The following is a 144,179-nucleotide window of genomic DNA, read 5'->3' on the forward strand; positions in this document are numbered from 1 at the left end:
AACATGATGGACATCCATAGGCTGTAATAGGTGATGGGACCTAAAACGGGCCGGCACTGGTTCATGCACTAGCCGGGCCTCTATCATGCGCTCAACAACCCCACGGCCTCGCGGCCAGGAGCGTGGATGACACATACATCATCTTCTTAAACATCTTGTGTTTGTATCACGTCTCATAGTCCAACTCTATCCCAATTAACACTCCTCAGAGGGAGTCCCAGCACATTGCCAAATAGCACAAAGTACAAACATAGGAGGTCCTCCCACGGCTGACTGCCGCTACCTCATTGCGACTCTCCTATACCTTGGGAATTGGCCCCTCGATGCGTCGCTAAACATATATAACACATTATCGCACGCAAACTTCTCTCTTTTATGATTCGCGTATTTCCAGGAGATATACCATGCTTCCTCACTTTACTTTCCCCCTTAGACCCAATGCCTAGCCTACAGCTTGGACAACCTTACTCACTCAATGTTGGTCATATTCCTCTAGAAAGTAATTGCCATGCATCCAGGAGGTATTGTCTGATACCTTTTAAATTTCTTTATGATTTATGAAAATTGTGAATATCCACGTGCTCAAACAATTAAGAAAATCAGCGTTGGTGCACATGTGGAAAACATTTCTTTCAATGATTTCGACTATTGCGTAATTGTTGAGTTGCATGAACCAGCACCGAGAAACCCTCGTGCTACTAGGTCCTTAATTTTTAATTATCGACCAACCTAAATGGTATGCATAAAACCAGCAAGCTTTTCATCATTTCATTCAGCATTTAAACACCTTTTATACACTCTACCCCCTGACCCGTTTAGGTTGTGCATGGTGCATAGGTTTAGGGTAATATTTTTTACATTTTTATTGTATGAAAAGCAATAAAAACTCACTAAAACATAAAGGTAGGGCTGAACTGAGCCTAAACCTCATACTTCAGACCCCCCATACATTCACAAACATGAATCTTATTTTTCCTTAATTTTCGGCACTCAAAATCCATTTTTTCCCTATTTTTTCCCTATTTTTTCCCATTTTCCCTATTTTTCTCGTATGTTTTGCAATATTAAATGACTGAAAACTCAAAATGAGTTGTGGGCTGTGGCCCTTAGGTTCATTTGCAGCAAAATCACAAATTTAGTTGGTGTGTCCTATTGTATTTTCCATTTATATCTCAAAAACACCCAATTTTTCCATATTTCACGTGTTTTATGGGTTTTACACTACTAATTTCATCCACAACACTTATGATTTTCTGATTTTCTGAGCATAAACAATTGGAAGACTTTGCAAACAACATTATAATACATAATCATCCCATGGGAACAAGTATTCATGAAGCAAATTGCATAAAACATCAATTTCCTTTGTAAAAATGAGATTACCGTTCTTTGCAGGTTGCGGGTTTTTATTTGCCATATCTCGGGACTGATTTCCAGCCAGCATTAATGCTATGACAGTCCACAATCAGCAATCTTCCTTCCTCTTGCACCACGGAGCAATCCGGTCTTCATTGGACAAGCATCTGTCATCCATTCTTCTTCTTCTTCTTCACCACATGAATCTGCCCTTAGAAGAGAGAGAGGGAGGAGAGAGAAAGACTGAAATCAGAAATCCTCATAGAGACCGCCATTGGAGGAGCGAAGCATGGCGATATGATCAGCAGGGAGAAGGTAGACAAGGGCAATGATCATTTGCACGGGTTGTGTGCAGCCTGCATGTTGCCTCCTCCCATCCCATGGCGCAAATTTTGGGCGTGGTCTGGCGTCATTTTCTTCCTCTCCCTCCCACCACCATTTGTTGCTAAGTCAAAAATTGGGATAAAATGCCCCCTAGGCCCCAAAGGTCACCACTCCTTTGGCCAAACTCATGTCCACCTTTTCAAATCTTGCCCATTTCTTGGCCATTTCCCCGTCCAGACTCCAAATTGAGCTCTGAAAAATCCTGGGCGTTCGGCTTAGCATCCCGCATTGGCGGGTAACTCTTGTCAACTTGCAGACAGTCTAAAAAATTATGAAAAATCAACAAGTGTCGCTTGGGCGCCTTTAAAGCACTTTGGCGCTTAAAATCATCCTAGATCGAGCCGCCGCCTTTGACGTTGAATATTTTTCCCTTAATATTCGTAATTTTTAGCTATTTTTAAGCACTTCTCGGCATCAAAATTTGTTGGCGCTTAAAATCGTCCTAGATCGAGCCGCCGCCTTTGACGTTGAATATTTTTCCCTTGATGTTTGTAATTTTTAGCTATTTTTAAGCACTTCTCAGCATCAAAATTCCGCTCTCATTGGCGACCACGGGATAGGGCGAGTCAGCTTGTCGAATCCCACAATAGATCTGCACAAAACAACCAAAGGAAGCATCAAGCTGATACAAAATAGATACATATTAAACACAACACAATGCTCACCCTACCCCCTGACAGAACCAAGGCATGACATCCACAAGGAGTAGGCCTAGCATAATCTGATAGAAGGTCCGAAGCTAGTCACTAACCGACTGCTCCAACACGGCCAAACTAAAAAGAACTATCAAAGAGGTTGCCCTAAGTGGTGGTCTGAACTACCTACCTAACTAAGGACAACGTAACCAGGAGATCCTACCAGGCGAGGTCTCCTATAGCCTGATCAAGAAGTAGTTTCTTTCAGCACATTCCTTCTTTTAGGGTTTTATTTTATTGACATACTCGGGTATGTAAAAAGGAGGGAGCTGAGCGTAGTGACCCAAGGAGAACAGGGCATCAGCCTCAGGTCCTGTCTCAGTACCCAAGAACCTACCAAGCCCTCGCAAGGCGACACTTAATCCTTTTTTGACGCTCACTTTTATTTTCGCTCCAACCTTCCTTATTTCTTCTTTTCCAGCAAGATGCCACCCCTAGGAAGACAAGGCATCAACCCCAGGTCTGACTCGTCCCCAGCAACCTACCAGGCCTTCGCTAGGCAATGATCAACTGCGTATACATTTTCATTTCATTTCTTTTCCAATTTTATAGGGGTTAGAACCCCTTTTTACACATCTTTGTATTTATATATTATCTTTCCAGATATTCAGGGTTTTTTCCATCATCATTGTTTTCTTCTGGCAGGCTTCTCTAACTGCCTCACAACTAACAAGAACTCCTAGAACGGCTGCCTAGCAAGCTAGCAAAACAGGGTCACTAGGACTCCCTTCTAAAACAGGTCTTCTGATGCTTAACAATGTCTTTACAGGAGGCAACGACTACTCAGACCTCCCTCAAACATACTGACCCTAAACCTGGGACTTCATGCCTTGGATGCCGGTCCCCAAAAAGAAAATCCCCTTAGCAAGTACACAAACACATATAGCATGAAAACCACAGTACTCATAAAGGAGGAATACCACCTGGATATGGCCACAAGAAGCTTCTGTGCAACAAAAGGCTCCTTCCAAGCTCTTCTTCCGAACCTGTCTAGCACAGAACTAAAACAAGAAACCATTAACCGCACCTGCATTAAACAGAAAACTGGCCCTCTTGGCCTAATGAAATAAACCACTTCACTACAAAACTTGATCAGCCCTCTTGGCCTAACGAGATCAAACAAAATAGCACCTGCACAACCTTCCCTGGAAGAATCCAGATATACAATAATATGCTCCCGTCCAAGGAGGAAAAACAGGCTCGTAGCCCTATACTAAATGCATAAGGTTATGACCCATCCCTCCTGCATAGATAGCAAGAGGCGTACGCATAATATGCTGTCTAATCAACCTATGGGTCCCAGATAATAACGGTAGATTGGTCTCGGCTACGCTTTGCATCACCCATATCAACCATCGTCTGCCATATATTGCATATTCTGATAACATTCCCCACAAGCAACCGGGTCCTGTTTCATCATTGATCACAATATCCAAACTAGGACCATAATTAAAGAAGAGGTCTTCTTCATAAGCAAGATTTGCCAATGAATCTACAAACTGATTCTAGTAACGTGGAATCAGCTGAAAAGACACTCTCTCAAACTCCTCTAGTAGGGTCATAGCAGTCCGATGATACATACAAAGAATGGGATTCCGCATTGTGTACGTCCCATCTAGCCGATTCAGGATCAACTGGGAATCCCTTTTTACTAACAATCGACGAATACCACCTTGTTTGGCAATATACAGTCCCATAATCAAGGCTTTATACTCCGCCATATTGTTAGTGAATCCTACCCTGAGATAAGCAGCTAACTTCATCGTAACTCTACATCGGGGATCTTGGATTACTACTCCAACACTTCCTTTTTTATTAGGGCCCCTGGACGCTCCGTCAAAATATAATGTATACGTCCACAACAGGTTTACACATCTGGCCATCACAAACTCCTCTATTCGTAGTTATGATAGTCAAAGTTTAGCATGTTGAGAGGATGAACTGACGGCTCCATCCCACCTTCTTCATTGAACTCAACAAGGATACTCGTCAACAGTCGTAAACAGTGATGGCAAAAGACTTTGATCTCCCACACAAAGGTTCCGTCTTCTTGCTCAATCACTTTATATGCTTTGCTCCACCAGATGAGTTTCCCCTGATGGTATCTTTGCTCCAGATATGGGTGCTCCAAATAAGGAATTAACCAACCCATCAACCAGCTTTTAAGCTCTTTTCTGCAGGTCTCAAACCATTCCTAGCATGGACCTGCAATGCATTTGCTTTCTATTAGCATACTTAGAAGTAATAAGGTTTAATCTTATTAAGATTAACCTTATTCTTAAACTCTACTCCCTGTAAATCAGCTAATAGGGCTGTAGACCTGTTCTTCCATAACCTGACGGAGTTGTTTTATTGTGCTTGATTTGCGCTTTTGATCACCTTATTCAGGAAATGGGTTCCACGGTCCGACACTAATTCCTTTGGGGGACCAAAACGGCATATTATCTACTCTAAAAGAAAACTAGCAGTTTCTTTAGCATCATCTTTCCTTGTTGCACGTGCCTCTGACCACTTTGTGAAGTAGTCAGCTGCTACAATAATATACCTCTGTTGCGCAGTCGATGACGGAGTAATAGGACCCACAAAGTCTATTCCCACCTTCTCAAATGGAAGTATCGCCATAATAGAGGTGAGTGGTTTTTTCATATTCTCTCGACTATCATGTCGTTAACAAATATCGCATCTCTTAACATACGCAAACGCATCCTGGAAGATGGCAGGCCACCAGTAACCTACTCTTAAAGCCTTTTGTGTTGTAAGCCGTCCAGCAAAATGACCTCCGCAAGCGGAATCATGGCACTCTTCCAAAATGAATGGCACCTCGTCAGGCATCACACATCGGCGATAGATGTCATCAACCCCTTGCCGATATAATGTACCTGTGATCAAAGCAAACTTTAATGCTTGCTGCTTAATTTTCCTTCTCTCAGCTTTAGATAGTTCGGATCTAGCCTCTCCTGTCGATAAATAATGCGTTATTGCAGCATACCAGGAGGGAATAGACGCCGTATCTATCTTAAATAACGACTCTATGTCACTACGTTCAGCCACCACAGATTCTTTCGGCTCCCCAAAGTCCACAAGACATTCCACAATACCTTGTAACCTTGGTGGCTTACTCCTGATCTCATAATCAAACTCCTGCAAAGTGATTAACCACTTCGCTAGACGATCAGGCGGCTGCAGCTTATTCATCAATAATCGAAGCCCCTCCGCCTTCGTATAAAGCACAACTTTCTCATAGAGGATATAGTGCCTGAATTTCTTGGTCCCAAAGACCATCGCAAGACACAACTTCTCCATGTAGGTATAATTGATCTCTGAAATGCCCAATTTCTGACTAGCAAAGGCTATCGGATGATACCACTTTTCCTCCCAAATTTGGGCTAAACAGCAGCTAATACTATGCATGGTGGCTGTTGAAAATATATAGAACACCTCACCTCTTTTAAGTGCTTTTAAAACGGGAGCTTTTACTAGCTCCTGCTTCACATCCTCAAAAGCTACCTTACAAGGGTCGCTCCATACAAACAAAATAGCTAAAGGACAGTAGATTTGTAAGCGGCAACGTTCTTTCTGCCAAGGCATTTATGAATCTACGGTAATAACCAACCGAAGACAGAAAGCTATGAACTTCTTTCGGAGTGCGTGGTGGACCCATGGCAACTATGACTTTGACCTTCTCGGGATCTGTCGCAATTCCTACCGAACTGACCACATGGCCCAACAAGAGCCCATAAGGTACACCAAAAACACACTTCCGTGGGTTTAGAGCGATATAAAATTGTCTGCAACGCTCAAAGCATTTTCTTAAAATGATCAACTGCCTTTCTCTCACGGTGGCGACCCCTAAGTCATCAATAAACACCTTCAACTCTTCAGGGGATATGTCACCAAATATCTTATCTGCTGTTCGTTGCCACGAACCAGGCGCATTGCATAAACCAAAGGCCATCATATGGTATGTAAAAGTACCAAAGACAGTAATAAAAGTTGTTTTCAAGTTGTTCTCTTCTGCAATTGCCATCTGGTTATATCCTGCAAAGCAATCCATAAACGAATATATCTCCCTACCCGCTAATTGATCCAAAATCTGGTCAATGAATGGCAACGGATAGTAATCCTTAACCGTCTTCTTATTCAGCTCTCTAAAATCTACACATAATCCGATTTGATTATTTTTCTTCTTTCCGATCACAACTGGCGAACACCATTCCATGTGTTGCATAGGAAAAATCAAACCCGCTTTCCTTAACTTCTGTAACTCTTCAAACAACCCATCCCTCAATTCAAAAGGCATACGCCTTACCTTCTGCCGCACAAGACGACTGCCTTCTTTTATAGGAATAGTATGAACAGCCAGGCTGGGAGGGATGCCTCTCAGCTCATCATAACTCCAAGCAAAGTTATCGTGGAATTCTTGAATCAAGGACACATAGTCCTCCCTCTCTGTTGAACTGAGAATAGAACCTAATTTGATTGGTAGCAACTCATCAGGCGTATCAAGGTCTAGCTCGATAACATCTGCATCTCTTATACAATCTTGGGCCTCTATCGGCTCGTTCAAAGTGATTTGGTAGATGTCTTCTGTGGTGGATCCCTCTTTGGACTCATCACTCGATGATGTCTCACTGGCGGATAAATCCTCTATGTCTCCAATTCTGTGGAAGATAGAGGAGCTCTCTCACTCTACGACGAGGACTAAGGATAGGCATCAATCACCACGCACTGAGCACCTCTGCCGAATATCAACCGACCGACGGGTATATCCACTTGGCAGTCCGCTTGCAAGATCCAAGGTCGTCCAAGTAATACTTGGTAACTTGGACGCCCTGCAAAACGAATCACCCTAAAGTTCAGTAGGCATTCTACATTTGCTACAGTGGCATGGACCTTAGTAATGCAGCCTTCCGGCTGTCTCAAACTATCATCCGCCATTCTGAGAATTATGGAGGTATCTTTCTAGATCGCAAGACCCAACCTTTCCATCAGTTCAGAACTCATAATGTTAACAGATGATCCCATGTCGACAATGGCATAATCTACTAATATCCCATCGACATAGGCTGCAACCCTTGGGCAATCCTTCTCAGCATGCTCGAACCAGTCATCACCAACTCGCGCAATACCCAAAGGTTCTACGATATACCCAGTATGCAGGATCTTTCTAAATTCTTTGCGTACTCCTGGGGAAAGCTTAATAAGCTGTAAAAGGTTCACATCCGGCTTGAATTCACAAAGAGAGCTCGCCAAATCGAATTCATGATAGTTCGGTAGAGTTCGCTTTTCACACCAAACCATCCGCTCTTTAGGTCGCTAAACCGGCTTTATTGCCTCTTTTTTAACTTTCACCTTCTTCCGTGGTTCCTTATCCTTCTTAACATCGGCTTTACTCTCCACGGGCTTCAGAGGTCCCCCTTCCATGGCAGGATCCAGAACTTGCGTTCCTTTGTCGCCCTGTTTAGGGTTTCCGTCGACAGGCTTATCCTTGTCGGCCTCTCTATCCTTTTGACCTCTTGTAAGAACAGCTCGCAGATTAGAGGTTTCAGTGTCATTAACGCGCACAGCCTCAATCAAAGTAACCCCACTACCACTAGGCAGCTCCTCCACTGTAGTCTTTGGTCATTGGAGTATTTATTTAGGCCCGTCTTCTCACTGGGAATCATTTCCTTGCGCATGATGATTAACAGATCTGGTTGCCGACTACCTCGCTAGAGGGAACTAATCTTAATCCAGCAAGTGGCTGCTAAATGGCCGGATTTTCCACAGATGTTGCACTTGACATTTGGGCAATTTCGTGGATAATGTTGCCCACCACACCATTTGCAGCTAAACCTCGAAGGTGCACCCTCATCTGGGTATCTACTTCCTATCAAATTTTATTGTTTTTTAAAAAATTTGACATCAATGGCTATTTGTCGATACTGCTCCGTAATCATGTCGGTATAATGCTTCATCATGTCCTTAACCTCGCCAAGAACATTGGAAGCGCTCGACTCGTAGCCTTGATCATTACCCTGTCGTTCCATCGGCCTAACAATTCGATTAGGCACTGGTTGTTGAACCACAGTCATGGTATTAGGATTAACTGCATGGCCTCCACCATTTGGAGCCATTTGACTGCCCGTAGGTATCGACATACTAGGGGGAGCTGGTAATAAAGGCACATTTTGCATCACGTTCCCTCTCCCATTAGGATTAGCCATCGCTATCCCTTGGCTACCACTGCCATTGGCCGTCGCCATATTATTTCCCAATACTAGACCCATATTCGAATTGCCTCGAGAGGCATAGGCTACTTGTATTCAGGATTCCACTTCTTGTGCTCGTGTAGTGGTAGTATCTATATCCCCCAAAGGGACACTACTCAACTGCAACTGGATATTAAAGTCCAAACCATGTAAAAAATATTGCAATTGGGCCGCTACGGGGATAGGAATAGAGGTGTCCAACTTACGAAAAACCTCTTTTAGTTTCTTCGCATAAGAACGAATATCCTCGTGTGGTTCTTGAGGGGTCACGTTAAGTACACGCAACCAATATTTCCCACCCCTTTCAGGGGCAAACTCCCTTCGAAAAGCTCCATAAAATGAATCAATATTCAATATGGTTCCGGCTTCTAAGCCATGATACCATATGGTAGCTCTTCCTTTGAGAGTCATGTTGAAGAACATCATTAAAGGTCCTTCTTCTTGGATGCGACAGTTAAGCATCAGCTTTTGAAACTCCCTGATGTGGAGTTCCGCATCTTCCTCAACTAGCCCATTAAAAATGGGTAGCAGGTAACCTAGAGCCGGCAAATACGTCGTTCCTGCAGGAATTGCAATAGGCTGTGCCATGACAAGAATTGGATTTGCACTAGGTATAGGGGACGGTGACGTTACACCTCCCACACTTGATGTAGACTGGCTTATGGAAGAAAGGGTAGCACTAGAGCTTCCACCTTCTCCTAACTTACTGCTTGTGGCACCAAGACCACTAGATCCACTCCCTCGTAAGGGTTCAGCACTGCTACGCTTAGGGGAATATCTCCTAAAAATTTCAGCACGTCGCCTAGCTCTTTCGTCTCTCTCTTGCTTTTGGATTTCTGCTAGATGATGCTTATCGATGAATAACGGGTCAATCTCAGTATCCTTTGGCATAAACTGCTAACTGGTCCCTAGACAACCAGGATTCGAGGACCGCCACTTCTAAGCGGCTCCCGGCAGATGCACCACTGGTGGGACCTAAAACGGGCCGGCACTGGCTCATGCCGGACCTCTATCATGCGCTCAACAACCCCACGGCCTTGCGGCCAGGAGCGTGGATGACACATACATCATCTTCCTAAACATCTTGCCTTTGTATCACGTCTCATTAGTCCAACTCTATCCCAATTAACACTCCTCTGAGGGAGTCCCAACACATTGCCAAATAGCACGAAGTACAAACATAGAAGGTCCTCCCACGGCTGACTGCCGCTACCTCACTGCGACTCTCCTACACCTTGGGGATTGGCCCCTCGATGCGTCGCTAAATATATATAACACATTATCGCACGCAAACTTCTCTCTTTTATGATTTGCATATTTCCAGGAGATATACCATGCTTCCTCACTTTACTTTCCCCCTTAGACCCAACGCCTAGCCTACAGCTTGGACAACCTTACTCACTCAACGTTGGTCATATTCCTCTAGAAAGTAATTGCCATGCATCCAAGAGGTATTGTCTGATACCTTTTAAATTTCTTTATGATTTATGAAAATTGTGAATGTCCACGTGCTCAAACAATTAAGAAAATCAACGTTGGTGCACATGTGGAAAATATTTCTTTCAATGATTTCGACTATTGCCTAATTACTGCGTTGCATGAACCTAGCACCGAGAAACCCTCGTGCTACTAGGTCCTTAATTTTTAATTATCGACCAACCTAAATGGTATGCATAAAACCAGCAAGCTTTTCATCATTTCATTCAGCATTTAAACACCTTTTATACACTCTACCCCCTGACCCGTTTAGGTTGTGCATGGTGCATAGGTTTAGGGTAATATTTTTCACATTTTTATTGTATGAAAAGCAATAAAAACTCACTAAAACATAAAGGTAGGGCTGAACTGAGCCTAAACCTCATACTTCAGACCCCCCATACATTCACAAACATGAATCTTATTTTTCCTTAATTTTCGGCACTCGAAATCCATTTTTTTCCTATTTTTTCCCATTTTCCCTATTTTTCTCGTATTTTTTACAATATTAAATGACTGAAAACTCAAAATGAGTTGTGGGCTGTGGCCCTTAGGTTCATTTGCAGCAAAATCTCAAATTTAGTTGGTGTGTCCTATTGTATTTTCCATTTATATCTCAAAAACACCCAATTTCCCCATATTTCACGTGTTTTACGGGTTTTACACTACTAATTTCATCCACAACACTTATGATTTTCTGATTTTCTGAGCATAAACAGTTGGAAGGCATTGCAAACAACATTATAACGCATAATCATCCCATGGGAACAAGTATTCATGAAGTAAATTGCATAAAACATCAATTTTCTTTGTAAAAATGAGATTACCGTTCTTTGCGGGTTGCGGGTTTTTATTTGCCATATCTCGAGACTGATTTCCAGTCACCATTAATGCTCATGACAGTCCACAATCAGCAATCTTCCTTCCTCTTGCACCACGGAGCAATCCGGTCTTCATTGGACAAGCATCCGTCATCCATTCTTCTTCTTCTTCTTCACCACATGAATCTGCCCTTAGAAGAGAGAGAGGGAGGAGAGAGAAAGACTGAAATCAGAAATCCTCATAGAGACCGCCATTGGAGGAGCGAAGCACGGCGATATGATCAGCAGGGAGAAGGTAGACAAGGGCAATGATCATTTGCACGGGTTGTGTGCAGCCTGCATGTTGCCTCCTCCCATCCCATGGCGCAAATTTTGGGCGTGGTTTGGCATCGTTTTCTTCCTCTGTCTCCCACCACCATTTGTTGCTAAGTCAAAAATTGGCATAAAATGCCCCCTAGGCCCCAAAGATCACCACTCATTTGGCCAAACTCATGTCCACCTTTTCAAATCTTGCCCATTTCTTGGCCATTTCCCCGTCCAGACTCCAAATTGAGCTCTGAAAAATCCTGGGCGTCCGGCTTAGCATCCCGCATTGGCGGGTAACTCTTGTCAACCCGCACGACAGTCTAAAAAATTATGAAAAATCAACAAGTGTCGCTTGGGCGTCTTTAAAGCACTTTGGCGCTTAAAATCATCCTAGATCGAGCCGCCGCCTTTGACGTTGAATATTTTTCCCTTGATATTCGTAATTTTTAGCTATTTGTAAGCACTTCTCGGCATCAAAATTCCGCTCTCAACAGGGGGTGCTATGTATGCTAAAGAAACAGGTGTTGTTGTAGATATTGAAATTTGGCACAAACGCATTGGACATGCAAATGTACAAAGGCTAAAATTAATGCAGTCCAAAGGGTTGGTTATAGGTTGGCCTACATTTAGAGTTGCAGAATTTCATAAGGTATGCAAAGCATGTTAGTTTGGTAAGCAGGCAAGACAACCCTTTTCACATGACAGAGATGTAAGCAGAAATATCCTTGATGTTGTGTATACAGACATTTTGGGGCCTACACAAAATGTATCTCTTGGAGGCAGTTCATACTTTGTCACATTCATTGATGATTGTTCTAGAAAGCTGTGGGTATATTTTATGAAGGAAAAGAGTGAAGCGTTTGAGCACTTTAGAACTTTCAAGGCTGCACTTAAAAGAGAAACAGGCTTGAAAGTAAAGTGCTTGAGGTCAAATGGAGGGGGAGAGTACCTCTCGAATGAGTTCAGTGATTTTCTGAGGTCTCATGGGATAAAGAGACAGTTCACATGCAGGTATACCCCACAGCAAAATGGTGTTACAAAAAGGAAAAACAGGCATATTGCAGAAGTTGCATGCGCCTTGATGGCTGAAAAGAATATGCCTAAGCATTTTTGGTCTGAGGCTGTTCATACTGTTGTTTATATTATGAACAGAACTCCCGCAACTGCAGTTCATGGGATGACTCTTGAAGAATGCTTTACTGGCAAGAAGCCTGATGTATCGCACTTGAAGGTATTTGGCTGTGTTGCATATGTTTATGTGCCAGATGAGCTACGGAAGAAGCTTGATCCAAAGGCAGAAAAATGTGTCTTTATTGGATACTCTTTAGAGCAGAAAGGGTATCGCTATTATAACCCTGTCACATGTAAGTTCAGAGTGAGCAGGGATGTCATCTTTGATGAAATGAGCAGTTGGTATGCATCTAGTGGTGATGCATTAGATGATGATGATGATCATGACACTCATGTGTAGGCTGAGAAGCAAGAATCACGGACTCTTAGTGGACCAGAGACATCATCTGGTAGTCCTTGGTTTGGGAGACTAAGGAGTAGCTCTACATCTTCAGGTGCATCTAGTAGCACTAAGGTAAAGACAAAGGAAAGAATAAAGTGTCAGTTGGCATTGATGCAGTTCTTGATGGAGACTCCAGTGGCTCAGAGAGCTTGGATGATGAGCTTGGTATTCCTTCTGTCAGGACACCAGATGTACAAAGAGCTCATAATAATGCAAAGGCTCCATTGAGTGATCCGGTGGTACGCATATCTAGCAGGATCAGATACCCTGTTAAAAGATTTGGTTTTGAAGGTTATGCAACTCACCATTATGCTTATATGGTGAAGCTAGTTGAGGATGTTGAGCCCACATGTTTTGAGAAGGCTGTTGGTCATGCTCATTGGGATGCACCAATGGATGAGGAGATGGCTGCATTAGAGATCAATAAGACTTGGGATCTAGTATCATTGCTGAAGGGCAAGAAAGCGATTGGATGTAAGTGGGTTTATAAGATCAAGCGCAATGCAGATGGTTCTATTAGTAGGTACAAAGCTAGGCTAGTTGTAAAAGGCTATGCCTAGACATATGGCATAGATTATGAAGAAACCTTCAGTCCAGTTGCTAGGATGGAAACTGTCAGATGTGTGATTGCTTTGGCAGCAGCCAAAGGTTGGAGGTTGCAGCAAATGGATGTGAAGAATGCCTTCTTGCATGGTGATTTTGCAGGAAGAAGTGTATATGGACCAACCAGCAAGTTATGAAGATTTAGAGCATCCCACGTATGTGTGCAGGTTGAAGAAGGCGCTCTATGGGCTCAAGCAAGCACCTAGAGCATGGTCTGACAATATCAGAGAGTATCTTGTCAATATTGGCTTTTATGTTTCTGATGCTGATCACTCACTTTATGTGAGAAAGGGAGATGCAGGTTTGGTCATCATAGTCATCTATGTGGATGACTTGATTATTACAGGTGATAGTGATAGTGGGATTGCTGAAGTCAAGGACTTTTTGAAGAAGAAGTTTGAGATGAAGGATTTAGGTGAGCTAAGGTACTTCCTTGGCATTGAGGTGATCAGATGTGATGATGGTATATGGCTGTCCCAAAGATAGTATGGCTTGGATATGTTGTCCAAGCATGGTATGACAGCATGCAAACCACTTTCAGTCCCATTGGAGCAGAATGTAAAGTTGAGTGCTGATGTTGGGGATGAGATAGAAGACCCTACTATGTTCAGGAGGATAGTGGGGAGTTTGATCTACATGACCATTACAAGGCCAGACTTGAGCTACACTGTTGGTCTTGTGAGTCAATTTATGCAAGTACCTAGAAAGCCACATTTGGATGCAGTCAGACACATATTGAGATATGTGAAGTCCACATTACATTATGGACTTTTCTATGAGGCAGGTATAGATATACAGGTGTTTGGATACACAGATGCAGATTGGGCTAGTAGTATGTCTGATAGAAGATCTACCAGTGGATACATGTTCTCTCTTGGTAGTGCAGCAGTTGCTTGGAGCAGCAAAAAGCAATCTACAGTTGCTTTGTCAAGTACAGAGGCTGAGTATAGAGGTGCTGCTATTGTAGCATTTGAGGTAGTATGGCTACAAAAGTTAATAGCTGATTTGGATGTGCAGATGGAAGGTCCAGTTGTCATTTATTGTGACAACATGAGCAGTATACAGTTGGCTAGGAACCCTGTGTTCCATGCCAGGACAAAACATATTGAGGTACACTACCACTTTGTGAGAGAGAAGGTACTAGCAGGTGAGATTGACTTGGTGTATGTCAGCACACAGGATCAGATAGTTGACATCTTCACGAAGGCATTGGGTACAGAGAAGCTTCAAAAGTTTTGAAGCTTACTTGGAGTTGCAGAGATACAGTTGAGCTTGAGGGGGAGTGTTGAGATGACAAGCTCAACACATGCGGACATTGATGATGGACTGCCTGGTTAGATAGGTCCACACGTCTACACTTAGCACGTCGGTGGTCATTATGACTCTCACATGGCCACTAACTCATTACTTATAATATTCAGGTTGTTACACCTATTTACAGCTGGCATGGTTATAGCGCCAATCGACTAGTGTAGTCGGTTATGCATTATTTGACTTAGTAGGCCATTTTCCTTTATGTTGTATCTTATCTATACTTTGTGTACATTGTAAAGTGTGTGGAAGAAGAAGAAGAAATCAGCAAGAAAACGTTTTGGCCTCCATCTCTCTTCTTGTCTCTTGAGTGAGCTTCTCCTTGTGCATTCTATGTGTGTTCGGCGCAGCATCTTGAGCAAGTCCCCCCACCACGCGATTCTTGACAATAATGTGAATGAGGTCAAGGTTGAACTGGTAGATGTGATCATGGATTTATTATAAAGGAGTTTAAGCCTTAATAATTCAGCTCACAATAAGAAAAAATAAACAAATATTCCAGAGTTGATTGTGCTGATGATTGACTGTATCCAATCAGGGAGCTCCTTTGAACTGCAATGTTTTTGCCTTCGTTCAAGTCAGTGGTGGGCAACATCCTGGCCGTGGTCCTATGTTGCAGTGAGGCCTTCTTGATGAGGATAGTGTTCATATTGGTTGTGGCTCAGGTTGAAGGTATGGGTGACGGCCTTCCTTCAGAGCTTGGGGAGCATCCACAGCGGATGCGGGGTTTCTTCCATAGCCCATCTATGCCCTTGTACTCATGAGGAGACATGACATCACTGCTCCATTGGCCATCCAGCTTGTCGTCTTGGGCATCCTAGCGCCATTTCTTGCAAGCTCGTTGGTAGCTTTCCCGGTCCTCAAGCATTTGCACCACAATGTCTTGAGCGAGTTCACAAGCTGCAACATTGCTTTGCTCTCGTTCTTCAGCTCGATGGAGGAAATGACCTTATATCACAGGGACCTCTACTCCCTCTCCATCACCAGCACTACCCTTCACTGCCTTGCCTCCCTCGACAGCCTTTGGGGTCCTCTCTTTAATAGATATTTCTTGCAATTTTCTAGTGAGGGTCACTGATGGTATAGTGCCGAAGGGCGTGTGCAATCCTTATTTGCTTCGGTGGAGAGGATCCTTCCTTTCCACAAAGGCCCTTGTTTACACTTCTGCTCCCCGACAGTAGCAGTCATTCATAGCAATGACTTAATCTTGAGTTTTAAGCTGACCTTCTATACAAAAACAAGGTCCAACTCAAGACATCTGTTAGCATCCTTCAGTCCTTCAGATAGTTCACCAAGCTTAGTATAGCAAGCTGCTATGTTGCTGTAGACCTGCCGTATGACTAGATCTGGAAGTATACTCTGAATTTCTGGATCTTGGATTGCTTTCACCTGCCTCTCCTTTAGTTCCTCTTTGCTTACTACCCCTCTATTGGCAACATCAATTTGAGCAAAGCATCTTCTAACACCCTCTAGCAGTTGAAAGTAGGCTCCCAACTTGGCCTTCAATTCCTCTCAATAGAGAGACTCTCTCTCTTTCTCCTAGACCACTAAGCTGATTCTAATCCTTGTAAGCTAAACCACTATCATTACTGTGAGGACCAAAAAATGAGGTAGTAGAAGTAGAATAGAAAATGGATGTGGTTATACATAGCTCACCATGGCTCTAATGTTGAGAAACACGGATCTAGAACTATTCTAGCTATGGTAGATGAAGGTTATACACATAAACCATGATTGAGATAAAGAATTGTAACTCAAGTGAATTAGGTTCCAAGATAGATTAACTTGGACTCATAAACACAATCTTGAGTGTAAAAAAATAATGATACCTTTATTGAAAATAGAGCCAAGTACATGCTTATATATCTTTTTGGATAGTACCACTTTTCCTCTCCGTGATTATGGGATTTAGGACCTCTCTTTCTAGAGCATACATCTTTGTCTATCTCTCATACAAAGCCTCTTATGGGCAGCCTCTTCTAGGCATACATCCAGCCTCTACAGGCATATATGCAAGCATCATTTGCTATTTTCAACACAAACCATATGTCTTCAGCTCTTTTTCAACCCATCTTACATATTTCTTTTCAGCCCTACACATGGTTGAAATATTCTTAAAACTACTAAGACTACATGTTGTCCACTCCTGCAATCCAGACATACACAATTTCCTCCTTTCTTGGAGGCATAATTATCTTCCTAGAGGCATTGCCATAGCCTCCACTTACAGCAGTGTTGTTTAAAAACCCTTAAAATCTTGTGCATTAGGTGGCATAGGATTATCATGTAGCCTATCCTGATTGCGAGGCTGATTCAAACAAACAGCAAGAAACTGTATTGTCTTTACTCCAAACCTGAGCATACGAAGAACCATCATCTAAGGCTTTTGTTTCCAGCCTTGATTCTAAAATATAGGGCTGCCCCAAAATCACCGGATAACTACATGAATCCTGCACAAAAAAATGATTCCAAGAACTTTGCGATTCCAAGAACTTTGCCAAGTATGAAATCCACTCTACAACCAAGTATACGATCTTCCAAGACCTTTTAAGGTTTGTGGCAGTCTCCAGATCCACTTGTAACTTGTAATCAAGTTGCTTGCCCCTTTTCTTTCCTTTTTGTTTTGTCTCTTGAGATGCATCCTCCATAACATGCTCAGGTATGACTTTTTTAGCCTCTTTCTGCTACTCCATTTTACTTTGTGTTATGCATTTAGATGGACCTAAAGAGAAAGGACCAATAGTGTCCTCATCTCTTCTTCTCTTTTCTTTCACAAGAGCCTCTTGATTATGGACCTCAACCAAATAAGCATAGGCTAAAAATGAATCCATTGGTGCGCTCCATCCCTGTTCTCCCTCATATATCCTGGCTTGCATCAACCAATTCAAACTTTGATGTTTTGCCCTTTTTCATGCAATCTAATGCTTGCATCCAAATGCGAGATTTTTCTTTAGCCATGCCTCCTTTACGAGCTTCATCAGTCCTTTCAATTCTCAACCCATATGTGGCTACATCTATGGCAACAAATGTTGCCCTTACAGCCATCTCCAAAATTTGGCTCTATTGGAGGACCAGTTTCTGTTGCATGTATTTTGCTATCTTTCCAAAACACTAACATTTTTGCTTTTGCTTCACAATACGCTATACAATCTTGCTTTTCATGCTGTAAACTATCACACCAAATGTATCTCCTCTTGTATCCTTCTCTATACGGATTTTGGGACCCTTCTCTTCTACCTTGACATTCAACTTTTTGACCTTTGCATAGATTTCTATCAAATTCAACCTCAAATCACACATGCCTTTGATTAATTCATCCACAGCATCACCTTTAAGAGCTAGACCAACATGTATAGCTGGTTGTTCCACCATAGCTACAGTCTCCTTGGCTGCAATTTCAGCCCCCTTCTGAGCACTGCCTATACCCCATCTTAATTTCATCCGCTCTCTCTTTACCAACATATGCACTGCTTCAGTTACATTAGCCCAATTTGATTTCAACCCTGTTTTAGAAGAGGCAACTTCTAAACGATCTGTTAGCTTCTCTTGCAAGATAGAATCTGCAGCCTTCAGAAACAAATCAATTTTCTAACTTTCCAATAATTGTTGCTCATTGGCATCCAACTATGCATACCTACTTTCAAATTCACGGAGCAAAGCTATAGCAGCCAACCCTTTATTGGCCTTTTCAATCCAATCTATAAATGTTTTTTTAGTTACCAATCCTACATCTTCCAAGAAAAACTCTTCTCTCAAAGCTTTCTTAAAAGTTGTCCAATCAGCATCTCTTCTATGTAACTCATCAATCCAATCATGCAATGCATACATGGCCAATGGGAGAAATGCTGACTCCATGCATACTACGGTACCCCATGAAACAACATCTTTTCTTCATACAATGGGATGAAGGCCAAAATATTTTGACCTTTAAACTACTTCAATTCTTGTCCCACTACCTATAATGCATTCACAGCTAAGGAATCACTTCTTTTTGCTTCCTGCCGAGTTTTTATCTGCTATTGTAACAACAACTGTTGCTATTGTTGTTGCTACAACAAAGCAATCATTTGTTGTAAAGCATCACCATTACTTGAACCTGTAGAATCCCCCATCTTTACACCTGCTACTGACTTTCACGTCGAGTTCACCACTATCAGAGCATTTGGGATCGAAAGTCTGCCACGGGGGTAAGAGACAGTAGGGTGAAGGGAGATTCATGGAGAGGAGTAGACGGAAGTGAAGGGGGTTTAATGAAATAGAAGATGTAGAAGAATACTCACAAAGGTGAAGCCTATCAATTTATTTTTGCATTATGAGAAGATAAATCTCTTGTAAACAAAAACGTGCATAAAACAATACCTTCCTCTATGTTATTCAAAGACCGCCAATCAGATGCCTCCATTGGCTCTGAAAGGGGGGTAAAATAGCAGGACACCTGCCCAGAATTCTAGCAAATCACTCCTTCTTTATCTCCGAGTTCGGAGTGTTTTTCTCACTGCATGAAAACTGCAATCGCACATCACGTGATTTTGCCAACCCTTCTTTTCACATAAAATCCTCCCAAAATGGCTGAAATCTACATGCTTTCTTTTACATGTCATCCTATTCTAGAATTTGTCTCCATTTTTTGGATTTTTACAAGAGATAGTATCTAAAAGATCTAAAATATACTAAACATGTCCAAAAATCTAGTATTTTTGGACCATCCACACTACGGACACTAACATTAATGACTAATATGGCATTGGCTCTCTCGATCAATAAGAAAGCTGAATAACAATGCATTCTAGAGTTTTTCACACTGTGTCCACGTAGCGGCATGACAACATCATACTTCGGCTACTAATGGTTAGTGTGGGTCTACTCTGTCATGGACACATAGGATTGTGTATTGTTATATTCGTCGGACACCCCTTGTTATTTATGCAAGGGGTTAGCTAATAACCTAATGCACTTAGTGTAGGGCCTAAGAGGCCTTATCCTTGGTCGATTGTGTGCTTTAGTAGAGTAACATTAGGACCAAGGGATTGTTTTAACAGTACGCTATGTTGAATGGTATTAAAATGTTTTATTTCATAAGGCCAAGAGGGCCATACATCTATTTGATGCATGTACATTTAATGGTTTTCTGCTTTAGTGATTGCATCATACAGGTTGGACAAAGTGCTTGCAGGGAGCCTTTACTACTGCAAAGGAGCTTCTTGTGGCCATTCCAGGTGGTATCGTCCCCTTTCCGAGTTTTTCCTTTAAGTTGATAATGTTATATATGTACATGGGGATTACTTTCTTTTTGTTTGTGGGGACCGCCAATCAAGGCATGAAGTCCTAGGGTTTGGTTAGGTATATCCGGGGGAGATTTGAGTAGTTGTCTACCTCATGTTAGGACATTGTCAAGCATTGAAGACCTGTGATAGAGGGTAGTCCTTGTGACCCTGTCCTTCCTGCTTGCTTGCTAGTAGAAAGCTGTCCTAGGAGTCCCTGCTTGTGTGAGGCAGTTAGAGAAGCCTGCCAAAATATCAAAAGAAGAGAAAATTGTGAATATATCTAAAGATAAAAATTACGAAGGTGTGTAAAAAGGGGTTCTAACCCCTCAATTAAAAAATGAAAAAAAAAGGAAGAAGAAAGAAAATTCCTACAAGCAGTTGATTATCGCCTTGCGAAGGCCTAGTAGGTTCTTGGGGACGAGTAAGAGACTCGAGGTCGATGCCTTGTCTTCCTTTTTAAATTTTCTATTAATGTTAATCATGGTGAATCTTATGTGCGGGTTTTTGAGAGAAATGAAAGAAATACTTTATGTAGGGACATTCTTACAAAACAAGTTTTTCTCTTGCCACAACCTATACAATAGAAATACAAATGCAATAACTTTGTAAAAATAATAAAAGATAATACAAAAATAATTTGAATTTCATTGCCAATTATTTCAATTTGATTACAAAGCTATGTTTTATACATAAGAGGGTAATTTGTGATTTGAATGATACAAAATTTTAGTATCTTTATAATCTCTCCATACAAAATTTTTGCCTATTTACAATCTCTGCATTCTCTTTGCACCAAGACTGGGTCCATCTAGAGTCTTCAAGAAATCAGTGGTATCCTTTGTAGTGTTAGCCAACTCCATATCATCTAAGTCTATAGCATTCATAGGGGGTTCTGAACAATGGATTTTTGCCCCAAATTTTTGAAAAAAAAAATTGCCAAAAAATCCAAATTTAAGGAGAAAATTGGATCCCATTGGAGGCAGCAAAGACAGTTGGGTTGATTTTAAGCGGCAAGTAAAAGACAGGGTTTCAAAGTGGTTTTGAAGATCACTCGTGGATTTTTCATAATTTTTTCGAACACCAGATCGAGCCAAAGTGAATGACTGGCAGTGCGCGACTTTGAGTCGGGGAGGAAAAATTTTTCAGAAGTTAAAACGGAGGTCGGGAAGTCAAAGTGTGAAAGGCCGAACATCTGATCGGAATCTAGTCTTTCTCTCTCCATCTCTCTCCTCTAAGAGGGGGTTCGTGTATGAAGAATCAAGAAGAGAATGCAGCTGAAGGATGCTTGTCCAACAGTGATCGAATTACTCCAAGGTCAAGAGGAGGCTAAGGGTAGGGTGTTCAGCACTGAAGAATGATTGCTGGTCATGGTTCGTTGGCTGCCCATAGTAATTGACGAAAAAAAACTACAATACGTGAATAAGCGGAATGTTTCATTTTTATAAAGAATTTTTGCTTCTTTTTTATGTTTGATGGTTGAAATGGTGTGCACATGGAAAGATAATTTACATGAATCTTGTTTACATTATGATTGAGGACTGTACATGGAAAAATACAGAACCTATAATGATATATGATCATAATAATTAAATTCAAACCCGAAAAGCTCCTTTTTAGAGGGAAAATGAAGGTTTTGTTAGTTTCGGGTGGGGAAACGAAATTCACATGGGATAAAATTCTAATAGAAACTATCTTTTAGCTATCATAATCAATCAAAAATCATAGATTAAAAAATACCCTATTTTTATGAATAGATAAATAAGAAAAATAAGATAAAATGGATTTTTGTGCTTTAAAATTAAGAAAAAATATTATTAATATTTGTGAATTTTTAGCAAGGTTGAGGCATGAGGATTAAATCTCAGTTTAGCCTTGCTTTTATGTTAGAGTGTAGTTTTATTGCTTTATACATGAAGAATGACATAAAAATGAACTCTATACCTATGCAATGATGCAAAACCTAAACGGTTAAGGGAAAGAGGGATTGTAAGAGTGAGAGGTTGTTGGAAATACATTAAATTCTGATTCATTTGTTTTATGCACAGTATATAGGCCGATAAAATTTTGAGTTTAAGGAACCTAGTAGCACGAGGAAACTCGGTGCTAGCCTCTAGCAACGCCACAATAACACGCAGGTTGAAAATCATTAAAGGATTGTTTTGCACACCATGTGACTAATTTCTAATCATAGAATGCTTTTTCACAATGGTCATACACTTTTGCATCTTTCATGCCACATGGTATAAAACCTGGATGCATAGCACTTGATTGCTAAATAAATGACCAACATGGAGTGGGTGAGGATTCCTAGGCTATAGGATAAACGAGTGGTTCCTTGGGGTAAGTTTAGTGAGGAAATATAAACTCCTTGATCATTCAATATAAAAAAGATTGGAGCTTGGATGTTTGTTCTTTATGTTGGAGCAATGCATCAAGGGGCCAAATCCCCGAGATGTAGGAGAGCTGTAGTGGGGCCACAGTGTTTCACCTGAGAGGTTGCCTCCTATGTATGTGATACGTGGTATATTATATGAATGTGTATGGGATCTCCCTTTGAGGAGTAGGGGAGGGCAAACATTGGACTGTGTCCTATTACAAATGCACGATCGATATTAGAGTTTAATGTAGTGTGTCCCTTAGATGCTCGTGGCCGCGAGGCCGTGTGGGGTATCTTGTGTGTCTTAGAGGTCCATGGCTAGTGCTAGAGAGTTAGTGTCGAGCCCATTTTAGGTCCTGACAGATGGTGCATTTGTTGGGAGCTGCCTACAAGTGGTAGTTTTTGTGCCTTAGTCGATTGGGCCCTAATCTCTAGTGTATGCCAGAAATTAGTGAGCTAGACTCAGAAGACCGTTAAGCAGAGCTCCAAAAGAAAGAAAGATCTGAACGAGCTAGACGGCATGCAGAGATAAATAGAAGATGCTCTCCACAAAGGAGTGGGCCAATAGCTTTGCAAGGGCGGGGTTTTAATAATCCTATCTCGATGCCTAGTCCATTAGGGGGAGGAAGCTCTAGTTCTTCCCCTCCCCCCTCCAATCAGTCCCTCCACTTTGAGTGGAGAGTTCTAGTTCCAGTTTTTCAAATCCATGTAGTAGTAATGAATGATGTTGTTACCATGGCAGCACAACCTATTGCTATACCTACTGGAATGGCGGATTTGCGAGCTTTAGGCTTCCCCCTACCCATCTTTAATGGATTAATGGAGGAGGATGCGGAACTGTACATTAATGAATTCCAAAAGTTGATGTTCAACTATCATATCCAACATGAAGGACATTTAATGATGTTCTTTAACATCACTCTCAAAGGAAGAGCTACTATATAGTATCACGGCCTAGAGGCGGTAACCATAACCACTATTGAATTATTTTTCGAAGCCTTTCAAAGGGAGCTCACCTCTAAAAGGGGTGGTAAATATTGGCTATGTGTACTAAATGTGACATGTTAAAAGCACATGAGGATATCCGAGCATATGCCAAGAAGTTAAAAGAGGTTTTTGGCAAATTTCAAGCCTCTATCCCTATCCCAAAAATTGCCCAACTGTAATATTTTTTGCATTGTCTAGATCTCAATATTCAGGTGCAATTGAGTAGTGTCACTTTGTAGGATGTAGACACTCCCATTAGGCGAGCACAAGAAGTAGAATCTCGACTACAAGCAGCCTATGTCTCTCGAACCAATGTTAATATGGGTCTAGTTTCGAGAAATAATTTGGCATTGACCAATGGCAATGGAAGTCAAGGGATAGCTATGACTAACCCAAATGTGAGAGGAAGCATGGTCCAAAATGTACCTTTATTGCTAGCTCTTCCCACTGTAACTATGCCTATGGCTAGTCAGCTGGCTCCACCGAATGTTGGAGGCCAAGCATTGAACCCTAACATTGTTCGTGTGAGTCAACAACAACCAATGCCCAACCAAATTGTTAGGCCAATGGAATGACAAATGGAGGATCATGGCTATGAGTCAAATGCATCAAATATCCTTAACAAAGTTAAGGATATGATGAAGCATTACACTAACATAATTATATGAGAGGGGGATTTAATAATGGGGAAATACTAGCTACACTGGCTGCTTTATAAGGTGTTAGGGACTTGATTTTTGGACCAGCTAAAGTACCACAGTGTCAACAATTTGGGAGAGTTGGTGAACGATGAAGGTGATGTGAGACAAATAGTCGACCATTGTAATCTCCACAAATACATAGAGAAGGTTGGCCAAAATATTGACCATGGTAGGTGCATGGAATTCCTGAGAACTTTCGATGCAAGGAAGAACAATGGCAATTTAATTTTCAAGAAGTAATGTTCCCCCAAAAGGATAGAGGCTGTGCTTAGCCTTGAGATAGTGGAGAAGGCCTTAGGGTTGGCCAACACACAGGGGAAGAGATAGAAGAGGGATGTTTATAAAATGCTGAAGAAAAAGGTGCACACCAATGATGGGATCAGCCTAGTAGACATCCCTAACCTTGCAGTCTAGTTGTTTTCCTGGGGACATTGGCCATTGATTCTTAGCCCATCTTCACCAATCTAAGAGGTAATTGGCTCTTGAGCTCTCTTCTAATTTCATCCTCTTGCTAAGCCTAAAAAGCCTATTGTTGGAAGAGATTCAAGTAGTCAATCATGCATTTTCTTCCAGATTTCAATGCTTACATCATGCTGCCAATTTAATTTCAGTTTTCTCTTAGGCTTCCTTGCATTCAGAATGATCTATTCTATGCTGAAAATTCTCACTATTATTTACTGATTGCCTCACCCTAACCTCTTGACTTGTGATGATTGCTTAATATTAATCTCTGAAATCCATTGTAAATGAGGTGAGGTAGCAGTGAGTCACTGCTCGGTAAGCCCTCTCCAACTCAATTCCATGCACCTCATGAAAAGAATTACTTCCAAGCCACCCTACATAGCATGTTGATTGCTTAAATAATAAATGTCTGCCATGTACACTCCGGGTGAGGAAAAATATCGATGCCAGGTGAGGTGGCAAGACAAAAGAGGGGTGACCCCCCCTTGCCATCAAAGACCCTAAAGGGGTGCACAACCCAGCCCGGGGGAAACTTTGCCCACCTCCCGGTGATCCGGAGCCCAAAGTTGCTTGCAGGTGCAAGTACCCACTTGAAGAACTGAGATATTGACTTGGTAGTGATATATGGATGTATTACTGGCTGCAAATGTATGGAAATTTTATTGAGGATGTATTTGCAGTGACCGGCAGTGGGGCAAGAATGCATTTCTTCCATGATCTTCTGCATGAAGGGGGAAGTGTGTGGGATGACAATCTTGCCATGGGACCAAATAAGGCCATGCTTGAGCTGATATTGGGAGTTTTGAGCCATAACCCCATGCTGTAATTTTTGAAATATGTGGCTGAAATGATCATCTAACAAGTAAGCCTCTTAGAGCTCTTCAACCCAATCACTGTGCAATTCGGAGATAGAGGACACTCTGCATGCCCACATTAGAGAGAGAAAATCAGCCACAATATTATCCTCGCCTCGAGTGTGTGAGATGTCGAAGTCATAGTTTTGTAAGGTTGCCATGAGAATACATATGCAGTCAATGGCAGTGAATGAAATGCTTGGGATGTATGCGAGATGCCTATGCATGGGAAATTTGTGCTAAGAGATGCTTATGACATGCTCCGTTCTGGAATAAGGCTACAAATAGTGAAATTGGATGATTGGGCAATGCATTACGCCACGTGGGATTACCCTTTAGTCATGCATTGACAAGATAATCCATTGCAACCCCTTTCTTAACCCTCACAGGGTGTTGTAAGCAATTTGCTTGCATTTGCAAAGGTAAACCTACTCCCATGAACTGAGGTGCAGGTCTTCCAGAGTGCCCACAGGTCCTACTAAGGGCTTTGATCAGTTTTGGAACTCTATTTGGACTCCACAAGATACTTAAAGGTCAAAACAGATCTCCTACAGGTGTAGACAGGCTGCTGGACTGCACAGTACAGCAGTACTTTTCCTATTAGAGAATTTTATGTATAAAATCTGGGAGTGCATTCTTATGCTTAGTTCGAAGAGGGCATCCTTGGCTCCGGTTTGAACAAAAACTTAGGTCAATGGGGCTTCCTAGCTCAAGTTACGGGCAAAAAAGGGAGACAGGTGGTCTAACGGGACTGCACCTAACCATGGCAGGGAATAAGGGAAGGTGAAGATTATTCTCATGGCATGGATAGCCTCAATGCACTCACTAATACCCTCAGTTCGCATGAGACAAAGCATGCTAAGAGGCATAGAGAATTGATGGAAGGCATTGGTCAAATGAAGACCACTATGGACCCCCTTGCTGCTCACTTCACTAATTGGATGGAATTCCAAATGAAGGGAAAAGAGCAAGAAGAGGAGTCACATGTACATGATGAAAGAACCACCTTCCCATCAGTTAATGCAAATTATCATGGGTATTATGCACCCGATGCTTATGCTTATGGCCAACATGTATATGCTGATGGTACACACTATGATCTGTATGCATTTTATGAATATGAATAGCAACAACATGAAAATGAACATGAGCAGTATGCAAGTACATCTGGACAACATGTTAATGCCTATAAACATGATGTACCATGTCATAATGCAAAGTATCATTCCAGTGAACCTTGGTAGCAGAATGGCTATTATGGGCAACATGCTTATGCTTATGAGCATGCACCTTTTCAGCAATATAGTCATGATTATACATGTGAACCTTTCTTAATTGAGCAGCCCAATTCTTATGGATGTGACAATAATTGTCATGCTTATCAGTACTCTTCTAGCTTTGATCAGCAGCAAGTTCATAACTACCATGGTACCCCATATACCAATCAGTTCATACCTCATGATTACCCAAATGTAATGATGAGTTCTTTTCCAAGTGCTGATGATGAAGAAGAGAGCAATGAGCAAGCTAAACAACAAGACTGGGATAATGAGCAACATGACCAACAAGAAGATGAGCAAGAAGACCAAGAATATGTACAAGAAAGGAACAATGAAGAGCAAGATGTACAAGCTGATGGCATCTTCGTTGATGAATCACATGAGGCACTCATAGATGTAGATGGTTATGCTGAAGGTTCTAGACTCTTGGAGAAACATCATGATGATATTCTTGAGCATCATTTTATACTTAATCAAGGTTTACAACAGCCATTGAATGCATTTGATAATGAGTACCTTGATCATGTTATGATGACTGGCACATGTCCGATGATGATATAATACATGATTTGGGCATACATGAATATGAAGATGGCATTGTGCTTCCCTATGATCCGGGAGATTATGGATGTGATCATGGACTTGATTATGGGGATAGTTCATTGTATCCATTTGATCCGGGGGGACTGGAGTATGTGGTTGATGGGGGCATTCTCTTCTCTTGGACAATCATTATGACAGAATACCTTTTGATCCAGGAGGTTAATGGATTGCTTGGGATCTCATTTAGACCAACATCCATCTTTTTGGTAGACTCTTTTGGCTGAAATCTAGCTAACTATGGCCGTGTTTTCTCTCAGATTGACTGTAGACAGCTCTCTATTTCAAAGTAGATTTTTCCCTGCACTATGGACACCAATGGACACATACATGGGCCGAAAGTACTCCTTGAGAGCTCCGTTTTGATATATGGCCCACCCCAATCGAAGTCCCCTATAGAAAGTTATGACATATTTACTACAGCAAGGTCCTGTAGTAAACAGCTTGCTGTCCACTGTCTGCAACTCACATTTACTCAAGATACTTGGATCAAATTTCATTTTTATAATTCCCCAATAAGGCCCATGTAACGTACATACCCCAATGACCCATCATATGCAATAATACCTCTTCTTTCATTTGTATACCCCTATGATAATGCAGCAGAGTAGTACTCTGATCTACTCCTGCCCAGTTATCATAAGTGCCCAAATTGTTTTTGAGGGAAAAAACCTTCGGGTGGGGATGGAATGTAAGAGAGGGGGATTTAATAATGGGAAAATACTAGCTACACTGGTATGTAAGGTGTTAGGGACTTGATTTTTGGACCATCAGATTTTAATACAAGTCTCCTTTCATCTTCAGCTCCTTCTCCAAGCTCTCATGGCTTCTTTCTCTCTCTTTCTGTCTTTCTCTCTCTTTTTCTAGTATTTCTCTCTCCTCTTCACTCTCTTTCTCTCTCATCCTGCAATCTTTCTCTCTCTTCTGTACCCTCTCTCTCTCCTCTCCTTTTCTCTCTCCTGCCTCCTTCATTACAATATTTGTGAAAAAATATAGACAAATAGATGTTGATGTTAATTTCCTTAAAAAACAATAGAATCTAATAGATAGGGAGTCGATGCCATGAAGAGCGTGGCCCATCAAGATTTAGTTGTACATGGTGTGGTGGCCAGCACTACGCTAGAAATTGTCCAAACATCAAATGTGATCTTTATGGGAAGTCCAGCCATTTGGCTGCCACCTGTTGGAGTAAGATTGGCTCTCTCCAACAACAAGGTAGTAGATAACTAGGTCCTATTAACCATCGCACACAAGGAAACAATCTTCAATGAGATGCTGGGCCGAAACAAATCCTTCAAAGAGGTAATACTACTATAGAGAAGCTGCCTAGTGGAAATGGAGTTAACCTCATTGAGGCTATACAGGTTAATGGCACTGAGACTTCTAATCTTCGGGGCATTACGAGGTCAAAAGGGTAGAGAGGGTGACAAAGATAATGTAAAACTTGTCGGTGGAAACCCTAAACAAGATGACAAAGGAATGCAAGTCCTTAACCCCGGCATGGAAGGGGGACCTTTCAAACCCATAGAGAGTAAATCTGATGCCAAGAAGGATAAAGAATTAACAAGGAGGAAGGAAAAAGCTAAGAGCTCTAGCGAATTATCACGAATTCAATTTGGCAAACTCTCTTTGTGAAGTTAAACCAGACTAAATCTCTTGTAGCTAATTAAGCTGTCTCTAGGAGTGTGCAAGGAATTTAAAAATTGTGACATCTCCCCAGAGGATTTGAAAGTATTTATCGATCACATGGGGGCAATCACCATAAGAGAAAGGCAGTTGATTATTTTACGAAAGTGTTTTGAGCACTATAGAGAATTTTGCATAGCTCTAAATCCATGGAAGTGCCTTTTTAGGGTGCCTTATGGGCTATTGCTAGGCCATGTGGTCAATTCAATAGGGATCCTGATGATGACTAACCCTGAAAAGATCAACGTCATAGTCGCCATGAGTCTGTCATGCACTCCAAAAGAAGTACACAACTTTCTATCATCTGTGGGGTACTACTTGAGGTTCATAAATGCCCTCGTAGAAAGAACATTGCCAGTAACGAATCTATTATCCTTTAGCTGTCTATTTGAATGGAGTGACCCTTGTAACATAGCTTTTGATGATGTGAAATAGGAGCTAGTAAAAGCCCCAGTTTTAAAAGCACCTAAAAGGGGCAAAGTATTCTACATATTTTCAGTAGCCACCATGCATAGTATCAGCTACTACTTATCCCAAATTTGGGAGGAAAAATGGTACCATCCGATCGCTTTTGCTAGTCGGAAGTTAGGCATATTGGAAATCAACTACACCTACATGGAGAAATTGTGCCTTGCAGTGGTATTTGCAACTAAAAAATTTAGACACTATATCCTCTTTGAGAATATAGTTTTTTATATGAAGGCGAAGGGGCTTAGATTGCTTATGAACAAGCTACAGCCGCCCGATTGTTTAGCAAAGTGGTTAATCACTTTACAAGAATTTGATTATGAGATTAGAACTAAGCCATCAAAACTGCAGGATATTGTGGAATTCCTTGTAGACTTTGGGGAGCCAAAAGAGACTTTAGTAGAAGGAAGTGATATCGAGGAAATGTTTAAAATTGATACGGCTTCGATCCCATCTTGATATGCTAATATTACACATTACCTATCAATAGGAGAGACTGGAACTGGTTTATCAAAATCAAAAAAGAGGAAAATTAGATAGCAGGCTTTGAAATTTTCTTTGATCACATGAACACTATATCGACAAGGGGTTGATAATATCCATCGCCGATGTGTGATGCCTAACAAGGTTCCATTCATTTTGGAAGAGTGCCATGACTTTGCTTGCGGAGGGCATTTCATTGGATGGCTGACTGCCCAAAAAACTTTAAGAGCTGGATATTGGTGGCCATCCAGTTTTCAAGATGCATTCGAGTATGTTAAGAGATGCAATACTTCTCAACGACGTGATAGCAAGGAGAAAAGGAAGCAACCACTTACCCTGAGTATGGCTATACTTCCATTTGAGAAGTGGGGCATCGACTTTGTGGGTACTATTACCCCATTGTCTTCTATGCAGAAGAGATATAGCATAGTGGCGACTGACTATTTTACAAAGTGGTCAGAAGCACGAGCAACGAGGAAGGACAACGCAAAAGAGACAGCTAGTTTCCTACTAGAGCAAACTATATGCCGATTTGGTCTGCCAAAGAATTAGTATCGGAGTGTGGAACCCATTTCCTAAACAAAGTGATTAAAATTTTGATTGAAGCATGGCAAATTAAGCACAACAAGATGACTCCTTATAACCCACAAGAAAATGGGCAGGTTGAAAGTACTAACAAGCAACTTGTGGATATTCTATCAAAAATAGTATCCGAAAAGAAGCGAGACTAGGATAAGAAGTTATATGTGGTAGTGTGGGCATATAACATGATATTTAAATGATCCATTGGCTACACACCATTCAAGCTAGTCTATCGGGAGGAGTGTGTTTTGCCCTTAGAGATTGAGTTTCCAACTATAAGATTTGCAATCAATCATTCTTTGGGTGATGAGGATGCCCTCTTCGAGCACTTTAAGACTCTGGCCCACTTGGATAAGGTCAAATTGCAGAGTCTATTGCACTAGAAAGTGGCTAAGCATCAGATGAAGCAGTTGCATGATCTAAAAGCAAAGAAATATGCCTTTAAGAAGGTACAGTTAGTTCTATATTATGATGCACGTAGAGAACTGTTTACAAGAAAACTTGAGCCTACCAAATGGGACCATCTCTACAAGATCATAAGAATGGGGAAGAATAAATCTACGGTATTACTGGCTAATCTTGAGGGAATGGAGTTTAAAAATAAGGTTAATCTTAATAAGATTAAACCTTATTATCTCTAAATGCACCAACGAAATAAATGCCTTGCAGGTCAATATTGGGCTGATCAGGAACCTGCAAGAGACAAAAGAGGTTGATGGGGTGGTTTATTCCTTATTTGGAACATCCATACTTGGAGCAGAGATATCATCAGGGGAAGCTTATCTAGTGGAGTAAAGAATATAAAGTGATTGAGGAGATATCATCAAGGGAAGCTTATCTAGTGGAGTAAAGAATATAAAGTGATTGAGCAAAGGGACGGATCATTCGTCAAGGAAATCAAAGTCTTCTATCATCACTGCTTACAAATTTTGACAAGCATCCCTGTTACATTAAATGAAGGTGGGATGGAGCCTTCAGTACATCCTCTGAACATGCTAAATTTTGATTATCATATTTATGAGTAGAGGTGACGATGGCGGGCTATGTGAACCCATTGTGGACATACACAATGTACTTTGATGGAGCATCCATGGGTCCCACCAAGAAAGGGAGTTTAGGGGTAGTTATTAAAGACCCCCGATGTAGAGTCATAATGAAATTGGATGTTTATCTCGGGTTTGGATTTACCAATAACATGGCAAAGTACAAAACTTTGATAAAGGGATTAAATATTGCTAAGAAAGGCGGTATCCATCAGTTTTTAGTAAACGGGGATTCCCAGTTGGTATGGAACCAACTAAATGGTACGTACACAGTTCGAAATCCTATTCTCTCTTTGTATTATTGCATAGCTATGACCATGCTTGACGGGTTTGAGCGAGTGTCTCTTCAGGTGGTTCCAAGTTATTAGAATTGGTTTGCAAACTCATTAGCAAACTTTGCTTATGAAGAATACCTTTTCTTCAACTATGGTCCTAGTTTGGATATCTCCATGGATGATGAGATAGGACCCAGTCGATTATGGGGGCTTTTATCAAAACATGCCCTACATGGCAGGTGATAGTTAGTATGGGTGATACAAAGGGTACCCGAGACCCATTTACCTTTGTTATATTGGACCCATAGGTTGGTTAGATGACATGTTATGGGTAAGGGTTATAATTTATGCAGGAGGTGTGGGTCACAATTTGATGCATTTACTTTAGGGTAGGAGCCCTATTTTCTCCTTGGGATGGAGTGTCTTGTTATATATTAATAAGATTTTACAAGGGGGGATATATATGAACTGTTATATTTGATACCATTGGGCCAAGAGGGCTGGTTCTTTTTAGGGTTAATACTTGATTTCCTTAGGCCAATAGGGCCAATTTTTTTTTAGTTTAAATGTTTCATTTCTTTAGGTCATGAGGGCCAGTTTTGTTAGGAGTGAACTGTGTTATTTCCTTAGGCCAAGAGGGCCATATGTCTGTTTGGTGCAGGTGCGTTTAATGGTTTTTTGTTTTAGGGATTGCATCACACAGGTTGTCAAAGTCACTGGAGGGAGATTTTGCTGTGGAGGAGCTTCTTGTGCCCATTCTAGGTGGTTTCTTCCCCTTTTTGAGTTTGTCCCTTAAGTAGATAATGATATATGTGTATGTAGGGGTTACTTTCTTTTCATTTGTTGGAGACCAGAAATCAAGGCATGAAGTCCCAGGTTTAGGTTAGGTATGTCTGTGGGAGGTCTGAGCTATTGTTGCATCCTGCAAAGGGCATTGTCAGGCACTAAAAGACATGTTTTAGAAGGCAATCCTAGTGACTCGGTTCTACTGATCTACTAGGCGGCCATTCTAGGAGTTTCTGTTAGTTGTGAGGCAGTTAGAAAATCCTGCCATAACAAATATATGCAAAGAAGAAAAATCCTAAATAGTTGAATAATAAAAATATACGGAGGTGTGTAAAAAGGGTTCTAACCCCTATTAAAATAGGAAAAAAAAGAGAAAGAAATATCTATGAGCTGTGCTTATTACCTTGTAAAGGCTTGGTAGGTTCCTGGGGACGAGTGGGGCCGATTCCTTATCTTCCTGGGGGTAGCATCTAGCTGAAAAAATAAAAATAAGAGAAGGTTAAAGTGAAAATAAAAGTGAGTGTCAGAAAAGGATTAAGTGTCGCCTGAGGGCTTGGTAAGCTCTTGGATATCGAGAAAGGACCTGAGGCCAATGCCCTATTCTTCTTGGGTCACTACGCTCAACTCTCTCCTTTTCACATGTCGAGTATGGAAGAATTAAAGCTATGAGAAAACATATTAAATAAAAATATTTATTGCTCAGGATATAGGATTCCTCACCTAGGAGGAGCTCCTGGTTGAGTTGTCCTTAGGTAAGTAGTTCAGACCACCATTTAGGATGACCTCTCTGATAGTTCTTTTTAGCTTGGCCATGCTAGAGCAATTGGTTAGTGACTAGCTTTAGGCTTTTTGTCAGATTATGGTAGGCCTACTCCTCGTGGATTTCATGCCTTGGTTTTGTTAGGGATAGGGTGAGAACTATGATGTGTTTTATTGTGTCTCTATTTTGTATCAGCTTGATGCTCTTTGTGCTTATGTTTGTGCATATTTGTTCGTGGGATTCGGCGGGCTGAGTTGCCCTATCCATGGTCACCAATGACCGATGGATTTTTTCCTTAGAAAAGTGAAAAAAAACTGCCAAAAAAACTGAATTTTAGGAGAAAATTGGATCCCGTTGAAGGCGACAAAGGCAGTTGGGTCAATTTTAAGCGGCAAGCGAAAGACAAGGTTTCAAAGCGATTTTAAAGAGCACTCGCAGATTTTTCATAATTTTTTCAAACACCAAATCAAGACAAAGTGAATGACTAGCAATGCGGGACTTTGAGTTGGGTAGGCAAAATTTTTCAAAAGTTAAAACGGAGGTTGAGAAGTCAAAGTGCGAGAGGCCGGACATGCCAAAAGCCAAAGAGGGCCAAACTTAAAATTGCTTGAGCGTGGACTTCGTGGGGATGCCAAAGGCCCCTAATTAAAAACTTAAGAAAAAAAATGTAAGAGGGGGGGAATGCTATTTCAAAACGGCAGCCTACAGTACGTGCCACCCCCCCATTATAGGCGACAATCATGATAAGAGGAAGAAGAGAGGCTACAAGCAACTCCCAATCGGATCTAGGCAATGAACTTATGCACTCCTTTGCCTCCGATCACTGCCTCTAGCTCACGAGATGGCTGCTCAAATGGTCTTATCAGAATCTAGTCTTTCTCTCTCCTCCATCTCTCTCCTCCAAGAGGGGATTCATGTATGAAGAATCAAGAAGAGAATGCGGATGAAGGATGCTTATCTGACGGTGATCGGATTGCTCCAAGATCAAGAGGAGGCTGAGCGAAGGGTGTTCAACACTAAAGAATGATTGTTGGTTGGTCTGTTGGCTGCCCATAATTGACAAAAAAAACCCACAACACATGAATAAGCGGTATGCTTCATTTTTATAAAGACAAATTGCTTCTTTTTTATGTTTGATGGTTGAAATGGTGTGCACATGGAAAGATAGTTTACATGAATTTTTTTGCATTATGATTGAGGGCTATACATGGAAGAATGCAAAACCCATAATGATATATGATCGTAATAATTAAATTCAAACCCGAAAAGCACCTTTTTGGAGGGGAAAATGAAGGTTTTATTGGTTTCCAGTGGGGAAACAAAATTCACATGGGATAAAATTTTGATAAAAACTATCTTTCCCTTGTCATAATCAATAAAAAATCATAGATCAGAAAACACACTATCTTTATGAATAGATAAATAGGAAAAAATAAGAGAAAAATGGGTTCTGTGCTTTAAAAATTAAGAAAAAATATACTTTGGCATTATAGCAAACTCTCCATGTACATAGCCATGGCTATCACACTGCTCTCGTACTTTGCAATTTATTATTCATGTAGTCTCGCATTTCTTGGTCTTGTATGCCAACCTCAAATCCCTTGATAAGTTTTTCAATAAATCTATTTTAATAAATGAAAAAATATTAGTGCCTCTCTCTCATTCTTCCTCTCTTCCTTTACCTCTCATGGGCTTAAGAAACTAACTTCTTCACATTGTCATGGTATCCATATGTTGAGTTGGCTATTAGGCTCCAATGGGATCTACAAGGCAAGGAGGATAATGAAATTACCAAAAATAAAGATTTGAGATATCTTATAAGAAACATACCTATGAGTTTCTTGCCTTTCATTGTATGCCATCGAAAGATATCATACAGCATCCAAATTACAATATCTATACCACGAGCATATAGAAGGGATATTCTCTCCTAAATCAACACCACTTATAGGAGAGACTCTATGATGAAAACCTTATCTTGTTGATCAAAATGTAGGTTTACAAGCTTTTTTAAAATATATATATAATTTTCAAGCCATCTTCTCATAAGAAAATCATACAAAATTTTTAAAGTGTTATTATTTAACAATATATGTGGCCTTCTTAGAGATAGCACAAAATCAAAGCATAAGCCAAGCATCTCTAGAGCCTCATGGTTGTCCTTTTGCAGGCTAATGTGCCTTTCATTGATCTCGCCTCTACCTCACAAATATTTCTTTCTTCTTGGATTACTCTATGAGCATTTAGCCATGTTTTGTGAGAATGTGAGGATCTTTCTATGACATTAGTCACCTTCATCTTCTTGCTCTTTTTTAGGAGAGGGATCCCCAAAATTTCGTTTATTTTTATGTCTATGATGCCATCTAGAATTAGAAATTTGTCATATCTAAACCTAAGAAGCATAAGGGATATGAAGTCCTTTGGCATAACTATGACCGTATGTGCATACTAAAATGTACGTATCATAGGAGAATTTGACCATAAAGTCTTTTGTAGCTTCATTGAAGAAATCCAATTATAAGGAATGTTACTGGAAGCTCAAATTTTAGATTGGTTAATGGGAGCATGGAAATAGCAAGATCATAGTGGTTCCTAATCCTCTTTAGTTCCTTTAGGATGAGAGATTAAAGATTTGAAAATTTTCCATCAAACTTCAACCCATTATTGGTTAAGTCAGTCCATTCATGGAGTACATTGCTTATTTCATTCAAATAGTGAATTAGAAACTCTTGATTAAGTTTTCAACATTGCAGTCAATCCCATTAGTTAAAGCCCAGTTGATTGATTAAATTGCTTACTCTAATCCATTGAATTTCTTGAGATTGTTTGATTCATGGCAAAATATATCATAATCCATTGTAAAGGGTAAGTCAACAATAAGTCACTGTGTTCTCTCCCTATTCAATTTGCCAATTTCAATCCTATTGCATTACATGGAAAGAGCTAAATGGAATTTTAGTAATGCATATCATACTAATTGATTAGAGTAGCATATCACTACCATGCTAATATTCCCACCGAGGAAAAAGGTGGATGTCGAGGGATAGTGGGACAATAGAGAGGTGACCCTCCCCCACTATTAAAGATCTCGAAAGGGATGCAACCAACCGACCTAGGGAGAACTTTTCCCACCTCTCCGAGTGATTCAGAGCATGTGTAGGGAGCGTGTCCTTCCATTTTATCCCTCAAAAAGTACCATGAGTGGAGAATTGAAGATTCAAGTACTCTCAAAGACTCAAGTACCTTACAAATCAAAATAGGGTGAAATAGGGTTTTTATAAGACATTGCAAGGTACATATAGGTCACTACACATACCATTTTCATCATTGGAGTACAAATGCATATACTACAAGTTGCTCACACATCCTATCCAACTCCCCATAGGGTTTGAAAGCCCTTGGGTTCTACCATAATGCTATCATAGGTGGAAATATGTTACTTACAGGTTTAAAAAAAGGGTGCATGCCTGGACAATTTAGCCTCAGAGATTGAGTTGCAAAATTTTCTCTCCTAAACCTGTTATAACATCCTATAGCTCATCTTGAAGAAAGCATTGTTGGCTCCGTTTTGAAACAAAAATTTTGGAAATTGTAGTTTTCTAGCTCAAGTTATAGCCCATTTTTTGACAGGGGATACTATAGGACTGCACTACTATGGTAGGTCATAATCCAGTGCCCAAATAATGGCTCAATTCTCTCAATGGATGCAAATGCAAATGGGAACCAAGGATACTAGGGAGAAAGCACAATCAAATAGTGATCTTTCAGTCCCACTTCAGCCACCTAATCAAAATGGTCTAAGCCAAGGAATCATTGGACAAAGGGGCATTCCCAATAGTCAATATGAAGTAGGAGAGACTTCATAAAGCCATGATGACTATTTGGGCAATATGAATGGTGCTAATCCCCAAGCTTATGGGTTAATCCTCAACTCTTTAGAGGTCCTTTACCATCATTGGGAAGGTTCCACACTAATCCTCAGGCACCTTTTGGAAGAGTACCATATCATTTTGGAGGTTCAGTGCTTACTAATCAAGAGCAATCTATTTTGAGACAACCTTTTTATGAAAGAGAGTTGAAAGATAAAATTATTTTAGCAAAGTACAATGGATAGTCATATTCACCATCTGATCTAGATGAATGGATTTCAAAATTAGAATCCTGTTTTGATATACTCCCTAGAATTGATGCTATGAAGCTCCATTTTGTTGCATTACACTTGGGAGGATTTATGCATACTTCGTGGAGATATATTAAGAAAGAGAACATACTAGCAGAGAGTTGGGATGCATTCAACACACTTATGGCTAAAGTCTTTGTCTCTCCTCTTGAAAAAGAGAATTTGGCATAAAGATGGTATGGATTAGAGAAAAGAGGCCTAAGTGTATGGGATTATACCAACTAATTCCTCAACTTCACCATGTATGTAGAGAGTATAAGTGATAAAGCTAAACTCCAAAAGTATATGTATGGTTTAGAACCTTCTTTATTAGCTGATGTTATGGTGCAAAACCCCACCACTCTTTTCAAAGCTATTGAGCTTGCAGAACATTATGGAAGGAAGTATAGAAAAGAGTCCTCAATTCAGCCTAGTTATGGATAGCCAAACACCGTTTTAAAATAGTAACAAGTTAGCAATGTTTATGGTTGCAATCATGTACCAAGTGGGAGCTTAAGAGTGCCAACTTATCCATCATTCAATGCTTCAAGTCCTCAATGAAATTTTAGGACAGCAAATAGTCCAAGAGTGGATTTTAAACAAGGGGACAACAAGTTTAGATCTACTTCAGTCAATGTTAATCCAAAGTCTATTCCTTCGGACCTCTACAAAGAAAGGAAAGAAAAAGGCTCATATTTCAAATGTGGGGAGAAGTATACAACTGATCATACAACAAAGTATATATACAAGAATGAAAAATCCAAGGTACATAGTATGTTAGTCTTTGAAGACTCACAGGATGATAATGATGATATCAATGCATTTGTGAATACCACTGAAAATGAGGATGTTGAAGAGGAAGTTGGGCAAGAACAATTTTATGATCCTTTTGACACCTTTCCTTTTGATCCGCGTGGTAGTATTCCTTTTGATATAGGAGGAAATATTGATGAGCCACATGCTATCACTATTTCCATGGATTCTTAGGTGCATTCTAAGAGCCCTAATACACTTTGTATAAAGGGCAATATTCATGGAAAGGATGTGTTTATCCTGATGATAGTACATACAGTTTTGTGAATAAGTCAATTGTAGATATTCATGGAAAGTATGTGTTTATCCTGATAGACATTGGTAGTACACATCGTTTTGTGAATAAGTCAGTTATAGATAGATTGAATTGCCTTCCCAGATTTACAATAGCCTATAAGATTTCAATTAGCAAATGGTGAAGAAGAACTCAACACTCAAATATGCCGATAGATTTCTTTACAGTTGGCTAAAAATTATGAAACAAAAGTAAACCTGATTACTTTGGAAATGGGGCCCATAGATGTTGTACTCACATGTGATTGGCTGATGACCTTAGGAACATTACTATGGATTTCTCACAGCTGTATATGGAGTTTATCTTTGATGGATAGGCTATTCATTTACAAGGAATCTCTAGCAAATTTGATTTTGAGCTTATCACCATTCAACAACTCAAGAAGTTGTACAAGAGGCGCTCACAAATTTTTGTCTTACACCTAAATAAAAAGGTTGAAGATCAGTCCAAAAATTTAGCAAAGCATCCAACTTTGCAAGCTCTTCTTGAGGAGTACAGGGATTTGTTTGAAGTACCTACTTCATTACCTTCTAAGAGAGCATTAGATCACCACCCTATCAATTTGGAGCCAAACTCAAAGTCAATCAATAAGCCACCCTACAGATTTTCTAAGTGTGAGCATGAAGAAGTAGCCAAGAAAATCAAGGAGCTTCTAAAGATGGGGTCGATTGAACCTAGTTCTTCACCTTATGCATCTCCAGTCTTGTTAGTATGAATAAGAAAGATGGATTCTTTAGGATGTGTATTGAGTACAAGGATCTAAACAAGATCATAGAGAAGAACATGTATCCAATACCTAGAGTTGATGATTTTCTTGATGGTCTCAAGAGGGCTATATTCTTTACCAAGATTGATTTGAGGTTAGGGTATCATCAGATCCATATAGGAGAGGGTGATGCACTTAAGACTACCTTTAGGACTGATCATGGGGTATATCATTTCCTAGTGATGCCATTTGGACTTACTAATGGTCCAGCTACCTTCCAAAGTCTAATGATTAGGATTTGGTAGCCTTTCTTCTTCCAATTTTTCCTAGTCTTCTTTGATGACATATTAATTTATAGTAGGACTCTACAAGACCATTTATCACATATGAGAAAGGTTTTTTAATGTATTGAGGCATCACAAACTCTTTGCTAAGGAAAAGAAGTGCTCTTTCATGTAGACTAAGGTGGAGTACTTAGGCCATATTATCAATGAATAAGGGATATATGTTGACCCCCTAAGAAGGTGCAGTGTGTTAAAGATTGGCCAACACCTACTATCACTACTTCACTTAGAGGGTTTCTTGGTCTATCATCATTTTATTGCCGATTCATTAAGCATCAAGTAGCTATTGCAGCTCCTTTGACTAATAGGTTGAAGAAGGAAGCTTTATTTTGGGAGACACTCTAGATAGTAGCTCCAACAAGTTAAAGAAACTCCTTATTTTTACTCCTATTCTAGTATACTATGATTTTTTGAAAGAGTCTACCATGTAGTTTGATGCGAGTGGCCATGGCATAGGGGTTGTTTTGTTATATGAGCATGGAGTTATTGCCCTTAAAATTCACATGCTTGTAGATAATAAATGCCTATGAATGTCTAAGGCCAAGAGATGTTGGCTATCTTACATGTGATAAAGAAGTAGCATCATTACTTGTATGGCAACTGGTTTAGATTTCAAAGTGATCACAGGGTCCTAATGTATTTCTTCACTTAGACCAATGTCACTCCTAAACAACGTACATGGGTAGCTACTCTACAAAACTATGATTTTGACATCACTCATATGAGAGGCAAAGACAATATGGTAATTGATTCTCTTTCCCACATGTGGGTATGTAGTTTCAACTATGATATGATTGAGCTCATAGTGACTGGATTGAAGAATTATATGAAGCCTATCTTTTGGATGATGAGCTCAGCCATGTTTATAAAAAATTATAGTAAGGTCTTATGGAGTAAATGGCAAGATTGTTATTCCCTCTACTTCTTCTTTTACATGGAAATTTATGGAGGAGCTGCATTCTTTGCCTTTAGCTAGATATTTTGGAGATTTTAAAACCAATGATAAGATCAACAAAAGCTTTTATTGGAAAGGATTGTGGAAAGATATTAAGGATTTTGTTTTGAAGTGTATGCATTGTTAGTAAAATGAGGATAGCATCCATAAGCTAGGTGGTTTGTTGCAACGTCGATGCATATTACCATAGACTTCATTACTAGTTTACCTACTACCAAAAGGGGATGGAATAGTATCTATGTGGTGGTGGATAGACTCACCAAGGTAGCCCACTTTATTCCTACCAAGACACAGCTCACTGTTTCACAGGTGGCTAATCAATTTATGGAGAAGATATTTAGATTACATGGATTACCGCAAGTGATTGTACATGAAAGAGATTCAAAGTTCATGAGCAACTTTTAAGAGATGGTATTCAACTCCATAGGTGCTAAATTGGCTCCTTCTACAGCCTATCATCCACGGGCTGATGGTCAAACAGTAAGGTTAAATAAGTGGTTAGAGACTTACCTTCACCATTTTTATCATGATGTGTAGCATGCGTGGGATTCTTGGTTGCATTTGGCTGAGTTTACCTATGATAAATCCACTCATGCTAGTATTGGAGTTTCACCCTTTGAGGTTATGTATGGTTATAAGGTGCCCTTACCCACCACAATCATTTTCAATGAGAAGATCAATCCTCATGGGAAAGAAGAATTGGAAAGAATGCAAACCCTTCTTTAGTAGTGTAAGATGAATATTAGGAAGGCCCAAGATTAGATGAAGATGTATGCAAATGAGAAGAGATGGCCTTTAGAATTCCAAGAAGGAGAATTATTTTTGTTGAAAGTCCCCAAGTCTCATTACTCTACCTTGAAGGATGGATCTAGTAACAAACTTGCTCACTGGTTTTATGGACCCACAGTAACTTGAAGCACATTGGAGACTTGGCAATAGATTGGAACTACCCTCTTCTAGTAAGATTCATAATGCATTCCATGTTAGTCAACTCAAGCCCTTATATGGTACTATTATGGATATAGTTGATGAGCTGCACCTATAGATGAAGAAGGTCTTATTCAGCACATCCCTGAGGCAATCATAGGTCAGTGTGAGAAGAAGCATCATTCTCATTCTATCATCGAATATTTGATTAGATGAAGAGGTTTACCACCTAAAGAACCTTCTTGGAGGCCTGAATCTATATTAGATGAGTTTCCTTATCTACGGGATGCATTGGTGGTGGCTGAAGCATAATTACAGTGGAGCCAGTTATGGTGCACATAGGATCCTAAAAACTATCTATTTTAGAATTGTATTAAATTTTCCAATTTTTTAGAAATATGTCATCTACATAAGATCAAAGTACTCTTCAAAAGCTATGATTTGACATGCAGCACGCTTCATTTGGATACTTCTACCGGAGTAATGGCAGATTTTGTTTGGCAGGGTTTTTTTTTACAACAAGCTGTCCTTTGAATTTTGAGTTTATTTCTTGAAGACTTTAAGGCTCAAAACTATTTTGAAGATATCACGATCATGTATACAACTGAGGTTTACCTTCATGTCTTCATTTCAATCCATTATATCTTCAATCTTTCATTCATTTCCATACTTTGTGTAGCTAAAAATAGAGTAGTAATTCATCCATCCTGTCCAACACTTGTAAGTTTGTTTTTGTGGGCAAAAACCTTTGGGGGATGAGATTGATTGTAAGAAGCTGGGAAGAAGATATGCTTAGTGTAGAATTATTAATAATACCTTGTCACACTGACATAGGTATGAAAGGGGTGAGACATGTAAATTTTCACATCTTTGAACAATAATACATTTACTATCTCTTACCTCACCTTCTAGTTCACAGCTTCTATGGCTTCTCTGTCTTATTTCCTAACTTTCTACTCTTTCTCTCTCCTCGTCACTCCTTTCTCTCTCCTCTACTCTTCTTTCTCTCACCTCTTAGTTCTCTCCTTGACATCATCTCAATTTTGTGAGTATTTTATATGACTATTTATTTGATTTTACAAATGATTTTACACTAGCATGTGTGATAGTTATTTGTGCACTTCAATTTTGTATGTTTGGTTCCTCATCTAGTGGTTTTTTGTGTTTTATCATTTGAGTTTCAAGTAATTGCCTCAACACTCTATCTCTTACATGTAGCATAAAAAACAATCAATATAATCACTTTATAAATCAAATGAAAAAATAAATATTTACATCACTTAGGATCTAGTTTAGCACACATTAGGATGGTTCTCCATTGATTTTGATGCTTTGATATATTAGGGTTTTGCATAAGCAAGCACCCTAATATTTTACCCCTCTCTCATGTCTACATTTTGGTCTTTTACGTAGGTTGCACGCTTTCATGACATGTCTTTAGATTCTAATTAATTATGTTTTAGTCATTCAAATTTTCCAATAATCCAAAAAATAACAAGTATGGAAAATGCAACCACCATAGAAATTCTATAAGTATCCCAATTTTCCCCCTCGAAGACATTGACTAGACAAGTTACCTTTTATTCTTTTCACTAATTCATTATCAATAGGTAAAAGTAAATACATTAATTTAACTCATTTTATATATCAATAAATCTCACAAGTCTTCCAGGCACTTAAATAAATGTACTTGTTCATATTAATGTGAGGTGGAGTTCACATATGCATTGAACTTTACCGTGATCTAAAGTTACAAAAATAATGAGGCTAGATATATTCTTGATAGCCCAAAATCTCATTCAAAAGATAATTATATGTCATCTAGGAATGGATGGTCACATTTGATAATTTGCATTGTCCATTTGATGTAGGTAGTATTCCAAAGTTTGTGTGAGTGTGACTAGGCATTTATAGATTTATTTTAACAAAATAGATGCTTGATTTAGGAAGTATTATTATGATGATTACATATTTATGATATTCCCTTACTTTATTTGGTATGCAATATATGAGTATATCTAGTTCTCTAAAATTAGAGCTCTTCCAAGTAAAAGTAAAAAAGCTTTATCTAGTAATTATGAGTATAGAAACAATGGTGCACTATCACGCCCAAGAGCATTTCCCTTTGCACCCACACACATAGACATAGAGAGCACCCTTTTTCTCTAATTTTCTAAAATAAACTCTTGTTTCTCTAAAAGCAAGATGTCCACAAATTTCAATGCTAAGTGGGCCACATAACTGAAGATAATAATGGGTAATTTTTTTTGGACTTGCACTGCCTTGTCACTACACCATTATTTAAGTATATGACCTAAAGGGCAATGCTAACAATAATACAATAGCATCCATAATGTGCAAATGATGTGGTGGGAAAAAAGATGATTTATCTATAAAGTTGGACATCACAAGTTTCATGTGAACCCATTGGAGCAAAATAATTTCACATAGGTTTCCCTCCTAATTATCAAAACATACCAAATATAATCCACCTCAAATGGTGTGCATGCATTAATTGTCAACCCACCTAGATTTACACTCTTACCATCATAACCAAATGTTTTGATGAATTTCTTTTCATAAGGATGGTAAAAAACAATCTACTTTAAAGGATTGACATGCATTGATTGTTTGTATGTGCAAAAATCTAACTACTTAATGGTAGCTCTCATCATGACAAAATGTCTAGGTTTTGTAAGTTGAGATGTTTAAAAGGAAGCATAGATTGTGTCCTTGCCATAGTTATTATCAATCAAATGAGTGTCCTTACTAATCATGCATAGAAAACATGTAACTCACAAAATCAATACTAAAAAAAAAACCTCAGCCAAAACCATTTGCAAGAGGCAAGGAGAAATGCCTAAGCAACATCATATAGAAAATACCAATAACTCATGAAATTTTTTAAAACCGCCATTAATTATCATCTTCATGGCCTTAGGATCTGGGTGGACATTTGGAATCCTCCTTCCTTGGAATGGCACATAGGAGAGCATGTATTCCAGCAATATAAGTTGGGGACAAAAGAGAGGATAATTGGTTGGAAGAAGTTTTGAATAGAGTTAGGAAGGGCTGGCCTACCTCTGACAACTTGAAGGATATGGATCTATTGAGATGCTTCCAAAATAAAAGAGGAGTCACAATTGTTGATGCCAAAAGAAGCAAGGACTTTTAAAAAATGAATGGCCGCTTCATATTCAACTTTATGAGCAGAGGGGAAGAAGATACCCCAAAAACAAGCTCAGAACATGGAAAAGGAGGGTTAAGAGGATTTGGAGTTGCACTCCATCATGCTAACTAAATCTAGTGCTGTGGAGAAGCATCGTGAACAAATGTTCAACCAAGGAGAGGTTGGGTAAGTTAAGAAGATCCTCCCCAATGTGTAGCATATGCAAAAGACATATGGAATACATGCTGCACCTTTTTTGGGAATGCCAAGAAGCAAGACCCCTATGGCACAAAGCAATGAACTAGGTGGGGAATGCGGGCTTCTACTAGAGAATAGACTACAAAGGAGCTCTCTATGGGGACTTTGGTGTTTTGAATAGCTCAATGGAAAAGATATGGGATGTAACTAGGGCTATCCTAATCAAACAAGTATGGAAATTTAGAAACATTAAGATTTTTGAGAAGAGATGATGTAGTCGAGACTTAACACTATGTAAGGAGAGTATCTTGTTGGTATTTTGTGACATGGTAAAAGGAGTTCCAACTATAGGGTCTTTCATGTGTTTTTGAAGATCTCCAACTAAGCCTTAGTTCATGCATTGCCACTAGTCGACTAGTGTATATATTTCTCACATACCCTTAATTAAATGATGCATTGTTTTAAAAAAAATTATAATCCTCATTGTCTTAGAATCTGTTGTTGCATTCATGATTCAACAGTTATCATGAAACTACCTATCCATGACATTTAAAAATAGATTTATACATAGCATGCTTAGACGAAGGTAATATATAGTCTAATTGCCCTGGCAAATGTGAAACATGAAAACTTTGATTTGATACTAAAGTTTGGAGTAAAATTTGATATTTCTAAGTTTTCCCAAACATACAAATTTTAGTAGTGAAAATGGGTTTTTACTTCTTTTCCTTTTGTTGCTCCTTGGGAATGTACATACTTTATCATAGGGTTTCAATTCCCAATAGATTTTCCCCCCAAATGAGATGGTGCATTAGTACCTTTGATATACTCCATTAGTATTACATGTAATTTTGTATTTTTCTTGATAGACAATATCCCTTTCAAATTATTCTAAATATATGTGGAATTTATCCAACTCCTTCTATGGAAACATAAAGGACACAAATTTCGAGAACTCTAGATTACGTGTCTCAAGTTTAGATGAGCCATTAACCAATCAAACCTTGTAGATCAAAAGCATAGACTTTAAGTGACTTTATACAACCTTCCTACATCAACCTATGCTTCTTACTAGGTGTGTGAATGGTGAAAGCTTTGTCCAATATATTCTTTATGACAATCATTACCAAAGTAATTATTGATAAAAGCTTGCTATCATCATCTCCTTCACTTGTGGATCCTTTGACTTTGTTTTAAAAAAGCTTATGAGATCATAAATAGAATACCTTTCACTAAGCTCTTTCAAAGATTTTTCAAGACCTTTTCACTTTACCTTCTACCATTCATACTCTATCAACTTCACAAAGGCCACATTTGCCCATATAAGTATTGATTATCACCCATCATTATGTGGAAACTATCAATTATCACCCTATCACTTGCATTGATATTTTCGAATGTCATGGTCACTTGATTACTTGTATCCTTGTAGTGGAAGCATTGTGCAATTTAAGATCATGATTATGCTATCTTTGATTATGGATCATACTATGAATAGATAGCCCATCAGCAATATAATTCTATAAGTAGGGTACTTAAATAGTCATATTAGGCAAGTAAGTCAGGCATGGCCCTCATATCACACAAATTGAAAGAACAATCATTTTCTAGATTTGGCATTAGGTAGCAAAAGAAGTTATAAAAACAACTTGTGCCATCTATTACTTTAATATGGCATATTAAATAGAACATTAAAATGCTATTGTGTGGAACTACATGTAAAAAGTAGTTGGACGCATGTGGCTAGTAATTGAAAAGGATAAAGTTTCTAACAAACTATCAAGGTAAAGCACATTCATTCATGTCCTAGTTGTCTAATTCGTGGATGATAAAGTATAAGACTAAATGAGGAGGTTATATCTTTTTAGCTAATACATTCCATTATCCGTAATTAATAAGTTATGATGCCATTATAGGTTTGTTTAATAATGCGTAATCATATGGTAAGCTAACTCTTGTCCCCACCATTAGAGGCTTTACTCGAATAGTCGTGTGACATGTTACAATAGCATGTACTATATGCCATACCTTTACAATTAATCTATTCCCAATAGAATGCATCCTCACAAAATATTCATAACCGAAGAGTTTTTAATTCATGAATGTAGGATTCTAAATTTTTAACATTACTTTACAAATGTTGTTAACTCCATTAGCTTCTAAGCTAGCTCTTGATGATAGACATTAAGCTTAAGAGTGTGATTTTGTTTTAAAAGAGATCCCCATGATATTGTGGAATTGTGGTTGTAGCACTCATGCGCCCACTATATGTCAAGTGGCTCAAACATCACAAACACTAGGTGGTTGGGTCATAATGACCAATATTGCTCTACATAGACATCCAAAAGACATTTAAACAATTTGAAATTGAGTTTTAAACTATAGGCAAGTTGCCTTAGGGTGCTAGAGGTCACTCGCTAATGAAATTTCAAGTGACTTGCCATATATAAACTTGAAATTGTTCACATATAAAAGCAAATTATGAGCAATCATTTATCCCTTTGTGCACATACCATGTTGACTTTGGAAGCAATAATAGCCAATTTCCTCTACATACAATAGGAAATCATGCAAAGTAGAAACTCAAATATGATCTTTAATGGCCTTATTATTTTTATAACAAGGGACATTAGGTGAGTTACATACCTCTGAGTATGTACAAATAATCTTTCCTTTAAAATTTTAATTTAAACAATATATGCATAAAGACATTGTAAGAACAACTTTTTACGTGAGAGACACTTAAGCATAGTGCATGCACAATAATGGAAGTGCACAAGTGCAACATTATTTCCTTTTCATTCCACGTGCATTTTCTTTTTTATGAAGACATGTTCCTATCACAAAATATCCATTTGATGTGGATGGAACTTGCCAGGAAGGTTTTCTTTGATGAGATTAGAGATGAAGGAACTCTATATCAAGAGGCAAATTCTTATGACAAGTAAAAAACACATCACTTTTCCTACAATAATGAAGACCTACAAGTCTCTTTTATTGCACCAATTAATGCCTATTATAGTTATTTTATGCTTGAAATGTCAAATAATTCACAAGAATAAATATATGGGCTTGTGGATATTGAAGCCCAATTTAGAAAATGGAAGGTTAGTTACCTTTTTCAATGTAGAATGCTTATCCATTGACATAATCTTATAAATTGTGTAATATTCATGCACAATCAAGCCTCATTATCATCTATTGTCATTGTTTTCTTTCTCAATATCAAGGGTATGGTACCATGCCTATCCCTTTTCATTGCTTCTACAATACGGACACTCTAGTTCAATTTGTCTTCAAAATATATTCTAGATTGAGTTTGTATGCATCATTTTTACAACATGACCTATTCTTTGAGATTAAAGATTTAGCTTTACATCTATTTTCAAATTGGAAACCAAATTGGAAATCATTACTAGTAGAAGCTATTAGAAATAAGTGATGAGTAAGTGATTCAAACCACTAAAAACCTTATTGAAAAAAAAGGACAAAAAAATGTGAGATTTTGTCTTGAAACATTAAGAGTAGTTTTCTAAGGGGATGTCTACTAGTTAAACATTGTACTATGTGATATTAGCTCAAGACTTTTATTAGATGTGTAGGTGCTTTCAAAGGGTATTTATAAAAAATCTAACTTACAAATTCCATTGGCACTTTTCTAGACCTAACAACCTAGCAATTCTTAGATGTCATTTTCCAAAATTGCCTACCTATCAGTTCTTAAAGGTCATGTAGCAAAAACCTACAAATTCTTGCAAATTTGCACAAATATAGACCTTTTGCGCCTTGTAAATATATATTTGGAATTTTCAAGAATTTCAATGGAATTCAAACTACCTATAATAAATTAATCTTGTATTTAAACATTGTCCATTTGAACAAAAGTGCTCATGTGTTTCACATTTAAAGTATTGAACTAAAGTGCTATTGTGTTTCAATATGCTCTATGAGACCTTGACTATTTTCCTAAAACAAACTAAATACAAATGGATAGTTCTATTTGATGTTTCTCCATTCATGCTTCTTGGTCGCCACATCTTTTCCTATATTAAGATTTATCTTATCTTGATAAAACCCCCCATTCAGGGGATATCCTCCATGGGTAGATCCACCATGCATGGCATTGTTCTCAAATGTTGAAAACCCCCTATCATTTCTATATATGAGAGGAAAATAGTCAACACCTCATCATCTCTTCTAACATGGTAGCTAGAGCAATCCTTTTACTATGTCCTTCCACAATTTCACATAGTACCAAAAACCTTGTGGCAAAGTGAGGCTTGATAAAAGGCATAAGAGCACAATGAAGAGGGTGTGAAATAAAAACAGAGAAGAGAGAGCACCAATGGCTAGTGCCATCAATGTGTGAAATGAGAGAGAACAAGTGTTTACATAGATATATATGGGACACCATATAGATTAATTGGTCACATATGGGATAGTGACTCGAAAACTTTTGGTGATATATGGAGGATCTCAAGGCAATGTTTGAAATCCACATTTACTTATTTTTATTGTTATTGTTCCAATTTCTCAGCAAGAGGAAGCACACTTGTTCATGGCCGTTTGTGATTAGACTTTTATACATTACTTAGATATTAGGGAAAGAGGAGTTATTCATGAAAATGAGAGAAATGTGTGGATGTATTATTCTTTTCTTGGGCATAAGATCAATGAAATGAATAAATACATGCATTGAGAAGAGCCCTCTCAATGCATGGAGGGAGACTATCCCAATTTGTGTCATGCATTTCTCTTCTTGCATTTGTCTCTCTATTCTTTATGTTCTCAATTTCAATTTGTGGATAGCCTACCAATTTATGGCTCCATTTGTTCAACAAGACTACCCTCATGAAGTGGAGACAAAGGAAAATAGGCATCATGTGGGTGATCATTACATGGGAGATGAAGTGGAGGAAGTAAAGTGCTTCTAATAAAATTCAAAAGCACTACTTATTGTGGAGGCAAAGAAGGCAAGTACATAAGCACAAGTTGATAACAAGGAGGAGAAGGAGGGTGCAAAAGTGGATATAGTCAATACAAAGATTGGGGCTTTGAATGGTAGTGCAAACTAGCTATGATATAAATAAGGAGAATATGACACCAAAGAGTAAAAGAGTTGTAGGAAAATGAGAAGAACATCTCACTTCAAAAATCTCTTAAAAGCCCAAAGAAGCAACTTAATATGCTAGAGATTATTTATGAGTGAGAAGACATCATTTAGCCAACTCACACTAGTTACATGGAATGTTAGAGAGTTAGGAAGCACCCTTAAGAAGGGATTGTGTCATGCAATTAAGAAAGTCAAAGCTAGATGTAGTGACCTTGCAAGAAATAATGCAAGAAGAAGCATAAAAGTTGGTGTTTGACGGATTAAAATATTTGTGATTACTACATGCAAGGAAAATATGGGACAACAATATTGATCAAAGAAACCTTTAGAGTAGCTAAATAATAATGGGTGAGAATATGGAAGAGGAGTGGTGGTTAATATCACGAGTAGGGTGATGCTTGTAATGGTGTATGGGCAAAATTTTTTAGAAGAGAGGACAACACTATGGGAGGAGTTGTGAACAATAGTGAGTGATGAAAATGCATCATTGCTTGGAGACTAGAATATGATGCTTCACAAAGGAGACCAATCACACAAAAAGGGTGACATGCTAAGTGCACTTGGGTGGTGAGATTGCAAGGATGGGTGACCTCCTGAGAAGATTTTCCTACAAGCTAGTGGGAGCTTCTCGCACGCAGCCAACAGCACTAAACAAAACCTTTGTAGCCTGTTGCCAAGGCCAAGATGCCAAGGTCTATGCATTGGTTGTGCCAATGATGCTTGTCGTATCTTTATCTCCATGCTACGTTCCAAAAATGGAGCCCCTCTTTGACATCATCAATGATATCATCGAAAACAATAAAAGCAAGGGTATTCTCTTTGCCCCTCCCCCCTCCCTCAAGTACTATATAAATAGGGATAGAGCATCATGTCAGAACAACAACCCCATGCAGAAGTCTCTCTATTGTTGATGTGACGAAGCTCTATTGCAATTAGTCGAGCCTCTCTCTCTCCACACCTATGCAGAAGCATTGCTCAAATCCATCAAGCTTCTTTCATGCGCCTAAGAGACGTTGAGATGCTGAGGAGATTATGCTCAAATGTGAGGAAGTAGTTGCTATGAGGGAACTCAACACGCTGTGCTAAAGCGCAAGCGGGAGTTACCCCTGAATCCATTCAACCCGAAGGACCGATTATTCCACAACAAACCGAGATTGTGGTCATAAACCGTAATCACGATTGGATGGCTGAACGGAGATAATCAGGTTTAGACATAAGAAAAGGGTTACTTTTAAGCTATTAACTCTATAACTTTCTAATTTGTTTATTTTGTATTATTGATTTTTTGCATCTTACAATAAAATGAGGGATAAGTTAGTAATGTTAGAAAAGACCATAGGATAAGTCTATTACATAGATTACAATTAGTTAGAACGTACTTAAACTTACAAAAACATGTTAGTATTATCAATTACTTTTTTTAGGAAAGAACACGAGAATTGATGAGGGCGATAGATTCTATGTGCATTGCATACATTGACAAGTGTGTTAAAAATGTTTGTCTATTTTTGGATTTGAGAATGATGAATTATGTCTATTATGATTCCGTGCTTATAATAGCCGAATTGTGGTGGTTTGGGACATTGGGATCCCCAATCCAATGCTTCCTAGCATTTTGCAGAGTGTGGAAAAACTCACCTACGGGTGGGGGTCCTATGCTCCCGAGGGAGGTAGGTGTTTTTGGTTTTTGATCACTCGAGCATGTGAGAGGACAAAGGGCTGAGTGATAAGTACCCCTGCTATGTAGTAGGATAGCTCCTAAGGCTCAAGGAAGCTTAGAGGGGCTCTAAGCTAGTAAATTCCATGTTGACCGCCACAGACGGAGTGCGATCACATACAACCCAATCGCAAGGGATTGGAAGGTCCTATCCTAGGCTGGACAATGTTTTTATGCAGAAAGGCGGTTTTGTACCACTCTGCGGAGTGATGGTTCTGCTTATTATTATGAAATAAAGTATTTGATTTCTGAATTGTTTGTTATGTGCTAAATATTGAGTTTAACAAACCTATTTTAATTAAGTAATAAAAGAAATCTATTTTTTCTATGTTCAAACAGCGTGGTAGTATACTTCACTAATTAGAAAACTAAAGCAAACCCAATCAAGGAAAGTGGGAGGCTTCGACCCTGACGATCAAATGCCTATGGCTGGGTGGACTTGATAAGTCGCCAACACTAGATAGAGCTAATTAAATCGTGACCCTCCCAATATCGATAGGATTAGTTACCAAGTTTAACACTATTTTAGGGGGCCGGGGAGCTGAGATTATACCTTATGGGTAGGGGGATGGAGTTACACTCTCCCTAGTCTCTCACTCTCTTTGAACCAAGTGCAGTGTTAACCTCACTCCTGCCTTTGATTGACTACAAAGTGGTCTTTCTTAGGTGGGTATTAGATTGCTGTTAGGGGTGACTTGTTCACACTTCCTCTATGAAGTAGAACTAAGATTCCCATGTTCAACTAAGTCCTAGGTTTCCCATGGGGAGACTAGATGGTGATGTGCATGGACATGAATTGCGGTTGACTACTAAGAGGACTCCTCCAGGTTTGTTGGAGGAGGTGCCTCACAAATTTCTACACAAGGGGCATATGTGTAATACACTATCTAGGCATTATTGCAATATTACTAGTTTCTAATTACCAAGTATGGAAACATATTATTAAAACCTTGTAGGCAACTCAAATCAAGTTATTGAGACAATAGAATTTTGTTATATGTTGGTCATCAAGGTCCACAATCATTTAAACAATGCCCAAATGTTGAGTGTTGAAATGACTTGTTTTTTGGCTGATTTTTGTTGTTTTTGAGAGCTGAATGGTTGATTTTATGAGATGATTGATTGGTTTGGAAGTGGTTTGAGAGTGCTTTGGATGATATTGATTGGGTTTTGGAATTTCATGATGTTTATTGGTGGTTCTGTGATGTTCTGATAGGTTCTGATTGGTTCTGTATACCTTATATTTTGGTCTGTTTTGTTCTGATTGTCTTCTGTAAGGGGGGATGGAGTATTGATTGATGAAGATTGAGATCTTGTGAAAGCTTATTGAATGGTTTGTGAGAGTTTGGAATGGTTTGAAAGTGAGTTATGTGGTTTTGATGGTCTTCTGTAACCTTCTGTAGAGCTTCTGTTCTGTTCTGTTCTGTTCTATTCTGTAGTTGTTCTGGTACTGTTCTGTGACTGTTCTGTATGCTTCTGTATGTGTTCTGATGGATGAGAGTGTAGCTTGGGAAAGTTTTCTAGCCTTGGAAAGAGGTGAATACAAGTGCAAAAGAGCTAAAAGAAGTGGAAGAAGTAGCTGCTGAAGACTCAAGTGAAGACTAGAGTAAAGTGACAGTAGTGAGCTATGAAAGGACACTGTAGTGGCTCTGGTGACTCTTCATATCAGACATACCTCTTGGGAGGGGTATCCATGACCTAAGAGGGATTATTGAGAGTTATTTTTGAGAGATTATAGTGAGGATATGATGTATTATTGATGAAGTGAGAGAGAGAGAGAGAGTCAGAGATAGCCAATTCTACTCAAACAGAGTGATTGTATATGAGAGATTGAGAGAGAAGACTATGAAGATATTGAAGATGAATACTATGTGATGTATTTCCATTCAAAGATGGTGTATTCTTTTGATTTCTTTGTTCTATTGATGGATTTTATGAAGATATTGAAGAATATGATTGATTCTATCAAAACCGTGGGAGATCTACATGATGCTGTATGAAGATTTGTTGTGCCTGGTGTTCTTTTCTTCATTGTGATCATATGAAACATGATAAACAAGCTTGTTGATGTTACAGGATAGATTTTCTTGCAAGAGAATTCCCTTTTCCTTGGTGTTCCTCTTGGGGGCCCATGTTTTTGGTGCACAGCCGGGGAAACTTGCCATCAACAAGCACCAGAAGAGGCTGAAAATGAAGGAAATGGCATTGCCAAGAATAGAAGAATTCAATGGATGTTTGTAAAGTTCCTTCTTCCACTGAAGATTTGGAATTCCTCATAATCAAAGCCACTTTCCACAAGAAGTTCATCCCACAATGGCGGAAACACATCACCATCATGATGCATGCTTTATGTGGTGGACAGTTTCCTCTTCCTATTGAAGCAGCAGAAACTTGCATCTTGGTGGCAAACTGTTTGGGAATAAACTGAAGAGCAGAAACAGAGAGAATGACCATCCATGGAAAATTTGGCATTCATTGAGAAGTTTCCAGACAACATCAAGTGGGAGATTGTGAAGAAGCTTCGGGAGTCTTGGTCTGTAGAGGTTCACAAAGACAAGAAGGAAAAGAGTTTGAATTTGTTCGTGGATGCTCAACAGCAAGATACATGGGATGATTGGTGTACTGATAATCTTCTGTTTGTTCAATTAGCAACCCACTGGAAGTTGGTAGACAGAGTGTTTTTCACAACCTACACTGTTGAAACCATCAGAAGTTGGCATTACTATGATGATGGCACCACCACAATGCTCAGACGTATGCATTTTGACACCTTTAGAACCGAATACCTTCCTCTTTGTAGTGGAATGAAAGCAAAATTCAGGGACGTTGAAAAGAAAGAAGTAGAAGAAATGTTGGCAAGAGAGTCCTCCAGAGACTAAAGCCTTTTGTTAACCCTCTGTGGAGCACTAACAACCTAGTGGAGCCAACCCCCTGATGAATGATGCAATAAAGAGGCAAGTGTTAGAACGAGTCCAGAGGTACGTGAGAAGAGAGAAAGCAAAAATCAAGGCTGAGAGCGAGCTCGCAGCAGAAGCCGCCTTTGACGCCCTTGCGGAACTCTTTACAGAAGTCCCAATGGCACATCAAGCCCTTCCTCCTCATGCTGGAGGTCCACTTCCAAGCCAGATCCGTCCTGGAAATATTGATGACACGCCAACGAATGTAGTCCCATTGCCAGTTTTTAAGGGAGAGTACAATGAAGACCCCGATCTTCATGTAGCAGAATTTATGGTAGCATGTGTGGCTAACAATGCCAGAACCCCTGAGCATTGGTTGGCAATATTCCCCGCCACTTTCAAGGGCGCATCGTTTCAGTGGTATGAGAGACAAGCAGCAGGAACTTTTGGCACATGGGACGACCTGAAGTTGGCCTTCCTCACTAAATTCAGGCGTGAAGGTTTTGAAGAGCAGATGAGAGAGGAATTTATGAACCTAAGTCAGTCTTCTGGAGAAAGAGTAGAAGCCTATGTCTCACGAATGGAATCCATCCTGAAGAGATGGACTAACCACAATCTAGATGATGGCATTCAGAAGGGGGTGTTTCTCAGAGGATTACAACCAGAAGTCCGTAAGTTTGTGGAGCTGCAAAGACCAGCCACACTGCAAGCTGCAACAGAAGGTGCAAGACTGTACGATGAAGTGGAAGCTAGATTGGCGATGAATTCAGGAAGAGGAGTCCTACCTCCTCTGATGCCAGGAATGATGTATCCACCAAATGCAGTTCCAGGGACTATTCCCTATCCCTACCAATAGATGCCCCCGGTATCACAGTACAGTGCACCAAATCCACAGTGGCCACAATCCATGCCTCAAATGGTGGTTCAACCTCAACAACAATGGTCCCAACCAATTTCCTCAATGCCAAATCAGCAGCAACAGTGGAACCCTACCAACTGGAGCCAACAGCCAATAGTTCAAACAGGAGCTCTGAATCAGAACCAGAACAGAGACCCCTCTGTACCATCCCAGCCCATTTATGCAGTGATTACAGAGACTCCTCAAAACCCTCCTACCAGTGCCTCAGGAGGAGAAAGCTTGAAGGACTACTTATCCAACTCAGTTGCAAACATCAAAAAGGAGTTGATGGATGTGATTACAGAACAACTACAGACGTTGAAAGTGAATACCGCTAGCCTATCCAATGTTGCAGGAGCAGGAAGAGATGTGATGCGGTCAAATACTTGGTGTGGTAAGTGTCATCAAGCAGGCCATTTAGCCACTGAATGTACACGAAAACCAACCATCCATGGGGCCTTCTGTTCCTACTGTTTGCGGAAGAACCATACAGAGGACATTTGCTCTCTCAAAGAGATGCATGATAGGAGAAGGAAGGAAGAAGACGCAAGATTTAACTTGCTGGAATCCAAAATGACAACACAAGATATTGGACCCAAGCCTAGAGAGTTTGGTCCTAATTTCGGACCCAGAAGATTTCCCTCCCAAAGTTACAGAGGAAGACAGTCTGGCGGTGGTCAGAGATCAGAAGTGGAGTGTTACAGATGTAGAGAAAAGGGACATATCTCACCAATTTGTCCAAATCCTCGAAGGTCAATGGATTACAAGCCCTTATGCAGTCGATGCAAAGGAGAAGGCCACACTGCAAAAGACTGTCCAAGCCCAGCCCCAGTGAAAAACAGTGCTACTGATAGTTCGGCCAAGGCTCAAGAGCCTACCTCCAATTTGGTGGAATTGGAAGTTGCTGCCATCACGCGTGCAAAGCAGAAGGAACCACCTATCCAGAAAGAAAATAACCCTCCTGCCAGAACAGTGAAGTTCAATCTTCCACCAGAAGAACAGAACAGAACAGAGCCTAACAGTGCTGTACAGAGCCCTACAGTGCCACAGAGAGTTACAGAGACAGTTACAGAGACAGGACCAGAGGTCCAGGAGATAGAAGAGGAGGAAGTGCCACAAGTGGCAGAAGAAGTTCCTGTAGTTCCTCTGTTGGAAGAAAGAGGGAAAATGAAAATGGGTGTTGCCCCATTCCCTAACCGGTTAGAGAAGCCAGTGGATCCTATTAAGGAATACGATCTGGTCAGAGATCTAGATACCTTTAGACCAAACCTTACATTCCAACAATTATTGATGTTGTCTCCCAGTTGCCGGAAAAGGTTCAAAAGTATACTGACAAGAAGACGTGGTTTAAGGATTGCTCCCTCAACAGCAACAAAGTCCAACAAGGCTCCAGAGCCTGTAAAAGAAGTGGATGTGGCTAACGCCTTTCTAGATCCGGGTACTCCAGAGACTGGCGTGTGGATAGAAGGCTGCTTCATCGCAAATGCACTGATTGATGGAGGTTCATCAGTGAACATTATGACGGATGTTACAATGAAGGATCTAGGCCTACAAGGTGTGCAACCCACCCAATGGCTCATCAGACTGGCGAATCAGAGTAGAATCAAGCCTTTGGGCATTCTCCCATATGTGAAGACTACAGTGGCTGGAAAAGATTATTGGCTAACCTATTTGGTGGTGAAGCCAAACTCTTATGGTACATCCTATCCTTTGTTACTGGGCAGACCATGGCTTTTTGAAGCCCGAGCAAGGACAGATTGGTTCAAAGGAACCTTGACCTTGGGTAGAGGACCCAATAAAGTGGTGCTGAAGCTATATGGTTCTCAAAAAGGACATGGATCCACCTCCTTGGAATTATCTTCTGACTCCCCTGATGAGGCTACGGATGGAACATCAGCAGACGAAGATGCTGTCAAACAGATCCTTCCCAAGAAAACAGTGGCACATTCCTTAACAGTGGATACTGTAAGCCGACTTCCAAAAGATGCAAAGCCATTATCAATGGGTGAATACTTCCTGCCTGAACCAGGATTGACTTTTGAAATCACTTATGACAGTGAGATAGAAGCATGGATGTACTGCTCTCCCTATTACATGGCCATAGCAGAGACAGAGACAGAGGCAGAAGAGGAAACAGCGAATCTGTTCTTCTGTTACAGAGTGCCTACAGAGACAGAAGCAGAGACAGAAGCAGAGATAGAGACAGAAGAGGTTGGATATGATATGGACGAAGAAGGTGATGAAAGTGAGCCAGAAGAATCTATCCCACCTGAAGAGGATACATTTGAAGAAGAAGTTCCAGAAGCATCAGAAACAGACGAGCTCATGCTATGGGACAGAATGGTGATGGTACCATTTGGTTTGGTAAATGGATCTTCTTATATGCAAAATTCTTATAAGACGTGGGTTAAGAAGAAAAACCGTCTTTCAGCAGTGGCTCATGCCATCCTCACCCATCCTTGCCAAAGAAAGATGATGATGATGCACCGTGCCAACAAGCACCAGTCCCACCAATCCAACAGGCATTAGAGGGTCCCTGTTATGTGACGTTCCTAGATGTGTCATCTTCAGAAGAGGAGTCTTCAAGCCAAGAGGTAATTAATTTTGAAACCAAACCCGAAACGGCCCTAATCCCATTACAACATTTTAAGGAGCAACCTAAGTCTCCATCAAAAGAAAAAGTTGGTTCTAGTGGGGCATCAGAAGAGGACACCACTCCCTTGAAGGAGTCGGATCTGTATCCAGAAGCAGTCCGTGGGACCTTCATCCGTGAAGTAGAAGGTGAAAGGCAGTTAACCTTTGTGGATGCAGATAGCACTGAACGCCACTTGAAGGTGGGTAGCAGCCTCCCAGAAGAGGACTTGTCAACCTTGTACAACTTGTTGAAAGAGAATTTGGACGTGTTTGCATGGTTCTACAAAGACCTAAAGGGGATTGATCCCACAATATGTCAACATCATATTGACTTGGAGCCTGATGCCAAGCCAGTACGGCAACGACAGAGGCGAATGAACCCAAATTATTCCACATTGGTGAAAGCGGAGCTGCTGAAGCTTCTGGAAGCCGAGTTCATCTATCCAGTGGCAAATAGTGAATGGGTTTCACCCATCGTGGTTGTACCCAAGAAGAATGGCAAATTGCGAATATGTGTGGATTTCCGAAAGCTTAATTCCAAGACAAAGAAGGATCACTTTCCTATCCCTTTCATAGACCAATTGTTGGACACAGTGGCAGGACATGAGCTTTATTCCCTTCTGGATGGATTCAGCGGATACAACCAAGTCCAAATCGCAGAAGAAGACCAATCCAAAACAACCTTCACCACAGAATGGGGGACCTACGCTTACCGAGTGATGCCATTTGGGCTCTGCAATGCCCCTGCTACTTTCCAGTGAGTCATGATGGCCGCATTTCAAAATCATCTACACGACTTTATTGAAGTATATTTGGATGACTTATGTGTCTATAGTTTGATCCGTGAACACTGGGAACACCTAGAACAATGCTTTGACCGATGCCGGGAGTATGGGATTTCCCTTAACCCCGACAAATGCATCTTTGGGGTCTCTTCTGGAGTTCTCTTGGGCCACATTGTCTCTGCACAAGGGATATCAATAGACCCTGCAAAGATCGAAAAGATTGCAGCTCTGACAGCACCCACCAACCTCAAACAGTTGAGGGGATTCCTAGGCCATGTGGGTTACTACAGAAGGTTCATAGCTCATTTTGCAACAAAGGCAACCTCCTTGCACAAGCTTTTGAGAAAAGATGCAGAGTTTACTTGGACGGAAGAATGTGACAAAGCCTTCCACGCTCTGAAGTAGTGTCTGATAGAGGCACCCATTCTGCAACCTCCTGATTGGACGAAAGAGTTCCATGTACACACTGATGCATCAATTGAAGGCTTAGGTGCTGTCCTTTGCCAAAAGGGCTCCTCGAAGCTGGATCAACCGATCTATTATGCAAGTCGAAAAGTCACTGATAGGGAATGGAACTATACAGTGACAGAGCTGGAGTGCTTGGCAATGGTGTTTGCCCTGGAAAAGTTTTGCCATTACCTCCTATCCACCCACTTTAAATTTTATGTGGATCATGAGGCCCTGTCCTTCTTGATGAACAAAGAAGATGTGAAAGAACGAATGATGAGATGGCTCCTTTTATTCCAGGAGTTCGACTTTGAGGTGATTACTAAGCCCGGTTGTTCCCATGTTCTGGCTGATCATCTGTCGCGTATCCCACAAACTGCAGACGAGGAGCAGGATGACCCAGACCTCCCTGATGCTTTCCTATTCTTGGTAGAAACTGTAACTCCCTGGTATGCAGACATTGCCAATCTGTTGGCAACCCAACAGTACCCTCCTGGCATTTCTACTCAGGAGAGGAAGAAGCTTATGCTAGAATCAGCCCCATACACCCTGCTAGGTGGTGCACTGTACAAGAAAGGCAAAGATGAAGTGCTCAGAAGATGTGTTGCAGGAGGAGAGATTGGGATTGTTCTGAAGGCGCAAGCCATGTGGAGGTCACTTTGCAGGAGAAGCTACAGCCAGGAAGGCTCTGCTAGCAGGATATTGGTGGCCTACAATTCACAAAGATGCCTATGATTACTGTAAAAGATGTGATGCTTGTCAAAGAATGGGGAAACCCACGAAGACAAGTGCCATGCCACTGCAACCTATCCTTCCTTTAAAGCCATTTGAGAAGTGGGGCATCGACTTCGTAGGTCCGATCGATCCTCCTACCAGAAGGAAACAGAACCGATACATCCTCGTATGTACGGATTATGTTACAAAGTGGTGTGAAGCTAAAGCCCTAAAGCGGGACGATGGTAACAGCGTGGCCCTATTCATGTACGAGAATATCATCACCCGTTTTGGCAGTCCCTTAGAGCTGGTGAGTGATAGAGGCACTCATTTCCTTAATAAAGTCATGGAAGAGTTGACAGAGTTATATAAGATCCGCCATCGCAAGTCCACTCCTTATTACCCCAGAGCCAACGGCCAAGTCGAAGTCATCAATCGCATCCTCTGTTCGATTCTGACAAGAACGATTGCCGCACATCGTCGTGATTGGGATGATCGACTTATAGAGGCCCTCTGGGCGTATAGAACCTCCCATAAAGCAACAACAGGACAGACACCCTTCCAGCTGGTATATGGTACAGAAGCTGTTTTTCCTGTTGAACTGGAATTACCCTCTTTGAGAGTGGCTATCAAAGAGCGTTTGGGGGATGATGATTCATTGCAACGCCGTCTCTTGCACCTAGAATGTTTGGACGAAATTTGTAGGATGGCTCTCCAGTGTATGGAAGCCACACAAGCTCGACCTAAGGCTTACCATGGCAACTTCATCAAGCACAAGGAGTTCAAAGAAGGTGATTTGGTCCTAGCCTATGATTCACGATTTGGCAAGTTTCCTGGCAAGCTCCAACAACGGTGGATGGGCCCCTATAAGGTACTTGCCGTCAACCCTAATGGCTCTGTCCAAGTGCAGACCGTTGATGCCTCTGATGATCCCTTTCTGATTAATGGATATCGCCTGAAGAAGTACTTCCCTCCTTGGGGATCTCGACAATTATGGACACTTGATCCTTTCCCTCGTTGGCACGGCACTGTACTTCTTATGATGCTACTTCTGATAGCCATTCTTCAGTCACTCCTGATGAACTGGACGCAACCCTCTGTCCCCTCAACTCCATCTTCCAGCCTTGATCTCTTATCCTCTATTTTCCACCAGCACAGTGGCGAGGTTGGTCTTGACAAATGGTCTTTCTACTGCTCCCTTGCTCAATTCGAAAAAAAAAAGAAGAAAAATATACATATCGGTCATGGGAGAAAAGGACTTAGGTCCCTGTCATGCCGATCTATTCTTCGAGAAAAGGTGGAAACACCCTCGAGAATAGGGGAAAACAAGAAAAAGAAAAAAAAACAAATATGTTATGAGAGAAAAGAAAGCAATTCCCTGTCATAGCAGGCCTCGTTCCAAGAAAAGGTGGTCAACACCCTTGGGCGGGAAGCTGGCTGTGGAAAAGGTGGTAACACCCAGCAGTCCAGAAAGTGGATTCATTAATTGATATTTCCAGGATCCAATTCCGAAGCTGCCTCCTTTGGTACGCTATGTCCTGGGTCTTTCTGCAGAGCGTCTAACTGTCCTCTAGCAGATGACATGTCCTATTCAACACAACATTCGATTTGATGGCTACCTCCCTGGGTACGCCTCTTCAACAACTGATGACGCGAACTTCATCGACAAACAATCAAGTGATGTGAGCTTTCATCCTAACCGGATGGGAAAGTGAGTATGGGTTGCCCTCTGTAACTATCAACAGAGAGTGAGACAGAGGGTGGGGCGAGTGACCAGTCTTTTCCCTTCAAATCAAATGAGAGGTGCGAAGTGTGAATGCAGTGTTGCACCCACGGGATGGGCCTCTCAATGCACAAAGCACAATTTGTTTCTATGCACTGCATCGTAAGGCTCCCTGGCCTTCCTTCTCGCACCGTATGCCGACACAGGGAGGGATGCACAGTTGCACCATCAAACGGGCACAAGGCATACAACCTTTACACAAGTGACCGTGAGGATTATATCAATGGGTTTCAGGAACGGGCTGCCCTCCTGTAACTATCAACAGAGCATGAGACAGAGGGTGGGTTGAGTTTGACTGGAGTTTCTTCAATCAATTACCGAGAGGTGCGTTTGAGGAACGTTACGACACTTGGAGTCAAGTATGTTCCAATTTCCCTGTGCACCCACGGGATGGGTCTTTGCCCTCATCACAAGACACATCACCCTATTCTGTCCACTGCACTGTAAGGCTCCCTTGCCTTCCTTCTTGCACCTATGCCAGACGGGTTGGACGCACTAATGCACCATCAAATGTGCACCTTGGCATACTCCTTCTGCACCATTCCCCCTTGTCGATTTCTAAACCGGGTATGCGATATGGGTTTCAATCCTTATTCCTCGAGTGATATTAGTCATGGGGCGAGTGACTGTTCTTTCATTCCAATTGAGTGACTGTGAGTTGAGTGCAATATCCCTTATCATCGACAACGCATTTCCTGCGATTCCTTCCATCAGCTACCTCCCTGGGTGCTGCCGCGTGGTACCTGCCATGACGGACGTGTACAACGAAGATGCCTTGGTACCTCCAGAAGCCGACTACAATACTGGACGTGCCATCGACACTCACCCTTACTTTGATCCTCAACAAAATGGGCCAAGTTTTTCTAACCCTCCCACTTTAGTTTCTTCGTGGCGTTCATGTTTTAAGTGTGGGGACGTTAGTGGATGGTCTGTGGCGTGGTCCTAGGTCCCTGTTGCTCGGTTAACCCTATCCGTTAAGGTCTTAAGTGTGGGGACACATCCCTGCGCATCTACATTGTATATCCTCTGCATATGCCTTAACTTGCTCATGCATGTTTGCCATGCCTTGTTGTTACCCTAATGGGGTCCCTTCCCACCCATTCATTTATGTTCCACCCACCCTTGGGGCTGTTCCCTTCCCGTTTTCCTTCATTCCCTGCTTTTGCGGTCCTACCATGTGAATGCACCCTACGTTCCCCAAAGTCCACATCCAGCCTCATAGCCCTGTTCCTCTCTTTAAACTGACCATTTTTCCTTTTTAGCTACCCCTATTCCGGTGTACGGTTTTCGCGTTATTAATTTTTGAAGCATTTTGTGCAACTTATCCGGTTTTCCATGTGAACGCGCTTTTCTTGCTTCCGAACCATGCTCTGACATCATAGCCCTGACAACCACTTTTCCCCTGATATTTTTTCTTTTTATTCCGTGTCATTCCGATACACGGTTTGTCCAATATTAATTTTCCGGTTTTTTACACCTTTTTCGTGCGTATTTTTGACATTTTTCCATGTAAACCTGCCCTGTTTGCATCAGAAATTCAATTTGATTTGACCGCCGTGTTCCCTGTGTCTTCTCCCACCTTTTTCCTTTTTCCTCCACCCTCTTTCAACTTTCGAATTTTTACGTATTAATTTTTAAATCAGTTTTCGGGAGTATTTTTGGAGTTTTTCGCATGTGGATGCTTCCTACTTCCACCAGAACTCTGGTTTAACGTGATAACCCTATGCCACTCCTTCCTACAGACATTTTTCCTTCTTACTGCATGTCATTCCGGCGAAAGGTTCGTCCGATATTAATTTTCGATCCCATTTTCGGGTTTTTTTTGGATTTTTCCCATGTGAACGCGTCTTATCTCAATCGGAATTATGTTTTGATGTGATAGGATTGTCGAGCACATCTTTTTGCATAGTTTTCCTTTTTCTTGCACCTCATTCCGATGCATGGATCTCCCGCTATTAATTTTTCATTGTGTTTTTTGGTTCATTTTTTGTGTTTTTTGCACGTGACCGCCCTTTACCCCTCCCAGACCCTCTGTCATATATTTTTCTTGTTTTCCCCCTGTCGTCCTGCCCACTTTTTGTTTTTACGATATTTTTGTTTGACGTCCGGATTGGGAGATATTAATTTTTCTTTAATTTTACGTGTTTTCGTGCGACTCGTCCCGCGCGTGAACGTGCCCGTTTTTTATTTTACGCGTCTTAATGCGCCTCCGTCGCCTCCACGTGCCCCGTCGCAGCGTTCCGGTGCCTTTCTCTCCCGTCACTGCAAATTTTTTTACCCCCGCCCCGCGCATGCGCACGGGACGGGGGCGTCTCACCTTTCCCTCTCTTTTCTTTCTTTTACTTAACTCATTTAATTTTTCATTTTATTGATTTATTTCAAGACAATCACCCTCCCAACGGGCAACTCCCCCCCCAAATCCCAACCACCATCCCTCTCACTCTCTCTCCTCTTTCTTCTTCTTCTTCTTCTTCCTCTCTCCTACCCCTCTTTCTCTCTCCCCGACCCTCCTCCGCCATCTCCCCCACCCTCTCACCTCCTCCTTCCACCCACCTCATTCCTCCTCCTTCTGCGCCTTTCCCCCCTACCCCCCCCCCCCCCCCCATTCACCTCCTCCCTCCACCCACCCCATTCCTCCCGCTCCCTTCCCCTCCCTTTCTTCTTCTTCCCCTCCCTTCACCCCTCTGCCTTCCTTCTTCCCCTCCCTCCCCTCCTCGGGCCCCCCAGCGGCCGCCTTCCTCTCCACCGACGGTCCTCCTCTCTTCCAACACGCGCCGCCTGCCCCACAGAAGACGCGCCGCCACGTAGACTTTGTCCGCTAGCCCGGAGCCGTCGCCGTCTGTCGACTGCAGGCCGAGATGTCGTCCGCCACGTCGCGCCACCACGCCGACTTCGCCTGCCAGCCCGGAGCCGTCGCCGTCCGTCGTCCGCCCCGTCGCGCCGCCACGCAAACGCCGCCGCCGCCGGACGTGCCGCCATCCTCTTCCTCCTTCCTCCTCCTCCTCCTCTTCCACCTCCTCCTCCCTCACTAACCTCAGGTTAGTTACCACTAACCTAACCATTGTTAACTAACCTAACATTAGTTATACTAACCATAGTTAGGTTAGTTTCATTAACCATAGTTAGGTTAGTTTCAACTAACCCTAACCCTAACCCTAACCCTAACCCAACTTAGGTTAACTAACCCCCTTTAGGTTAGTTTCTACTAACTTGCCTTATCTGACTTATCTAACTTTACCCAGACTAACCTAATTCCATCTAACTAACCTGACTTGACTTAGTCAGACTACCATGACTTACATAGACTAACCAGACTTAACAGACTTACTTTTAACTTACTTATCAGATTAACATGATTTAATTAATTTATAAATTAATTTCCACCTCATAAAAATTCAAATAATTTTCTCAAAATTCCCTTCGCTTTTTGCCAATTTTTGGGAATTTGTCCGATGGAAATTTCCAACCCTAAATCTTCTGAAAATTAAATATTTCCTAATTTATCCCCCAAATTACCAACAAATGTAGAAAATTCATTTAAAAATAGTAAAACAATTCTAAAAAAATTCTAAAAATTTATCCAAAATTCCCCTCACCCCCCCTTGACCATTTTCCATTTATTTTTCACTTTAAAATATTATCATACATGGTACCCCTCTTGTTTTTTTTTTTAAACCAACCAACCAACAAACGGAAATTTCCCTTCACACTCTCTATTTTATTTGCATCCACTCCATTGTGGATATTTCCTCCATATTCATGTGTTATATATCTTGATTTTCCTATTATTATTTTTATTCTTATTTTTTAAAAAAACAAAAAACTAAACTACACAAACAAAAAACAACAAAACACATCCACGACACATAACAACCACACAAACAAAACAACCACCATAAATAATCCCAATTTACAAAAATTAACAAACCAACCAAAAAACAAATCAACCCATCCACTAAGGTGTTGTCTTTGTTGTTTCGTCAGTGGTCTTTACTTTTCCTTTACTGGATTCACTTCTTTTGGGGGACTCTTCCGTGTGCATTTCTGCATTACATACACACCCCTTCCAGGTATTTATTTTATGTGCTTTATTTATTTTCATTTCCCCCTTAATCACAAATTAATTGTTAAAATGAACTCTTTCTTCACCCACAGTTTCCACGCGCATTCGCGCTATACACACACATACTTTTTAATTAAAATCAACCCGCCGTTCACTTAGCACGCGCTACGTGCACTACAGAGGCACTTTAATTTTTAATTAAAATGAACCAGTCGTCACAAGAGCACGCGGTGGCAAAAAAGCGCTCCACATCATCTTAATTTGTAATCAATGAACTTGCATTTAGAGACCCAGTCTGGGTATCGAAGTCCGGGATTCGAATTAATGCACCGTTTCCACCTAATAATTGGTAATTTAATTTATAAGAAGGAACCGCCGTTTTCTTGCTAAGGTTTATCACCTAATAAAAATTCACCCATTCTTAATAATTTATTAAAATCAACCTTTCATTAAATTAATTCCCCCTCACTGCACTTAATTCCCCTTTTTAATGAACCGTTTCGTGGGATGGGTATGCGCAGTCCTTAAAGTTCTATTACCGATGTAGTCTTGATATGTGTCAGATATGGTATTGTTTTGGTTTACTGTCTTTGTTACGGTTAAGGGTACGGTCTGCAGTTTTTTCTTTTCTTGCTTGATACGGGGTTCAGGGCGTTTGTCTGATGCATCGCATGAAGCTTTCGGTCGCATATGTCTTAAGGTCATGTTGAATTTTTCCTAGGTTGTGGTTTGCTTGGGGTTAGTTGGTCGAGTCACGTTTTATTGTTTGGTTGTTCTCTTATCCTTGGATTTTTGTCTGTTGCTTTGCAGGCATTCTCCTTGATTGTCTGTGTTTGTGGTGTGTGTGTAACCATCTGCATGGCGCCTTCTCATGCTCCTCCCCCTATCCAGTACATCCCATTAGTTAGTAGGGATTACTCTTCCCTACTTACTTTTGAGCCTCTCACGAAGGCGGGACTTGCTGCTTTTGTGGCTACTTCTTTTCCATTGCTTCCAGTGGATCCGTCATTATGTGATGAGTTTCTGGCCTCTTACAGCAAGAAGATAGGACTCGTCCAGGGCATTTCTATGACTTTGACACCACGAGGCTTAGGGAAGGCTCTGTCTCTTCCCTCCAAAGGTGAACCTTTTATTACCACTCGTCAGCTTTTCTCTAATGAAGAGATTCTGAAGCTGTTGCAAAAGCAGACAAGGGAAATGTTGGATGTTAAGAAGGTGATCAACTCTTCAGGAGTTTCCTTTTCTATGATCACTGATCATGTATGGAAGACGATCTGTCAGTTTCTCCAGGACAGGTTTATGCCTGCCAAAACGCCATCCCAGTACTTGTCCAAAGAGCTTTTCACAGCTTCCAGGATGGTGTTGAAAGGAGTTGCTATTGATTGGAGCACTTACCTCCTCACTAAAATGGATCAGCATTTCGTTAAAGTCACCAGGGGTAATGTTATCAATGTCACATATGGATCATATTTGTCTGCCTTCTTGACCTATTCAGGTTTACAAAAAACTGTGCCTCCACCTCCTCCATCAGATCCAGTACCTCCTCCTCCACCTTCAGATGAGTCCGAACCCATTGACATAGAGGATGATGATTCTCCGCCTCCCCTAGTCATCCAGCGCAAATACTTGAAGCGGATAGCGGATAAAGCTCCTTCAGTACTTCCTTCAGTGCCCATTCCTACTACCTCTGGCAGTGACCTCCCTGGGTATCTCACTTGTAATAACCTATTCAGAGCCCATCGCGAAGGATCCTTGGACATCTCAGCTCCCTCCCTAAACAGTCTTGTCTTAAGAGATGCAATTCCTTTTCTTTGTAAAGATATTCAGAGCTCCATTGAGTTGTCAGTGACAGCCTGTGTTCAACAGCTGTATCCGTCTTTTTATGAAGAGCTCATGCAGTCTAAGGACCAGTTGCATAAGGCAACATCTGAGTTAGCTTCTGCTAAGGATACCCTAGCAGATTTATTTAAGCAAATGGAACAGCAAATACAACTGGTTGCCACCCAAAGCGATGAGATTTCTTCTTTGAAGATCCAATTACTAGAGGCTCAATCACAGGTTACTAGCCTTTCAGAGGAGAAGGAGAGGATGTCTAGAGAAGCGCAGGAGTTCCAAGCTATCTTAGATGACAAACTTTCAGCTTTACAGATGGCTAATGACACAGTGGCAAACCAAGCCTCCCAAATCAAGCAGTTGCAAGATCAACTTGCAAAGTCCCGCTCTGTTCCTCCAAGCCCTAATGTTCCATTGATTCCTTCTCTTTCACAGCAGGACTTGGCTGCTCTTCAGAGACAGGCTACTTTGTGCCCTCTATTCTAAGATAAAGTGGAACGATTGCAGTCCAGAATGGACTTGTTATGGTCTACATTTGAGCAGTTTCAGGAATATGTCTCCCCAGACCATTCTTTCTTTGTCCACTACCACTTACAGAAGTTGGTCTTCTACATGAAGCTTTCCACGATGGATTTACCTCTTCCAGAGGATGGATGGAGTGGGGCTTGGTCTGCTGAGTTGTTGACAGAGGTAGTCAGGATGGTCTTTGAAGATTTTGTCACGCCAGATACCATGTTGATGTCATACATGTATCTACGAGGAGACTTGTTAATTCCAGATGAGGTGGATATGGCATGGTATGTGGGGGATGTGGTCTTACAAGCTGTTTTGTATGTCAACCATTTGGAGTTGCGCATAGCTGACATGTTCCAGAGTTATTCCTCCAAAGTGGCTGATTGTCATGATAATTCGTGGCATCCCATGATTGATTCTGTGGTCCTAAATCAAAGACAAAACACAGCTCCTACCTTTGCCCAGAGTACTAATCAACTGAGGCTGGATCTCTTAGCCTATATTTCAAAACATAATACATTTGATGCTACCTTCTTTGATGCCTATCATAGACGATCTCTCTTAGGACCTTCTGTTCCTACCCTCCTCTATTACCAACAAATGGCTCACCGCTATGCTATATATCTTTCCCTTTGTCAATCTAATTCCACAACTATTTTACCCCTTCTTTTCCAACCTTCATCTTTCCCTCAAATTCCCATTTTTACATACTGTTCCTTTATTGAGGATAGGGTATTTTCCCCTTCTCCGCCCTGTCCTTCTCCCTCCATTAATGTACCCTCCACATTTCCTATTTATCAGCTAACACCCTTCCTTAGTGATTCCCTCCAAATTTCTGCCACTCCTTCTTTAACCTTTTCTTCCTTTTATGATTTTTCCTATCCCTCACTTCATCCACTCTTCCTTATTCCACTACCCTCTCCTAACACTTCTATATCTCAACCACCTCAGTTGGTTAGTGACTGTGACGGGTTTGATAATCAGATTTCTAGAAGAAGGGGATGGAGTTCGGATGATTGCCTTACAGGACCTCAAATCAATTGGCCAGTAATTCCAGGAGAATGGACAGCTTCCAGTCAAGCTTATCAGAACTATGTTCATTTTGCTCAGCAGTATTCACAGTCTACAGATCCCTCAGTGAGATTAACTGCTCACTTTGCTTGGTACCTGGCGTATATGCATAGGCACTCTCATAATGATTCCAAGCCTATTCCAAAGTTGTGCATGAATGTCAATGTGAGCATTGATTCCCAACAGCTGGATATATTGTATTTTCATGCCCTTTGTTTGCCTAGCAGATACTTGGTCCTGTTGGAAAGGATGTGCTGTCTCCAGTTTTTTCAAAATCCTCCCAAAAACTTTGTAGATGAATCCTTGTCTATGGATCGTTTCCGACAACATCAATCTTTCAAGAGGGATCATCTTCATTGATGCCTTTCCAATGTATGGTGGATGCTTTTTAATGAAAATCTCTCTTTTTGGAGGAGTCATTCAGATGGTTGTGTTGTGTATTAGTGTTTGTGTTGTGAGTTCATTTATGTAAAATGAACGTGGTGGTTTCCTATTGGATTGGATTTCGTGTACGAGCTACATTTTGGAGATTTGTGGTGATGGGGTCGTGGATGCAGAATTGAAGTTGATGCTGATGAAGAAGAAGCAAACTCTTATATCCTTTACAAATTTGTTGTGATTTTTAGTTTGATAAGAGGTGTTAATGTATAAAGGGTTTTCGTTTCTTTGTATTTTTATATCAGAAACAGGTTATAAGTTGGGGTCGTGGTGGATGGATTCTTTTTGAGAAGATATTGAAGATCAAAATTGAGCTTTTCCCTGAACTTGTATTCCCTTTTTCCTGGGTCGCGAGGACGCTTCCTTATTAAGTGTGGGGATATGTTGAGTGTTGAAATGACTTGTTTTTTGGCTGATTTTTGTTGTTTTTGAGAGCTGAATGGTTGATTTTATGAGATGATTGATTGGTTTGGAAGTGGTTTGAGAGTGTTTTGGATGATATTGATTGGGTTTTGGAAATTCATGATGTTTGTTGGTGGTTCTGTGATGTTCTGATAGGTTCTGATTGGTTCTGTATACCTTCTGTTTTGGTCTGTTTTGTTCTGATTGTCTTCTGTAAGGGGGGATGGAGTATTGATTGATGAAGATTGAGATCTTGTGAAAGCTTATTGAATGGTTTGTGAGAGTTTGGAATGGTTTGAAAGTGAGTTATGTGGATTTGATGGTCTTCTGTAACCTTCTGTAGAGCTTCTGTTCTGTTCCGTTCTGTTCTATTTTGTTCTGTTCTGTTCTGTAGTTGTTCAGGTACTGTTCTGTGACTGTTCTGTATGCTTTTGTATGTGTTCTGATAGATGAGAGTATAGCTTGGGAAAGTTTTCTAGCCTTGGAAAGAGGTGAATACAAGTGCAAAAGAGTTGAAAGAAGTGGAAGAAGTAGCTGCTGAAGACTCAAGTGAAGACTAGAGTGAAGTGACAGTAGTGAGCTATGAAAGGACACTATAGTGGCTCTGGTGACTCTTCATATCAGACATACCTCTTGGGAGGGGTATCCACGACCTAAGAGGGATTATTGAGAGTTATTTTTGAGAGATTATAGTGAGGATATGATGTATTATTGATGAAGTGAGAGAGAGAGAGTCAGAGATAGCCAATTCTACTCAAACAGAGTGATTGTATATGAGAGATTGAGAGAGAAGACTATAAAGATATTGAAGATGAATACTATGTGATGTATTTCCATTCAAAGATGGTGTATTCTTTTGCTTTCTTTGTTCTATTGATGGATTTTATGAAGATATTGAAGAATATGATTGATTCTATCAAAACCGTGGGAGATCTACATGATGCTATATGAAGATTTGTTGTGCCTGGTGTTCTTTTCTTCATTGTGATCATATGAAACTTGATAAACAAGCTTGTTGATGTTACAAGATAGATTCTCTTGCAAGAGAATTCCCTTTTCCTTGGTGTTCCTCTTGGGGCCCCACCAAATGCTAATATTGTCTCCCATACACATTTAAGAGTTGTTTTGGGACAAAACTAATTCTTTGTTGAATCAAGAGAAAATGTGTAACAAGACTTAGGACTTTAATCACCAAAACACATGCATACTTAAAGCTTCACATACTTGTTTTCCAAGGCACTATTTGCCCAGGAAAGTCGCAAATTTGTATTGCATGGTGTCAACTACACCATCTAAGTAGGTGTGGTTACTAGCACATGTAAAGCATGTATTTCTAACTAGCTAGCAATATCTGAGGTAATATTACTTTACTTTGTTACAACACCTCAAGCAGTTATCTTTGTACTAATTTGAGAGTGGTTTTCCATCAATTAGACACTAATATTGCCCCCATACCAATAAAATGTGAAAATTGATAGGTCTCTTAGGATTCAAGGGCTAAACATAAGCAAAGTTAGACCATAAGCAACCAAAATATCATACATATATAAAGCTCTACATACTTATTTTTCAATACCCATATTTTCCTAGGTAAATTTCTTTTGTAGTAACTGGTCATTGATGAAAACAATAAATCAATGTATACTTGCAAATTGTTTGAAGAATTATGACATAGTAGGCTAATCAAAACTACTCCTAGTAGCCCAAAAAGACCCTAGTCTAAGCATACCAAACCTAGGAGACATCTATGTGTCCAAAAATGGTATCCTACTCGATTATCAAAAGGGAAAATTTGAAATTCATAGCTCATGTTGGTTGACAAGAATATCAAAGTTTCAATTGATATCTAGATCCTAGGATAATATGGCTCACTATAGCAATTAATTTTTGGGCAATCATAATGCTTGGTATCAATAAAATACTGATCGTAAAGTTATGCATTCAAGAGGGTCAATGATTACTTTTCTAATACCATCTACTAAAGCTATTTTCAATTTTGAACAAATCACATATGTTTGAATAGTTTAGGTCCAATGAGAATGAATAAAATGCATAGGTTTGCTGAGATTTGCAAGAGGAGGAGCTCTTGAACATGGATTAATCCATCCCTATGGTGACCAAAATGTGTTGGAAAACCCCATCAATATGGCTATTTGAATCATATTCTAGGTGTGACAATGAAAATCAAATCTTGCCTACAAATGAGTAACTAGCTTGAGACTATTATAGGTATTAGACTAGGCAAGTATATAATAAACCAAAGCTAGACCATGGATATTTAGGCCATTGATTTGTAGGCCTTGAGTATCAACTACAACAGGAAATGCATTGTGTTGTAAACCTCAATCCAAGCCCTCCCAAGTTTTTTAGGTGAACCCATCTACAACACTTCTACCTTTAGAGCACAAAAATAGCTCCTAAGATCAATGATAAAAGCTCATACAAGCTCTAGGTTCATAACCATTGATAACATGTAGCTCAGAGTGTCTACATGTAAAACATGCAAGCGCGAGCCCTCCAAATGCCCTCTTACTTATTGTTTATAGATAACTAAGCACTCTTGGTCATTGATGAAGACAAGAAAGGCTGGTACAAAGAACTAATTAGGGGTACCTCCTTCTAAACACAAGTGGCACCTATATCAAACTAGAAGTGTCACTTGCATCCGAGCATCATGAAATCTCAATGCTTGGTATATAGCTACTAATCAAATTAACAATAACAACTCCCTCTTGCTAAGTAGCGGTGTGCCTTTTCTAATCATTCATGTTACTCCTACATCAATCATATGGTGGATGAATCTGCAACAAGATGCTCTTGAAATTTCAGCATATGCATATCAAGGATCTTATCATGTATAAATCTGCAACAAGATGCTCTTGAAATTTTAGCATATGCATATCAAGGATCTTATGGTGGATGAATCTGCCAAGATGCTCTTGAAATTTTAGCATATGCATATCAAGGATCTTATAATGTATAAAGAAAAATATCCAATATTGAATGGTCATCATCCTCACATAAGATATTCCAACTAATTGGCACGTAAAATATCACATGTATTATTAATTTAGACAAGACTAAATACTTCATTAAATCTGAAAGCATGAGAAAATACTACACCTCATAAGAGGCATCTCCCAGGAATCTCAAATGTTTCTTTCTTGGAGGTTTAATTCAATTTTGAAGCCAACAATGCTTTGACTACATCAAAGGGCTTAATGCATAGCATAAAATGGTATGAAAAGAGTGTAATTGAATTGGAACAAAGGTGACCTTTGTGGATCTAGCCTTTAGGTTACATAGATTAGTTATGATGGTAGCAACTCGAGGCATAATGGGTCGAGTTGTAGGGTGTGGGAGTTATCATTGACCCCTATTTTGGAGTCTGGGGGTTGTGAAAGCAACCCCTCATTGGAGGGACTTAAGGGGGCCAGTGATCCCCCTAATGGGAATCCAAAGGTAACACCCCCAACCAGATGATAAAGGGACTGACTAGGGAAGGTCCATAATATGGTCCAACAAGCCAACCAAAATAGACTAGAAAAGAAAGACCCCTCCAAATCTATCATCAATCTATCTTGCACCTAGTCAGAGTTCTTCCAAGTATCCTTAAGCTCTTTGCCTATTATCTATCTAGATGACTATATCTAAGCTTTCGAGTGGAAGCGCATGGAAAAACAGAGCCATCTTCGTATTAGCTCATTTGAAATTAAGGTAGTTTCTATTCTTATCATATTTCTTGTGTATTCTCTACTTCTTGCTCAGATTCTTCCCACTATACTATGTAATTTTTACATGGTATTGAAGCCCATGGGGCTTTAAGGAGTGAAGAATATGCGAGAGACAAGGGCTTCAATAGCGAAGAGGAGAAATATCATCTGTTGCATTAGGTAGTGATACTTGCACATCAAGTGGTAGTATTGCTATATTGACAATTCAAACATTGAGGATTCATCAACCAACATTCAACAAAGACAATTTAGATTGTACAAACTTTAAATTTGCAACTATCCTTGATTCTTATGAGCTTCTAGAGATGATGTTGGGGACTGACCTAGAACCATAACCCACCCCCGACCCATCAAATTTGAGTATTATGATTCCACCGAATGCAAATATTATATGTGCTTGAAATCGAAGGAACGTAGATGCAATGTGTGCCTTAGTTACAAGTTGTTCTAATAGTGTTTTGACCTTTATTTAGCATAGAGCCAAGGCAACATTAGAGGCTTGGAATATACTAAGAGTCTATATGAAACACAAAATCAAACAAGGACTCAAAACTTAGAGAATCAACAAGCAATAGAGAAGTTTTTTGAAGTAGAGATAGCTAAAGCATTCATCACTCACGTCAAGAAACTACATGACTAGATGGCCAATGTTGGGATACAAAAGACTAGTGAGGAGCTAGCTTTGGAGGTGCCTTCGAATTTGTCTACTAAAGTTTCATGGATTGGTAACTATTCTAAATAATCAAGTGAGACCCCAAGCTTTGAAGTTTGAGGAATTTTGTGCAATACTAATGGAGAAGGAGTTGCAGCTTAAAGCCTAAGAAGGTAGTAGTAGTAGTAGTAGAGATGTTGCATTCTCTACCAATGCAAAAGGTAAAGGTAGTTCCTCTACCAACAATGAAAAAAAGAAAAAGGGTGGTAAGAAAAAGTTTCAAGGAGATTGCTTCTATTGCAAGAAGAAAGGACATGGAATTGTAGATTGTCATATCAAGAAGGTAGATTAAAAGAATGGCATTGTGAAGACTAAAGGGAAGAAAACAACCAATACAACTAAAGTAGAGTTGGAGTTATTCATAGTGACCATTGAGGAAGTGTGTTCCTCGATTGCAAGAAATATCACCGACGCATGGGTATTGGATAGTGGCACCTCATGTCACAAAGAAAGGTATATATAGTTCTATGCAGCCTCTAAAACAATCCATCATTGTGATAATTGGAAATGATACAAAATGCCCTATTGAGGACACATGTACTATTTTCTTTGTTGCTGCAAATGGTGAACTCAAAAATCCTTCAAATATATTGTATATTCCATAGATTAAGAGAAATTTGTTATCAATTTCTTCCATAACTAATCTTGGTCATCATGTGAAGTTTACTAAGATAGGTGCAAAATTTATCAATAGTGCTAGCAAAGTTGTTGGCAGCAAAGGAGAAAGAAGGAATAGCATGTACGAGGTAAGTTCTCTTACAACTACTAGTAGTGTGGGCACAAGTAAATTTTGGCATGAAAGATTTGGTCACATTGGTCTTATAGTGTTAAAGGAGATGCATAAGCAAGGTATGGTTGATCACCTATCTATAGTAAACTAAAATTAAGGCTTATGAAGCTTGTATGATGGGCAAGTAATAGAGAAAGGCACAAAAAAGTAAGAATAGAGTAAAGGATCCTCTAGAGTTTGTGCATGCTAACTTATGCAGTAAAATGCCTACATAAGCCTTGAGGAGATCTTCTTATTTTATGTTGATCATCGATGAGACTACATTAGGAAGATGTGGGTGTACCTCCTTCATGATAAGGCTCAATATTTTGGTGAGTTTGAAGAATGGAAACTTGTTGAGAATGAAACACAGTGAAGTGTGAAGAAGTTTAGAACAGATGGTGGTGGAGTTTTAAAACTTTTGCAAGAGCAAATGGATTAAGTATCGATTAACGATGCCTCATATATCTCAACTAACTTTTGCAAGAGCAACGGGATTATGCATCAATTGACAATGCCTCATATACCTTAGCTGAATTGAATGCTAAAATCATATCATTGTGGAAATGGCAAGGTGAATGCTTAGGGGCAAGGGATTGCCTAACTAGTTTTGGGCAAATGCTATTAATATTGCAATCTATATTCTCAATCAAAGTTACACCAAGACTCTTAATGGAAAAACTCCTCATAAATCCTATACTAGTATGAAACCATTTGTCTCACACTTTAGAACTTTGCATGTGAATGTTATGCACATGTTCCAAAGGATAAGACAAGTATCTCACTGGGTTATAGTGAGAAGCAAAAGGCTTCAAAATTGTATGACCAAGAGGAAAAGAAGATCATAGCAAGCCATGATGTGGCATTCAAGGAGCAGCCATACATAGTGGAGGAGGAGAATACAAGTTCTTCCACTTTATCATCTAGGGAAGATTTAGTCCATTATGAACTTATCCTAAGAGTTATCTCTACCCTTAAGAGGAGAAAGCATCATCTTTAGATTATGAGAAGAAAGTTCAAAAACCTACAATCATGCCACCAAAAAAATCAATTGCCATAATGGGTGAAGTAGCTCTATGATCATAGTAATCCTATGCATATAGTTGTTGTGAAAAAGGTAGATGGACCAAGGAGTCTCAAAGAATAGAGAAGTGAAAGTCTTCTACTCACATGGTCAACATGACCTCGATGGCTAAGATTATGAGAGAAATAAAGGAGCTAGCTGACTTGGAAAAAGCACTTGCGGATCCAACATAGAGAGTAGATATGCAAGATAAATATAGTAGCATGACGAAGAATGATACTTGGGAGCTAGTGGATCTGCCAGAAAAGAGGAAGATTATTGGCACCAATTGGGTTTGCAAGATAAAGTACAAGGCTAATGTAAGCTTAGTAAATTACAAAGCTAGATTAGTTGCACAAGGATTTTCATAGGTTGAAGGATTTGATTTTCCAGAATTTTCTCCAAGTATTACAATGACCACTATTTGCACAGTACTTATTGTGGCCACTCATAAGAAGTGGCCACTTTTATGAGTGGCCACTTTACCAAATGAATATTAAATCAAATTTCTTGAATGGTGGCCTCAAGGAGCAGATGTGTGTGGCTCACCCACCAAGGTTTGAGACCCCCCAATTCTGAGAACAAATTTTGTAAGCTAAAGAAGGCATTGTATGGGCTAAAGCAAGTACCTAGACCATAGTACCAGCAAATAGATAAATTCATTTTAGAATTGATTCAAAAGATGTACCTCAGATGCTAACTTGTATGTTTACAGGGATAGTGAAAAGTATGTAATGATTGTCCTATATGTGGATGATCTTCTTATAATAGGTGACTATGAAGATATAATCCATTAGACTTGAAAGGCTTTGAGCTTTGATCTTGAAATGATAGACTTGGGCTTGTTGTACTATTATTTAGGGATTGAAGTATGGCAAGAGTCTAGCAAATTCTTCATCTCTCAAAAGAAGTATGCATGGGAGATCTTGAAATTTTTTGGCATGATTGAGTGTAAGGAGATAGCTACACATATGGAGGTCCATGTGAAATTATTGATTGAGATACGTCAGTACTAGCAAACATTGGGAGGTATAGGAGGTTGATTAGTGAGCATTGGATTTTGCCGGGAAACATGCTTAAAAATAGCCAAAATTTTTGAATTTCAAGGGAAAAATATTCTTCGTCGAAGGCGGCATAGGCACTCGAGTCAATTTTAAGTAGTAAGCAGTCGACGGGTTCCAAAAGTGCTTTAAAGACCCACCGAGCGACGGTTGGAAAATTTTCATAATTTCTTGGGATGTCAAAATGGACCTTGGAAAGAGCCAAGTAGTGTGGGACCTCGAGATAGACACCGAAATTTTTTCAAAAGCTGATCCAGAGGCCGAACGGGAGAATGGGAGTGCCAGAAGTGGGGAGGTCCAAGAGGCCCAAATGAAAAAAGCCAAGTGTAAATGTCCTTGGAGTAAGGGGTGGGGGGGTGATCTTTGGAGTCTCCCACCCCCAAAAATCATGACATGTGGGGAGGGGGGGGCTGTTTTTTCAATCGTGCGAGCATAAATGGCGGTGCTTTTCTTGGAGAAAGGCTATGGAGCCTCTATGTACCCTGCCAGTTTGACAACACATGCCTATTTCTCTTTTCCTATGCTCTCCATCACCACTCTCTACCTGTCCAATGGCTACCCAAATGAAGAGATCATGTTCTAGTCTCTCTCTCCGCCCTCTTCCTCCCCTCTATGGGTTGTTTATGTGCATTATCTTGAAGGAAGAATCGGGAAGGAGATTGAAGCAAATAATGATGGAGATTAATGGAGATGCTGCATGAGTGTTTGTGAATATATGGTAGTGGAAGAGCATGAGGTTTAGCATCAATTTTCCCTATATTTTTGTCAAAGTTTGTGATATCGCTTTTCATACATCAAAACATGACAAAATGGACCCCTACACCTATGCAACGGAAGCAATACCTAAAAGTAGGGGATGGGGTGTTTGAATGATGTGATTTGGGTGCTGATTATTGCTAATTTTGTTGATACATAGCATGATATAGGGTTCGTTGTATTTTAATTAAGAAGATAGTAGCATGAGCATTGTCTCGGTGATATCCTCACATCGCCGCAACGAGTTAATAAATCAGCATTGGAAAGCCTGGTTGTGCACGACACATTTTTGATTGTAAATAATGTTTGAGCACTTTAGAATCATCCACTTTTGCATGTGCATATCAACCGTGGTATCAAAATATGAAGAACTGGATGCATAGCACCCGTTTTTCATTATGATGACCTATGCTTGAGTGTGTGAGACAACCTAATTTGTAGGCTAGTCGATCGTCGTTTTTGGGAATTGTTTTGTAAGGACATGGTATCTCCTAGAATATGTTCAAAAATAAAATAGTGGAGCTTGTCTCGTGTGTACTTTACGTTGGAGCGATGCATCTTGGGGCTAATTCCCAAGGTCAAAGAGAGTCGTAGTGGAGCCGTGGCAATCAGTCGAGAGGTGCTTCCCTATGTTTGTGCTATAAGGCATTATTCCTATATGTTATGGGATCTCCCTCTGAGGAGAAGGGATGGTAAACATTGGACTATGACCTAATACAAACACAGAATCGACATTAGCATTTAGTGTAGAGTGAGTCTTAGACGCTCCTGGCCCGTGAGGCCGTGTGGTGGGGTTGTCTGTTGTGTGCATGAGGTCCGGCTAGTGCAATAGCCAATGCCGGCCCATTTTAGGTCCCATCAGTCAGCACTCTCATCTACTTGTGTAATACTATGCCAAATATTAGTTTTGTTGTTGGTGTTTTGAGCAAGTTCCTAAACAAACCACAAGAAAGTCATTGGAAAGTTAAGATGCAAGTGCTCATATACTTGAAGGGAACTCGTGACTATGGTGTCACATTGAGTTTTGAGAGTACTCCCATACATGAAAAAGTATGTATTGCACCCTTTAATCCTCCATACACACACACACACACACTCTGTGTGTGTGTGTGTGTGTGTGTGTGTGTGTGTGTGTGTGTGTGTGTGTGTGTGTGTGTGTGTGTGTGTGTGTGTGTGTGTGTGTGTGTGTGTGTGTGTGTGTGTGAAAGTGAGAGGGAGAAATAGGGAGATACAGAGAGATGAGGAAATTTTAGATGATTTTCCGAGGTAGTATTATGTTTGTGGCCTAGTGTAACATGGAAATCATAGATTGACACCAAATTAAGGTTCCTAATATATTAATTTTTTTGTAATATTACTACAGCCAATTGCAACTCATCTACCCAAATTTGGAAGAGTGAAAAGGTAGCCAATGAATCTCTTAGAAAGAAAATAATGGTTTCTAGGTTTAAGAAAGAGAAGGATGATTGCAAGGTAGGTTCGAGGTGTAAGTGAGTTCATGATTAAGTGGTCCATGACCATGATCAATTGGGTATCAAGAATCTAGATGAGGAGTGAACTAAGAGAGAATTATCCATTTATTGAGGAAGCTTTTTGCAATGGGAAAGCCTCCCTTAATGTTGCATGTCCTATCATCCTCTCTCCCCTCGCATTGTGCTACTACATGTATTGAATCTAGTTCCTTTCTAAGACTATTTGAAATCCCCTTTGGGGGTGGGGGCCTGTCAGAAAGAGAACTAGGGAGAGAGAAAGAGGAGAGAGAAAGACTGCAGGAAGAGAGAGAATAAGAGTGATGAGGAGAGAGAAAGACTAGATCTAGAGAGAGAAAGACAGGAAAGATGAAGAAGCCATGGAAGCTTAGAGCAAGAAGGGAGAGAAAGATTGTAAATGTATTGATTTGTCAAAAGATGTGAAAAATTACAACTTCTCTCCTTATATACCAATGTCTGTGTGACATGGCATATTATTAACATCCTAACTATTCCCAACTTCTTACAATCCATCCCTTCCCAGATGTTTTTGTCCTCAAAAACAAACCTAGAAAGAGCTAAAGAAGAGATGGATAGAACAGAGTACTACTTTGTTTTACAGTTTTACAAATGGGAAATGAATGAAGAATTATCATTACAAGGACTGAATTTGAAGAACGGAAAGAGGACCCAACTATATACATGATTTGAAGAACTTCAGAAGCAAATGGAGCCATAGAATCTTCAACAAATAGTTCCAGAAGGAAGTAGACAGCTTGCTGAATAAACAGTCCCTGCTGGACCAAATCTGCCATAACTTTTGATAGAAGTTTCCAAATGATATCTACCACATATCAAAACGAAGCTCTTGAAGAGTACTTTAAGGTCATGTAGATAGCTTAATTCTGAAAATGAAGTACGATAAAAACTATTCTAAAACAGCATGCTGTCCTGAACCAATCTGCATCAATAGTAGCTCCATAAGCAGTAGGCTTCAGCCACCAATGTATCCCTCAAGTATGGATACTCATCCAATATTGAATCGGGTCTCCAAGAAGCCTCTTCAGAGGGTTAACCTCTCCATTTAATCAAATATTCCACAATAGAACGTGATCGAAGCTTCTTTTCACGCTGATCTATAACAGCCTCTGGGATGTACTGAACAAGACCATCTTCATCAATAGGTGGCAGCTCATCAACTATATCCATTCACTATAATAGGGCTTGAGTTGACTAACATGCAAGACGTTATGAATCTTTGTAGAAGAGGGAAGCTCTAGTCTATATGCCAAATCTCCAATCCGTTTAAGGATCCTGTAAGGGCCATAAAATCTGTGGGCAAGCTTATTACTGGATCCATCTTTCAATGTAGAGTACTTAGATTTGGGCACCTTCAACAAAACCAGCTCTCCTTCCTGGAACTCTAAAGGCCTCCTCTTCTCATCAGCATACATCTTCATCTGATCTTGAGCCTTCCTTAGATTCACCTTGCATTGCTGAAGAAGGGTCTGCATTCTTTCCAACTCTTCCTTCCCATGAGGGTTGATCTTTTCATTAAAAATGACTGTGGGTAAGGGCACCTTGTGACCATACAAAGCCTCAAAGGGTGAAACTCCTATGCTCGCATGAGTGGAATTGTTATAAGAAAACTCAACCAAGTGTAACCAAGAATCCCATGAAGTTTGGACATCATAGCAAAAATGGCGAAGATAAGTCTCCAACCATTTATTAACTCTCTCTGTCTGTCCATCAGTTTGGGGATGATAAGCCGTAGATTGAGCCAACTTAGTACCCATAGATGTAAATACCGCTTGCCAAAAGTTACTCATAAACTTTGAGTCCCTATCATGGACAATCACCTGCGGTAATCCATGTAATCTAAAAATATGCTCCATAAACTGGTTGGCCACTTGAGAAGCAGTAAACTGAATTTTTGTTGGGATAAAATGAGCTGCTTTAGTGAGTCTGTCAACCACCACATAAATACTATTCCACCCCTTCTTGGTAGTAGGTAAGCCAGTGATAAAGTCCATAGTAATATGAGTCCATTTACCCGTAGGAATAGGCAATGGCTGCAACAAATCTCTTGGCTTATGGGTGCTATCCTTATTTTGCTGACAAGGCATATACTTCATAACGAAGTCCTTGACATCTTTCCACAGTCCTTTCCAATAAAAACTTTTGCTAATCCTGTCTAAAGTCTTGAAAACTCCCAAATGTCCAGCTAAAGGCGAAGAATGTAACTCCTCCATAATTTTCCGCTTGAAAGAAGAAGTAGAGAAAATAACAATCTTGCCCTTCCACCAAATAAGACCATTTTTAAGCTGGTAATGCGAGTTTACTTCCATAAGACCTTGCTGTAATTTCTAAAAGATTTGGCCGAATTCCTCATCTAAGAGATATACCTCTTGTAGCTCTTCAATCCAATCACTATGTAGTTCTGTCATGGCTGACACTTTGTAGGCCCACATACGAGAAAGAGAATCAGCCACTATGTTATCTTTGCCCCTTGTATGAGTGATGTCAAAGTCATAATTTTGTAATGTTGCTACCCATCGTCGTTGCTTTGGAGTGAGATTTGACTAAGGAAATACTTGAGTACCCGATGATCACTATGTACTCTGAATCGGCTGCCATATAAGTAATGGTACCATTTCTTGATTGCATGCAGGATAGCCAACATTTCGTGGTCATAAACATTCATGGCCATCTCCTTATCTGTAAGCTTACAGCTTTCAAATGCAATTACTCCATGCTCCTGAAGCAAAATAGCCCCAATGCCACGGCCACTAGCATCACACTGTATAGTAAATTCTTTGGAGAAATCCGGGCATACAAGAATAGGAGCAGAAGTAAGTAATTCCTTTAACTGGTTGAAGCTGCTATCTGCAAGAGCATCCCAAAAGAAAGCCTCTTTCTTCAACCTGTCAGTTAAAGGGGCTGCAATTGCCGCATAATGCTTTATAAATCTGTGATAGAATGAAGATAGACCAAGAAATCCTCTAAGGAAGGTAGTAGTAGTAGGTGTTGGCCAATCTTTTATGCATTGCACCTTCTTGGGATCAGCCTGTATTCCTTTTTCACTGGTTATATGTCCCAAGTATTCCACTTCAGTCTGCATCAAAAAACACTTATTTTCCTTACAAAAAGCCTATGATGTCTCAACACATCAAAAACCTTCCTCATATGTGACAAATGATCCTGTAAAGTCTTGCTATAGATCAAAATGTCGTCAAAGAACACCAGGACAAACTGAAAGAGGAAAGGTTGCAGAATCTTATTCATCAGGCTTTGAAAGGTAGCTGGAGTGTTTGTAAGGCCGAATGGCATCACCAAGAAATGGTAGAGCCCACGATCAGTCCTAAAAGCAGTCTTGACTTCATCACCCTCTCTCATGCGAATCTGATGATACCCTGATCTCAAATCAATCTTCATGAAAAATCGAGCCCCCTTAAGCTCATCAAGCAAATCATCTACCTTGGGTATAGGATACATGTTCTTCACTGTTATCTTATTGAGATCCCTGTAGTTAATGCACATTCTGAAAGATCCATCTTTCTTTTTGACTAACAGGACTCGGGATGCATACGGTGAAGAACTTGGTTCAATGAATCCCATTTCAAGAAGCTCTTTGATTTGCTTGGCTACTTCTTCTCGTTCACATTTTGATAGTCTATAAGGTGGCTTATTGATTGTCTTTGAGTTGGGTTCCAAATCAATGGGGTGATCCACCGCTCTCTTAGGAGGCAATGAAGTAGGTACTTCAAATAAATCTCTATACTCCTGAAGAAGAGCTGTCAAGGCTGGATGGTTTGCTAAATTATTGGGCTGATCCTGTGTTTCTTTGTTCAAATGCAATACAAATATCTGTGAACGCTTCTTGTACTCTTTCTTGAGTTGTTGAATGGTGATAAGTTGAAAATCAGATCTACTAGGGATTCCCTGTAAACGGATGAGCTGTCCATTGGAGACAAACTCCATATATAACTGTGAGAAATCCATAGTAATCCTGCCTAAGGTCATCAACCAATCACAACCAAGTACAATATCTATGGGCCCCATTTCCAAAGTGATCAAGTTTACTTTGCCTTCAAAATTTTCAGCCATCTGCAAAGAATCCTGTGGGCAAATCTGTGTGCTGGTTTCCTCTTCACCATTAGCCACTTGTACTCGAATGGGCTGCTGTAAGTCGGTGGGAACACAATTCAACTTGTACATAATAGATTTATTGACAAAACTGTGCGTACTGCCACTATCTATCAAGATGAACACTGGCTTTCCACATATGCTTCCCTTCATACGAAGTGTATTAGGGCTCTTAGATCCCGTCCAAGCATCCATAGAGATAGAACAATTAGTGGCAGCAAGCAACTCATTACAAAATCCACCAGGATCAAATGGAATATCACTGCCTGGATCAAAAGGAAAAGAGTCAGATGGATCATAAAAGTACTCCTGTCCACCATCATCCTCGAAATCTTCATTTTCAACATTGATTGTGACTGCATTAGCTTCATCTATATCATTTTCAAAGTCCTCAAGAACTAGCATACTCTGAAACTTTGGCTTGACATTTTTGTATACACACTTTGAAGCATGGTCAGGAGTATACTTTTCTCCACACTTGAAGCATAAGCCTTTGTCCTTTCTTTCCTTGTAAAGATCCATGGGAATATTTTTGGAATTTGTATTAGCTGAAGTGGACTTAGGCTTGTTGTCACCCTGCTTAAATTCAACCTTTGGACTGTTTGCTGTCCTGAAATTGCTTGAAACATGCCATAAATGTTACCAACTTGCCCTTGCTTTAAAACAGTCCTTGGCTGTCCATAACTTGGCTGAAATAAAGACTCTTTCCCATACTTTCTTCCATAGTGCTCTGCAAACTCAATAGCCTTGAAAAGTGAAGTAGGATTCTGCGCCATAACATCAGCTGACAAGGATGGTTCTAAACCATACATAAACTTGTGTAACTTGGCCTCATCACTGATGTTTTCCACATACATGGTCAAGTTGAGGAATTGGTTTGTATATTCTCTTACACTTAGGCCCCTTTGTTCCAAACCATACCATCTTCGTTCTAACTTCTCTTTTTCAAGAGGTGAAACAAAGACTTCAGCCATAAGTGCCTTGAAAGCTTCCCAATTCTCAATAAGTACATTCTCTTTCTTGATATACCTCCACCAAGTGTGGGCAAATCCTTCTAAGTGCAAGGAGGCAAAGTCTATCTTCATATCATCAGTTTTAGGAAATATGTCAAAATAAGACTCCATCTTAGAGGTCCATTCCTCTAATTCTGATGGTGAAGATGACTGGCCATTGAATTTGGATAAAACAATTTTGTCCTTGAATTCTCTATCATGAAAGGGTTGTTGTCCCAAAACTGGCTGATCAGGATTTCTAAGTACATAACCCCCAAATTGAGACTGAAATCTTCCAACAGGTGGCTGAGAATTACCATGTAATCTTCCTGTTGGTAAGGCACCCCTGGAATTTTGAGTATGCAGTCCAAAAGCTTGAGTATTGGCTCCATTCAAACTCCCCAAATAGTCATCATACCTTTGTGAAGCTTCTCCTACTTCATACTGACTATTTGGTATGCCTCTTCTTCCAATGATCCCATCTCCATTACCATTTTGGTTGGATGGCTAAAGTGGGACTGAAGGGTCACTGTTTGAACAAGCCTTCTCATTGGCTTCTTTTGATCCCGTTTGCGACTGCATTAATTGAGAAAATTTTGCCATAAGTTGAGCATTAGATTCTACTAATTTATCAATGGAAGCCTTGGTTTGGGTAGTTGATTCCATCAACTTCTCAATAGTAGACTTCGTTTGACCATGAGATAGAATCATCTGCTCCATTGCTGTCAAAATGGCCTCATGACGTTCCCTATGTCTTAGTTCATGGACACACAGAGTATCATTGAGTATACTGATCTCTCCTTGTTGTTGAAGCTCTTCAGGGTTCTCTTGAAGTGTGCTTTCCATCATGGAAACCCTGATTTGCTGTGCATAATCCTCCTGGACCTTATTTTTCCCTTTATGTCCTGCCATACTAGTGCAGTCCTGCAGTACCCCCTGTCAGTAAAATGGCTATAACTTTGGCTAGAAAACTCCAATTGCAGAACTTTTTTGTGCGAATCGAAGCTAACAATGCCCTCTTCAAGATGAGCTATAGAACACTATAACAGGTTTAGGTCAGAAAATTCTGTAACTGAATTTCAGAGTCTGAACCGTCCAGTCATGCACCCTGTTTAGACTTGTAAGTGCCATGTTTTGACCCTGTAATGCAAGAGAGTAATAGGCAATGGCTACCAAACCCTGCAAAGGGGTATATAGGACCTGTGGGTACCCTATAGTACCTGCACCTGTGCTTCAGTAATGAAGGGTGTACCTGTATCCACCTGTAAATACCCTGTGGGTGACCTGTAAATTCCCTGTTTTACCCTGTTTTAGTCCAGTAGGTACTTGAGTTGTTGGAAAGTCTTCAATCTTCAATCCTCCACTCGTTGTACCTGTGTGAGGGATAAAACGGCAAGACAGGCTCCCTACACAGGCTCCGAATCACCGGAAGGTGGGCAAAGTTCCCCCCGGGTCGGTTGGTTGCACCCCTTCAGGATCTTCGATAGTGAGGGAGGGTCACCTCTCTTTTGTCCCACTATCTCCCCCGGCATCCACCTTTTTCCTCAGTGGGAATATCAACATGGTAGAGGCTAGTGTGCTAAGCAATCAGCATGATATGCAATTCAAAATATCCATTCAGCCTTTCATGAGATGCAATTGATTGAGATAAGAAAACTTGAGATGGGAGAAGGGTTTTATCTATGTAATTCAATGACTTACTGATTGCTAGTACTTACCCTTTTACAATTTTCCAATTTAGGCAAAAGAGAATCAACCAATCAATTGGATTAGAGTAAACAAAGGCACCAATCAATGTATTCAGTTAATAAGATTCAAGTGTTATGCTGAAATCTCAGATTGAGGCCTTTAATTCACTGATTGAAGCTAATATGCATTAGGCAAGCATTGCATTCATGAATAGATGAATTCAAGCAAAGGTTGGCTGAGAATTTGATGAAAATGTTCAATTCTTTAATCTCTCAATCAAATGGCTTAAGCTTAGCAATTGGATTAATGAGAGAGATTAAAAATTGAAGAGAAATACCTTGACATGGTTGAAAATGACTTGCCAAATGCTTGATAGGGCTCCCGGTTGTCCAATGTTAACAAAATAATCCATAAGGCTTGCTTATCTAATGGTTGAGACCAATCTTGAAGCTTCAAATGCTTGAAATTGAAGCATTAAACCCGTTTCCCCCAAATTTTTGCTCCACAGAAGCTCTTGATCTTCAATCTTTAGCCATCCCGTGCTTAATCCTTGCAATTTGTTGAAGAATCCTTGCTGAAATGATTCCACGGGCCAAATGGATGAAGAATCTTCAAGAATTTGTCAAGAAATGGAAGCTTGGGCTGAAGCTTTCATGGCCGCCCATGGACTGTTCACCTAGGGTTCAAGAGAAGCTGAGGAATCATGAATGGAGCTGAATCTTTCCTTCTTGCTGAAGATTTCTCTTGCCAAGGATCAGGAAGAATATCAAGAGCTGGAGATAAAGCAGGCTGAGTAGAGGCAGGGCTGGAATCAGCCCGAAAATTGCGCCGCAATTTTCGAGGCTGCTCCTGGCCTGTATGCTTGCTCAATCTTGAGCAATCTGGTGTTCAACTTGAAGCTCCTGCTGAGTAGGATCTATTCCAAGTGGTTTTTGGTCAAGAAGATCAGAGATGAGAGAGATATAAACCGATCTTGGGGCTGAACTTCCATGGAACCTGCAAGAATTTCCAGGATAGGGGAAAGAGAAACCCCTCTTTTCAAAGTAACCACAGTTTGTTCTCAAACTAAGCCCGGTTAACCATCCTTTACCCTAGTTACCTTCAATTTTGCATAAAATTTGGTGACGTCCAGCCATTTAAGCCCTTATCCGCCATATCTGACCTTGGATATCTCTAGATGTAGTCATTTGCTAAGTGTAGTTGTCCTGCAGCACTCCACTAGTCACTGTCTTGTACCATTTTTGTCTGAAATTGGTTTTGAAAATAGGAAAATAGGAGTGAGAATTGAAGAAAATAATGGATCGAAGACTGAGGCTCTGATACCACTTGTCAGAGAGAGAACTAGGGATGAGAAAGAGGAGAGAGAAAGACTGCAGAGGAGAGAGAAAGACTGCAGGAAGAGAGAGAATAAGAGTGACGAGGAGAGAGAAAGACTAGATCTAGAGAGAGAAAGACAGGAAAGATGAAGAAGCCATGGAAGCTTAGAGCAAGAAGGGAGAGAAAGATTGTAAATGTATTGATTTGTCAAAAGATGTGAAAAATTACAACTTCTCTCCTTATATACCAATGTCTGTGTGACATGGCATATTATTAACATCCCAACTATTCCCAACTTCTTACAGGGCCTTCTACAACATGATAGTGCCCTCAATATTGGTTTTGGAAAAAGTGTGGTTGGAAACATCTTCTTTGAGGTTGTGTTTCCCCTATTTGAGAGTTTGAAAACTCCCATCATTTATCAAACTAGTCCCTATCACACATGATTCTATGTTGTATGTCGTTTCTTTGAAGGCATCCTATGGCTCAATTTTATGCAACCCTCTATATAGCACTACAAACTCAATGGCTCATCTCAATGGATATTCCAATCAATCATTATGGTCTCACCCACAACCAAGGCAAAATTGAGGATCATTGGAGTGCGAACTCAGTTGGAACTAGTGCAAAAAGGCATGGAGGAATTGGGAATGGAAGCCATGGAGAAAACTATAATCATAAAAGAAAACATTGATCCAATCCTCAAAAAGCTCTCAATGGAGTAGTTGTAGTGAATGGCCACATTCCTCCTCTAGAAAGCTACCAAGATGGAAACAAAGAAAAGGAAAAGCTCAAAGAAGTGGCAACATACCACAAGGAAATAGAGAGTGAGGTAGCCCCTCAATGGAAGATGCAAGTATTCCTATATTTATCCCTATAAATGGCCTTAATACATGGAATAAAGTCTATTACTCTAGATCAATTATCATCCTTTGGCATGGGTCGAGGCCCCCCCAGTGAATTCCTTTAGACCTCGATAAGAAAAAACTAGGAAACTATAGGATGCAAAGTGTAGGCCATGTAATATTTCCTAACAATTATATGTTCTTGATTTTTTAATTTGAGGAATTGCCTTTGCTCTATTGGTTCATGGCTAGTGGATGCTACGAAGTGCCCCTCTCTGTCTATTCAAATGGAGAGAGTATTTTGACCCCATGGGACCCAAACCATCTAGGGTCTCAATTTGGTTGGAGCTTCTTAACTTGCCTCTTAATGTCCATGTAATGTCCCCATTAACCAGTACACTATAATGTCTGCATCTCTTGAAACAAGTTAATTAATGCACAAACAATGTTGGAAAAATGATTTTATTAATAGGATGTAAATATTTGTCACATTTGGACATTTGGACTTTCTTAAATACAAGCATACATAGAAAAACTTAACCCATAACATTTGAATACGAGAAAAACTGCACATTTAAAATTGGACCATTAAACATTGAAGATGGAAATTTTTATTAGCATAGATACGTTCATCTCAAAAAATAAATCACCCTTTTACCACACATAAATCTAATATTGGATGCATAGCAAGGGTTACTCGTAAGATACAATCTAAAAAATACAGTTGGATTAGTAAATGGAAATTCAATTTTATTTTACACAAAAATAGAGAAGGGTAAAATCAAGCCTAAAGGATGATTATACTTTTAGGAGGGCAGCGTCAACTAAGAACCCTTCAAAAAAAGAAAGTAACAAAAGCAAGGGGAAGTTAAAAGCATGTCGGGCTTCTCCTGTTTTCTTTTTTATATAGACCTTCCTCTTTAGGTAAAACCATGGATTCTCTTCCCTTTGAGCCATGGTCAACCCTTAAGCACCCTAATCTTCTTGACGTGAGGATTCCAAATTCACGGACTGTTCGGAAGATTGTGCCTTGTGCTAATTGCAATCTCCCAAGCATCTCAAGAATATGGAATGGCCATCATGTGTTGGGGGTAAAGGCGCCTCCACCTAGCCACCCGTGTATTATTACACTGACAGTACTCACCACTACACACTGCAAGTGGCGGGTGCTCGTCACTGTCACTTTATTCTTTATTCTTTCAGTGACAGTTTGAATAAAGGAAGGCCCGGTCACACATTGTGACTGTTGGAGTTCCCATTTGGTCTCTCTCTCTTTCTTGCTCTTGCTCTCCTGCCATAGCTCTTCCAAGCAAGCTTCGATCCTTCTCACCTTTCATCATGTTAATCTCTCTCTAATTTTTGCTTACAAATTCATGTTAATCTCTCTCTAATTCATGCTTTCAAACATCAAATTTTATATTATCTAAAGACTATTTACATTGTCCTATATCCAAAGTCATTTACTATAAGACATATTTCAATGCATCAAGCCCCGAAAGCCCCCGAAAGGTCCGAGTGACACTAAATCAAGCCAAGAAATGTTGTGGAGTTTGGTTTATCCTTGCTCTACCCTCAAGTAATAGCAAACTTGGATTTTAATTTCTGTTCATATGTGCTCATAAAGACTGTACCCAAAAGACCATTTCTATATATCTGAAGCATTGTAGAGAGGTTATACATGCTCCCATCAATAATGAAAGGATCATTGAAGTTGAGACTCGACCTGAGACTGAAGTGCAACTTGAAGAAGCCCCAGGATCCATGAAATCTGAAGATATGGTAGTTGCACACCAAGCCATGGTTGCGGTCATACCCTACAATAACAGTCGATATGGTTATGCGATAATACTCAAGTTAGGTGTAACAAATAAATGATACTTTTAAATTTCAAGAATTTTTAAGTTTTTATAATTTTCTTAATTATTTTTGTGGTTATTCACATGTATTTCATGATAAATAAAAGAGTAACCCTTGAATGGTTAGAAAATGATGTAGAAATAGTCTTATGCTTCTTAAAATTGAATATGTATATAGATTACTTGGAAATATAGTTAGGAAACACCTTAGAATCTCTTCTCTTTCCAAGGAAAAGCTCATAGGAATAAACAGGGTAGTTTCTGTGCATCACATATATTAAAAGTGCTCTAAAAATAATGTTTTATGGTTATGGCTACTTTTGTTTTTGATAAGTGTTAAGAATATATTATCTTATAGTTCCATGCTTGTAACAGTTAGACGAAGTGGGGATTATGTTGGTTCAGGATGTTTAAATCCCCATCCAATGCTCCTTAGCATTATGTAGAATGGCTTCTTGCATTAATGACATTGTCTCCTTTTTCTTGGACTTTTCTATGTCTTGGGTATCCTTATTTGATGGTTGTTCAGCATCGAAAAACTCACATGTGGTGGACAAGGGTCCTACACTCTCAAGGGAGGTAGGTATTTTTTAATTTTTTGATTGCTCCAGTGCTTGAGAGGGAAAAGGGCTAAGTAATAAGTGCCCTTGCTATGTAGGATCGCTTTGAAGGTGCAAGAAACCTTAGAGGAGCTCTGAGCCAATAAATTATGTCCATTCATAAAAGGAGTGTGATCACATACAATCCAATCTTGTGGGATTGGAAGGTCTTATCCTAGGCTGGACAATGTCTTCTCCATACCAAGCAAAGAGATGATTTTGAACCACATGGAGTAAAGGTTTTGATTAGCATGAAATAAAATATTGGTTTTTGAATTGTTTGTCATGTGCTAAAGGTTGAGCTTAATGAACCTTATTTAACAAAATAATAAAATGAAGTTATTTTTATATCTCAAAATGGTGTGGTAGTATGCTCTACCTAATTAGGAAACCAAAGCAAACCCAATTGAGGAAAGTATGAGGCTTCAATCCTAAAATGATTGAACGCCTATGGTTGGGGGGACCTAATAAGTCAGATAACCTTTTAACATTTCTCCATATGAAAGAGGACTAGGTAAAACTAATTTAGCACAATAGCTACCAACTTAAAATAGAAGATCCCCTGAGGGCGGAAAGGGCTAAACCAGATCATAGTTGCTTTGAGCTATGTGAAAGTTGTAGTAAAAGATTGCTTTGAATTGGCCAAGAGCATATGGTAGGCTTGTTTAAATATTCTCACCTTTTAACCCTCTCCAGCAACATCAATTTCACACTTCCTTGGTGCTACCTAGATTTCATTTGGCTACCAGTGACCCATAAAAATCTACAAGAAAGAGGTTTAAAAATGGGATGATGTGTGGGATCCTGGATGGAACTAAAGGTTGGGTTCTACATGAATAGGTGAAAGAAAAATTCCGACTCAAACAACATGAGCTAGAACCATTACTAGAAATATTATATTTATGGAACCAACATTTCAAAAAAGCCATTAGCCTACACCAAAAGTCTAACCCACGAGGACTAGATTGGAAAGGCAACAAGCCTCTCCTTCCTATCCCCCTACTAAAAACCAATAACTCAATTCTCATCAAATAGCTCAATATGAGATCGCTCCTAGAGTGGAACAACAAGCAATCAGAATACAGAGTCCAAAACTTATGGTTCAAATCCACACAATGAAAGGTTGCATGCCTCCAATGGCTAATACTACACAAATCCCCATGGATTAATGAGAGAGTAGCCAAGCTAGGAATAGGAATGACTGTGTCCAAGATGTAAGAGGGAAGTAAAGACTATACCACACCTATTTATTAATTGTAAAACTAATCAGAATATTTTTGCAAGTACTGATTTGACAAGCCCACCACATTGTGTTGAATTGAAAAGAACTTTTGCTAGGGGAGTGCTACCGTATGCCCCTTGCAATCCAGAATCGGCTTAAGAGCCTCTACCTTTGGAATATATGGATAAGTAGGAATAGTGATCAATTTGAAAAAAATAACACGGCTAGCCCACTAGTTGGGTTCAAAACTGATCTGTGTTTGCAAGTTGCAATAGAGAAGTTAACATGATCAGGCAGCATGATAAATGGATTGAAGAAAGGAAACACAAAGAGGGAAAGAGAAGGTGGCGGGGTTGAGCAAAGACAATGCAAGACAAAGCGCTAAATCATTCCCAAAAGAAATATAAAGGGAAAGTTTGTCGAGAAAGAGAAGAGAGGGAAAGAATCTCTATGTGTATGGATCAAAAAGCTATGGAGGGAGATGCCCTCTATTACTTTGTAAAAAATAGCCCCTTTCAAGGCACACAAGGAGAGAAAATAAACTCACGTATTATGGATCTTTTAATTACTAAACGGGGGGTCCATTTACATTAGGTCTCCTAAGCGAAACATGTGCTATGTAATTCCAACCTTAAATCTCTACTCTCCTTTTCAATATAATATAATATACTTTAAAGTTTATTATAGTCTTCAAAAGGAGTTATCTGGAAATTCGCGATTTTTTTTTAAAACGGCAGAATATTCGGAAAGAGGAGATTGGGGAAGGCGGCAAGTGTGATGTGAGAGCGTGGGCCAGAGAGAGAGAGAGAGAGTGGGGCCCGCACGGACGGCTATATCACCCCCAGACGATCATCGTCCAATCTCGTGTTTCTAGCACGCTGCGTCCCACCCGGCCTTCTTGACATCAATAATATTAATATATAAAGGTTACCCTTACCTTTCAAGTATTGCTTTTTAATTTTGAAGGTCTCCCACATCGCTTTTTTAACCCTTACCTTTCAAGTATCGCTTTTTAATTTGAACGTCTCCCGTATTGCTTTTCAACCCTTACCTTTCAAGGTCTCCCGTATTGCTTTTTAATTTGAAGGCCTAGAACACTAACGGTACCCTTTGCTTGCTTTTCTCCTTCAACCTCGTGGAATAAGTGCACCCTTTGCTTTTTAATCCGGAATTCTCCATTATGGGTAGGGCGGTGGCATGCACTAACATACACAAAGCCACTTTGTGAGCATAGATTGCTTTCCAATCGTTTTCCACCATTCTTGTAAACACAAGGCTAGAGACAAGGTTCTGGATGGCAAGAGAGCATGCATGTATGCCCACCCTGATGATGGGGATGGTGACCACCCACCAACGCACTTTGACTGGAGGAGATATACTATGGACAACTTGGGCAAGGAAACTCCTTGACCTAAGAAGTTGAGAAGATTGAGCAAGGAGTGCATGCAATGCAAGCTTTTGGATGCACCACAACTGTAGCAATGTGTGAAAGGGAGAAACTTTGTGTGAAAATGGAATCCCTCCAATACCTACATCTTACTAGAGAGGAGGCCAATCAGTAGAATTATCGTGAGCAAAGGACAAGCTTCGACAAGGGATTATGATGCTCTTGCGTACAAGAACAATATTGAGACCTCTCAAACACTAGGCCATTATAGGTCAGACCTCTTGAGAGCCTTCTTAGTCTAGAGTTGGATTAGCTAAATGTTTTTGAACCATCTCCTCGCACAATAAAGCCTATTGGTAATGCTAAAGAGATCTAACCAAGGGTATCATACAAAGGACCCACTCAACCTCAAGTTCAAACTTAGGGTGCATATGGAGCTATTTCAGTGTGTTACACACAAAACAATGTGACCCTATCCTTGTTTACCTAAATCCTATCCTTGTTGTATTCAAAGGTAGCCTACTCCTTGTGACTTATCATAGCACAATGTTGAATAAAGCTAAGGTTACCTAGAATTATGTCCATATGCTCCAAACCGTGTTACATGAAAAAACTACTCACACTATTCTATCTACCCACTATTCTAAATAAAATCCTCATAATCTTTGAATGTTATCCTCTACAAAAGGTCCAATCGCAATCTTTGCAATAGGATAAAACTTTACAGAGATAAATAGCATTTTTTCATAAACTTGTCACCCATGTCATAATCAAGGCCAACATCACATCAAATCCTAATAGTGGAAGAAATAGGTGTAGAGGAAGAACCAAGGGTAGAAGGTATTGAGGGTGTTGAGATGACTTAAGCCACATTTGTCTTCTTTTTGCATTAAAAACCCTTTCTTGGGGCAATGCTTCTCACAATTGAAGAAATAACTTGCAACTTTACACACTATAGCTCTAAAATTGAGTGTTTTGCATTCAGTACTTGTGTATAATGTATACAGTGATCAAGTCACTCTCACAATGAGTGCTTGGTTGATAGATTGCTTATCTAATTTGTGAATGATCTCGTGTTTTGTTGCTTTACAAATGTCTAACTTTTCTAGATTGTTTAAGTCTAAATTCTATAAAGTTCATTCCCTTGTATGCAATCTAGGAAATTGAGTGCATAGCCATGGGGAGGTCTCATTGACCTTCTTGTGATAAATTTGTACTATCTCATTCCTTGCACCATAGATTGCATTGGGGGCTTCTTCCATGTGATCTCTCCTTGTGGTGGTACTAGAATCATTGTTATGGGGGTTGGGCCCAATCCAACAAAGGTGATCAATATTACATAATGATAAGAAATTAGGATACATCACCATGAAGAAGACTTGTTGATCTTCTAGTCATATATTGCAATGTTTTCTCTTTTCACCAAAACCCTTGAATCGGGTGCTAATTGTGAAATTATTTGTTAGATGTGATGTCTACTGTATGTGCATATGTCATGTAAGAAGATAGTAAAAAAGGGAGTTGAAAAACAAAGAGTGTTGGAATTTTTAACAAAAGAATAATTAAGAACCAAGTATCACTTTGTATCCACTTTGTATTATTGCATGATGTAGTTGTCTATTTTGACATGAGATAGCCGATTAAGTTGCTCTACCTTTCTACTCATGAGGTTTGGTTTCAATGCCGTTGGTTTGGATACTTTCATTTCAATGCTTTTTTTTTTGTGAAGGCACTTTCTAAATTATCTTTGAAATTTTATCAAAAAAGTTTGAAATAACATCCCATGAGGATCGACATGTAGGTTTTGTATTGGTTTTATATTTATATATCCTATGGATCTCAACTGCTTCTTTTGAATAAGGACATCTTGGATTTGATCCTTCCACAAACTGAAGTTAGCACCACCAAATTTCTTGATATTTTACAGTTTTTGCATAAATTTTTTAGCACCTTCTCAGTATAACCGAAACTAGAAAAAGATGCAAAATGAACTAGTGTTTAGTAAAAATACATATATAATTATCTAAACAATGTGAAAATCAGTGTATATAGTCAAAACATTATAATATTGCATTAATACTTTCTTACAAATATAGTAGCATAACATCCTCCAATTGTTCACAAATACATACGGTAGACTGATCAAATCCACTATAGTACATCAAAGAACAGGCACTTGCTTATTCACATAAATATGCATGGATAGTATTTTGCAACTATGATAATAAATGTAGCATAAGAACTACTACAATGTGTATACAAAAATCTCTAGTCTAGTAAGAGTTGCTACATATAATAGTAGCCAACAACAAACTCCAAAATTGTGGAACTTATAAACTGCAACTTGTGTTAAATAATGTACAACTTGAAACGGCTTATTCTTAATAGTCTATCACTAGTTATTGGAACATGCTAACCTATATATAGTGTTTATATAATGAACGCTATAAGTCATTGCCTATTTTGTAGGCTATGTATAACTTGTACAAAATTATAAGAAAAGATGAAATCACATGTGGAGCACTTACATGCCAAAAATGGAGTTTGCAATAACCTCATATTTTTTAAAAAAGCAAAAAAAGCTCTTATGGGCTTGCCCCAAGAAATTTTCAATCTCTTCACACATGTCAAATCTCATCCAAAATGGAGACCATGAATATTTGTCCCTGCAAGTGCCGTCAAGGATTCGTCGTCCTCCACACGCCACGTACATTCAGAAGCTTCCAAGAAGCTTCTTGGAAGCTTCTAAGGGGGGATCTTTAAGCCCCCTTTCTCATTGATATTCCCTTAAAAGTTCTTTAACCCCGGTTTCCATTATAAACCCCCTTTGTTCCCCTTGGGTTTAATCCTCCCTAAATCCCCTTTGTTTCCCCCCCCCCGTTTTAATTTCCCTAAGCCCTTTTTCACCCCCTTATAACCTTTTAACCCTTTTTTTTTCAAACCCTCTCATAATTCTTATTTTCCCACAATCCCTAAGCTTTCATCGTAATCCCCCCCCCCCCCCCGTATCCCCATTATTATTTTCCCCCAAACCTAAAAATCTAAACCATCATCATGGCCTCGGATGGCATCCCGTAGAGAGAAATAGTCGTGAAATAAAAGATAGGGAGGGAAAGTGGAGGGAGTGAAAAGGAGTGAAGGAGGAAGAGTGGGAAAAAAATAAAAGAAAGGGAAGGAAGGAGAATAAGTACTTTCTATTCCTTCTACCCCAAGTCAAAATCCTACAAAGGTTCCTTGGTTGCAAAACCACACTCCCCCATAAACTTTTTTTCTGGATCCAAAGAGACGGTGGAAGTCCAGAAGAAAGAGAAAAAGGCTACCTCACATTCAAACTATGATGCCGCCGAAGAAAGTCCAAGGTGTAGCTGCGGGAGGGTCATCTCTCAGTATCCATGTGGATATCTCACCTCAAAGCCAGGTTTTTCTTCTTGGCGTAATTCGGTTTTAAGTCAATCATGCAAAGAAAATTTGTTAAGGATAGGATATATTTGTTCAAGTTATTTGTAACGAAGGAGTTTAGCATATGATTGACAATGTATACAACTTAGCTTTCTTCAAATTGCATCCCTCTCATTTCCCATTCTCCTTGAACCAAGTGTAGCGTGAATCCGCTTCGAACTTGGCGTTTCTGCGTAAAGTAGTTCGCTCGGGTCTGACGCCAGTTGCTGTTAGCTAATGACCAAACAGGAAAACCCTAATTCCGGTCAATCCTAAGTGGGAAATGGCCAGGATACTTCTGCTACATGGCAGACGCGGGAAGACCTAGATCGCAAAACCCGTAACATTCCTTGGGAGTGCCGGGTGGAGTTTTCTAGACATCCTTTCCGATGGACTGCTAAGACGTGTCCTAGATGATACAAATGGACACGCTACAGCTGGTATCAGAGCCGACCAACAACGGAATTGTTTTAATGAGATCTCAATAAAATGAAGTAAAGAAATTGTTACTGTCCAAACATTTTCTCATCTTCAATGCTGTCTTGCAGAACTATGAAGTGTGGAACAAGTTTTTGGTGTTTCAGGTCATGTTTATGACTGTAATGCATTCTCCCCTTTATAGACAAAGAATTGGGATGATGAACATCCTGGAGCAGATTTATAATCCATCACCTTTATACATAGAACGAAGATGGACGGGATCTTCAGGAATCTACTATATAGCCACCCACCGGTTTGCTTATCTACAGACCAACCTAAAGAGGATCAAGTGGTTGAAAGACTTGAAAGTCGTGAAGCTGTTCATTTTTGTGGAAGCTCACGTAAATTCGACTTTACATATTCAAGGTCGGAGGGTTGAAATGAACTCATATGTATATGAGGAAGTAACCCGTGTAATCCCAGCCGACAAGATTAAAGTGTTGGGCTGCCATGAGAAGTATGGATTCCAACAGAAAGGGTATCCTGAACTTCCAATGAATTATCGATTCCTAAAAATCCATGACCCAAAACCCTACTATTACACAGTTCCTGTAGACAAATGCAATACAACGTTGTTCTCCCCAAACTGAATGTAATGATTGAATTATCATCACACAAGACATTGTATAAGGCTACGCCCGTGTAAATACAAATAAAGACTTCTTTTATCAATATTTGGCTGTGCATAAGGGATGTTAAAAAGTTAAGTAGCTACATTGTTTATGAGATAGCTGAACTAAAAATAAAAGATAACCTGACATCAATTATCATATAATAACGTTAAGAAAACTTTTATCCAGGCACAACCCCAGGTACAGGTTCCAAATTCGCCTCCTATATCAAGTACTGCTGTTACCCAGGAGAAGAAGTTCCTCCTCAAGCAGATAAAGCCACCCGAGTTTGACGGGAGAGGCAGATTCGTCCAGGTTGATGCTAAAATTTGAATTGAATCCATGGAGGATTACTTTGAAGCAGCTGGTACTGCACCTACCAATCAAGCCATGCTCGCCAAGTTAAAACTCACCGGCGAAGCCAGACTTTGGTGGAAGCAATGGTGCAGGGATCAAGGGACTTCAGAGGGATCCGTTACCTGGGAGAAGTTGAAGAAAGCCGTGCAGGGGAGATATTTGCCACCTACATATCATACACAGAAAATGAATGAGTTCTACGAGCTAAAACAGCTAGGACTCTCTCTTGACGCATACTACTCTAAATTCGTCTCACTCTTAAAATATGCGTCACAGATGGACATGATGCAGTAGGTGTCCAAATTTTGTGCAGGCTTAAATCCACCCGTAAATACCCATCTCGAATCTATGCGTCCATCAGATCTTCAGGATGCACTCATTCAAGCGACACCTATAATTCAAGAGGTGCAAGCTAGACCAAGGGGTAACAAAACTTGGTCCTATAGTGACCCGAACAGAGGAGCATTCAGACCTCAAGTGAAGAGAGTTCAAGGTCACAATCAGGGACAAAGGAAGAAAGCGAGGGCAGCCTGGAGCTGCACCAATTGCAAAGAGACCTTATAGAATGTCCATACCAGAAGCAATTGAGTTGAAGGAACATCTCAAGCAACTGTTGGATCAGGGTTACATCCGGCCTAGCAACTCACCGTGGGGAGCTCCAGTACTATTCCATAAAAAGAAAGATGGGACACTTCGACTATGTATTGATTACCGAGGGTTGAATCAATCAACAGTCAAGAACAAGTATCCTATTCCTAGAATAGATGAGCTTCTTGATCATCTTCAAGGTGCAAAGATCTTCTCTAAGATTGATCTCAAGTCAGGCTATTATCAGATAAGGATCAAGGAAGAAGATATTCCAAAGACGGCCTTCAATACAAGATATGGGCACTTTGAGTTCCTGGTTATGTCATTCAGGCTTACAAACGCACCTGCCACCTTCAATAGATTAATGCAAGATATATTTAGACCATATCTTGATGATTTCGTGCTTGTCTTCTTCGATGACACTTTAGTCTATTCTAAACAGGAAGAATATCATGAACCTCAACTTCGGATTGTCCTGGAAACAATGAGGTCTCATAAACTGTATGCAAAAATGAAGAAGTGTGCATTCTTCAAGCGTTAGATAGAATATCTGGGATTCATAGTATCATCAGAAGGAATATCAGTAGACCCAGCCAAGGTCAAAGATGTGCTTGAATGGCCAATACCAGTACCAGTCAAAGAAATACGTAGCTTCCTTGGATTGATAGGATGGTATAGGGTCTTCATCAAAAACTATGCTTTGATTGCAGCACCTCTTACAGACTTACTAAAGAAGCAAACTTCCATTACATGGTCAACTTCAGAACAAAATAGCTTCGACAAACTATAGCACAGTTTGGTATCAGCACCTATTCTAAAACTTCCTGACCTCAATAAGGAGTTCGAGGTAGTAACTGATGCTAGCATTCTGGCCTTAGGGTGTGTACTTATGCAGGAAGGTCATCCAGTAGCATACTCTTCAAGGAAATTGAAGAGTCATGAAAAGAATTATGCCACGCATGATCTGGAATTACTAGCTGTCATCCATGCTCTAAAGCTTTGGAGACACTACCTGTTGGGTAACAAGTTTACTCTAGTAACCGATCATAAGAGTCTCAAATGGATTTTTACCCAGAACGAGCTCAACATGAGGCAACGTCGGTGGATTGAAGTATTGGAGGAAAATGATTTTGAAATCAAGTACCGACCAGGGAAAGAGAATGTAGTTGCCGATGCACTCAGTCACAAGGCATTCCTAAATTCCCTAATCTTGCAGAATCCATCAACAGCCAGATCTCTGGCTACAAAGGTATCTATGCCAAACAACCCTATACTTGAACTAGCTAAAGAGGAAGCATGCCATGATTTGGCCTACCAAACAATGATAAAGGAAATATCTACCAAGGAGCAGAATCAGAAGTTGCAAGCTAAGTATCAGGAAATTTCCATTGATAATGGACTTGTCTACTACAGAACAAGGCTGTGTATACCAGCAAGCCAGTCACTTAAGCAGAAGATATTATGGGAAGCTCATGATTCTCCTTTCACAGGACATCCTGGCTATGCTAAAACTCTTAATGCAGTTAGGAAGAGCTACCATTGGGAGAGGCTTAAAGGTGACGTTCTCAAGTATATCACTGAGTGTTTGTCTTACCAACGTATCAAAGCCGAACATGTCATAATGCCAGGGAAACTACAACCGCTTGACATTCCCCAAATGAAATGGGAATTCATCAGTATGGATTTTGTTGTGGGCTTACCCCAAGTCCAAGGTGGATACAATTCCATTATGGTTGTGGTTGACATGCTTACCAAGGTTGCACACCTAATTCCAGTAAAGACAAATTATAAAGCCTCCGACATTGCAAGATTGTTTATCAAGGAGATATTCAAGCTACATGGGTTACCTAGAAGAATCATTAGTGATCGAGATTCTCTCTTCACATTACACTTCTGGAGAGCTATCTTTGAAGCTATTGGGACTCAACTCTGTTTTAGCACCACCTACCATCCCCAAACGGATGGCCAAACAGAGCGAGTAAATCAAATCATTGAGGATATGCTTAGGGCATATTGCTGTCAAGAGCCGAAGAGGTGGATTCAATACTTGCCATTAGTTGAATTTGCCTATAATGCTTCTTACTAGCAGAGCATTCAAATGACCCCTTTCCAGGCATTGTATGGTCATGATTATCGAAGTCCCCTAAACTTTTCTGATCCAACCCTAAGAGTTGAAGCTTCAAGACAAATGTTGGAGGACATGGATGATCAAATAAGGTCAATAAGGCAAGACATACAAGCGGCCAAGGATAGGCAAAAGGCATATGCAGATTTGAAGCGTCAAGATAGAGTCTTCGAAGAAGGAGACATGGTCTTCATTCGTGTATGCCCTAAAAAGAGTTCTCTATCCCTAGGAGAATGCAAGAAGCTAAGTCCAAGGTATTGTGGACCGTACAAAATCCTCAAATGCCTAGGACCCAATGCTTATAGATTGCAACTCCCTGAGAACCTAAAGGTTCACAATGTATTCCATATCAGCCTATTGAAAAAATATGTACCCAACCCTAATCATGTACTTGATGATCAACAAATTGTAATGCCTAGTCAAGGAGTCCTTGAACTAAGGCCGGAAAGGATCTTAGATGTTAGGGAAAGACAGTTAAGATCTAGAACCCTGAGAGAATGCCTCGTCCAGTGGAAAGATTATCCCGAAGAGGATGCCACTTGGATAGATGAAAGCTCTCTCAACCATCAATATCCCCAGTTTATTTCGAGATGAGGACATCTCGATTCCTCTAAGGGGGAGAGAATGTAACATTCCGTTTTACTAAATGCATGAACCTGTCTCAAATGAATCTAAAAAAATGGGAGAAATGGATTTTTTTTAAAAAAATTCCCCCCTTATCCCTCCAGCCGTTAGTCGGCTGGAGGGGGAGGGGAATAGAAGGAGCTATTAAGCTCCTTGGTGGAGCCTTATGGAGGGAGGGGGACCATGTGTGATGACACACAGGGAGGGAAGATCCCCCTCCCCTCCACTATTTAAACGAGGGGGGACCACTGGAGAAGAGGAGGCTGAGCCGTGAGAAATAGAGGCCGAAGGAGACAACCCTGCAGTGATTGCGAAGAGGAGAGTGCCGCCATAACACTGAGCTGAGGGAGGAGGAGGGAAGGCTGCTGCCGCCTACATCCTGAGGCCGCCGCTACCATCGCCAACCAGTCCACAAAGTGCGGTCAGGGATTCGTCGTCCTCCACACGCCACGTACATTCAGAAGCTTCCAAGAAGCTTCTTGGAAGCTTCTAAGGGGGGATCTTTAAGCCCCCTTTCTCATTGATATTCCCTTAAAAGTCCTTTAACCTCGGTTTCCATTATAAACCCCCTTTGTTCCCCTTGGGTTTAATCCTCCCTAAATCCCCTTTGTTCCATCCCCCCCCCCCCCCCCTTTTTAATTTTCCTAAGCCCTTTTTCACCCCCTTATAACCTTTTAACCCTTTTTTTTTCAAACCCCCTCATAATTCTTATTTTCCCACAATCCCTAAGCTTTCTTCTTAATCCCCCGTATCCCCATTATTATTTTCCCCCGAACCTAAAAATCCAAACTATCATCATGGCCTCGGATGGCATCCCGTAGAGAGAAATAGTCGTGAAATAAAAGATAGGGAGGGAAAGTGGAGGGAGTGAAAAGAAGGAGTGAAGGAGGAAGAGTGGAAAAAAAATAAAAGAAAGGGAAGGAAAGAGAATAAGTACTTTCTATTCCTTCTACCCCAAGTCAAAATCCTACAAAGGTTCCGTGGTTGCAAAACCACACTCCCCCATAAACTTTTTTTCTGGATCCAAAGAGACGGTGGAAGTCCAGAAGAAAGAGAAAAAGGCTACCTCACATTCAAACTACGATGCCGCTGAAGAAAGTTCAAGGTGTAGCTGCGGGAGGGTCATCTCGTGGTATCCATGTGGATATCTCACCTCAAAGCCAGGTTTTTCTTCTTGGCGTAATTTGGTTTTAAGTCAATCATGCAAAGAAAATTTGTTAAGGATAGGATATATTTGTTCAAGTTATTTGTAACGAAGGAGTTTAGCTTATGATTGACAATGTATACAACTTAGCTTTCTTCAAATTGCATCCCTCTCGTTTCCCATTCTCCTTGAACCAAGTGCAGTGTGAATCCGCTTCGGACCTGGCGTTTCTGCGTAAAGTAATTCGCTCGGGTCTGACGCCAGTTGCTGTTAGCTAATGACCAAATAGGAAAACCCTGATTCCGGTCGATCCTAAGTGGGAAACGGCTAGGATACTTCCGCTATGTGGCAGACACGGGAAGACCTAGATCGCAAAACCCGTAACATTCCTTGGGAGTGTCGGGTGGAGTTTTCTAGACATCCTTTTCGATGGACTGCTAAGACATGTCCTAGATGATACAAATGGACACGTTACATCACTTAACACACAAAGAATAAATGTGTACATGTATAGTTAGGATTAGTGAGTGAGATGTGTGGCTAGGCACATTGGCCTTTATCCTAACATTTTCGTTGTGCTAGGCTCTACTAGTATAAGTTGGTCTCCTTATAATTAGAATAGTCAATGAGCAACCAAGTATTTTGCATGGAATATAATTTGGTCTCATGCTATCTTAAGTCAAGTAGCAATGCTATGCAAACCATTCAATAGTTCTTTTGGTCTCATTCTATCTTAAGTCAAGTAGCAATGCTACATAAACCAATCAAAATAGATATTTTGATTTTGTCACCTCATGTGCCTAATGTGTTCTAGTGTGATTGGCTTATTACATGATCATGTGCCCTCTCACCCTATTCTTGAGGGTTCAATCCTATTATACCTAACTACATGCAATATAAGTCTTAAGGTCATGTGCAAGAATGCAAAGGTAACTAGATTATGTGCCCTACTCTATGTGTCTGAAAATTGCCTAAGGTGATTCGTACTATCTTTGTGTAGAAAATGCTCTAGCTCAAACTATACCGGTATCTCCTACGCTAAGTATCAATGTGTGAGTGTTTATCCTAACTAAGTGCAAGTGATGGCCTAACTAGTGCTTGAGCAAAAGTGCATCCTTGTAGGTTCATGTGAAAGTGCTAAGCTTATGTGCAAGAGTGCCATGCATATGAGCAAAAGTGCTAGCTATGTGTAAGAGCGCAAGGTGCATGCATGAGAGCTCTAATCGTGTAGTGTGCAAGTGCAATTCTAAGGTGCTTTGCTTGTGTGTGTGTGTGATTGCTAATTTAAACCCTAGTGCATACGAGTGCCCATGACTATTATATGTGCAGCAATTCCTACCCCGAGAGCCTCAGTTCCCATGTGCACAAGTGTGGAGCTATCTACATGCAGGAATTGAAGGCTACCTATGCGCACGAATGTACCTATAAGGAGCGGCCGTGGTGCCTCTAAGTGTGGGTGCAAGTATGCAACTACAAGTGATCAGGTGGCCAACTAGTGGCGGAGTGATGAGAGTGATCAAAGTAGTCGAGCGCCGCTAAGCGTACTGGTCGAGCGCATCAGCCAAGATGACAAGGTGGTCCCATGCAAAGCTAGCGGTCAAGCGACTGCAGGTGGGGCTCGAGTGGGGCTCGAGTGGTCAAGCGACTGCAGATGGGGCTCGAGTGGGGAAAAACAATGCGTGAGCAGGGCGATGTGGTGGAGTGTAGTTGCGTTCAAGTGCTGGAGGAGAGGCATGTGGCCAAGGGCAACTAGGCCACCGCTATCGAGCGTGTAGTAGGGTGGCGTGGTCGAGGAGCAAGAGATGGGTTTGAGGCGGCGGAGCCGGCTAGTCGACTACACAGTCGAGTGCAATGATGATGAGCCACCCGGGAAACATGCATGATAGATCCATGCAGATTAGCATGTCTCCCGAGCCAGAGTCGGCGGCCGTGTGCTGTTCGCCGATGGAGACTCTAAACGGTCATTGCCCGAGAGTGACGTGATACGAGCCACCAGCCACAGGTAGCTGGAGGTTCGCCACCCTACCTAACCTACATGGTGGCGGCATCAATATAAAACTTCCTGGGCCCTCCTTCGTCGCCTTCCCAAGGTGACCGCCTCGTGCCGGTGAACGTCACCGGTACCCCTTCCAAACCTTTGAGGTGCACGAAGATGAATTCCCTTAGTACCCCGGATTTGAATCCACATACAGCCACTTATAGGCCTACGCCAGGTGTCATATTAGTAAGGCATGGGAGGAATGAATTATGTTTTTGCCTTTACTTATTGGTATCCAAATATATTATAAGTATTTAGAAAAATAAAAAATAAATATCTGCATGAACACATCACCGTCCCCCCTCCCTCCCAAAAAAAAAACCAGCTCCCACCGGTTCCCAATTGTCACCGTGTCAATAAGACGAATTGGAGTGCAAGGTTTTTATCCTCAAGGACCCTAAATAATCACTGGATTATCACACAAATGGAGGTACTGCTTTCCAACCTGTAGCCTGAGACACATTGACAAAAGCATTGCCCAATTAAGTTGTGAGAGGGAGGGAGCTGTATGGAAGATGAAGCACCAAATGATTGATAGAGCCTCCAACAAGACAACCAATGTGAATAAGTAGCCGTGTGCATTAGGGCCAAAAACGCTTCAAAAAATGCACTTTTGTTAATCACAGGATTAAGGAAAGGGCCAAAGAGAGTTCGCCACGTGTGCAAGAATATGGTATTCTTGTCTCCTCTTTTTTAGAGATAGTGGAGTCCATTTCGTGATTCTCTCTTCTTTTTTAGCCAAAACCCCTAAAGTCTGACATGTTTTGGAGTCCCAAAGACGTTATTTACTTACAAATCTGACAAAATACGTGACAGAGATGTGATGAAATTAATAATGAGTTTTTTGAAAGTCGGGAGATCTTTCAATATTGTTTTTGGCGCCCAATACATACTCATTTGGGTTCTTGGCGCTACTTTTAAGTTCATTCACCCCTCTTTGAGCTTCTTTCTCTACGCTTTCTTTCTTTTCATGGCTTCCTCCAGGCGCCCTTCTCGTTTAATACACTCTTGCACAGTCTATAGCCAGGGAGTAGATGGAAATTTTGAGCCCAAAACCTTTGCTGTAAACGATTGGGTTACCATGCTGCCTTCTTGCAAGGGCTCTCATAAGGTGAAAAGAAGAAAACGAGAAGATATAAAACATCACTGGAAGGGGCGTATCATTGCCTTCAAAATTATGCCCGAAGGCTGGTTTATCAAGGTGCAACATGTTTACATGGCCAAGGATATGCACTTGCCTCCAAACGAATGTGTTCCCCAACAAACACATTGTAAGTTATAAGTTGAATAACGCATATAATTCTTTTCCATTTATGCAAGTTCTAACAAACGGTTCGTCATTGTAGATATCTTTCCATCAACAAGTATTGAATGGCAACCTGTGGAAAGCCTAAGTGGGACTTTCCATGCCATTCATAAGGTATTGGCAGGCATTATTTATGCCGATCAAACTGTGTCTTTTTATAGTGAATGCAAGGTTTTTATATATTATGCACAGTATGTGGTTCTCTCTAAAGCGGATAGGTATGGGAATATCGAAGATTTGCCATTGCCAAGTCTTTCATCTCTAAACTGGGAGATTCCTGACAAGGTAACGGTGCAGAGTTTCAAATTCAAAATATCTCAGGATATTAAAAAGTCCATGACAGTTGGAAGGATCTCAAGAAGAATACGTTTATCATGGTTTGTATCCCTCCATATCTTCGTGGCTTGCTTCAAAACAGCAAATTTACAAAGAACGAAGGTATCCTGGCTAAGTAGAAACTTTTCAGAAGAGGATTTGGACAACACTATAGGGACGCATTGGAAATCTAGAGAGTGCGATCATAAGGGTGATATCTTGAGGTGCAGTGCATGCCCTCAATCCTTGGCTTTGACTTATAGTATCCCTCGCCAAACTCTTGCTTTGGGCTCTGATTACAGGAGATACAAACTAAGATTGGGTATTTGGGTTCCCTTGGATTCCGATACAGATTACACACCATATAAACTTGTTGTGCACGTTTTGCCACATGAAGAAGTAAAGAAGGTGAATGTTACTTCCAATTGGAGTCTGAAAGATGTGAGGGATACCTTGGAATTGCTAGACAATACATCCCCTAGATATAAGTTCAAAGTGAATGGTGTAACAATTGGTAAAAGAGCCGAGCGCTCTTTCTTTTGTACGAGTTGTTTGTCTCCCACAATTGTGAGTTTTGAGCCTTAAGAATGAAAAACTTGGCAGGAATTTATCTTAATAGACTGTCCTTAAGATATTTTTTAATGGGAACTCATAAGGAAGCAAGTTGCCTTTCGAATGTGTATAAATAAAATGTACATTACATTCGATTTACAAGTGAAAATTTTCATTACACAATGAGGTACAAAAATTGCATAAAAATGTACAAAGCCAAAATAATAAGGCTCGTGTATGCTTATGTTTGCTATTTTCATTCTTTATCGATTTCTTCAAAGATATTTTTTCTCACAGGGCCTTTCTTTGATTGTTGAAAAAATTTCACCTTTACAGGTAGTCTCTTTTCTTGGGGCTTAAGAGGGGATGGATCAAATTTAAGAGGAGAGAGCATTGGCATTCCTTTTTTCTTAGACTCTGCAGCAGTGGTCCCATTGCCTTTGCCCTTGCCTTTACCATTGCCATTGTCCTTACCCTTTCCCTTGACCTTTCCCTTGCTTGTGCCCTTGGCCATTGAAGTTTTGGGAGGAAGAGGGGAGTCAGGATCATATGGTGTGATTGCCTTGTCCAGAATCAGCTCGATGCATCTCTCCCTTATCCACCAAACATATGATTCGGGATAGTCCTTACACTGTAAGAATAAATGTTATAAGTCAGTGAAAAGAAATCATGATAAGGGTTGCACAAACATCAAATGAAATTAACTTACATTCACTCCTTCTATTTGTAGCAACTTTGAATCCACTGTTCTGCAAATGTTTGAGATTACTCTCCATCCACAAGAATGCGCATCGCTTTGCAATGGAACTTCTTGTAGAAGAAAAGTATAGGGCCTTTGAGGATCAGCAAGATCCTCGTATGTTGTATCCAAAAATGTAGAAACGAGTCTACCAGCATTGCAAAAGGAAGCTTTGTAAGTTCAAAATATTCTTTATAAATAAAATCAAAGTAAGTAATTTTCTTTCAACATACATTCGTGCTTGACCATGAACACCGCTGAGAGAATTCATAAAGATAATTTCCCTTGAAAGACAATTAATGTAGATGAGACTCCAATGCCCTCTGCAAATTCATAAAAGAGGTGAGTAGAATGGTGAAAGCAAATGAATATAAATTTTCCTCTACAGAAAAAGAAAAATACCTTTCTACATAAGGGAAAAAGATGTGGTAATTTGTCACACTATCGAAGCTACGAAAAAATGGTGAAATATTAGAACCAGATTTTGCAAAAACTTCCACAGAGAGAAGTGGATCAACAATGTATATGGTTCTTCGTATATCGAGAGTGAGCGAGGAGACCAATGCCTTGCAGACAATAGCAAAAGCTATTCAATACAAATTTCATCCAAAATATACTTGAACCAAAAAGACTTAACTTACGCAAAAAAAAAAAAAAAACCTTACCTTATGCAACAAAAAACCACGGAGTCAGATAGTTGGACATCCCTTTTTTCCAACATGGGCTTGTCCTCGGGAGATATACTAAGATATTCCTCCTCAGGTTCCGCAGAGACATTCACAAGAATCTGCCCATACACTTTGCCCATCCTCTCGCTGTTGACGGGAGCAAGTAATGCGGCTTTCCTCTTGTAAACATCGTCTTCAGTTTCAAGCACCTCCTGATTTTTTTCACTCAAGAAAGCCTCCTGCTGGATGGCACCCCTTGTAGGGTAAAGGTGAGTAACATCCTCAACATTTAGCTTTTTCTCTTTCCTAGACAATTTTGGGGGAATGTTAAGGATTTCAAAGGCTTTGTGATCATTGGATGGTAAGGGCCTCAGCACTTTGTCAAACCTATACCTGACTCTGCTGATGATGCTGAAATCTTTATTCATAAGGGTGATCCTATGAGCATGGGCGGCAGCAATGTAAGCGTCGTTCATGAAATCAATAACAAAATCTTCTGCGGCCTCTTGCAGGGCAAGAATGGCTGAGAGTTGCCACTTCTTATTTAGACCAGAGATGGTTGCCACTTGAGACAATCTATTAGAGATCTCTTTAACGACCCTTATAAAAGCAGCTTTTGGAATGACATGCTGTGTAGCTCTCTGGGCTTTCCTTATCTCACTGAAACATCTCTGCATATAGAAGAACTTGGACTTTCTCTTTCTCTTTTGTGGCTTGAGAGGTTCAGTAGCTTCAGCAGATGTAGCCTCAGGTGCCATTGTAGGGAATGAGTCTTTCACAGGGCAAGAATCACCCTTTGCTTCCTCAACTTCAGGAGAAGAAACATTTATAGAAGATGTAAGGCCAACACCAGGTGTAGGGGGGATTTCTGTTGTAAAATGCTCTGGGGCCTACGATGGACCAGCTTCAGTAAACTTGGAAGAGGGCTCCTCCTCAGATTCATCAAATTTTAACTTTCTTTTACCCCCACTGTCCTTCCCATCCAGATACACTCTTCTTGCAGTTTGCTTTGTCCTTGCCATCCAGAAATGCAAAAATAACAACCAGAAGGACAATTCCAGAAATAGTAAATCAAACAGGCTAATTGGCGCGAAAAGGGACGAAATGAGCAATTCCGATACGGCGCGATATGAACAAAACGAGCACAATGGAACAGCGCCCTCGCTCCGTATTGGACACCAGAATGCCGATACGGCGCGATTCGGAGAAAGCTAAGACTGCGTAATGATGCCCTCGCTCCATATTGGCAATGCCACAAGGGTGAGACCGAACTGCTAATACGGCGCGATATGGAGTAAACGAACACAGCGTATGGACGCCTCGCTTCGTATTGGCAGTGACAAAAGCGGAATGTCAATAGACTTGGTCCATATTGGTGAGACCAAACTGCTGATACGGTGCGATATGGAGGAAACGAGAACAGCGTTCGGACGCCCTCGCTCCGTATCGGCACACCTCTTTTTTACTAGCGAATAAAGAACCGATACAACGCAAGAGTTAAGAAACGGAGAAGAAGCAAGTCTTGTATCACACTGTATTGGTAAGCAAGGCGGGAAGGGCTCGAGAAATGAAAAGTATACACGTAGAAAAAATCACCACTTATATACCCACGTCAATCATGATAAATGTCGAACACGTGTCCGACGCTGATTGTGCCACGTATCTGCATTTATGGTCCGTGTGCTACGTGTCAAGTAACGACTGGTCCACTTCTTTGCCACGTGGTTATCGGCCACGTGTTGGCCAACGGCTACTGCCACGTGTCGGAAACCAACGGATACTGCCAGGTGGCATAATTCCGCGCCTACATAAGGGTGTGTTCCTTATCCGTACGTTTTTTTTCGGTTTTTTGGGAGCTCTGTTTGTATTGCTAATACGGCGCGAGGGCGACTGTTTGCCTTCTTCGCTTTTCTCTCTTCGCATCATTTTGGAGGTTCTGCAGAGTCTTCTTTCAGCTCTCCTCTCAAGCTCATTCTGCCCAAGCTCGTGTGACCACCGTTGTGGTGTTCGCGCTTCTTACTGGAATCACCGATACGGCGCGAGGGGGCCTATCCGTCTGATTCATTTCTCTCTTATCGCGCCGTATCGGCAGAAGTTGTAAACATGTCTGAACCCATAGAATTCCTAGGATCCAAGGTTTCTCCAGGAACTGGTAAAAGAAGAAGGCTTTCAAAAGGCTCAAGGGCATCAACATGTGATTCTTTTTCCTCTCCATCCTCTGCCACCAGTGTGAGAAGGCCAAGTACATCTCCAGGGAAGTGAATGTCGGTAGTGAGAGGTCAAGGAGTATCAGAGCTCACTGATATCACTCTATCAGAGAGGCTACTTGATTTTATGCTTGAGAATGGAATGGATCTCTCATTCTATGGAGTTGTGAAAAATGTGTTTAATCCTGATTGGGAACTTGACAAAGTTCTGAAATCTTGTGAAAAGTATATTGTGGAGGACTTTTTGGAGTTTGAAAATCTTGCAGGTCCTTCTGTTGAAGTTGGCACAATTGAATATGTCCATGTTCCCATTGGGTCAACAGGAAATGAGAAGTCAGTATTTACTAAAAAGTGCAGGGCCCACTCTCTGGAGAGGTTTTATTCAAGAGACATATTTTGCTGCACTCATTCCAAAAACTGCAAGATGATGAGAAAATCTGCTGCTTTTATTGTTTTCAGCCTTGTCAAATACCCTGTGAAAGCTGAGGAGCAACAGTTGGAAGGAGCAAAGTCTGCCAGCTTTTGCATGTTAGATTATCTGGTAGATGAAAAGGAAACAGAGGAGGTTGTAGATACAGATTTTGAGGCTTCTATTGCTGAGAATTTGGATGTTGCTCACTTCAAAGCTGAGACTATCATTGAGGAGAGCCAAGGAGATACAAACCCTCGACCTGATGAGAGTTCTCACCATTTCATTCCTTCCCTACCATGTATACCTTTCAAGGACAAGGAGTACATTTTACTGTCAGATATTCAAAAACTTTTTAATCTCAGGGAAGATTGTTGTCTTGCAATTATTGCAGAGGCTTCTGATGCTGCAAATGGGATAATTGACACAGAAAATGAATCAAAGGAAGAGATTCTGAAACTTGATAAAGAAACTCTAGATGATAAGTTTATTGATGCTGGTGAGGCCCTCTCTCTTTGTTTTGAGAAGGCCAAAGAAGCTGAGAAAGAGTTGAGTATTACTGATGAGGACTTCGATCGCATTCAAAGCGAACTCGGGATTTCCAATTTTGGAAGAGAGAAGCCTGAATATGTTAAAGAATTGACTAACACCAATGAGACAGTATCATCAATTAATTTATGGAATCCATTTAAATTGGAGTACGATGAAAATCAAGTGGTAAGATCATTTTGAATTTGCGTTTACACATTGGTAGGTTTACATTTCATGCTCATTCAGTATGGGTTTTATTTGCAGTTGGAGATTGCTGATACAGATAACTTCTTGGGGTGTGGCAAAGGATCGAGAGCTACTAGTAACACCACCAAAGACATTGCACTCGGCCACTACTTGGCTAGGATTGACCCCGATTCCTTTTTTGTACTTCATAGTAGTTTCTCAGAGGATGTAGCATGGCCGATACTTTGTATTAAAGCTATTACAAGGCTTCTAGGTTTCTCAGGATTACAATATAATGCCCACAAAGTAATGTTTTTGGAAAAGACTGCAGCAATTAGGATTTTTGGCTACAGTCCAGGTTACTCTGCTTCTAGAGCAGGATACTTTTTGCCGTTTTCATCCTACGCCTTAGCTGCAGACCGAACTGATGTAAAATCTATAGCTGGCTACAAGAGAAAAAAATTTCTACGATATAGAGGAAAGATTCCTGAGGAGGAAGAGAATGTGAGAGTTTTGGAAAACTAACTTTGTATATATTCTTTCTTATATATAGAAGTGCAATTGCTCATGTGTCATTGTCGTCTTTTATTTGCATTCTTTGAAGTTGTCGTCGAAAAAACCAGTTGAATAGCTCCTCCAAAGCATTGCTTTTTGTAACTCCTCCCCCATGCCTTGTGCTTTGAAAATAACTTGTGCGTGCTTGATAGTGGGATTTTTCCATGCCTTGGTTGCTATAAGTTGCTAAGGGGCCATGCTCCTCCACAAAGAAAGGTCCATGAATATGAAGAATATGCTGCAATACAAAGTAACACAAATTTTATACCAATTGAAAAACCTATCAAAATAAGCCCATATTAAATAATTATTACTTTACCAGATAAAAAGTGATATCTTTTTCTCCCCATGCCTCTTTTATCGCCTGAACAAGCTTTGTGATTGATCTTTTGAACTCTTCTGCATATGTATATGTTGTCTTATGTTGCCTAAGGAGTTTCAAAAAAACATCAAGGTGTATCCAGACCTCCATTCTAAGAAATGCAAGCCTCGGCGTGCTTGCAACATTTGTTGTGATCTCACATAACTCTCTCCAACACTCCCAAGCCGCATTCACCTGCCTTCCTGAATGGTTTCCTAAGAATCGTCTAGCTTTTGAGCCTCCCATAGAGACATCGACCAAGATATCTCTTGTTTTTCTTGAAAGTATTGGATCCTTTCTCAAGTGAACTTGGCCCCCATGAAATCCCATTTTCGATAGCAATGCCTCGCATTTATCAATACACTCATCTGATAAAGATAATGGCTTAATGGAATATGCATAGTCAAGATGCAACCTGAGAAGCTTATCGATTATTCTAATCTCTACATGCAAAGTACAAATATGAACATTCTTAAGAGAGATGGAAAGAATGGGATCCCAGATGTCTTCTATGTTTTTAAATTTACTCAAATCTATAGAGTCTCTATTTGGGGCTCTTCTTACTGGTCGCAAACTACTCCAATCTTTGGATCCAATACTTTCCATGCAATAAATGCAATGATATTTTGCATTTGCACCATTACATATTCCAAGCATACATTTGATAGTTTTCAAATCAGCACTCATATGCCATTCCACATTAAATTTACCAACCCCATCAACTACCAACATTTCGCCTTCACTTTGAGACTTAATGATATTTGGAATACCTATATGGTTGAACAACCATTTCAACGTTTGATGATTTTCAATTGGTACCTGGGCTGCACCAATCCACCAAATCTCCATCTCGGATTGGATCTTATGCAATGGAGCTTTGCCCTCGCCATTGCCATGGTCCAATGGCATGTTCATGAGGCAAATGCTAATTCTTTCCATCTTCTGTCCTTTTTGAATCTGTGCTTCATCCAACTTCAAGGTAAACTTTAGAACACCATAACTTTCTTCTACTGTGATTTTATACATGTGAACCATTGCAATTTGCACCTTTTTTAGATCAACCCATATATTGTTAAACTCATTCTAATCAAAAATTGCCTGTTTTTTTTGTTTTTCATAGGACATAGACCTTTCGATGTGAATGTAATGTCCAAAAACATGTGGAATCTTGCGATTCATGGAAATTCTTGCAGTCGAAACTGCAAGGGCTCGAGGTAATCCAAATGTAGTTACCCTATTGCGTTTAAGATTTTTAAACCATAATCCAGAGATAGCACGATAACCTTTTCGACTTATACCCACAGTATCACATGTCTCTACGATTTCATTTTCTTTCACTGTGCCTTTTAAATCCTTCACTAACTCTCTCAGAGTTGGACCTCTCAAATCCACATTTTCTGGTGACTTAAGAATCCTCAAAATGTCTTTCTTATTCATGGTTTCCTTCAAAAGTTTGATTCTTTCCTCATTCTCTCGGATATTTATGCCTAGTATGTTAGAGACATATTTCTTTGTAAGATTTAGTCTCCTTTTCTTTGCTCTCTCACACAAGCTGGTTATATTTTTTAATGGTCTCTTCCTCTCTCTAAATCCTACTGGAGTTTCTCTCAAGCGTGTTAGCTTATCCTGCAATGAGTTGTTAACATTTTTCAAAATATCAATTTGACTTGTCAACTCTAAAATATTTGTTTGTGTAGTTTCTAGTGCTTTTTTCATTTCGTGCACTTGAGCTATATATGTGTAAGATGTAGATATAACCTCATACAGTAGCCAAGCATTCCATTGTAACCTTCTCTAGCATATCTTATATAGTCATGGACATTCAAAAAAGGAGGTGGTTTACCTGTAGAAGGATCCCTGGGATAGATATTTCCATCCACCCACAAATCTATATGCTTCATTCCTTGTGTTCGCAACCTGTTGGCTTCAATCTCATCTATCAATACTCGATGATGTATACTTCTCCAAGATTTGTAAGTCGGATCTAGCTGAATAGATAGCTTGTATTTACGTGTGCTTGCGCCTGTGTTATTTGAAGTAGTATTGCTAGACATTCTAGCAAATGAACCGAGCAAGAATCTCACAGTGGTAGGAAGCAAGTGCAACAAAAGGAATGGTAAAAGAGAATAGTGTATAGAAAGAAAATGCAGGAGCAAACAAATGCGAAGTTCGTACGAAAATCTCGAAAATACAAAATCTCTGGAGTTCCAAGACAATAAACGGTCGAAAAGGTGACCCCTGACCTGGATTAAAAGATGAGGGCAATTAATGGCCGGCCTCTTCAATGAGCCAAATATTCTCTCATTAATTACATCTGGACAACCAAATTTAGAGGTTTTATTCTTCCTAAACCTCAACTAATTAGCAACTTAATCACTTTCTTACAAGTGCCATTTTTGAAGCGTTTTTGGCCCTAATGGTGTAGCCAAGACAAGTGATGTGTAGTATCATAGTCTCAACACTAACTAGATACTATACTTTCTCTTTTTGTTTTATTCTTTCCTCTAGTTTCAATGCTCAATAGAGGAGTAGCATGCCTAAAAATACCTCATTTCTCAAAAACTTGTTAATGTTGGCCTAAAAAACTTGTTAATGTTGGCCTAAAAAACTGTGACCTTAAATGGAAGTCAATAAGTGTGATATAATGCAGTGTGATTCCCTGTATGGATTTATAGAGCAAGCAACACCCACCAATAATGAGGCCTATCAACAAGGTGCATGTGAGTGCAATGCATGCAAGCTCAATGACACAACACAAGTCATGGCTCTATATGCAACAAACCCAGCTATCAATGTAACCAATTTCTCACCAAAATAAGAAACAAATTGATGCTTACCTCAATGTCTCAAGCTTGATGGTGAGAGCATTTAACCCTTGCCACCCTCCTTCTTCACGTACCAATGGTACATTAAGATCAACCTTTACTTCCCAACTTTTTCACATCGCAATGTTGTGTCAAGCATGAGATCTTTCTCACAACCTCGGTAGAAGCACTCTTTGCTAATAGTTTTTTCTCTTTGAAATATTAAAGATCAAGTGACAAGTCGTCAACAATCCAAGCAATGAAAATAGAATCCATGCATATGTTCTTTAAAAAAATTGTTTTGATTTTTGTATTTTTAGCTAAGTTTTGCAATTATCTCCATGCATATGTTCTCAATGAAATTTGTTTTGATTTTTGTGTTTTTAGCTAAGTTTTGCAATTATCTCCATCAGCACACACACACACACACATACCCAATCATCCATGGCAAGCAAGATGCATCTATGATCCATAGTAGTGTCACACAAATTTTTTATGCAAGAAGAGTTTGAGTTTAGCAAGATGCATCTATGATCCACCATAATTTGCACAAATTGTTCGTACAAGAAGAGTTTGATTTTTGGGTTTTGTGTTTTTAGGGTTTTTATTGTGTTTTTGAGTTTGTATTTTTGTTTTGTCCTAGTCTAACAATTCCAAAATATCAATCTCAATCCAACAAACTAATTCCTCTTGATTCAACCATCCTAAACTAGTCGCATGCATTTTCGAGTATGTAAGTCATAATAAGCATAGAAAATCAATGCCCCACCAATCCAACCACACTCAAGCAAGCAAGGCTCCTATTCTACCACACAAACCAATTCCTCTTGATTTAACCATCCTTAACTAGTTGCATGTGTTTTTGAGTATTCAACTCACAAGCATAGAGATGATCAATACCCTACCAATCCAACTATACTCAAGTGGCAAGCCTCCTATTATGCCACACAAAAAGAGTGTGAGGACCTTGGTGGTTACACCATCCTTGGTTCTAACAACAAGGAACCAAAATGTTAGGCTAAATGCAAAACAATCAAGACATTGGATGGATTTCTATTGTTTCAAAAGCTACAACTCACATTGGTAGACAATCTCATACATTGTCTTCTCAACACTCCACTCTAACTAACCATGCATCCTTCTCTCTAATTCTAGAAAGCAAGAACACTGGATGAGCTTTGAGTTATAATCAACTTATCTATTTTTGTTAAAATACACGGGATCTAGAGCATGTTGAGATATCGAGCTCCATTCGTGATATGCCAAGGTGACCGTTGTGCATTTATGTCATCGACTTGTTAGCTGCAAATGCGGTTGGTACACCGCCCATGAATAATAGCTAGATGACAACTATCCTTATCTACTCTAGTTCATGGCTCAATTAGTATGCCACCTTAGTTAGTTGAGTTTGGTTTGAGACTCATATATAGGGTTCTTCTATTTCTCTGTACTAGAGTTCTTTTTGGCTTACACAACTAAGAAGAAAAAAACTGTTTTCAGCCTCCACCTTTGTGTGTATTCCCCCATTGTGTAAGTGAGAAAGCTACAAGTGAGACTCCTTCCTTCTCTCCCACAATCTTGACATGGTAACAGAGCCTGGTTCGTGGTAAGAAGCTCAAGAAAGCAAACCAAGCTCGCGGTGTTCTGGTAAGAGAACCAGTGTTGCTTTCATTTTTCGAGTTTGGGAGCAAGTCTCTGCAGGTAGCACAGCCAAAAAGTGCAAGAGCACATTGTCTCAGATTGAGATGCCCTTCACGGTGTAGCGAGAGGGCAGTATATGCTACGGGAGATGGGCTTTAGCCCTTGATTGCCCTGTTTTTTTGATCCGAGGCCATTTCGGGGCCTGTTTTGGAGACGGAAGTTTTCCGCACGCACTCAGGAAAAGGCCCTGTTTTTTGCTATGTCTGTGTGCAGAGATATTGGGAGTTACAGAATCATCCTTGTTGCCTCTTGATGCAAAATCGTCACTAGGAAGTGACTGTGTGGTCAAATACCACTTTCGTCAGTTTTGCATATTTTCCCTTGTGAGGCTGAAGCTGTGTTTTTTGAAGTGACATTATTTTTTGCAGTGTTCTGTAATGGCGTCTGATTCTCTTTCACAAATTGTCACTAAAAAGCTTGACAAGAACAGCTTCCAAGCATGGAAGTTTAGAATGACGAATTTCCTTATGGGAAAAGGATATTGGGAATTTGTTGCAGGAAATGAAGAAGAACCAGTTCTTCCTGATGTTCCCAATCAATAGTAAATGCAGGCATTTAAAGGATGGCATAAGAGAGTCAGAAAAGTTATGTACTGACTATCTATCAGTATTTCAGACTCTATGATTGTGCATATTCAGGATGCAAGTACGCCAAAGGAGGCATGGGATACTTTGTCAAAAGTGTATAGCACAAATACGTAAGCCAGGAAAATGCAACTCAAGCAAGAGTTGCACAATGTGCAAAGAGAAAGTATGAGCATCAATGACTATCACATGAAGGTGAAGAAGATTGCAGATGCACTTGCTTCCATTGGGTCACCAGTGGAAGATGATGATTTAGTTTACGTGACCTTGAATGGTCTAGGAAAGGATTATGCACAGTTCCGAACATCCATTTCCGTCCGTGAAAGATTTCCTGATTTTGAGGAGTTGATTGCTCTTCTAATTTCTGAGGAGCAGAGAAATGGTGGTGCATCTTCTTCAGGAGGAACTTCAAAAGAAACTGTATTCTACTCAAATGTTGGAAGAGGTAGAGGCAGAGTAGAGGAGTCTGATCTGGAGAACGTGGTAGAAATCAGAATATGCAGCAAACTCAAGAAAACCAGTCCTATGGAGGAGGACGTGGTAACTCTAGAGGCAGGGGGAGCCAAAGAAGTCGTGGTGGATAGCAAAGAGGTCAAAATGCAAATAGCAATGTTGAATGCTACTATTGTGGTAAAATGGATCATATGGCTAAAGACTGCTATAAAAAGCAAAATGACATCATGAATAGAAAATTGCAACAAGGGAATTATGCATCTTCTAGTAGACATGGTGATGACAGAAATGAGCATTTGTTTATGGTGCAACACATGAACAATTCTATGACAAGTGCAGAAGAAATCAACGAAGTGTGGTATGTTGACTAGGTGCGTCAAACCACATGACAGGTCGTGCAGAATGGATGCAGGATGCAAGGAAAATGAAAAAACTAGGATTTATGGAGATTGGTGATGATACTGCACATTCTATTGTGCAGATTGGAAAAATTCCTTTATCTATGCAGGATGGGAAAAAGAAATACCTGTCAGATGTATTTCATGTCCCGAATATCACCAAGAATTTAGTTTTTGTTGGTCAAATGATTGAGCAGGCCTTGCAGGTCAGACTTAATTCTCATGGATGCTTTGTTGAGGATATGAAAAATAAATGTCGCTTGATAGCAAAAGGAAATAAGAAGGGCAGAATGTTTACATTGGATGTAGACATGCCTGAATTGAGTGCAGTAATGTTTGCACATGGGACCAGTGTAGTTGCAGATATTGATATCTGGCATAAATGCATTGGTCATGTTGATGTATAGCAACTTAAACCAATGCAAACCCAAAATATTGTTGCCGGATTGCCTAAATTCAAGGTTGCAAAAATGCATAAGGTATATGAAGCCTGTCAATTTGAAAAATAGGCAAGGAAACTATTTCCTAGACATGTTCAAGAGAGTAAGAAGCCATTGGAATTAATCCACTCTGATGTGTGGACTACTAAAGCTACATCTATTGGAGGCTGTCATTATTTTGTCACTTTTATTGATGACTATAGCGGAAAAGTTTGGGTGTATTTTATGAAAAAGAAAAGTGAAGTGTTTGGGCATTTCAAAACTCTTAAAGCTATGGTTGAAAAAGAAACAGGTCTACAAATAAAATACCTAAGGTCAAATGGAGGGGGAGAGTACCTCTCAAATGAGTTTACAAGGTTCTTGTAGGAGCATGGCATAAAGCAGCAATATTCATGCAGTCATACCCCACAACAAAATGGAATTGCAGAAAGGAAAAACATGCATATTGGAGAGGTATCTCGTGCCATGCTCAACAAAAAAGACTTGCCAGATTTTTACCGGGTTGAAACAGTTGCTACAGCAGTCTACATAATGAACAGGACTCCCACTATAGCAATACATGGGATGACTCCAGAGGAGAGGTATACTGGTAGGAAACCCTATATTTCTCATTTGAAATTTTTTTGTTGCATTGCCTATGTTCATATGCCAGATGAGTTGAGATCCAAGTTGGATCCAAAAGCTGAGATGTGCATCTTTATTGGTTACTCTCTGCAGAGCAGAAAGGGTATAGATGCTATAACCCTTCTACTCGTAAGTTTACAGTGAGTAGAGATGTTGTTTTTGATGAGATGAGTAGCTGGTATAAACCAGTAAATGTGATTGATGATGTGGATGCACAAATTGGTAATGCTGCACAGAATTCACAGCAGCAATCACAAAATATTAGTGGACCTGGAGTGTCCTCTAACAGTGGTTCACATTCTTCGCCATGGACAGGCAGATTGAGATCAGGAGAATCTCCTCAAAGCAATGCAGATAGTGGTATGCAGGTTTCACGAAAAGGAAAAGAGAAGGTAGATCAGCCCATGTTTGATGTAAATGCAGGTCACTCTTATATGGATGGTGAATCCAGTGGCTCAGAACAGAGCATTGATGATGAGTTGGATATTCCTTCTATTGTTACACCTAGAGTAAGGAAGACCAGGGATGTTTTGAGAGCACCTAGGAGTGAACCTACTTTGCGTAGGTCTACCAGAGCTAGGCATCCTGTGGATAGATTGAAATATGATGGATTTACAGCCATTCACTATGCCTATATGGTCAAAGTGATACAGGAACCAGACCCCACTTCTTTTTAGCAAGCCATGGGAAAAGAAAAATGGGAGAAAGCCATGGATGAAGAAATGGATGCCTTGGAAGCAAATTCTACATGGGAATTCGTACATTTGCCTAAAGATAAGAATGCAATTGGTTGTAAGTGGGTTTATAAGGTGAAGCACAATGCAGATGGTTCTGTGAATAGATACAAGGTAAGATTAGTAGTCAAGGGGTATGCACAAACATATGGCATTGATTATTAATAAACATTTAGTCCAGTTGCAAGGATGGCAACCGTAAGAGCAGTCATTGCTATGGCTACATCAAAGGGATGGTCTTTACATCAGATGGATGTAAAGAATGCCTTCTTGCATGGTGATTTGCAAGAAGAGGTCTATATGGAGTAGCCACCAGGTTATGTGCATGCTATTCATCCTGAGTTTGTTTGCAAGTTGAAGAAAGCCTTATATGACTTGAAGCAAGCACCTAGAGCATGGTCTGACAAAATAGGACAGTATCTTGTTGCTATTGGCTTTCAAATTTCCAAGGCAGATTTCTCACTTTATGTGAGAAAAACAGAGAAATGTATTATGCTACTTGTCATTTATGTTGATGATTTGATTATGACAGGTGATAGTGATGAAAATATCCTTCATGTGAAAATGCTATTGAAGCAGAAGTTTGAGATGAAGGATTTGGGAGAGCTCCGTTATTTCTTGGGCATTGAGGTGATTAGATCACCAAGTGGAATACGGCTCTTGTAGAGGCAGTATGGATTGGACATGCTGTCCAAATATGGGATGACATGCTATAAGCCTATTTCAGTTCCTTTGGAGCAGAATGTGAAGCTGAGCGCAAATGCAGGTGAGCTTCTGGAAGACCCTACTATGTAGAGATGCATAGTAGGAAGTTTGATTTATATGACTATTACTAGGCCAAATTTGAATTATGCTGTTGGATTGGTAAGTCAGTTTATGCAAGCTCCAAGGAAACCGCATTTGGATGCGACTAGACGCATACTCAGGTATGTGAAGTCCACATCGCAGTATGGACTATTTTATGATATTGGGGTTCAGATACAGTTGCATGGATACACTGATGCTAATTGGGCTGGTAGTATTTTTGATAGACGATGTACCAGTGGATATGTGTTCTCTTTTGGGAGTGCTGCAGTCACTTGGAGCAACAAGAAACAACCTACAGTTGCCTTGTCGAGCACAGAGGCTGAGTACAGGGGTGCAGCAATGGCTGCATGTGAGGTAGCTTGGTTGCATAAGCTACTTTATGATATCCATCAACCTACTGATGGGCCAGTTGTCATTTATTGTGACAACATGAGTAGTATACACTTGGCAAATAACCCAGTCTATCATACTAGAACAAAGCACATTGAGGTGCATTATCACTATGTGTAGGAGAGAGTTTTACTAGGTCTTATTGATCTATTTTATGTCAGCACAGAGGATCAGGTAGCTGACATATTTACGAAGGCATTGGGCGCAGAGAAGCTACGCAAGTTCAGAGACTTGCTTGATGTGCAAGAATTGGGATTGAGCTCAAGGGGGAGTGTTGAGATATTGAGCTCCACTCGTGATATGCCAGGGTGACCGTTGTGCATTTATGTCACCGACTTGTTAGCTGCAGATGCGGTTGGTATACCGCCCATGAATAATAGCTAGATGATAGCTATCCTTATCTACTCTAGTTCGTGGCTCAGTTAGTATGCCACCTTAGTTAGTTGAGTTTGGTTTGGGACCCATATATAGGGTTCTTCTATTTCTCTGTACTAGAGTTCTTTTTGGCTTACACAACTAAGAAGAAAAAAACTATTTTCAACCTCCACCTTTGTGTGTATTCCCCCATTGTGTAAGTGAGAAAGCTACAAGTGAGACTCCTTCCTTCTCTCCCACAATCTTGACAGAGCATGGCTATAGCGGCTTGTAAGCATAGACTAAACTCATGATGACATTGACTGAATACCACAACTGTTACACAAGTGAATTAGGTTCCAAGATGGAAGCTTGGACTCATAAACACAATCTTGTGTAGGATTGACAAGTACAAGACTGACACTAAGTGATAAAGAAAAGTGTCATCATGTATTCATTCATCTATCAAAAGTGGTAGTCAAGTACAATGATTTATAGTTGTTGGATGGGTACAGTTTTCCCTTTCTGTGCACATATGGGTATGTCTTCATCCCAAACTGCCTCATACAAAGAGGCTACATTATGTGTGATTGCTAATATCTCAATACCCCTCCTCAATCACAACCAGAAAGTACAAAGTGTGTAGAGGCTTTAGTGAAAGTAACACCTACAAAGTGTGGGCTGATGCCAGGAGGCATATTTCACGGTGGATTCCGTGAGGTTTTACGGTGGATTCCGTAAACTTTTATTACCAGGGCTCATACACAAAGTGGATTCTTTGTGTGAGAAGTTGATGGGGACACCTATCCTTTTTGGGTGTTTTGTTAATTTAGTGTGTACATGGGTGATTCCATAGCTGGTGATTCTGTAAAATACATATTTAAATTAATAAACGTTTATGAGTTTAGAGTGCACACTCGTGATAAATTAAGGTTAGGATTGATTTCTAACCAATTGATTTATTTAGCTGAAGACTGCTAGGTATTCACTTTTGTCAGTTTAATTGTATTCTTTTACTAACGATTGTGAATGCTTCAGTTGATGTGTAGAGATAGCAGCAGTGGCGGTGGAAAGCCTTGGAGAATAGTGTGTATTCAAAGTTATCGTCAATATTTTGATGGGCGCATATCTTAGGCATGGTGCCTATATTTTGTCACGCCTATTTATCAAGGTGTTTGATATTTATTTATTATTTTTGTATGTGCATGGGCGCACGATTTAGATATTTGTATTTGGATATTGTATTTGGGTACGCCTGACTTATTGGACGTCCGCCCATTAGCTTTATTTCTATTTGGCACAAAAGAAAACTCAAAAGCTAAAGCATGCTATTTTGTAATTTGGGCTATTATTTGAGCTTGAAGATGATTAATACATAAAATACATGCTTTGTGAAGCACTCACACAAGGCATGGGGGGGAGATTGCACCCAATTGGTCTCTTGTTCATGTCGTGCAAGTCTTCTACATTGATTTGTGTGCAAAAAGTAGAGAGTTCTTTTGTTCTTGGGGACCTTCTGACGCTCACTACGTGTGCTTATGGCATCCGATCTGTGCACCATTGGCACACCATAAACATGGCAAAAACACCAGAGGCTATCACAAAAAAGGCTAAGTGTGGGTACCACAAACATGATGGACATCCAGAGGCTGTAGCAAGGGCCTTACAGAGGCTGTAGTACAAGGCCACATGAGGATTTTTACAAGCTTATGATAAAGACATTTGGGCTAAACATTACAAGGCTAAAAAAATAAGTAAAAAATAGGATCAAGGACCATGAGGCCCTTGCCGTTTTTAGCATTTCTTTTGACATAGATATTCAATTCATTGCAGTTCTTCTTGTCTAGCTTTCTGTACTTGTACTTCACTTTATTTGCCACTTCAAAGTCTTCATGATTTTTCTGCTTCTTCTTCTTATTCTTGTTCTTTTGGTCCTCTTGATCTGCTTCTTCATTGACTTTTCTTGCAATAGTTGCATGAGTCTTTATGTCTATGTCCCCTCAAGCAAAGGTATTATTGTCTTTGAGGCAGCAAAAATGTCTTCAAAATCTTTAAATAAATTCATCGATTGCTCTTCAAAACAAGTAAATCTATCCATCCTTGCAAGCAGAATAAACAAGTCTTCCATGTAGTTGAATTGAGCAATGAGAGTAATGTTACTCTTCATGAGAAGCATCTTCATAAAAGACTTGTTTTTTGTCATTCCCATGATAGAAATTAGCTTCAAATGACTGAGAATAACCAGCAATGAGTTGATCTTTGTATGTGTCAAAAGATACAAGCAATGGCAGTGAAGTATCAAAAGATACTAGTTTGAAATTTGATGTTTGTTGCTTGAGTTTGACTTGATGATCTCCAAAAACTCTTCATAGCTTCCCCTCCTTGCTGATTTGATGGTTGAATACTTGTTGAAAACTTCATATTAGAGTGGCCTTGGCTTGGTTTAAGTGGTAGGAGAGAGAAAATGAAGGAAAAATGAGCTTGAAGGTAAGTGGCTATGGTTGTCCTGTCAAAATAGGGACCAGTGACTGGTAAATGAGCTCCCACAAGCTCTACAGGTCAAATTTGCTCAAACCCTTTAAAATGGAGGACCCTCACTAATGGATATAACTCCTCCTAAGAGGGTTTTTACTTGTTTTGTCTGAGTTTGGAGATCTAAGCCTTCAAAGTGGCCGCTGTCAAAACTACGTCCAGATTTGGGAAAATACAAATTCTGAGCATGATTGCATCAATCTCCTTGATTTTTGTGCCAAGAAATTACGCCTTGACCTGAAGAACAACTCTTGAGAAAAAATCTCGAAGAGATATGGCTTGGTTGATGAGATATGGCTGCTCCAATAGAGGTAGGTAGGTGATGTCCACAGACATAGTTATGGCAACGACTCTAAAAAGAGGCAATGTTGAAGCTATAATTGCCCAATCTCAATGATTGAGGTGCCAGAGAGGAGCTCTAGAAGTAGAGAAACACTTCTCCAGAAGGAATTTCAAAGAGATTTGGCCTGTGGAGAGAGATATTCAAGCTGACAGGGTGTTGCTTGCTATGGCTGCCATGGAAGCTTAATTGAAGGTAGGAATGCAAATGAAGTTGGAGATAGGATCCAGTACTCAAACTGAGTTGAGCTGAGATGGAAAGGAGCTAAGAGGAGTGAAAGGAGAGTTGGGCCATGCTCAGTTGAGCTCTGATACCATGTTAAAATACGTGGGATCTAGAGCATGGCTATGGCGGCTTGTAAGCATAGACTAAACTCATGATGACATTGACTGAAGACCACAACTATTACACAAGTGAATTAGGTTCCAAGATGGAAGCTTGGACTCATAAACACAATCTTGTGTAGGACTGAAAAGTACAAGACTGACACTAACTGATAAAGAAAAGCATCATCATGTATTCATTCATCTATCAAAAGTGGTAGTCAAGTACAATGCTTTATAGTTGTTGGATGGGTATAGTTTTCCCTTTCTGTGCATATGGAATTCCTGCAGCCTACATGTCTTCATCCCAAAAACTGCCTCATACAAAGAGGCTACATTAGGTGTGATTTCTAATATCTCAACAATTTTAACTTCCCAAAAAGAAGAAGGAGAAGAAGGAGAAGAAGATGGAGCAGAGCTTCATCTCCCCTCCATCTCCCCAGATTATTCATACCCTAAACCCACAACCTCAAACTCAAACCTCTTACCATGAAAGGGAATAAAAGAAGAAGAAAAGTAAGAGAATGGTGAAGAGCTTCATTATCCCCAATTCCTCATTCAACAGAAACTCTCACACACTCTCTCTCCCTCACTCTCAACAACAGTGACATGAGATAGAACAGAAGAAGTGAATGAATGCTCAATAGTTGCACTAAGAACTTCCATAGCATGGATGCACCAAATGGATCCACCAACGTAGCTTCAACAATATGGACACAACAACATGGATGACTACAATTGAGACCTCCATGGGAGATAATACAATGTGTATGAGAGTGAGCCTAGCTCTTATAAAGTACATATTATGTGTCCATAAACTAACACAAGTGCCCAAATACAACTATGGGAGATATACAATGTACATGAGAGCCTCGCTCTTGTAAAATACATATGATGTATCCATAAATTAATATAAGTCCCCAAATACAACTATAAGAGATAATACAATGTGCATGATTGCCTAGCTCTTATAAAATACATATGATGTACTCCATACACTAATACAAGTGCCCAAAATAGTACACCGAAGCTCTAAAAAACAATAGTCCTCCAAATGATAAATCTAAAACTTAAAGTTTGACTTTGCATTGATTCAGAAGAAAGAAATGGTGAAATGTGAGGTAGAAGCTATGGAGTACAAGAGAATTGAAAGAGAGAACACAAGAGATTTATGTGGGTACACAATGGATGGTGTCCTTACTCTTTGTTATTCTCACTTATATATGATTGTGTAATGTATACATATGCAAGGTGTGTCAAATTGGCCATTGACCTTTACTCCAACAACCTCCCACTTAAAGAGCAATGCACCTTTATGAGAGTATAAAAAGAAAGTGAAGATGCTACCCAATGCATATCAACACTCCATAGCGTGCAAAGTGATCGAAAGGTAACCTATTCGTGAGAAGATCTACAAGGTTATCATTAGTATAAGAAGCTCAATATGCTTGTTCCCAAGAACCCCCCTAACAAAGTAACACTTTATCTCAATGTGTTTTGTTTTCACATAAAACATAGGGTTCCATGCCTATTGAATAACATTCTAACTATTACATGCAATGTAGACATCTCTCCTATAATACCCAAGTCTCTCACTAGATGAGTAAGCCATGTAGCTTCGTTGCCAATCTCAGTTGTTGCAACATACTCTATCTCAATGGTAGATAAAGCTATACATGGCTATAATCGAAAGATGCAAGTGACTACACCACTTGTGAAAGTGAAGATAAAACCTATAGTAGACCTCATAAATTCTACAGCCGCTACAAAATCAACATCTATATATCCAAGAATAGATGCATCCTTCCATCAAAAGCATATGTACATAGATCTAGACTTGTTGATTGAGTCTCTCATGATACTCTTTACTACCTTCTAATGCTTCTTGCAAGGGTTTTCCGTATACATGCTAATAGCTCCTACTACATAGCCAATGTCTGAATGTGTAACAACCATGCCATACATCAAGCTATCAACAATTATGAATGCATAAGGAACCTTGTCCATTTTAGCCTTCTACTCATCTAACTTGGGTGATGGGAGCTAAAATGGGCCGGCACTGGCTATGGCACTAGCCGGACCTCATGCATATGATAGACAACCCCACCACACGACCTCGCAGGCCAAGAGCGTCTAAGACTCACTTTGCACTAAATGCTTATGACGATTTTGCGTTTGTATCCAATATGTAGTCCAACGTTCACCTTTCCCTCTCCTCAGAGGGAGATCCCATAACATATAGGCATTATGCCTCTCGTAATACACACATAGGGAAGCACCTCTCGGCTGATTGCCGCGGCTCCACTGCGACTCTCCTACACCTCGGAGATTGGCCCCAAGATGCGTCACTAACACATATAACATTCGCACAAACTCCACTCTTTCATAATTCAGCGTTCTAGGAGATTAAAAACCAGCCATGTGAGGTGTGAAAAATAGTCCTTTCATAAATTTTAACTAAGCATTACGTGTTGCGCTGCTTTAAGGACTAGCACTGGAACTTCCGTGCTACTAGTCCCCTATATGTAATTGTGGAATGATCCCTAAATGCTATGCATAAAGAGGTAAATCAGAATTTGTATCTTTTCAGCAATTAGATCGTCGCACAAACTTCATTCCCCCTCACTATTTAGGTGTTGCTGCGTTGCATAGGTGTAAATGGTTGTTTTGTGTCATTTTTGTATGTAAAAACCAATAAACACGTACTATAACACAAAGGATGAGGCCAAACTAAGGCTTGACCTCATGCTTTAACCTTGCCAAACATTCACGCACATAAATCTTATTTCTCCATTTTTTTAGCGTAAAAATCCCAATTTCTACTATTTTTGCTATTTTTTCTATTTATTATTCATAAAAAATAGATATTTTCTTATTTATTTGTGTTGGCTTATTATTTTGACTGAAACTTAACATTTTCTATGAGTTTATTCCATTTCCACCCCTTTTCCCCAACTCAAAAACGAAAAAAACCACTAATTTCCATTAAAAATGACATTTTGCAGGTTTTAAAGAATAAATAATGGCTCTAAATCATTACGGGTTCTTCATTTTTTTAGTTACAACCCTCAAACATGATACAAGCAAGGTTCAAACAAAAATTCATCGCATATAAACAACATTTGGACCATGAAACAACAAAAACAAGTAAATTTCTTCATAAAATTGGAGGATACCACATGTCTTACATGTTGCGGGTTTTTTAATAATTATTCTGGTAGCCCACAGACCGACCAACAACCATTCTTCAGGCTAAACCTCTTTCCTCAGCCTCCTCTTCATCTTGAAGCAATCCGATCACAGCCGGACAAGCATGCTTCAGCCCCTCTTCTTCTTGATTTCTTGCACATGAATTGCCTCTATGCAGGAGAGAGAGGGAGGAGAGAGAAAGACTAAAAACCAGTTTCTTCAATTCTCCACCATATTCTACAAGATTGGAGCCATCATATTCCTCTCAGGGAGTAGATCAACAATCTCCCCTTCTCTCTCTTCATTCCCTATCCTCCAAGAGGCATCAATCATGGATTTGAGGGGGCGCAAAAAAATTTGCACCCCCCCTTTGTCGTATGCAAAAAACGTTTTTTTTTTCTCCTTCATTATTAGCTTAAGCTTTAAACCTTTAAAATAACTAGTTCTAGCTTGCTAGTTTCACACTACTACAAGTGGTTTTTCCTGTTTTGGAGGGGCAAACAACATCGGATTCGAGATCGGTCTGGACGGGTGGTTTCGTGGCATCGAAATCTACAAAGTTGGGGCCCATCACCCTCTTTTTGACTTCCAAATCCAGTAGTTGCTTCACAACCCTGAACCTTGTGAGGATTAAATGGGGAATCAAACGACCTCGAAATTGAGATCTGAGACTTGTGTTGGATTCCTGACGTCGTTTTGCATCTAGGAAAACTCCAGCTCGGCCATCCACTACCGTTTTATTTTCCATGCAATTTAGCATTAGCGCTTTAGGGACTTGCCGCTTAAAATCATACTGATTGCCACCGCCGGCTTTGACGAAGTCTATTTTTCCCCTAAAATTCATAATTTTTTGCTACTTTTAAGCACTTCTCAGCATCAAAAATCATCTATCATTAGCGACCACGGGATAGGGCGACTCAGCCCATCGAATCCCACAAATAGATCTGCACCTAACAAAACCAAGGCATGAAATCCACGAGGAGTAGGCCCATCATAATTTGATAGAAGGCCCGAAGCTAGTCACTAACCAACTGTTGTAACACAGACAAGCTAAAAAGAACTATCATAGAGGTCGCCCTAAGTGGTGGTCTAAACTACCTATCTAACTAAGGACAACTCAACCAGGAGCTCCTCCTAGGCAAGAACTCCTATAGCCTGATCAAAAGGTATTATCTTTTTAGCACAATGTTTCCCTTTTAGCGTCTGATTGTCCATACTTGGGCATGTAAAAAGGAGGGAGTTGAGCGTAGTGACCCAAGGAGAATAGGGCATCGGCTTCAGGTCCTGTATCGATACCCAAAAACCTACCAAGCCCTCACGAGGCGACACTTAATCCTTTTCTAATGCTCACTTTTATTTTCACTCCAACCTTCTTTTATTTTCTTCTTTTATGGCAAGATGACACCCCAAGGAAGGCAAGGTATCGGCCCCGGATCTTGGCTCATCCCCAAGAACCTACCAAGCCTTTACAAGGTAATGAATAACTGCTCAATAATTTTTCATTCTTTCCTTTTCTATTGTTATAGGGGTTAGAACCCCTTTTTACACACCTCCGTGTATTCATATATTGTCTTTCAAATCTTTAGGGTTTTGTCTCTTTCCATCATTATTTTAGTAGGCTTCTCTAACTGCCTCACAACTAGCAAGAACTCCTAGAACGGCCACCAAGCGGGCTAGCAGAACAGGGTCACTAGACCTGCCTTCTAAAACAGGACTTTCAATGCGTGACAATGCCTTGTAGGAGGCAAGGACTCTCAGACCTCCCCCAAACATACCTAGCCTAAACTAAGGACTTCATGCCTTGATTGCCGGTCCCCAACAAGAAAGAAAACCCCCTTCAAGTACATAGATACATATAACGTAAAAAAATAGGCACTCGTAAATAAGAGATATCACCTGGATATGGCCACGAGAAGCTTCCACACGACAAAGGCTCCTTCCAAGCGCTTCTTTGAACCTGTCTAGCACAGGACTAAAACAAGAAACCATTAGTTGCACCCGTACTGAACAGACAACTGGCCCTCTTGGCCTAATGAAATAAAGCATTTCACTGCAAACTAATTGGCTCTCTTGGCCTAAAGAAATAGATTATTAAAACCCAAAAACAACTAGCCCTCTCGGCCTTAAGAAATCAGACAAACCAGCTCATAGAGATCCCTCCTTGGAAGAAGGTAGATATACACAAATACGCTCCATTCCAAGGGAAAAAATAGGGATCTCAGCCCTAAACTAAATGCATCAAATTATGGCCCATACCTCCTGCATATATATCAAGAGGCGTACGCATAACATGTCGTCAGATCAACCTATGGGTCCAAGTTAATAGTGGTAGATGGGTCTCGACTACTCATTGCATTACCCATATCAACCATTGCCTACCATATAACACATGGTCTGATAACATCCCCCACAAGCAACTAGGTCATGTCTCAGTATCAATAGCAACATCCAAACTAGGACCACGGTTGAAAAAGAGGTCCTCTTCATAAGCAAAATTAGCTAAGGAATCCGCAAACTGATTCCAATAACGTGAAATGAGCTAAAGAGTTATGCTATCAAATTCATCAAGTAGGGTTATAGCAGTTCGATGATACATATGAAGGAGAGGATTCCGAGCTGTATGTGTCCCAATGAGTTTATTTAAGATCAGCTGGGAATCCCCTTTTATTAACAACCGCCTAATGACACCTTTCTTGGCAATATTCAACCCCATAATCAAGGCTTTATACTCCGCCACGTTGTTAGTGAATCCTATCCCGAGGTAAACAGCTAATTTCATTGTAACTCTATGTCGGGGATCTCAGATAACTACTCCAATACTTCATTTTCTATTAGGGCCCCTGGACGCTCCATCAAAGTATAATGTATACGTTCATAATGGGTTTACACAGCCAGCCATCAGGAACTCCCCTATTCGTAATCATGATAATCAAAGTTCAACATATTTAGAGGATGAACTGACGGCTCCATCGCACCTTCTTCATTAAACTCAACAGGGATGCTTGTCAAGATTTGTAAACAGTGATGGCAGAGAACTTTAATTTCCCACACAAAAGTACTGTCTTCTTGCTCAATCACTTTGTATCCCTTGCTCCACTAGATAAGCCTCCCCTGATGATATCTTTGCTCGAGATATGGGTGCTCCAAATAAGGAATTAACTGCCCCATCAACCAATTTAAGCTCTCCTCCAGGTCTCCAATCAACCCCAGCATGGACCTGCAATGCATTTTTCCGCATTAGCATACTTAGAAATAATAAGGTTTAATCTTATTAAGATTAACCTTATTCTTAAATTCCACTCGTAGATCAGCTAATAGAACTGTGGACTTATTTTTACCTATCCGAACTATCTTGTAAGGGCCATCCCATCGAGGTTCCAACTTCCTTGGAAATAGCTCCCTACGCACATCATAATATAAAACTAACTACCCCTTTTTAAAAGTATGCAACCGCTTCATCTGACGTTTAGCTACCTCCTGGTGCAACAAACTATGCAATTTGAGCTCGTCTAAGTGGGCTATAGTCGTAAACCACTCAAATAGGGCATCTTCATCACCCAGAGAATGATTGATTGCGAATCTAATAGTCGGCAACTCAATTTCTAAGGGCAAGACACTCTCCTCCCCATAAACTAATGAAAGGTGAGAAGGATCGAAGCTTGCACACGAGCTATGGCGGGAGAGCAAGAGCAAGAAAGAGAGAGACAAGAAATGGGAACTCCAACAGTCACAATGTGTGACCGGGCCTTCCTTTATTTACTAGTCACTAAAAAATGAATGTAAAGAATAAAGTGACGTGATGGGTGCCCGCCACCTGCAATGTGTAGTGGTGGGTACTGTCAGTGTAGTAATACATGGGGCGACACGGCAGAGGCACCTTTACCCCAACAACCTCCCACTTAAAGGCGAATCTGCCCCAGTGAGAGAGAAAGAAAAGAAAAAGATAGTATAAATGTACATAGGTACAAGGGATGAGGAAAGGCAACATCTCATCCAACGCCCATCAATCTCCTGAGGAAGGCAAAGCGCTTAGTAGTGAGGCTTTTCGTGAGCAGATCTGCAGGATTCTCGTCAGTGGAGATCTTGACAAGGTCAACAGACTTGTCCTCCACGACACCACGTATGAAGTGATACCTCAGCTCAATGTGTTTTGTCTTTGCATGGAAGACCGGATTCTTAGCCAACTGAATGGCACTCATAGAATCCGAAATGCAGTGTAGGTATAGCATCAATCCCAAGGTCAGCAACTAGACAGCCTAGCCATATGGCCTCCTTGCAAGCCTCAGTGGCTGCAACATACTCGGCCTTAGTGGTAGAGAAAGCCGTACACTTCTAAACCCTGGGCATCCAAGAGATAGCACCTCCAGCATAGGTGAATACATAGCCAGAAGTGGACTTCCTACTATCTGCATGTCCTGCATAATCGGAGTCAGTGTACCCCACGACCCCTGTATCCTGGCTGCCATAGTAAATACACATATCTGTTGTGCCCTTCAGGTACCTCATGATACCCTTCACGGCATCCCAATGTTTCCTACCACGTGTAGCCATATAGCGTGCCACAATACCAACTGCAAAGGCAATATCTGGACGAGTGGCTATCACGGCATACATCAAACTGCCCACGGCTGAAGCATAAGGGATCTGGGCCATCTCGGCCCTCTGCTCATCTGTCTGCAGACAATCGACCTGTGATACCTTCACATAAGAAGGCAATGGACAGCCAGTAGGCTTTACGTCCTGCATGCGGAAGCGCTCAAGGACTTTATGAATATACTCCCTCTGTGACAAGTAGAGGAGTCCCTGATGCCTGTCGTGTCTAATGCGCATACCAAGTATGTGAGAGGCATGTCCCAAATACTTCATATCAAAGCTCTTCTTTAGTTGAGATTTAAGAGCATCTAGCTCATCATGAGCTTTCCCTGCTATCAGCATATCATCCACATAGAGTACCAAAATAAGCAATGAACCATCACGGGCTTTCTTCGTGTAAAGACACAAATCCATAGCACTCCTACTGTAGCCCTGTGACTGCATAAAGGCATCAAACTTATGATACCATTCCCTAGGTGCCTGCTTCAAGCCATAAAGACTTTTCTTCAACTTGCACACTAGGTGCTCCCTACCAGGTTCTGCAAAGCCCTTAGGCTACTCCATATAGATCTCATCATGCAAGTCTCCATGTAAGAAAGCCGTCTTGACATCCAGCTGATATAGATCTAAGTCAAGCTGAGCAACCAAAGCCAAGACCAAGCGCAAGGTGGTCATCTTAACCACCGCAGAAAAGACCTCATCAAAGTCTACACCATGCTCCTGCTTAAAACCCTTTGCTACCAATCTAGCCTTGTATGCCAGCTTGGGGTGTCCAGGGGTACTTTGCACCTTGTACACCCACTTGTATGGCAAAACCTTCTTGCCCTTAGGCAAGGAAACCAAATCCCAAGTCTCATTCTTATGCAAGGAGTCGATCTCAGACTGCATAGCCCTCTCCTAGGAGTGACTGTCACCCCTGCGCATAGCCTCATCATAAGTGAAAGGCTCTCCTGCATCTGTAACCAAAATATAATGCACAGAGGGCTGAAATCTATCAGGTGGACGTCTATCTCTAGCAGACCATCTCAGTGCAGGCTTTGCTACCTGCCCAGCTGCCTATCCAACACCCTGACCATGAGCATCTGCTGCAGCTGTAGGCTGTCCAACTGGCTGTGTAGGAGCTCTAGGCTCCTCCTAAAAGATCACTCTGCGGATCTCAACCACTTTCTCAAGCTGCCTGTGCATCTTGTCTTCATGGAAGACTACATCATGGCTGCGTACTATTTTCCACGCCTACAGATCCCATAGGCTATAGTCCATCTCTCCTGAATCACCATAACCAAGAAAGATGCATTTAATGCTCTTTGGATCCAACTTACTCCTCTTGTCCTTGGGCACATGGCAGAATGCCTCACATCCAAAGACACGGAGATGTGCATAAGAGGGTGGCTTACCAGCCCAAACTTCCTCTGCAACCTGGAAATCCAATCCACTAGAAGGTGATCGGTTTATGACATGCACTACCGTACTAACTGCCTCAGCCCAAAAGCTCTGTGGTAGGCCTGCATGGCTAAGCATAGAGCGGACACGCTCCTAAATAGTCCTGTTCATGCACTCAGCCAAACCATTCTGGGCGGGGATGTAAGGGGCGGTCAACTGACGCTTAATACCCCTGTCATCACAAAACTGCTCAAAAGCACGTGAGACATATTCTCCCCCATTGTCAGTCCTAAGGCATTTCAGCCTATACCAAGTCTGGTTCTCAACAAGAGCAAGCCAATGCTAAAAGACTACCAAGACATCGGACTTTTGCTTTATGGGATAAGCCCACACTTTCCTAGAAAAATCATCAATGAAGGTAACAAAGTACTTCATGCCACCCATAGACATACACGGCATGGGCCCACAAACATTTGAATGCACCAAAGCCAAGGGCTCACTCATGCATGGCTACCCGATTTCTTATGCGTAGACCTATTTTGCTTACCATAAAGACAATGATCACACGAGTCAAAACGTGCATAGTCCAAAGGTGGAAGATACTGCAAACCAGATAGCATTTTCATTTCCTTCAAAGACATATGCCCCAAATGGGCATGCCAAAGTGATACATGTGGGATAGAGCCCACTGCCAAAACATGGTCTATAGAAGACCCAAATACAACAAGAGGATAGAGACTGCCAGCCTTGGCGCCTCTAGCAAGCACAAGTCTGCCTTTGGTAATCTACCAGGCAGAATCCCCAAAACAGATATGAAACCCTGCATCATCCAACTGTCCTGCAGACATAAGACTGCGCGTAAGCGCAGGTACATGACGTACATCCCTCAGCAAAAAGGAACTGCCAGTGGAAAACTGCAACTGAATATCTCCACATCCCACAATATCAAGAGACCTGTCCTCTCCAAGTCTGACTGATCCAGATACAGTACGGTAAGAGTGAAACCACTCACAGTAAGGCATCACATGGAAGGACGCACTTGAATCCAATAACCAGCACTGTGCATACATACTAGGTGTCTCAGTCAAGTGTGAAGCATCAGAAGAACTAGCTGCAAGTATGAACTCATCACTACCATCGAAATCCTCGGTCTGCATGACATTAATTTCTTCAATCTTGACGCTGGACTTCGCAGGTACTATGCTACGATCAGAGGACTTCTCCTGCACTTTCTCTTTGCCCTTATCCTTGTGCAACTCATGACACTGTGGTCTGATATGGCCCTTTTTCCCACAATGATGACAAGTGACATTAGCGTTGCGCCCACACGACTTACTACGCGACTTTCCACGAGATTTAGACCGACCCTTCTGCGAGTCACGGCCACAGTTATTACCACAATCATTCCTGTCATTCCTGCCTCTAACTGTCAAAGCATGTGAAACATGAGAGGCATCCAAGTTTTTGCGATTAACCTCTTCCTGCAGAAGAGCACTCTCAACATCATTCAGTTTCAGAGTAGCACTAGAGGCACATAGGGCAGTGCGAAATACATCCCATGACTCATTCAGAGTCCCAAGCAAGAAAAGAGGAGTTACTTCCTCTCCAAAGGTGATATCCTGCGAAGTCAGGTTCTTCAGTATAGCATGGAACTGGCTCAAGTGAGCAGACATAGTCGCATTATCCTTCATGTGCAGATCCATAAGCTACTTCAACCAGTACATTTGACTCGCTAGACTTTTCTTATCATAAAGATTCTTGATCTTATTTCATAGATCCCATGCACTCTGTGCTTCCTCAAATACATTATAATGTACCTGTTCAGTGAGAGACAATACAATCGTGGACTTGCATAGCTCATCAAGTTCAAGCCAGTCGCCATTGTCCATAGTTTCAGGCTGCTCCCCACTCAACCAAAGTGGCTTAATCTGAGATTTCTGCACCAAGACGTGCCAAATTTGACTCTTCCAATAAGAGTAGTTGGTACCATCCAACTTTGTGATGTTAAATATGGCATTATCAGTCGAAGAGGATGCCATAATGCAGGCTGAAAATGGACAGACAATGTAAAACTGCTAGTTGTTTTATTGCAGAAAATGCCCAAAATCCATTGAAATGAGCTCCAAATGGCGAGAAAAGTGTACCAAAAGATGCTGCCCACTTAGTACTAGGTGCGGTAAACCAAATCAGGATATTTCAGCATAAAAAATACTGCTCAATCCACCAATAAATGCTTGCTGTAATAAATTTCAGAATTGCAATAATGAGAGCAAACTATCCCAAAACTGGATCTAATGTCAACTAAACAATGCTAGGTCCAAAGCCAGCATAAAGAGGACAAAGCGAAGCCAAATGACAGTGAAAATACATGAGCATAACACCGAGAGATGTCAAATAGCATCTGCCAGTAAGAAGCACACCCCAGACAATCTAGGCAAAATATAGAACCAACTGTCAAAACCTGACACAAATAGGTGTCTGCTCAAAAGAAAGCGGATCCAAAATTGAGACTCAGCTCATAAGCATCCTGTGAACCAAGACATATACTCAATGCAACATCCAATTGTCGGAGTATAATCCCAAAGTCTCAATACATCCATAACTGCTCAATGACATAGACTGCTCCAATAGCATGTAATCCCTGCTCAAGGTCAAGTAAGCATGCAAGATGCTCTCACTGGCACAAAAGGCGTACAATCGAGTTAAGGGATCAAGCAACCCAAGACAAAGTACCAGTGACAAGTGACCAAGTCAATGCGTTATACACTTCCCAAGAGCATGACATACATGAAGCAACTGATGTAGCAACCACTAAGCAAGACATAATCCCAATGGCAAGATATCTGTCAAGTCAATACATCCAGTAGCAAGCCAAAGTCAATATCCCTGTGAGTCAGAAGTGCTCAAAACATCCAAATCGGAGCTCCAAAATATCTGTCAAGCATGGATGAACTAAGAGGCATCAACCACGGACCAAAGCATGTAATGCATAGAGCTTATCCGTCAAGTACAGACAATAGGCATAAGCGGCCCAAATGCTAGTCAAGTCGATCAAACTGCCAATGACAAACCAATAACAACGGAGCAAATGCGATGCTCAAAAGCATTCCAGAATCACAATCATGAGTTCAAAGTCGATCCCCAAAGTGTAATACATCATGACATAACCCATAGTATACATCCGGTATCAATAGAGAAGCAATACATGTGACAAATGAGCTTCAGCCCGCTCATGTAGAGCAGCTCTAAATAGTCCAAAACTATCAATTTCCAGCCCAAAAACAATGCCAAATCATGGGCAAATCGAATGCATACATTCCCAAGACATTAGGCATCATGTAGACCGCATACGGGCATCAAACAAGGTAACCAGAGTAGAGTATAAGCATCAAATGCCAATGCCAAGTGTGGCTGCCCTGTTTCTAGCACTGTATAACAGTAAATAACAGTCCCAAATCAGCCAATATTTTAGTCCAAAATCATGGCATAATCATGTGCATACATTCCCAAGGCACTAGGCATCATGCAGACCGCATACGGGCATCAAATAGCACAACCGGAATGGAGTATAAGCAACAAATGCTAATGCCAATGGTGCTGCCCTATTTTCAGCCTGTTATGATAGTTTATGACAGTCCCAAATCTGAAGAAATCAGCCCGGAATGATCAAGACCAATGCCCAAAGCTTGAATGACATCAAACATGAAGTCTATAGCCCTCTTGATCAAGGTAGAGAGCAAGAAACAATGGCCAAGTGTGGAGCTGAAGTAGACGAGTGCTAACATCATGGAAAAAAATGGTGCAATCTGCCCTGTTGGTTTTGGACTTGCTGCTGCTCCACATGGGCTGAAAAAGGGGTAATGGGGGGCTCAAGAAGGGCCTATCAAAGGCCTATGACAAGCCTCTTTGAGCCTTGATAGGTGTAAGGCACAATATGAGGAGAATAAGCTTCAAGGGTTTGAAGCCATGGCTGCCCTTGCTATTTGCAACCTGTAGACTAAAATAAAACCCTAAAAGAATGATCAAATACCTCAGTATCAATGCCTTGAAGGTGCCTCAATAGGTCGGGAAGGTGCTTGGGAAGCTAGGGAGTGACGGGAGCTCAGGGAGATCGGATATGGCTGCCGGGATGGAGATCCAATGCATGAAGGGAGTCGATGCAAAGGTAGAGAAGCACCGAGTTGAGCTCGAGGAAGAGGAAGCCAAGCTCTGATACCAGTTGAAAGGTGAGAAGGATCGAAACTTGCACACGAGCTATGGCAGGAGAGTAAGAGCAAGAAAGAGAGAGACAAGAAATGAGAACTCCAATAGTCACAATGTGTGACCGGGCCTTCCTTTATTTACTAGTCACTAAAAAATGAATGTAAAGAATAAAGTGACGTGATGGGTGCCCGCCACCTACAATGTGCAGTGGCGGGTATTGTCAGTGTAGTAATACACGGGGCGGCATGGCGGAGGCGCCTTTACCCCAACAACTAATTTGAATGGGGTGTGGCCAGTGGCTCATTTAAACATCGTATTATACGCCCAAACCGCCACATATAATTCTGTATCCCAGTCTCGCTTCTTTTCGAAGACTATCTTGGATAGGATACCCACAAGCTGCATATTGGTACTTTCAATGTATCCATTAGCTTGCGGATTATAGGGAGTCATCTTGTTATGCTTGATTTTCCAAGCTTCAATTAGACTTCTAATTAGCTTGTTTAAAAAATGGGTTCCACGGTCCGATACTATTTCCTTTGGCGGACCAAAACAGCAAATGATTTGCTCAAGTAGGAAACTGGCAGTCTCTTTTGCATTGTCCTATCTCGTCGCCCATGCTTCTGACCACTTTGTAAAGTAATTAGTTGCTACTATAATGTACCTCTTCTGAGTAGTAGATGATAGGGTGGTAGGACCCACAAAGTCAATGCCCCACTTCTCAAATGGAAGAATAGCCGTGACAGGCATAAGTGGACGCTTCCTATTCTCTCGACTATCATGTCTTTGATATGTATCACATCTCTTGACATAGCCAAATGAATCCTAGAAGATGGACGGCCACCAATAACTAGCTCGTAAAGCCTTCTGTGCTGTTAACTGCCCAGCGAAGTGCCCTCCACACGCGGAGTCATGGCACTCTTCCAAGATGAAAGGAACCTTGTTAGGCATCACACATCGGTGATAGATATCATCAATACCCTACCGATATAATGTGCCTGTGATCAAGGAAAATTTCAATGCTGCTATTTAATCTTCCTCTTCTCCGATTTTGATTAAGTAGTTCCAGTCTCTCCCATAGAAAGATAGTGCATTATAGCAACATACCAGGAAGGAATAGACGTCGTATCAATCTTGGACAAAGTCTCCATGTCACTTCCTTTAGCCAAGACCTCTTTTGGCTCTCTGAAATCCACAAGACACTCTACAATGCCCTGAAGCTTCAGTGGCTTGCTCTTAAACTCATAATCGAATTCCTACAAAGTGATTAACCACTTTGCTAAACGGTCAGGCGGCTATAACTTATTCAACAATAATCGAAACCCTTTCGCCTTCGTATAAAAAACCACCCTCTCATAAAGAATGTAATGCTTGAACTTTTTGGTCACAAATACCATCGCAAGGAAAACTTCTCCATATAAGTGTAGTTAATTTTCGATATGCCCAACTTCCGACCTGGCAAAAGCTATTGGATGGTATGGTACCACTTTTCCTCCCAAAATTGGGCCAAACAATAGCTGATACTATACATGGTTGCTGCTGAAAATATATAGAACATTTTGCCCCTTTTTGGTGCTTTTAAAATAGATGCTTTAGCAAGCTCCTGCTTCACATCATCAAAAGATACTTTGCAAGCATCACTCCATGTAAACTGATAGTTAAAGGACAACAGGTTGGTCAGCGGCAACGTTTTTTCTGCCAAGGCATTGATAAACCTCAGATAATACCCTACTGACGAGGTACAGAAAGCTATGCACTTCCTTTGGAGTACGTGGCGGACTCATGGCAACTATGACCTTGATCTTTTCAAGATCAATCGTCGGAATCCCTATGGAACTAACCACATGGCCTAACAAGAGCCCATAAGGGACTCCAAAGATGCACTTCCATGGGTTAAGAGCTATGCAAAATTGTCTGCAATGCTCAAAACACTTGCACAAATTGATCAACTGTCTATCCCTTACGGTGGCTACCCCTAGATCGTCAATGAATACTTTCAACTCCTCTAGGGAGATGTCACCAAAGGTCTTGTCGGCTGTTCTTTGCCATGAACTAGGTGCATTACACAACCCAAATGCCATCACATGGTACACAAAGGTACCGAAGACTGTAATAAATGTCGCTTTTATCTTGTCTTGCTCAATGATTGCCATTTGGTTATACCCTACAAAGCAGTTCATAAACGAATAGATTTCCCTACCCACTAGTTGATCCAAAATTTGGTCAATAAAGGACAACGGTAGTAATCTTTAACAGTCTTCTTATTCAACTCTCTAAAATCTACACAAAGACGGATTCGATTATTCTTCTTCTTCCCGAACACAACTGGTGAGCACCATTCAGTATGCTGAACAATAGGGAAGATCAAACCCGCTTTCCGCAACTTCTGTAGTTCCTCATACAACCCATCCCTTAATTCAAAAGGCATACGCCTTACTTTTTGACATACAAGGCGGGTACCTTCCTTTACAGGAATAGTATGCATAGTTAGACTAGGAGGAATACCCCGAAGTTTTTCATAGCTCCAAGCAAAGATATCGCCCCGCAGAACTCTCGAATTAAGGACACATAATCCTCTCTTTCTTCTGAACTGAGCATGGACCCTAATTTAATTGGCCGCGAATCATTTAGCGTACCAAGATCTAGCTCAATAACATCCTCGTCTTATTCAATCATGAGGCTCTATCGGCTCATTCAAGGTTATCTGATAAATATCCTCTGTAGTGGGCCCTTCCTTAGATCCATTTCTCGATGACGTCTCACTACCAGATGGATCATCTATTGTTTCTAGTTCAGTGGAGGATAGTGGAGCTCTCTCACTCTGAGGAGACTCAAGGTAAGCATCCACTATTACATGATGGGCACCTCGACCTAGAATCACTCAACCAGTGGGTATGTCGACTTTACAGTCTATCCATAGAATCCATGGCCTGCCTAGCAAAACTCAATAGCTAGAACATCCTGCAAACCTTATCACCCTAAAGTCCAGATAGCATTCCATGCTCACAATTGTAACGTGGACCTTAGTAATGCAACCTTCTAGTTGTCTTAGACTATCATCAGCCATCCTAAGAAGTGTGGAGCCATCTTTTTGGATCTCTAGACCTAACCTCTCCATCAAGTCTGAATTTATGATATTGATAGAGAATCCAGTGTCCACGATAGCATGCTCCCATCCACATATGCTGGAACCCTAGGGCAATGCTTTTCAGCATGATCGAACCAATCTTCCCCCACTCTAGCTATGCCCAAAGGTTCTACTATATACCCTATACGCAGGATTTTCTTGAATTCCTTGCGTACTCCTAGAGAAAGTTTAATCAATTACAGGAGATTCACGTCTGGTTTGACTTCGCAAAGGGAACTTGCTAGATCAGAGTCGTGGTAATTAGCCAAAGTTCTCTTCTCATGCCAAACCATTCTCTCCTTTGGTCTTTCCATCATCTTTGGTGCCTCTTTTTTAGCCTTTACCTTCTTTCTTGGCAATCCTTTATTCTCCTCGGGATCAACTTTACTGCCAACACGTCTTAACAGTCCACCTTCCTTATCAGGATTCAAGACTCACTTTTCCCTAGAATCTTGCTTAGGGCTTTCCTCGACAAGTTTTACAATTCCTTTGTCCCCCTCTTTAATCTTTTGACCTCTTGTTACGGCTCATAGATTAGAAGTTTTAGCATCATTGACATGTACAGCGTCAATAAGGCTGACTCCACTGCCATGAGGTAACTCCTCTACAACAACCTTTCCTCTTTGCAGTATGTGCCTTGGTCCATCGCCTTGCTCGAGATTATTCCCTTATGCGTGATGGTTAACTGGACCTGGTTGCTTACTTCCTTGTTGGAGAGAACTGAACTTACTCCAATAGGTAGCAGCTAAGTGGCCAGACTTGCCACAAATATCACATTTAACATTCAGGTAATTCCTAGGGAAATGTTGGCCCCCACACCACTTATAGCTAAATCTTGAGGGGCCACCCTCTTTAGGGCGTCAACTCCTTATCAAATTCTGTTGCTTCTTAAGAAAATTGACATCCACAGTTATTTGTTGATACTATTCAGAGATCATATCGGTGTAGTGCTTCATCATGTCCTTAACTTCACCAAGAACATTAGAATCACTCGACTCATAGCCGGGATCGTCAGTCTGTCGTCCCATGAGCCTAACCACTTGATTAGGAATTAGCCGCTAACCAACTGGGATAACATTAGGATTCATTGTTTGATTTCCACCACTATTTAGTGAGACCGCCTGACTAGCCATAGGCATACTCATGCTAGGAGCGTGACTCTACTCCTGCTTGGGTAATGGCAATGTCAATATCGACCAGAGCAACACTACTCAGCTGCACCTGGATATTAAAATCCAATCCATGTAAGAAATATTGCAACTGTGTAGCCGCTGGAATAGGAATATAAGTGTTAAGTTTGTGAAGAACTTGCTTTAGTTTCTTGGCATATGCTTGGACATTCTCATTTGGCTCTTGGCGTGTTACATTCAGAACATGCAACCAATATTGCCCGCCCTTCTCAAGGACAAACTCTCTACAGAAAGCTGTAAAGAATTGGGCACTACTAGTTATGGTTCTAGCTTCTAGACCTTGATACCACACTATCGCACTTCCTTTTAATGTCATGTTGAAGAATATCATTAGGTGTCCTTCGTCTTGGATTTGATAGTTGAACATGAGCGTTTGAAACTCCTTAATTTGGAGTTATCCATCTTCTTCTGCTAACCCATGGAAACGCAACGGTGCTCCTAATGCTGGTAAATCCGGTGTACCTACTAGAATTGTGATAGGTTGTGCCAATTCTAAATTTTTTTAGTTACAGCCCTCAAACATGATGCAAACAAGGTTCAAACAAAAATTCATCGCATATGAACAACATTTGGACCATGAAACAACAAAAACAAGTAAATTTCTTCATAAAATTGGAGGATACTATGTGTCTTGCATGTTGCGGGTTTTTTAATAATTATTATGGTAGCCCACGGACTGACCAACAACCATTCTTTAGTGCTAAACCTATTTTCTCAGTCTCCTCTTCATCTTGAAGCAATCCGATCACAGCCGGACAAGCATCCTTCAGCCCCTCTTCTTCTTGATTTCTTGCACATGAATTGCCTCTATGTAGGAGCGAGAGGGAGGAGAGAGAAAGACTAAAAACCAGTTTCTTCAATTCTCCACCATATTCTGCAAGATTGGAGCCATCATATTCCTCTCAGGGAGTAGATCAACAATCTCCCCTTCTCTCTTTTCATCCCCCATCCTCTAGGAGGCATC

The sequence above is a fragment of the Lygodium microphyllum genome, chromosome 26 (genome assembly GCF_053477565.2).
Source record: "Lygodium microphyllum isolate KBCC chromosome 26, Lygodium_microphyllum_v1.1.10, whole genome shotgun sequence".
NCBI lineage: Eukaryota > Viridiplantae > Streptophyta > Polypodiopsida > Schizaeales > Lygodiaceae > Lygodium > Lygodium microphyllum.